General features: G+C 38.5%; 2 protein-coding genes and 1 pseudogene across 4 annotated transcripts; 1 reads left to right on the top strand and 2 right to left on the bottom strand.

Moving 5' to 3' along the window:
* The first annotated feature begins 6,049 nt into the window (after positions 1-6,049).
* Positions 6,050-8,896, top strand: LOC129719513 (uncharacterized). Its single transcript, XM_055670907.1, has 2 exons — positions 6,050-6,968; positions 7,086-8,896. Exons 1-2 carry the CDS (start codon positions 6,050-6,052, stop codon positions 8,894-8,896), a joined length of 2,730 nt encoding a protein of 909 aa, XP_055526882.1.
* Positions 8,897-11,383: 2,487 nt separating this feature from the next.
* On the bottom strand, positions 11,384-13,438 carry LOC129719512 (uncharacterized aarF domain-containing protein kinase 5-like; annotated as a pseudogene).
* Positions 13,439-23,942: 10,504 nt separating this feature from the next.
* LOC129726123 (muscle-specific protein 300 kDa) lies at positions 23,943-107,423 on the bottom strand. 3 transcript variants are annotated; one of them, XM_055682774.1, is made up of 18 exons: positions 105,968-107,419; positions 92,973-93,034; positions 92,117-92,595; positions 91,788-92,064; positions 89,158-91,728; positions 67,453-80,568; positions 67,189-67,342; positions 65,750-67,077; positions 54,390-57,383; positions 39,480-39,785; positions 39,273-39,421; positions 38,399-39,209; positions 38,175-38,333; positions 37,907-38,119; positions 37,587-37,844; positions 25,016-25,069; positions 24,794-24,955; positions 23,943-24,721 (listed from the first exon to the last, which is right to left on the bottom strand). In XM_055682774.1, exons 1-18 carry the CDS (start codon positions 106,695-106,697, stop codon positions 24,317-24,319), a joined length of 24,228 nt encoding a protein of 8,075 aa, XP_055538749.1. In that variant the 5' UTR covers positions 106,698-107,419; the 3' UTR covers positions 23,943-24,316. The 3 variants fall into 3 exon arrangements, with proteins under 3 accessions (XP_055538749.1, XP_055538748.1, XP_055538750.1); XM_055682773.1 differs by lacking the exons at positions 23,943-24,721; positions 24,794-24,955; positions 25,016-25,069 and adding an exon at positions 28,204-36,422 and having other exon boundaries at positions 105,968-107,423; XM_055682775.1 differs by lacking the exons at positions 23,943-24,721; positions 24,794-24,955; positions 25,016-25,069 and adding an exon at positions 36,435-36,684 and having other exon boundaries at positions 105,968-107,420.
* Between the last annotated feature and the right edge of the window lie 24,883 nt (positions 107,424-132,306).

Below are 132,306 nucleotides of genomic sequence, written 5' to 3'. Positions count from 1 at the left end.
TAAACTATTCATGAGAGCTCACATACAGCTAAAGCTTACACAAAGTAACGAAACTGGCATATGTTGCAGCGACAGCTCATTCTTGCGCATGTATTTTATTCGTCCAAAAATGACAGCCTAGTTTTGTTCATTCTGAGGAAGTCTTGTAGGGTTGGTTTGCGCTGTTGACAGCCTACTAATCGGCTGCGACTGTCATTGACTCACACTTTATCATTTCTCTTTTGTCTTAGGCCAGTGCCATAATGAATACGAAGAAAACCGTTTCATATATGTTTCAATCGTTGATGATATTCCCCACGTAAGAAAAAACTTACTTTCGTGAATCATAATCACCTGATATCCCGCTCGGATTCGTGCCGAAGAATGTCGGGGATTATAGACTGTCATCAGCGGCAGCTTGGAAGAACCAACAGACATAAGGAGATGAAAAATAACAGCCCGTTTGGCACTGCATGTGTGTGCTGTCCTCAGTGGATGTCGGGCCGAACCGTACGGGAGTAGGGAGAGCTGTGCAATACAATGAGAGTCGAGTTAGTTGAAAACTTGGCGTCAATGATATGCAGTCATTTTCAGTAGCCTGGGTTATAGTATAGAAGCAAAACAAAACAGTCAGAAAGCTATTGCATAGATACTATGAGCTTTTTCGTTATGACGGAATAGTTCATAGCGTACTGTTCTGTCATGACGGAATACTTTATACGATCATCTATGACATAGAAACTATTGCTAGAGCGTACTAGCGCCCGTGTAGCGGTAGTTTAATATACAGATTGTCCCCTGATTGACACAATGATTTTCTTACAATCCAGTTCAAAAATAAAGGTTCAAGATAACATAGAATATCAATTTTCGAACTCAACCAATCAGACCTCAATAACTTCTAAGCAACTCAAGGTACTCAGCTAGTGATAAATAAAATTATGCTTTTCACCGTTGACCAGTCAATTGCATAACATCATTAATTTGATTTTATATTACATGTGTTGAATTGTTTCATTCTACACCTCTTCCAGAACATTTTGGCAGCAACAATTTTTTTTTTTGGAATAGCTTAGGGATCTGCTATTATTTGCATAATACTAGAGGAAATACTAGAGATTTGCATAATATACTTTGGGCATTCATCAGAAAATTTCTGTTTAATATAAGTAGACGAGTTAGTTTGGCTGTAATGCAACACGCATGTGTAACACTAGGTGTATTGTACACTATACAGTAAATACTGTACATCATCGAAGTAACACATTACAATGTATCTCGTTCAACTTGTAACAACTCAAATTCGAACGTTAACCGTGCGCCTCCTTTCACTGTGGAATCGGCGGGAGCGCTAGGTTAACCTTCATCCTACCCTTGTGAGAAAAACCACACAAAGGGACCATTCATTAATGATGTCACGCGTTTAGGGGGGGAGGGGGGAGGGGGTTTCAATAATTGTGACATTTTGTGACATCACATTTCAACTAAAAAAAAATAAATAGAAAAGTCACATGCCTAACCACAGAAATCAACTCAAAACTATTTATGATATTTGCATAATTCATTTATAGGTTTACGATCCCTTTTTTGCTAAAGATTTGCTTTAGATAAAATGAATGACAATTTTTTTTCTCGCTAAAAGAGCATAAAGTTCGTTAATTTTTTTTTTTTTTACCGTGCATGTTCATTTATGATGGACAGCGCAATTTCATTTATCCAATCAAAACAAAATTTGTAACAAAACGTAAATAAAAATGTTTGGCTATTGTAACATGTGGCGAAGATTTGGATTGTGAATTGATTAAAGAAGAGGAACTAAATATTGATGGCCTTTCAAAAATCAGCCTTGATGCTGCAGTTAGTGTCTCGGCTTTCTATGTCGTCGATATGCGACTCCACCAGCAGCATCCTTGGACTAAGAACTAAACGCCTTTTCTAGTTATCTTCTATAATCAGTTTCAGTTTTTCTTTCAGTAAACTCGTTCTTATTGGGAAAAATGCATTTCTAACAAATTTCTCGATTTTCAATCAATTATTACCAAAGATAGGGGGATATAATAACGTGACGAAATTAAGGGGTAGGGTCAAGGAAGTTGTGACAGCTTGTGACAAGGGGGAGGGGGGAGTTAATTTTTTCCAAATTTTGCGTGACATCATTAATGGATCGTCCCTTAAATGAGTTTTGTTTTTATTTTTTTTTTTAAACATCTCGATCAATTTTGACGAAATTTCTTGACAATTCATTAACCATCAATTTAACGTAAAATAAATTTCTTCCAAGTAAAAAATATTTTTGGTTGATGAGATATTTGAAAACTTACGTTGTCTACCCTGGGGTGTGGTTTTCCACACATACAACATTTCAATTTTTTTTGGACAAGAAACAACCTAATTTTGCCCCAAAAAACATTTTTTTTCAATGAGTGCTTACTAGGGTGGGGAAAATGATCGATTTTCCAGAACCAAGTTTTTTTGGTTCCTTTTGGGGTCCCAAACAACCCCAAACTTACCTGAAGTCGATTGGTTTTGTCTCCGCTTGGCGCATTGCATTTCAAATTTGTATGAAAATTTATATGGGAAAACCTACTTTTTTGCATTTACCTTTCTAGAAAATTCAATAATGCTCTAATAATACACTACATTATGTTAAAGTATAGTATTTTAGATGCCTAACAACTTTGCAGAACATACTGTAGAGCTAGAATGTCCCTAAGAAGAGCTATAGTTGTTCAAAGTTGAGTTAAATGCAGAAAATCATGTTTTCTGCCAACATTACCAATGTACCGGCGTCAGTAGGATTCCCATCAGAAGTTACCTGTCGTAACGAGTTTATACACTCAGCTAGACCAAGCAAACAAATTTAGGTTAATATTCTAGGCGTAAATAGAATTTACAACGTGTTTCAGAGGTTACTTTTGATGGAAATCTGACTGACGCCGGTACACTGGCAGTGTTGGCAGAAAAAATGATTTGCAACATAAATTTCGACATACTCAGCTTTGAACAGCTCTAGTATTTTTTTGGCTCACCTTAGCTCTTTTGTGTCTCCGGCCAAGTTGTTAAGCATCAAAAAACCTACCATTAGAAGTCACGAAACCTTTGATTTGAGCCATTTTGAGCTCTTTAGAATGAAAAATGCGAAAAAGTTGGTTTTTCCATACAAATCTCCATATAAATTTAAAATGCAATGCGCCAAGCGGAGACAAAACCAATCGACTTACAATAAATTCAGGATTGTTTGGGGCCCCAAACAGAACAAAAAAAACTTGGTTCTGGCTTTCTGCTATCAAATTTCGTTTTTTCCATATAACGACTCCCCACCCTAGTGCTTACATACCTAAAGCTATAAATACCAAATAGTCCTGTTTTGAAAATAGAATAAAAAATGTATGTATGCAGAAGTGTATGTGGGCATATTTCTTTCTTTTCTACGACCAATATATCTCGATTTTCTCAGCATCGGCTAAACCGATTCGATTGTTCTTAGTCGCGTTTCAAAAAAAAATGGAGTCTAGTTGATGGAAAATATCGTTTTGATCCGAAGGTTCGTTCAAAAGTTACGTAACGGAATGGGATCAGTATATATGGGAACTGATAAACAAACCGACATTTTTTCAACGGTTTGACTGATTTGAGATCTTTTGGTGTTAGGTACCGCTGTGAGGATATGTAGGCCAGATTTTCATTCAAAAATACATCTAAAATTAAATGATAATTTCAAAAGTTATGTTGAAACAATAAAACATTATGTTCTCCTATGGCAACGCCTAGTATATTGCAGAATCTCGGTGTACAGAAAACCACTGGGCAGGCGCTCGTGAGAAGTGACGGTCTAGCATATATGATAAATCGTTGATGAGCTTGACGTCTATCTTCTATGTCACTTAACAAAATAAAGAGAAAGAGGAATATTTCTTTTGAGCTTAAGCAACAGTTTGCGACGAAAGTGAATTTTTGTTGAGTTGTTTGAAATAATTAAATAATTAGTTACTTTGGCGAAAAGTTATTAATCATAAGTCGAAATATACCGTTTGGGTAAATTTATAATTAAATTACTACTTAACCTAATAAAATAATATAATTCCCTTACAGTAAAATAAATATTCATAAGCTAGCCAAACCTATGTAGCACGAGGATCTAGGGAACAAAACTATCAATTGTGAGTAGATGAAACAAAAATGATGTACAAGAATTAATAGCATTAAAATGAATTACAGTTTAAGCTGCTATTGAAGCTGCTAATAAAAGGTGGTGCATTTTCCTCGAGGTAAATCCGAACAAACTTAAAAATTGATATTCATCGTATTCGGACATAACCTCAAAAACGATGGTGAAGGCTGGCAACTTTACATTGACGCCCTGCGGTGCTTGCGGCAATGCCTCGGAAACCGATGAAGGCATGGTAGGATGTGATAGTTGTGATTTGTGGTTTCATTACCGGTGGGTAAGGGTCACAGAAGAATCTTTTCAATGCCAAGATCAATGGTTTTGTCCGTCTGAGACCTGCCAAAATGCAGCTGAGGATAACCTCAAAAAGGCGGACGATGCCAGGAAAGGATTGAAAATGAATAAAACTTCGGCTGAACAATCGGATAAACCTAGTACAAAGACTGACCGCCCATCTACTTCTGTTTTGGAAAAACGTTTGAAGGCATTAGAGAAGGAGCAAAAGGCAAAAGAAAAGGAGATCGATTTGGAGCGCGTTCTGAGGGAAAAACGGATGGAAATGAACCGGATCCTGAGGGAAAAGCAGCTGCAAATGGATAAGGATCTGAGAGAGAAGGAGCTGTTGCAGGAGAGGGAATTGCTCGAAAAAGCATTGCAAGACGAGCAAGCTCACGTTGATCGCATGCAACAGATGCGGAATGTGTATCAAAATGCGATAGAAGGCGTGAAAAGCAAATCGCTTAATTCAGCAGTGTCGCGAAACATAGCTAGCTGTGATAAAGCAAATGGTAGAAGACCAAGCCACCAGCAAGATTTAGGCGCTATAGCTGGTACATCAGGCTTAGCAAATGAGACAACCAGTACACCGTTGCGCAATCCAAAAATTGCAGCACACAATATTTCGGAAAAGCAACGGTTGGAAACCGATAAACCGGAAGGTACGGAAAGTGAATGCGGGTCAGATGAAGAGAACTATGATCACCTTGATAGTGAGACGGTGAGAGATGTCTTATCGACAGCAGATGAGCTGAGCGATGAGTCGAATTATGAAGAGGAAGAACCTGAGTTTTTAGAAGAAGACACGCGACCGCGAGGGCGAAAATCAGCCAACGGGCTGGGGCGGAAGGTTTCAGGACCAACGAAAGGTCAGCTTGCTGCGCGCAACGGGATTACAAAGAGACTTCCTATTTTCACCGGAAAGCCTGAGGAGTGGCCTTTATTTATCGGCAGCTACGAAGCCTCTAATAAAGCCTGCGGTTTCAACGATGTGGAAAATTTGGTTCGCCTGCAGGAAAGCCTAAAAGGCCATGCGTTGGAAAGTGTTCGAGGGCAACTTTTATTGCCAAAATCAGTGCCAAAAGTGATCAGCAAACTCCGTCTACTTTATGGCCGACCTGAACAATTATTGCATTGTCACCTTGAAAAGGTGAAGCAATTAGACCGCCCAAAAGCAGATAAATTGGAAACATTCATTCCGTTTGAGAATGCAGTAGAACAATTATGTGACCACCTCGAAGCAGCGGGGTTGAAACAGCATATGATCAATCCCCTCTTAATTCAGGACTTGGTGGACAAACTGCCAGCCGGAGATAAAAGAGAATGGGTTCGTTTTCGAAACAAGCGAAAACAGTAACGTTAAGAACGTTTTCTAACTTTATATCGCAAATTGTTTTGGAGGCGTGCGAGGCCAACGTGACGGTTGAATACGTACCAGAATCCAAAATAAAGCAACGGGGAATCGTAAAAAGAGGAGCTCAAGAAAAGGCAGCACTTTTTAATCATAGCTCAATAGAAAATTCGAAAAACCAGACCCTCAATGCTAAACCGTGCAAAGTATGTAAAAGAACGGACCACCGTCTCCGTTTTTGCCAAGACTTCAAAGCGTTGGCCTTTGTTGACCGCATGAAGATCGTCGAAAGGAATAAGCTTTGCAAAATTTGTCTGAATGATCATGGTAACGCTTTCTGTAAATTTAAAATACGATGCAATGTTGGAGATTGTCGGGAGCGCCATCATCCGCTGTTGCATTTTTCTAGCAACCATGTAATCATCAACGCGCATATCCGTTCACCGGGATCAATTATCTTTCGACTAATCCCTGTGACCTTGCATTGTGGGCGAAAAAGTGTTAATACGCTAGCGTTTCTCGATGAAGGAGCATCAATAACTCTGGTGGAGCGCTCACTAACGAATCAACTTGGAGTCGAAGGAATTAACCAACCACTAACTATCAAATGGACAGCAAATGTAACACGAGTAGAACCAGGGTCCAGACGAATGAACCTACTGATATCGGCCTCGGGAGCAAGGGAAAAAAATCTGTTAAAATCCGCACAAACTGTTGAAAAACTGTTACTTCCAAAACAAGCACTCAACGTCCAAGAAATAGTTGATAAATATAGTCATCTCCGTGACCTGCCGATTGCGTCATATACCGATTGTCATCCAGGTTTGCTAATCGGTTTAAACAACCTACACTTAATTGCGCCGATCGAAGCCAGAATTAGGGATGCAGGTGAGCCGATAGCTGTACGATCGAAACTAGGGTGGTCCATTTATGGTCCCACGGCAAACGAGATAACTGAAACGAATGTCATCGGGCACCACAGAGAAATCAGCAACGAAGATATATACAACATGCTTAAATCTCAGTATCGGCTGGAAGAGTGTACGGCGATAGTGGTACAGGAAACGCAGGATGAGAAGAGAGCACGAGAGATTTTGCAACGTACAACTGTGCGAAAAGGGAATGGATTCGAGACCGGGTTGCTGTGGAGAACGGACAATCTTTACTTTCCAGACAGCCTTCCGATGGCCCGTCGTAGGTTGAAACAATTAGAGCAGCGATTAGGAAAGTGTCCGAAACTATATAACAAGTTTCGACAAGAAATCTAGCTGTACCAGCAAAAAGGGTACGCTCATCTGGCAACTCCGAAAGAGCTGGCCGAAACTGATCCTCGCAAGCGATGGTATCTTCCCTTGAATGTTATTCTTAAAGCGAAAAAGCCAGGCAGTATTCGTCTTGTGTGGGATGCCGCAGCTACAGTAAATGGAGTATCACTTAACAGCCAATTACTAAAGGGACCTGACATGCTGACACCTTTAACATCCGTGATCAGCCTATTTCGTGAACGTCGCGTTGCCTTTGGAGGAGACATACGTGAAATGTATCACCAAATAAAAATTCGCGAAGCCGATAAACAATCGCAGCGATTTCTACACAGGAAAAATTTGCATGACAAGGAACCCAGCGTTTACATTATGGATGTTGCTACGTTTGGGTCTACTAGTTCTCCCTGTTCGGCTCAATACGTAAAAAACCTAAATGCGTCGGAATTTTCAGCGGAGTACCCAGAAGCAGCCACAGCTATAATAAACAAACATTATGTCGACGACTATTTTGATAGTGTTGACACTATCGCAGAGGCCGTGAGGCGGGCCAAGGAAGTGCGTTTTATTCACTCGAAAGCTGGTTTCGAAATAAGGAACTGGGTCTCTAACTCTCCCGAAGTACTGCGGAGTCTGGGGGAACGAAATCAGGTTGAAGCTGTCCATTTCAACGTCGACAAAACCACAGATAATGAGCGAGTACTTGGAATAGTCTGGAATCCGACCTACGACACGTTCTCCTTTGCAACCGATCATCGGCCTCAGCTTCGACCGTATCTCGACGGAACGCAACGACCAACAAAGCGGTTGGTTTTAAGCTGCGTGATGGGATTTTTTGATCCGTTAGGACTACTGGCTCCTTTCACTGTCCATGGAAAAATGCTCGTCCAAGATCTCTGGCGCAATGGCTGTGGCTGGGATGACGAAATAGAGGACGAATCTTTGCATAAATGGAATCGTTGGACGGGTCTATTACCACAAGTGGAAGCCATCCGCATCCCTCGCTGTTACCTAGGCGATGTTTCTTCTGCCGAAATCGATTCACTTCAGCTGCACATCTTTATGGATGCAAGCGAGCAGGCGTTCGGATGCGTGGCCTATCTTAGGGTAGCAGTGCATGGAAAAGTTATGGCTCGTCTGGTGATGTCACGCTCGAAGGTAGCGCCACTAAAACGGCAGTCAGTCTCGCGACTTGAGCTAATGGCTGCAGTTTTGGGTTCACGACTGTCGTGCACGGTTAAATCACAGCATTCTCTGCCAATTAGGAAACAGTTCCTTTGGTCAGACTCCCGGACGACGCTCAGTTGGATCCGCTCCGATCAAATAAAATACAAACAATTTGTGGCGTTTCGCATAGGGGAAATTCGAGAAAACAGTAACGTCTCGGACTGGCGATGGGTGTCAACTAAGATTAATATCGCTGACGTCCTGACAAAGTGGGGACAGGGGCCACCGTTAGACTCATCCAGTCCGTGGTTTAATGGCCCAGCATTTCTTCGCGATCCAGAAAACCAGTGGCCGACAATGGAATTACCGGCTGTAGATACCAGCGAAGAGATGCGCGCTTGTCTACTGCACCATTATACGACACATTCTGAACCAATAGTCAACGTGGATTCAACTAATCGATGGATTCGTCTGTTGCGAAGTACAGCAAGCGCGATCCGTTTTATTAACAATTGTCGCAGAAAAGCTATCGGTCAACCGATAGTAGTATCGAAAGCAACACCGAAACAGGAAAAATGGATTTTATGTAAGCACAAATCAATACAGCGACCACTTCAGCAAGACGAGTTACTAGCGGCCGAAATGATCCTATGGAAGCAAGCTCAGCATGATGGTTTTTTGGATGAGGTCTGAGCGTTGGAGAAAAATTTAAACCTCAAGCCAGATAGTATTCCGGCGAAAATTGAAAAGTCCAGTTCGATCTACAAAATGTGTCCCATACTTGACACTGGAGGTGTTATGCGCGTCGGAGGTAGACTGCATCAGGCAAAATTTGCTTCATTTGACATGCAGCATCCCATTATACTCCCAAAGGGACATGCGGTGACCGATCGATTGATACTATTCTATCATGAAAAATTTGGTCATGCTAATCGTGAAACCGTATGCAACGAATTACGCCAACGATTTTATATTCCCAAACTTCGATCCGCGATAAAACTAGCGGTGACAAAGTGTATGTGGTGTCGCGTGCATCGCTGCCAACCGCAGGCTCCGATGATGGCATCTTTACCGGTACAACGGGTTACACCACAGCTTCGCCCCTTTAGCTTAACGGGTATAGACTACCTTGGTCCAGTAGAAGTGTTGGTAGGACGACGATGGGAAAAAAGATGGGTAGCCCTCTTTACCTGTCTGGCAGTGCGAGCGGTGCACTTAGAAGTTGTACATAGTTTAAATACATACAGTCATGCTTAATGGCTATTAACAGGTTCATCAACGATCGAGGTGCACCAGATGAATTTTTTTCCGACAACGGCACTAACTTCAAAGGTGCAAGTAATGAGTTAAAAACAATCAGGCAAATTAATCAACAAGCTGCAGAAAATGTAACAACTTCTGCAACCAAATGGCACTTTATTCCCCTAGCTCTCCCCATATGGGCGGCGTGTGGGAACGCATGGTGCGATCAGTGAAAGCAATGCTGTTTGCGTTAGATGATGGGCGGAAATTAACGGATGAAATACTTCCTTTAGTCTATCTGCCGCAAGACTCAGCTGAAGCCGTAGCGATTACACCTAACCATTTTCTCCGCGGAACTATGAAAGGAGCCGATTATATGGTTGATAATCCTGTGGACCTAGCAGAAGCGATACAAAATGCCTACAAGCGATCACAGTACCTGGCTGATCGGATGTGGACTCGCTGGATAAAAGAGTACCTACCGACACTAAACAAAAGATCAAAGTGGGTGGAAGACAGGAAGCAGATTGTGGTGGGAGACCTAGTCTTTATCACAGATGGAAATCATCGAAAGCAGTGGATTCGGGGTATCATCGATGAGGTGTTTGAAAGTGAGGATGGCATAATAAGGCAGGCAAATATTCGGACAGCTACAGGAGTGCTCAGGAGAGCAGTTGCGAGCTTCGCGATAATCGAAATTCCAGGTAAATCCGGCACTCCCGATGGTGGACCAGTACCGGAGTTACGGGCTGGGGTGTACAGAAAACCACTGGGCAGGCGCTCGTGAGAAGTGACGGTCTAGCATATATGATAAATCGTTGATGAGCTTGACGTCTATCTTCTATGTCACTTAACAAAATAAAGAGAAAGAGGAATATTTCTTTTGAGCTTAAGCAACAGTTTGCGACGAAAGTGAATTTTTGTTGAGTTGTTTGAAATAATTAAATAATTAGTTACTTTGGCGAAAAGTTATTAATCATAAGTCGAAATATACCGTTTGGGTAAATTTATAATTAAATTACTACTTAACCTAATAAAATAATATAATTCCCTTACAGTAAAATAAATATTCATAAGCTAGCCAAACCTATGTAGCACGAGGATCTAGGGAACAAAACTATCAATTGTGAGTAGATGAAACAAAAATGATGTACAATAATTAATAGCATTAAAATGAATTACAGTTTAAGCTGCTATTGAAGCTGCTAATAAAAGGGGGTGCATTTTCCTCGAGGTAAATCCGAACACTCGGAGATAGTTGAATTATATTGGAGGTATTTGAATGAATGCAAAATGGAACCTATTTAGTGCTAACATAGCGTGTTTGAACACTGTTCATGATTTACCCGGTTCTATACACAGTGTTGTCGTGTTGTAAAACTAGTTTACTCTGACTTTAAAGTACCTATATTGAAACGGGTTTAAAATGTATTTTAGAATATTCTTTCAAACATTCTTAGCACCAAATTGCTTTATTTGGTCAAGCCGATGTTAAGAAAATTTGTTTTGTTTAATTGTTCTCATATCGTTTACATGATACGTTTTGTTTCGTAACTTTTAAATGTGCCATCGAATGAAAGAGATGTCCGACGATGTCCCAATACTCTTCAAATATGATGAATGAAATTTAAACATATGTAATAGTGCTGATGTGTCACCGTTTGTGGCAGAACACACAAAATAAAAAATGAATAAATATTAGTAAATTATTAATCCATCGCAAAACACCTTCCCCAATAAAAAAACACATACACTTTTTTTTCCTTGTTTTAAAATACATCCATTCCTCACAATTCTCACAGTATACGTAGTTATTATATAATTTAATACGAATCATTCATTTTTAACTTAATAAACTCTAGTAAACAGAAGTTTAAATATACATTTACTCACCTTTCAATTATCATATTTCCACGCATACGGATTTACCCAGAAAGTTTACACATCAACGGGAGCATTCAGTAAGTGTGTTGTGTCTGGAGCCCGCCCCAGACTGGTTAATAGTTTCAAATAACTTGTAATGAACCAGTATTTTACAGATGATTTCCATAACTGATACTCGAAATTAATGCGTCGAAACGTCGTGTAGAAAAAGTTCCTAATGCTGCTTCTATCTGTTCGTCTCAGTGCGGCAATTGCGCAGAGGGCCATTACCTTAGGACAATCCACGAGGTCTCCGTGATCCATGGCAATCGACCGAATAGTGTTCAAATTTCTTATCACAAGAACGATATGCCTTGGCATACTCCGAAGCGTTTCCATGACTTTATCGAAGTGTTCCTCAGCCTGTTTAGTCATGTAGGCCAAATCCTCGTCTGTAAGTCCAGTGGTAAGGAGTGCTCCCTTCAGTTCTAGTGGCCTCTGCAGTAACATTTCCGCAAATGTTCGGTAATCAGTCACTGCCAAGGCCTGTGAGTATTTTTTCATGGCTTGTTGGTCCTTGAGAACAATCGCTTCCCATGAGCGACACAAATTGTGACAAATCTCACCGTTCAATCTGCCGTACAATCCGTGATCTAGGAGAACCAACTGTATCTCGCCGCTGGCTGGATGTCGGCGAACAAAGATGTTACCTGGGTGCGGATCTGCGTGGACAAATTCAGTTCGAAAAATTTGCTTTGCGAATGCCCGAAACAGCGCGACATCCAGCTTGGCGAGGTTTATTTTGAGACGGTGCAGGCTTTCCCGGTCACTTATTTTACATCCATCGATGAATTCTGTTATTGACACACGCTTATTTGTATACTCCCCCAGTACCTTCGGCACATAAATGCGGCTGTGTTTCCTCAAATCTCTGGCGCACTTTTCGGCGTTTTGTCCTGCATATACAAAATCAAGTTCTTCACGAAGGGTATTCTGGAGATCTCTAAGGATCCACCCGAAATTGTAGTTCTTGTAGACAAGCGCTACAAGATCTTGCAGGAACAGAATTGTTCTCAAATCAACGTCGAATCGTTTTTGCAAATCAGCGTATTGCACTTTGATGGCAACTGTTTTGCCCATCTTTGGTAGTACCCTCGAAAACCTGCGCCAAACTGGCCGCCGCAATTGGTTCGTACACGAAACTTTGGTACATTTCTTCTGGTGTTTTTCCAAAATCATCCAGGAACAGTGTTCGAACCTCGTCTGCCTTTCTTGTTAGGCATTTGTCCTCCAGTTTTCTTAGCGTTTGTACATACTCCTTCGGAATTATATGATTGACAGTAGCGACACTTTGACCCATTTTTATGTACAACCCACCGTTGGCGAGGCAACCTTGTAATATTTTTTCCGCCGACTTTTGGTGTACCTTGGAAATCGTTGCCCATGACCGCGCCGGTAGGGCACAAAGGGATGAAGTTAGATTTCAGCAGCCTGTATGTCGCTGGCTAGGTCTGCTTCTCCTGTGATGTCCCTATGGGTTCTAGTCGAGAGATTCCTTGCCGATTTCGTCCACTCCTTTTCTCAAGGTGTGGCCGATCCATCCCCACTTTCGTTCCCGAAGCTCTGTTGTTATCGGCCGTTGGTGACATCAACGGTGGAGTTCCGAATTGGATATCCAGTTGTGAAGCCAACGGGCACGAATAATATAAAGCAGGCAACGATTGACGGAAACCTGCAGTTTTTGCGTTACATCCGTCGAGACGCAACACAGCAGTACAGATTTCACGTTAGAGTTGAAGATACGGATTTTCGTATGCAGAGTAATCTGGTTTGAGCGCCAAATGTTGAGCAAACCTGCAAAGGCACCCAAGCCTTCCGTATGCGCACTGCAACATCTTTCTTGGTCCCGTCATCCGGCGTAGTTTGGCTACCAAGATATTGGGTGTTTTCGACCTCCTCAACCTGTTCTCCCGCTACTATGAAGTTGGGGGAAATGTTGGCGTTTATACTCATCGATTTGGTCTTGGCGACATCCACTGTAAAATCTGCTTCCTTGGAGCTATGGCTTGCTTTGCATGTCCGCACTTCGTTGCACAAGCAAGATTTTGTCGTCGGCCAGGTCGAGGTCATTTAGAACCTGGAATAAAAAAAACTGGAATATCAATCTCCAGCGGTAAAAAACCGCCACCAGATACCATTTTTAATTCCAAGATGGTGACTACCGGTATCTATAAAAACAGTCTAAAAGGCCAAATAACATCCAATTTAAATATTTTCCATTCAATTTAAGTATTTTGTTAATCAGAACGATACCCAGGCACCGGAAATCAACCTCAGATACCAATTCCAAATCCATGATAAGTTGGTTATTTATTAGATACTTCGCGCGCGCTGTTATGATTGTGCCCAGTATCACTTTGATGTTCCTCTACTAGAATAAAGTTTTGATTTACAAAAAAAAATAATGTAATATACCAGTAATTGGGTCAGAATTCGTGAAACGGATCACTAAAAATCGTGATATCTAATTTTTTCAAATAAGTATTAAAAACTTCAAGAGTTTCACTCGGGAAGTTGATTTTCCAATTTCTATTGAATTTGAATAAATTTACAAGTTGTTGTTGTCATTTGAAATTTAGGTCAAAATTGTTTTTTAAATAGACATAGCTTTAAAAATATTGCATCGAATTTGATGAAATTTTCACAGCAGATGCATCCTGAGTTGTAGTTTACGAAAATAATTTTTTTGAAGAAAAAAATATGTTTTCAATAGTAACTATTCAAACAATATGTTGAAAATTTATGTTTTGGGGCACTGAAAAATCTGAAAAAAATCACAAGTATTTTTGACGAAATTCCGAAACTGTCCTGAAAATTTCGCGGTGGTGATATTTTTTGATCAAAAGATATGGGCCTTCAAAGTTGGTGCCGCAACGCATTTTTCAAGCGAGAAATGCTCCTAAACCAAGTTTTCTTCTGTTCTCATACCAAAAAGTGCACCATAATGGCTAAAAGTAATAGCACGGGCGATCTTAACCCGCTGATGCGTTCTGTACGGTTGTCCCCTAATTAAATTTTGCATTATTTTTTTAGTAAAATGTGTAGGTAGGCTTGCGAGTTGTAAGGGGCATAAAATATACTGTCTTCATCATTAAGTTGGGTAACAGACTAAGTATATTTTGACTATTTTGCGACTTAAAATCATTCCTTTTAAACTAATTTTACAAACCTGACAGAATTTTTGCATATAACTGAAGCTGGGATTGTCAATAGTAGTACTGCTCACTCGCTTCTCGCTTGAAAAATGCGCTTGGCACCAACTTTTAAGGCCCATATCTTTTGATCAAAAAATATCACCACCGCGAAATTTTCAGGACAGTTTCGGAATTTCGTCAAAAATACTTGTGATTTTTTTCAGATTTTTCAGTGCCCCAGAACATAAATTTTCAACATATTGTTTGAATAGTTACTATTGAAAACATATATTTTTCTCCAAAAAAATTATTTTCGTAAACTACAACTTAGGATGCATCTGCTGTGAAAAATTTCATCAAATTCGATGCAATATTTTTAAAGCTATGTCTGTTCAAAAACAATTTTGACCTAAATTTCAAATGACAATAACATCTTGTAAACTTACTCAAATTCAATAAAAATTGGAAAATCAACTTCCCGAGTGAAACTCTTGAAGTTTTAAATACTTATTTGAAAAAATTAGATATCGCGATTTTTAGTGATCCGTTTCACGAATTCTGACCCAATTCTGTATCGATCTGGGCGAGGTTTTGTTGAACAAACACACTTCGAAGAATTCAGAATAAAATTTTTAATATGATTTCGGAGCATCCTTCATGGTTTGGTACACTTTACTTACTGGTGCCGGAACATTAGAAGCTATGAAAGATATAACTATTTGCAATTTCGATAAAAATTGTTGCAATCCTCAATTGCTGTGATGAATTTCAATTACTTGTGATAGCTTCAAACCACTACGCCATATCAGCCCAATTGGCCTTGGGTACAAAGACGTTCCAATTTTCGATTTTTACATTTGAACCCCCTTTTTTGTTACTGAAACATGATTCCAAAGTGTCGATGACGTTACCATTTTGTGGTTCATGTTCGTAGCGCTTTGATTGATTTAAAAAAGTTTTTAACCCGTTCATGTTTGCCATATTTTTTTCAGCATCCGGATTTTGTTTACATTTTGACTTTATTTAATTTAAATTTCAAGGTTAGTTACTCTTGTATTTTTATTTTATATTGCTATCTATGAATGCCCTTATAATTTGTTTTTTTTTAAGTTCACTCTTTTTTTTAATTGTTTTAGGTGCTTAAATGGACTTTTTTGTTTTGCACTGTTTGTCTTCATCTATAATTTATTTGACACGGCACAAATACAATTTAATGTTTAACGGTGCCAATTATATCTGGTAGCTTATTTCCTAAAGAATCTTACTAACTAAAAGCAAATTTTTTATCCTCGCTGCCGACTACGAGCTGAAAATAATTCTAACTTAAAGCTAGAATGATTTGCATTAAAAGCACTGATTTGTTGTTTGATGGTTTTCCCTCGCCATCGGTAAGCAGCATATTGAATATGTTCCGCTGCTGGGCCAAGATATTACGGACTGGCATATTGGAATGTCTCCCTCGGGACCTGAGAGTATCGTGCGGGTCTAGTTGCTGTTTCCGGATCCGGGGTCTTAACGTGTTCTTGTCGTTTGGTTGGATGTGAGCGGAAGGGAATAGGATTAAACTGGGGCGTGGATGGATTTCAGGAAAACGTATATAAGGGACATGTAGGATAGGTCACGGCTCGCCAAGACAGCACGAACAGGAACAGCCGGCTGCCTACTTTCGGCCTGCAGGAAAGCTATTAATCTAGACCTGGCGTCACGGTGTACAGGGCATGACCAAACCACATGCTCTATGTCGTGATAACCCTCACCACAGGCACAGATACCACTTTCCCCGAGCTCAACACGACGGAGATGCGCGTCAAATCTATAGTGATTGGACATAAGCCGGGACATCACGCAAATGTAATCCCGACCTACATCCAACCCCTTGAACCACGGGTTCGTCGATACTTTGGGGATTATGGAATGTAACCACCTTCCCAATTCCCCTCTGGTCCAAGCATTTTGCCAACTGATGATCGTATTCTGACGTACAAGTGCGAAAAATTCATTAAAAGCAATTGGTCTTTCATAAATTCCACCGTTTGTTGCGCCCACCTTAGCCAAAGAGTCCGCTTTCTCATTACCCGGTATCGAGCAGTGAGAAGGGACCCACGCTAAGGTAATCTGAGTAGATTTTTCGGATAAAGCACTCAGATGTTCCCGTATTTTCCCCAGGAAATACGTTTAAAGTATTTTCCCCAGGAAATACGGAGAGTGCTTAACATCTTTCATCGACCGGAGAGCCTCAATGGAACTGAGACTGTCCGTAAAGATGAAAAAATGGTCCGTGGGCATTTTTTCGATAATCCCTAGGGTGTACTTAATTGCAGCCAATTCTGCGACGTAAACAGAAGCAGGATTATCGAGCTTATGGGAGACGGTTAAATTGTTATTGAAAATACCGAAGCCAGTGGACCCATCAAGAAGTGATCCGTCAGTGTAGAACATATTGTCGCAGTTGATGTTTCGATATTTATTGGAAAAAATTTTGGGGATCTGCTGCACGCGTAAATGATCCGGGATTCCACGAGTTTCTTCTATCATGAATGTATCGAAAAACACAGTAAAGTCAGAAGTATTTGATAAGTCGACACGATTTGGAATATTCGAAGAAGGGTTAATATTTTGGGACATGTGATGGAAATACAATGTCATAAAACGGGTTTGAGAATTAAGTTCGATTAACCTTTCAAAATTTTCAATCACGGGACGGTTCAAGACCTCACATTTGATAAGAATACGAGAAGACAGGTTCCAGAAGCGGTTTTTCAATGGTAGTACTCCAGCTAAGACCTCCAAACTCATCGTATAGGTCGACTGCATGCAACCTAAGGCGATACGCAAACAACGATATTGTATTCGCTCCAGTTTGATCAGATGTGTGTTTGCTGCGGAGCGGAAGCAGAAACACCCGTATTCAATAACAGACAATATCGTTGTTTGGTAAAGCCTTATAAGGTCTCCTGGATGGGCTCCCCACCATTGTCCGGTTATCGTACGAAGAAAATTCACTCTTTGTTGACATTTTTTCATCAGATACCTCACGTGACAACCCCAGGTGCCTTTAGAGTCGAACCAGATACCAAGATATTTGTGTACCAAAACCTGAGAAATCGTTTTACCCATTAATTGTGTTTGGAGCTGAGCAGGTTCATGCTTCCTAGATAAAACTACTATCTCAGTCTTTTCCGGAGAGAATTCGATACCTAGCTGTAAAGCCCAAGCAGACAAATTGTCCAAGGTATCTTGCAATGGTCCTTGCAAATCGGCAGCTTTGGCTCCTGTAACAGAGATTACACTGTCGTCTGCAAGTTGTCTTATAGTGCATGAATTTGCCAGACATTTGTCGATGTCATTTACATAAAAGTTGTAAAGAAGGGGGCTTAAACATGAGCCCTGGGGAAGACCCATGTAGCTAATGCGAAAAGTTGCCAAATCGCCGTGCGTAAAATGCATGTGCTTTTCGGACAACAAATTGTGCAAAAAATTGTTTAAAATTGGAGAAAATCCTTGTCGGTGAAGTTTGCCCGAAAGAATGTCAATTGAAACGGAATCAAAAGCCCCCTTAATGTCCAAGAACGCAGACGCCATTTGTTCTTTGCGAGCATACGCCAGCTGAATATCTGTTGAAAGCAGCGCAAGACAATCATTCGTCCCTTTGGCACGGCGGAAGCCAAATTGAGTATCCGATAGTAGGCCATTTGATTCGACCCAATGGTCTAAACGACGGAGTATCATTTTTTCCATCAATTTCCGGATACAGAATAGCATTGCAATCGGCCTATAAGAGTTGTGATCAGAAGCTGGTTTTCCTGGTTTTTGGATGGCGATCACCTTCACTTGCCTCCAATCCTGCGGTACAATGTTTTGCTCCAGGAACTTATTGAACAAGTTCAACAAGCGCCTCTTGGCATTGCCGGGTAGATTCTTCAACAAGTTGAATTTGATTCTATCTAACCCAGGCGCGTTATTGTTACAGGACAGGAGGGCAACTGAAAATTCTGCCATCGTAAAAGGTGATCAACAGAGTCCGGACATACTTTCCTGGCAAAATCAAATATCCACCTACTTGAAGACTCCTCGCTTTCGTTGACCGTTACGCGATTCCGCATTCTTCGGGCTGTGTTCCAAAGAGTGCTCATCGATGTCTCCCTCGACGTCTCGTTTACGAACCAATATCCGCGTTTCTTTGCTTTAGCCAGGCTTTTAAGCTTGGTATCAAGTTCCGAATACCGTAAATAGTCGCCAGGTATACCTCCCTTCTGGTAGGCCAAAAACGCGTCGGATCTTTGCGTGTAGACATCGGAGCACTCTTGGTCCCACCACGGAGTGGGAGGCCGTTCTTTAATCGTTACGCCGGGATATTTCTTCGTTTGGGCTTGCAACGCGGCGTCGAGAATCAAGCCCGCGAGGAGGTTGTATTCTTCAAGTGGTGGATGATGTTGAATCGAATCGACCGCTTTTGAAATCATTTCCTCGTATAACTTCCAATCGACATTCCGTGTGAGGTCATACGGAATGTCAACTGGTCGCATGCGAGTTGACTCGTTATTAATTGAAATAAGTATAGGCAAATGGTCGCTACCGCGAGGATCGAGGATTACCTTCCATGTGCAATCCAACCGTAGCGACGTCGAACATAAGGATAGATCCAAAGCGCTTGGGCGCGCTGGAGGTTCCGGGATACGTGTCATTTTACCGTTGTTCAAAATAGTCATGTCGAAGTCATCGCAACGGTTATAGATTAAAGAGGAGCGGTTATCATTGTAAGGGGAACCCCAAGCCACACCATGAGAGTTGAAGTCTCCCAAAATCAAACGTGGCGAGGGAAGAAGTTCTATTAGATCAAAGAGCAGCCGTTGCCCTACCTGTGCTCTGGGAGGAATATATATTGAGGCAATACAAAGCTCTTTACCTTGTATTGTCATTTGACATGCGACAACTTCGATGCCTGGAATCGAGGGGAGGTTAAAACGATAGAAAGAATAGCACTTTTTAATCCCTAAAAGTTTTCCTCCATATGGGGTGTCTCGATCAAGGCGAATAATATTAAAATCATGGAAATTGATATCAATATTTGAAGTAAGCCAAGTTTCACAAAGGGAAAATGCATCGCATTTGTTTTTATTTATCAAAACCTTAAACGAATCAATTTTTGGTAAAATACTTCTACAATTCCACTGTAAGACAGAGATAGAATCCTTCATATACGCAGTTGAATTAGGCATCGAAGGATACAATCGCTGCAAGGAGGGGCCATTGGGCAGTCAACTGCTTCAAAAATGATCTAACTGTTGGGAGAAATGCTGTAAGAAAAATTTTAATTGGATCGGGTACATTGAAAGTTTCAAAAATCCAGTCCACAATGTCAGAAAATTTCACTAATCCAGAGTTTGTTTCATCAACTGGGAGTGTAAAAGAAGCAACTGGGGTTTTAGATGTTCCTGGCAGTGCTGGGAACTCCTTCTGGGACTTTAAATTTGCAAGCCCAGGAGGAGTTTGCTTCGGGTTTTCCGCAGCACTGTTTGGTTTGCTTGTAACTTTCATTTCACTTTGAGAAATCTTAGGACCTTTTCTGGGAAGTTTAGGAGAGGAAATATTTTTCCTCTTTCTAGACTCCCCAGGATTGGCGTAAGATGTTCCCGCTGGTGAATCGTCAGAATCGGTTTCATCAGAGGACAACAGATCATAAGGGTTTGATGTAATGGGAGAAGTGGAAACGGTCTTCTTCAGCATCTCAGTGTAAGAACGCTTCGAACGCTCTTTGAGAGACCGCTTGATTTTATCCCTGCGCTGCATGTACACCGCACATGTCGAGAGCTCATGCTGACTCTCCCCACAGTGAATGCATTTTTCAGCATTTTTACTGCAGGAATCATCTGCATGATTCTCCCCACACTTGCCACACCGTGCCTTATTGCAGCAGTGGGCGGCGGTGTGGCCTAACTGCTTACAATTCAGGCAGTTCATGACGCGAGGCACATATAATCGCACAGGGAGACGAACCCGGTGGATCGAGACGTGGCTTGGTAGCGCTGACCCGGCGAACGTAACTCGAAACGAGTCTGACGGGGTGTATACTGTTTTGCCACCGATGATCGATGCTGACTGCAATTGCTTGCAGTCGAGAACCTTTACATCGGGACAGGTTTTTTTTTTAAAGCACCCTTTGGCACCTTCCAGTATACACTCGAGGGACAGACTCGAATCGGTTATGACACCGTCGATCTCCACGTCTCGTGCGGGTATGTAAACGCGATACTCGCGTGTGAAGAGCTCAGAGCAAGCTATATCGTTGGCCTCGTTCAGGTTACCGACCACGACACGGAGCTTGTTAGGCCGGACCTTGGAAATTTCGGTCACGCCCTTGTACTCCCTCGTCAGGTCTTTTGAAATCTGCAAGAGGTTCAACTGTTTCGATTTCGGTCCCGCCTTTGGCCGAAAATAGACAGTATGCCCTGGGCTCCGTCTGGGTAAAGCCTGATGCGAGGGGGGACTGAAGAATGAACAGGGGAGGGGGTAACAGAAGGGTCAGGGTCAGAGGGGTTCGGGGATGGTGGCGCGGGAGGCGAGGGATCTACATTCATCCCGCTATGTCTAGCGCACTAGCGCCGACAAGAGCACGTACCTTTTTACTTCTCCCTTCCAGTTGGGAGGTTGGTTGTCCGATCGTTCGAAGTTGCAGCCGTTACAGCCAGCAGCACCAATACAGCAGCACCAAACAGCCACCAGCAGCGAGCCAGGTGTGAGATCACTCCACACAGCGATACAACTCACTGTCAACTGATGGCTTCTTCTTTTTCCTCTTTTGTGTCTCGTCCACTGCTGTAGCACAATTCAGCCAGCAGCCAAATCGGCTTACGCACCAGCTGGTAGTCACGATGCGAAACAGTTGCACAAAGGCGCGACCTTGAACCCGGATTTATTTCACTCTACCAGGCAAACAATGCCAACACTTGTTCACACGTCTTTTGTTTTATATTCTATCGGAGCGATCACCGATCACACGTCCGATACTGATGCGTGTTCGGCACAGAATGATTGCACTGTTTGCGTCCAGTTTTTTTTATTTATTTTTCATTAATCTAGTTTTTTTTTAAATTTTTATAAATTTTATAATTGTCCGTCTAACAAATTTTTAGCCTCAGTTAATGTTTTTATAAGCTTCATATTTTCTTTTTATTGTTTAAGCTATTATTTACGAAGACTATTTGATGCTTTCTCTTTATTTCAAGGTTAAAATGTTTCCATTATTTACAGTCTATGAATACTACCTTTCCTTTTTCTGTTTCAATGTGATGCATAGCTTTGAAATTCCTAGCGTCTAAACAAATTTAATTAATTTCGGACAGAATTTTTACTGTGTTAACATAGTTTTCCCTGTATTCGATGTCAAAATTTACAGAATTACCGCATTTCATGACATTGAACCCTGCAAATCCACTCCTTGCGCACACAGCAATATGGGTACAACCAGCTAATCCTTTCACGGACCGGATAAAATTAATTTTCTACCCCTTATTCATGTGCAACATCGAAGATAACGAAATCATGTCTAAGCTTCTAAGAAGGGGTTATTGAAGCCCCGTACACCAGTAAATTGCTTTATTGCAAATGGTGTCGGCGATGGTACTTACTTAATGTTGGCCACCACCAGTCTCGGAACGTTCCGTTTCGTACCGACTCGCAAGCCCATGTGTCAGCTTATAGTGGTAAGGATTATGAGCGCGATAAAAGTGAAATATAGGCGGCAAATGCAGCTGCTAGCGAGGTATAATTAAGTCTCGAGCTAGAACTTTGCGCACGGCAGACTGGCTGATGCCTGAAAGTATGCAAGAGTCGTGATAACGGAGCGACAGTTTAAATGGAGTCGCGTGGTGATTTATGTGAGCAGTTACCGGACCGGCGACGGCGTTCGAAAACGATTTTAAATAGCTCATACAAGGATAAATGAATGGGCGGTCGTTAGGTTCGGCTCCGGCAGATTGACAGCCGGACGGAACTGCCAACGTTGCCACTGATACGGGCGGTCACGAGCTGATGGATTACGGGTTGACTTGCTTGCTTTCTGCTACGGGAACCGACACCAAAACGTTTGCAGATAGTCAACAAGCACTGATTAGGTGATCAGCAAGATATACTCCAGCACATAAGTTTGAGTGGCACGCAAATTTCCACCGGTTAACAAACAACTCTTCGCTCGCGCACCGATAAGATAGCACGAAAGTCAAAGTCAATTTGTTTCAAACTTCCGTTTCGCATTGCGAAACTGCTTCTACACAGTGAACCGTAATATACCGTTCGACAGTGCATTAAGTTAAAATATTAAACCCGTCCAGTCTATCCCGACGATCCTTCCCGTATCCCGGCAATACACATAGTTTTCCGAGTCTTAACTGCAAAGCGAATTCCGATCCAGCTCATCCCATGATTCAATATTTAAGTTTAACTTCTCCAAATCCATTTCTCTCACTTAAATGGGAAAAGTTATACTGCCTTCCTGCTTCGCACTGGAGATGGCTATGTGCGAGAACGAAAATCGACCGGGAACTTACCGTTGTACATACATCTCCGGTCGAAGTTCATAGCCGGCCAGAAATGTGCTAAGAACCGGTGCGAGCCTGCTGCCCTCCCCCCGCAGATTGCTCGGGAGGCCCAGCTAATGGTTTATCTGTCTCGCATACAATCTAATTTAGTTTTCGCTATTCTTCCCCGTTCTTATCGACGCCGCCGCCGCCGCCGTGCCGGTCACCCTAGAATGCCATCTCTTCACATTTGTTTCCGGTCCTTGAAGTATGTATCAAGCTGAATCTTTCACCATCTTGTAGCCGTGAGGGCATCCATCGACATCTAGCGGCCAGAAACAGCAGCAGCAGCAGTACCAGCTTCTACGGTGGAAATATTTATAGTCCCATTCTGCTTTGTAGCTGTGCAATGAATCTTGTTAACTAGAATTATCATGCTTTATTTATGGATGTATCCAGTGCGTTTACCGTACCGGTCATCACAGGACGAATCAGAACCGAAATGGCTACCTGGGGCTATCTGTGCTGTGCTATGAACGAAAACGAGAGAGAGAAAGAGCTGTGTGTCTGACTAGTTGCTTGTCTTCAATATTGGAAAACTATTCATCACAGCCATGTTCAAATTTTGATTTAGGACATATGGAATAGTTGCCACTCACGTGCTTATAGTTAAACAGTAGAAACAGGTTAGGAAGTGAGCTTTTTTGATGCTGCATCTACAAATGAAAAAACTTGATTGCAAGTCCATTAATGCGTTATTAGCTCTACTATTTCAAAGTCAGGTGGTCAATAATTCGAAAAGTAAACTTTTTGAGCTCGAAATATGCGAATTGGCGGCGAGGTTTCGGATGAATTATTACTCGAGAAGCCTTGATTTTAAATGCTTTATATTCAACGTTACAATCTATAATGACTAATAGGTATGTGTTTCATCGGAAGATTTAATCTTGTAAAAAAATAACAAAAGCGGATATAATTTTATAGTTCAATGGATTACTTTGATCCGTAAAAATAAGCCCTAATTCAAAAATGCGTATAAAACATAGTTTCAATATATTCTAAACAGCCATATTTCACATACAATTATTTTAGTTTCATCAGTACTGTTTAATATATGGATAATTGAACATCAAAAGCAGTGTAACAGTTCATATACATGTGAATTTACTTTCACGAAAAAGTTCGTAATCGGAATGAAAATCATCAGAATCAATGAAGAACCAAATAAAATTTTCTTTTTGACATGGATTCAATGATACTCGATCGCTCTGACTATGGAAAAGTCTGTTGCTACAAATTCAGCTAGTTTGCATTCCGATATCTACTGTCCTTTCATTTTTACAAGTTAAAAGTGCTCTTACACGTTTTATATTGTTATCAATGATTAGAGCCTTCTCACGAATTGTACGTTTTATAACTGATAGGCTGCCATGTAAGGTGGCTACTTCCTTCTGTACGTCCTCATGCATCGAATATTCTTTTATTTTCGAGTACATTTCTAAAGCCTTAACCTCATGTATTTTAAGATTTTCCAATTTTGTTTCATTCTGCTCCATCACCTGTGAGAGCTCAGCAACTGATAGATGCCTATCTAGATTTTCCAGTTGTATCGCTTCAGTCGTAAGCCAATTTTCAATTTCTTCTACTAATTGAAAATAGCTTCTTACTTCCACCTTTCGCCGTTCCCGCTTCAACATTGTATACTAGAAAAAAAAAAAAACAAGAGGTTTACTAACATAATTCACGACCCATGAATAACACAATTTCATACATACCCGTATTTTTTCCAACCCTTTCTGTGCTCTTTGTTTCATGAATTCAATCCGATCGTTGAGGTTCTGAATTGATTCCTTCATTTTTTTATTGGCAGTTTGAGGGAGGGCTGTAGATATTGCATGAACTTTTTTGCTGTAAATGACTAGTTTCTCAATGAGTACCTGAAATTTAAAAAAATAGCCAGTTTATATTTGATTTTTTTTGTTACTGTCAGAACTGACCTGTAATCCTCTGCTCAATTCGTTTATGTTTTCGATTACACCTTCGGGGAGTGGCTGTATAGAAAATGTAACAAAATTAGAATACATAGTGTCCAGTACAAAAAAGCTAGTTAGCAGAAACCAAACTATGATGATATTATATTAATGATGTAGAAACAAATCTCTCAACTTATGGAGTGTTATCAACATAGCGGAGTAAAAGAAGTTTGGTCATGTTTCGTAGATGGAAATGGGAATAAAATAAAATTAGTCACTATGTAACACCAAATGTTTGTAGATTTGTTAGATCACAGGCAACACGATGTTCTTCTGAAAGCAAAAAACGACTTGCCTTGAATAACAAAATCAGTAACAAAAGCATGGACAACCAGGACTTTTAACAAAAATAAAACTCAAATTATATCTTTAAAACACAAACTAAGGCTCATCCTTTTGTGTCATGTTATATGTACAAAACAGCTCATGCAATTAGGACAAATTGCAAGAAAAAAAATTACACTAATCAAATCATAATAATAATAGCTAACATCACCTGTTTCTATTCATTGTGCTACCAGCCAGGTTATAAGGACTACCTTATTCTACGTTGGTTTCCCTAAACCTGGTAAATTATGATTTTCAGGAGTTTGGATACACAGGGAGTCGGAACTAGGATTCACAAAAATAGGATGCAGGGGGAACAATTGGTTAATATGTTAGTAGCTTGATGCCGCAGCTTGATTTCATTAGTGGATGTGATCAGGAAGTAACTTCAAGTTGTTCTGCTGTACTAAGCTCATGAAAAAGTTTTTCATCGTAATTCATAAACCGATTGTTTCAGACAGCATTTGTCGAACGATACATCAGTTTCCATTATTATTACCATCTCGGTTGACACATTCGCTACTCGGATCTGCAGCTTGTCGTGCGCTGAGCTACGAATGGTAGGTATTAACTGCTATTTTATTTTCGAACAATTCATTATCCGGAAGTACTCCCAGCAGGGATTTCTTATTCTCATGAATTTGTAAATTTGACATTGACATAATTTTATTATGTTCTATTGCCCGGAATTGCTTTTCAGCATTATTGTCAAGCGATCGTTCGTCGAAAAAAGCTTTACTTATTCGATCGTCAGTAAATATTACTGTTGTGCTGCGGAGAGTTGGAGCCAGAAAATAAACTGGGCTTAAAGGGCTCGTTGTTTTTTTTTTTTCTTGTGGATAATTGGTAGACAGGATTTTCGTTCAATTGGTTATCAATTTATTTTTCTGTTGATCCGTCATGTGCCGTGCGTCTTGTAATAAATTCCACCATATGTATTTTTTTGTTTTCGACAAATCCATCAGTGAGTTCAATGATCACGATGCTTTTTCTTATCTTGAATTACAACCGAAGTGGCTAGTGCTATTCCTTGTGTTTGATGACGACTTCGCAGTCAACTATTGATGTACAGGACAATTGCGGGGCTCTTTTATTAGTACCTACATTGTTTATGTGATCTGTCCGGACGATTCCTTTACGTTTCGCAAGCTTACAAAAAGACTCATTATGGAATAATATTTATTGATAATATTTTGCCCCATTTCACTAATCACTGTCGGAACCAAAACTCTGTGATGTAAATCATAATGCGAACACTTTTTAAATGCGTATTACTATGAAACGTTTGATAGTTGCTCTTATTTTTTTTTTTTTTTAATTAGATTTCATTATGACCGGTCGAATTTTGTGCATTATTTTTATCATGTTATCCTACTACAAATATCATTAAATACACTAGAAAAAGTTGAAAATAAATTAAATCGCGCATTCAAATTTAGTTGTAAAAAGTTATCTTCCGCGTTCTGCTATCGTCCAGCTAGCTTATATTAACATCAATTTTTAATTTTCATCGTCAATGAGAAAGAGAGAACGAATGCTCGTTCCTTTACTTGTCTACCAAATCTACTGCAAAATATGTTAATGCTCTCCAATTGGTTACTAAATTTATTGGGTTTACAAGTGTATTTTTCTCACCGGTCACGGGCGGTTTTTGCAATGAATTCTTTCCGGAGAATTGAACTTTTCAAGGCAAAGAAATTGTTCTCCAAATTAATAATCGTAATCCATCGTAAGATCCAGGAAACTGCTCCACAAAAAAAAATCCACAAAACTGTGCGCCTATCTGTACTTTTATTACTGAAAATCTCTAGTGCTAACTTCTCACCTTAAATTCAGATTAGTGATGATGAAATAGTTGGAACATGTAGAAGGCGAATGAACCAAGAATCGCATGAGCTTCTGGGCAAGGATGAAAATTATCACTCGCGCTCTTTTTTTTTCTTAAACCGATAGCTCATTTAATAAGCACAATTCTGAACAACTTTGTATGACGAACTTCAAGGCCTCAAGAAGTACTACAACATTGTCGGATAGAGCATTACTGGAACTTAAACACCGGAGCTGTGAGAGCACATTCTCGCAAATTATCGCGATAATTTACGTAAATGTACTCTCACGGCTCCGGTATTAGAGCACGAGTAATACTCTCTTCGACAAAGTTGTAGTACTATTTGGGGACTTCAAGTTTGTCATATAAAGTTGTTCTAAAATGTACACATTAAATGAGCTACCGGCTTGAGAAAAAAATGAGCGTGAGTGATAATTCACATCCTTGCTTCTGGGAAAGCCATCTTTCGTACATTCTGCTAAAATTGGTCGTTTCCAAACCCGAAACCCGAACCCGTGGGGTTTGGTACGGGTTTTGGATTGAAAATTCTTTAAAATATCGGGTACAGGTCATGTTCGAGTTTGGCGGAAAAAATATTCGGGTTCGGGTCAGGTTCAAGCTCCACCGAAGAAAACAAATTCGAATTCGGTTCGGATGCGGATTTGAAAACCTGAAATCCGACTACCTCAAATAAGCATAATAAGGGTCACAAAGTCAGACCTCCCTCTAGATAATTACGTAGCTTTATAGCAACCCATGACTACTTTTTTTGTGAATTTTATTATCAAAAACATACCTTTTATCATTAATGAACAAGAAAAGGCAAGAAAGTAATAAAAATTACCCTAAACAGATAAAACAGTGATAAAAGAGAGCAACTAGAAAAATTTTTTTCTTAGTTTCATATTTGCTGCGTAGTTTGGTTTGACCCCTCCCCCCACCTTCCTCTTCGTCAGATTTCGCCAAAGAACTGCAATCCCCACACCACCTCCCCCCTCTTCTCTCGAATGTTACGTCATTTATGCATGTTCCCTAATAAGATGATGTTGTCTTCTACCATGCAACTGTACGAATCAGTAATTTTTTAATAATTTTCGAGATTGCAAGCTTCAAGAAGCCAAATCCAAAAATAAAATTATTGGTTCAGGGCGGGTTCGAATTCCACGAATATATATTTTTTTTGAGCTATGGATCATGATATGCAACGCAGATGAACGCAACTTTGAAGTCCCAATGGAAAAACTTTTCAACCATAAAAGAAACCAAATAGTAAGGGCCTCGCATTAACCTTTTACACGAATTGACTGATTGGTAAGGTTAAAATTTACCTCACTTCAAAAGTTCCTGGATTTAACTAAACCTCTCCACTCCACTATGTAATGCAAAGCCTTGGTGCTACATTTCGATTCGGAACTTGACCTTCTCTTTACTATACACAGACTTCGCAGCCAACTGTTAAGTGTACAGGACAATTGCGGGCTAGCGCTACGATCCTACTGACACTAACAGTCAAGACTCGAACCTACGACGACTGGCTTGTTGGGCCAGCTTGAGGTGCGATGCCAGCTGAGGAGGCTGTCTAAATGATTCTTTATTTTGGTTTTTTCGAACATGACATAAGATTATTTTCCTAGAGCCTACGTGCTCAGTGTCGGCGTACGTGCCACTATCTTATATATTCTCAACGCTATTTTGATCCAATCATTAACGGAAAATTATTCCTCAAGTCAAAACAAAATTATTCATTTTCAGTGTCCCTCAAGGCTTTCTTTGAGGAATTCGTTATTTTCTATTGTATCTAATTTTCTGGAAATTGAAAGTCGTCGCTATGAATCTTTTTTTTTTCTTGGAAAATGAAATCAAGAATACATCAGTACCACAGGTTTGTGTCAACGTAAGAACCCCGATAACACTCCACAAATGCAACGCGAGACAGGACACAGTTATCATTCTCACTAAACATAAAAAGAACTTAAAACTATCGTTTTCTGGTGTTTCGGATATCGGCGAAATCGTTGCCCGAGACTGGTCGATAAAATAATTACAATGCAATTTATTGTTATAGATCGGAATGAAATCATTTTTGAATAATTAAAATAAAATTTGTTGTTTTTGACGTTTTATTGACTAACGAAGTTTGGCATAAAAAAAAGTAGGAGGGTGGTATACAAGACACGACCGCAAAGTTGGCGTAGGACTACGATAGTTTTATATTTCATTTTGAGACTACATGCTATATTTGATTAAAGCACGTTTCACTTTTGCACGGTTTGATTTTGGCGCACATGTGCCAAAAACGATTATGTTTAATCATATTTTTTAAATTATTTGTTTTTTTTTTTACCAATTTAATCCTCCTACAGAAAGGTATTTTGATTCTCAGTACTAAAAACCGTACTATGTCTCTAATCACTCGGGTGGTCAGATCAAGTATCTAGGTCGTCTTAGGCCACATGCGGACCTGTCCCCGTTGGGCTCCGGTTACTCCCAAATTATTGAGCTTAAATTCATCAAGCGAGACCTCTAACGACTAGGAACTAAAACTAGTTCAATAATGGCCAAATCTTCTGTTAAAGTCGTCATAGGACATCTTAAAAGCAAAAAAAAAAATCATGAAAAAATCTTGCTTCGACAGCGGCAATGAAGTCTTCACTTGGTTTGGCTGCACACAAATAAATATCGAGTTCTAATGTACTGATAGACGACGAGTGAAAAGCGTTCTATTCATAGGGGAAAGTAGATATAGACGGACACCCTAAGGTTTAATCTGAATAATTACTTAGGTAGTCATACAAATTGAAACTTAAGGTCATTTGTTTTCATAATCATTTTTGGTATTAGTGAACTTCCTCCAAGTTTTATGTGTTTTGGGTCTTCAAAAATAAGACTACAAATTGCTGTTTTTTGACATGGTTGGGAAAGACGGACACTTGGGGTGGGTAAGATGGACATTACGAAGGAAAAGGTGGACACTCACAAAAAAGATGTAGTACGTTTAGTATTCTTTTGATTTATTAGAGTCCATCTATACATCACGTGAACAGTTTAAGAGGATGGGTTTCGATGAAGGCGAAAGTTCTCCGCCTATATGGCTAACTGCTAAATGATTAATATCTGCTGGTTTCTATCGCGGGTGTACTTTGTGGACATCTGTATTACACAACAGATGCTACATGTGAAAATTCTTGGAAAATCCGTGTGTCCATCTTTCCCTACCTTAGTGTGTCCGTCTTGCCCGACCTGGTTGTAAATTTTTCAAACGATCGTAGCTCTTCATCGGAACATCGAAAATCTGCTGGATTTTCACTAGAACACCGAGAAAAGACTAATTAATCACTTTACTATTGTGAACAAATGAAAACACGTAAGTTTCACGAGTTTTTCACTATTTTCCGTGGAATAAAAATTTCATCAAATTGCGCGTTCACGAAAATATTCTTTGTTTTACTTACAAATTTGACAGTTTGCTTGCTGAAAACCGATAATGCAACTCAAAAGCATTAACACACTATAAAGAAGGTATTCGCATCACTCAACTATCATAATACATTCTAGTTTGTGAAATATTATAAGTGTCCATCTTACCCTCAGTGTCCGTCTTTACCTACTTTCCCCTACATGGCTCGGTGCAGTACTGTTACCTGTGCCGGCATGTTTTCCTTCAAGACATCAGTTTCAATATTATTCTAACAGCAAATCGTTAAACTGTCTGATAAAGGATACGAACTCTCAGAGAAAGCTTCACCTTCAAGACATCAAAATAGTCTAAGCTCAGGGAAGCAAACATTAGTTGACCTTTTGGGAGATTCTGTCAAATTTTTTTTGCCGCTGATATAGAAGATATCGCAGCAAGCAGTTGGTGTCTACTCATGAAGTCTGTGCTAGGTGTGCTTGCATATGACCTGTATATTATTCGTGAAAATCCGACTTTGAAACTTTTATTCAATTTTCATTGTTAAGCGATTGAGTGATAATGATAACTAAAGTATCAAAAAATGTCCATCATTTTATCAGTTCAACGACATATTGACTGTTGTGATCTATCATGTGGTTACATCAGTATTACCGTTTGAAATTTTCCATTCCGACGGTTTTAGTTTCCGCAGAATGTATCCCGATATAGTGCGGTAAGACGTAGTCCTACGTCAAAATCGATTTTTGGTAGATTCCCGATGGTAAAAAAATCACAACTTTGAGCGCTTTGAGGCACCCCAAAATCATATTCAATTGAACTGAAATTTTGCACAGGTCATTTTTTTGAGCTAATAAACAAAATGTACAAGATAGGTTTTTGAAATTTGACCCTTTTCGCGGCCACCCTACTCTACAAGCTGTGGAAAGCGTTTAAATTAGTGTGAAACCAGACCTAGCGATGACACGTGCAATATCAATTAAAAGGCATTTATATTCTATAGAGAAAAAATAGACATCATTTCTTGTCTCTAAAATATGTTCCATGTTTTCGGAAGGAATGAAAAATTTTTATGTTTCAAAATAAATTATCTCAAGGGAACATTATTAGAAAACGATTTTTTGTTATCAAACAATTGAATTTTTTGATTCTTTTCCATCTCGTCTAGAATATCTCAAAAATACGAACTCATTCGCTCAGCGGTGTGATCTGGCCTTTCCCATACGAAATATGTTAAAAAGTGCGCAACTAAGTTCTCGCTATTTGTCAATAGATGGTGCCAGCAGTCTTTTTAGGCTTATCTACACCAAGCTGAACCATATGATAAGCAAACCGCTTGGAGACGTTAGTGATTTTATTGTGCGTTATATACTTTCAGGTGTTTTGATTTTGTATCAAATAACCGTCATTTGGGGGAAGTGTTACTTTTCTCATTTCATTCCAAATAAACGGCGGCTGAAGTGCATCGAGAGTTAAAAATAGTTTTCGTGAATTGGTTTTCAATTGGTTCCGTCGCTCCATAGACGGTAATTACGATGTTGACGACCGTTGTTGTCCGTTCGAAAAAAGGTCAAACATCTTCAAAGACGCTGATTTGTAGGTATTGCTCGATGAGGATCCATGTCAAACGCAAGAACAGCTTGCTTTGGTATAAGTAATTAACCGCCAAGCCATTCTTAATTGATTGCATGCATTGGGAATGATCCAAAAACAATGAGATTGGCTTTATTACGGTTTGAAGCCAAGGGATGTGGTGCGTCATTTTTTCACATGTAAAAGAAGAGTTTTCATTATCGCGTCTAGACGGACGATATAAAATGGAATCATTACAGCAACTCAAAGAAAAGAAACGTATAGGGATTATCTTGTCACACTTCTGCGTCCCTGGACGAACACACACGATTCGCATAGATTCTCTAGGATTCCTCACGTTGGATTCGTGAGCGTCCTTGAAAAGGATTCCTGAGAAAAGAATCCTCAGGAAAGCCCTGTTTATGGCTCTAGGGTTCTTGAATAACAATCATGAGTGGGAATCCTCCGGATCGTGTTTGCGATTCCTTTCACGATGCCGTCACCGTGTTAATCGGTATCCTGGGGATTCTTACTCAAGATTCTCTGCGTCTTAGTAAGGGTCGTCGACTCGGCCGAATATATACGCTCAAAGGTTATGCTGTGTATTTGGTGGAACTAGGTCGGTATTATTTTCAACAGCTCAAATTGCACGAAACCATCACTGGGGAACGATATTGACTTGAACTGATGCGATTCAGCAGAGCACTACGCGAAAAACGACCACAATACGAGCAAAGGTACGAAAAAGTTATTTTACTGCATGACACCACACGGTCTCATACTACAAACGTCGTTAAAACTTGCATAGACACACTCAAATGGGAAATCCTACCTCACCCGCTATATTTCTCAGATATTGTGCTGTCCGAATATTACTTGTTCCGCTGTGTTGTTTCGCTCATATGAAGATATCAAAAAATAGCTTGATTCGTAACGTTATTTGAACTTTGCCAGAAAGTTGGACAAAGCTGTTGCTAGGGATAGGCAATACTTTGAATGATTTATACGTAACTTTTTCTTAAACATAAAATTGTAAACAACGAGAACTTAGTTGCACACCTAATATTTGTTAAAACGACTTCGCACATAAAGTTTTAAACAATTAAACATACACACATAAAAATATACACAATCATGCAAACATGTATTCACGCCACCAAACAAACGTACTCACGCATATGAACGCACATTCACTCATACAAATTCAGATTACCGATATATTTTTTTTTTTGTTTCTAGATGATTTACAGTTTATTTTAATATCCTTAAAAATAAATAATAAATCGTCGAAAACACAAGACTATATTAGTATTAATATTTGTTCGAATGAGTCCGCTTCGCTTTTCAATTCTGAGGAGAGTCCCTTTCCAGGAAATCTCCTTTCATAACTTTTCCCTTTTAGCTCACTTTAGTCGCTGATTGACACAACAGCAGAAGATAATATTTACACTAGAGTCTATCGTTTCTCTTACAATGATCATCGCAGCTTTGGTTATTGATATAGTCACCCATACATTGTTCGAGACCACAGGCGGTTTAGGGTAAAACTGTCGGGAAGGGCCCATTTTCCTTCAGTAGACCACTCAGGTGTAAAGCCATTCATTCCCTTGATAAAAGGTAGATTAACCTATGGGGGAACCATTTCCTATAGTGACCACTCGTCAGTTTATCACCATTTTTCTAAGCGTTAAATCGGAATTTATAGGGTAAGTTAACCTATAGTGGATCCCTACTCGCCGGATAAACTTATATATGTGAAAACTCGAGGAATTTTCAGAAAACTTCCATCGAAAACATCTTATCTAGCCAATCTGCATCAGAGTCATGAGAAACATTTATAGGGTAAATTAACCTATAGTGGACTTCTTCCCTATAGTGGACCACTCGTCAGATTAACTCGATTTATCTTACATAACATAAATCATAATTTATAAGTCAAATTAACCTACAGTGGATAATTTATCCTATGAATAATTCTCGTGGCTCTGATGGAAATTGTCTGGAAAATATGTTTCTCGATGGCAGATTTCTGAATATCCTTCGATTTTACGAATGATTAAAGTTAATCCGACAAGTAGTCCACTATTAGAAATAGGTCCACTATAGGTTAATTTACCCTAGTTAAACCTAGAGAACGTCAACCTCCTTGATCGTTGCTGTGTGATTTTCTCTGACATTTTTTCCCTAAAATGCTGTGCATATTAGTACGAATATTCTTTTCATAATGATCATCCATATTAGTAAACGATGAAATATTTAATGTACTATTTATTACAGATATAACACTTGTTGTCTTCGCTAAAACCTTGAATTATAATGGTTTTCTAATGTAATTGATGAAATAATTGTTTGAATAATGGCAACATTTTATAAAACATCTATAATTATAACTGCATTTGCTGTTACTACTTGTATAAGTCTCTGAAATCGCGTATTCTCCAGTCTTTTCCGGTAGATTATATTTTTCTCCTCTTTTTTCTTTTTGATAGATTATTGTTAACAGTGTCCTGCTGCTCGTCCAGACTTTTGGTAAAAGATTGCATCTCGATTGGTAAAAGTTCATTTCTGCGATCATGTCTTTGGAAATCAATTTTCGGAAGTTCTAATTTTATGTGAACGATTGGATTCAAAAGGTATTGTACGTGTGTGATCATAGAAATTTTCGAACAATTATTGACTACGAACGCCTTTGATTCGTTTATATCATTTGCCGTGAGATAATTTTGTTGACTAGAGCATTCCTGCCCCGAGGTAGAATAATTTTCCTCATGTTTGTCGAGCCTATCGTGAGCATCCAGTTGATCACAGCTATTATTCGAAGGAATAGTTATTAGGTCAACTTTGTCCACAGAATTTATTTCCCGCTCAGTTTTTCTGTTTTGCGATGAAGGAACAGAGTCATGATCCTCGAGTTTGAGGTTACTTTCGAATTCATAATCAGCGGAAATGTTTGCTTTTACTTGTGCATGATTCTTATCAGGCGATTTTATTTCTAATTTGGAACCACATACCGAACTTGCATTCGCTTCATTCATTACATATGTAGTAGATTCCGTAAGTTCTTCCGGGTTTGGATTTAGTTCCTTCTCGTAGTGATTCTCTCTATTTTCCAAAGAATTTAATTTTTTCATCTTTCTGAGCTGATATTTTGTTAGTTTCTTTTTTGGCTCTGAAGAAGTTTCTGCGGTATTGCAAGTCTTGTTTGAGTTCAAGTTGTAGTTTTTCTGTGACACTTTTTCATGCAACACAGACGGTGTTTCGATATCAGCACATGGTCTTGAACTTAACTTACTATCGTCCAGGGAAGCTTTCAAGTTCTTATCTTGCCTTACTTTCGCGTCAGTTTCAGTTGAACTGTGATGGGGAGGTCTGTTTGGAGCAGAAACATCATCATCAACCGCCACTAGGACGGCCATTTTATTAGTAGCTTTCTTTGATTTATTTTTTTGTTTCTTTCGTTTGCCATTGTCTGGAATACTAATCTGACTTGGGTTCACAATTTTAACGAGTTCTAAAACTGCTTCACGTTGGGTAGTTTGGTTTTTCGATTGGTCATTCATAGTATTGGATTTATTCTGATTGTTTATCGTATTTTTTTCTTTGTTTGAATTTATTGCACTCTGCGCTGATTTTGTGTCTTTATTTTTTTCGGATTTATTTTCGTTTGATTGATATAATCGCGAAGTAGAAGATTTTGATTCGCCTCGACTGTTTGCATCGTTGGTACTAGAACTTTTCAGCACTGCTGCATACGTTATAATGCAACTGTTCTTCTGTGCGTCTTCGTTGCTGCTTGGGCGAGTGATCAACAAATTTACATTACCATTTTTGTTTTCAATATTTTTAACTTTGCTTGAAATTGCATTAGAATGACGTGTTTTTGCATTGGTTTTTGCCGTATTTGCCACTTGTGGAATGTTAGTTTTATTCACAACAGCAGAACATGTTTTCTCTTTTGTCGATGCTTTGATATTTGTGTTATCAGTTTTTTTGTTTATACGCGTTTCAGTTTTTGGTTGGCGTAAACCAGTTACAACTTCTGCATAAGTTAACCCTGATGAATTCCAAACTGTAGTCGAAGTAGAATTCGAGTTTACACTTGCTTTTGCGTTTGCAGGACTATTGGCACTCGATGGTACTGTTTTGGAATTCTTACAGACTTTCTGCTCAACTTCAGGATGCCTTGTATCATTTACCGCATTCGAAATATGGTTCCGGATTAACAACGGGCCCTGATGATGGAATTCGTGCTTTATTGTTCGGAATTTTATCGATTACAATTGTGATGAAATAAAAGACATTTTTTACAATTGATTGAAAATGACTAGATGTGTATTAAGGTATAAGAAGGTTGATTGATGATTTGAGAAATTGAACACATATTGAAGACTGTAACGGTAATCATTCCGGGGCATCTCGTTGCAGCAACAGTTTAATTTTGTTATTTATTTGACTCTGTTGAGATTGCAAAGATCTGACACGGTCCCGACATTCCTACAATTTATTATTTTACCAGTCATTCCATCATTCATACATTCAGCGAAGCAAACATTTTTGTTTTAGTCATTGTGGTGTTGTTTTTCACGCACGATTAGGGGGTAAAGTGGTTAGATTGGATCCAATGTTAGTTCAAATGAAAAAGAAAGAAATAAAAGTTTACGGTTCTTTCAATCTTTTGACAAAGATAGATAATATTGTGTTCATAATATACGTATAGCTCCTATACTCCCCCTAGAGGCTTATCAGTCTCGTTCAGAAGAAGTTCTGATGTTATTCCAAATCTAATTTTGTTTGAAACTAAACTTGCACGCAAACTACCCATTGACTTGCACAAAAACTTCTCATCAACTTGCACACAAACTTCTCATTGATTTCTGGAAGCGGCAGTGTATTAGACGTAAACGAAATAAGAAGCGACTTGAAAACAAAATAACAACACATGTATAATAGTGAAAAACTATTTGATTTGTTTCATACGCAAAACTGATAAGCATTTAGGGGTAGTACAGATAACATATAATGGAGAGAGGGGATCTACTAGAGTTAGATACTTGAAACACTTCGAATTTAGCGTATTAGAAATATTCCAAAAATACTCATGGACAGTTGTTCTACATAGTTATACGAAACAAAAATATCTGTTGTAAAATGCTGTTCTATCAATTTACTTCTATTAACTTAAAACATCAGCAATCTGCGATGTTGTTTACAAACGTTGATATATCAACGTACTACCGAAAGTACATATTCGCAAGAAGTGTTTTTCATATCATATGTAATTATGAAAATACTTGGGCCTAATGATGTAAATGATTTCTATAAGGCATACGGGTACGTAGTAAGGAAATTGATGAAGAAATTGTAAATGTTCTTAGGGTAAAAAGGTATGATCTTACCTGTTCCAGTTTATCACTCTCGTCGGATTGGTGCAACGGTGACAAAATATTTCGAAGCTGCTGCTCTTCTTGTACAATACTCTGCCGTATTGATAGCAGCTCTTGCTGACAGTCTTCAATCTGGGACAGTGTGTTTTCCAGGCTCTGAGTTGTTTGATATACGGTATGATTCAATTTTTCAAGATCCCCAATTATGGACCGTCCACATTGCATTATGTTCGAGTTATCAGTGCATACGATTTCCGAATGAAAATGAACCTGTTCACAGAAAAGAATTTTTTAACAAACGCAAACTTTTGTTTAAATTAATGGTATCTTACCTGAAGTTTCTCCAGTGACATATTAACTTTAATTTTCTGAGCTGAAATATCTGCGAGCATTTGTTCGAGTATACGCATTTGGTCTCGCAACGGCTTACTTCTTAGCTCAGAGGATCCTAATAAGTCATATGATTCCTTAATCCATCCCTTTACGCTTTCAATTTTATCTACACACTGTTGCCACTCTTCTTTTGTTTCTTGCAGGAATAAGTTCTGTAAAATTAACATGTTTTTAAACTAATCCAGTAATTTTCTAGCATAATTTTACCCTTTCGAGTAATGTAGTTTCGCTATCGACTTTCACTGTTTCGGCTTCGTGCAACTTGCGTTTCAGGAAAGCCGTCGAACACACGTCGTTAATTGTATCGAATTCTCGATTCATTTCGCTTAAATGCTGTGATACATCACCTAAGGTCGAGACCGCATTCTAGAAAAATATTTGAATGAATTTTTTCAAACTAAAATGAATCATTACTTTAAGAAAAAACTAACCGAATAATACTGACAGACCGTATGAGCTTCATGAATGGAATTAAGTTGCAGTTTCCGTTCCAACAATTCACGAGTACGTGATGCCCATCCTAGTACCAATTGATACAAACGCATAAACTCAGCCCAATTTCCAAGAATATGATCAATCGTTTTATTTTTCTCTTGAATCAACAGAATTGTTTTATCAAGTTCTTGCGATATCTGATCGATATTTATCTGAACCGTGAGCTTATCATTGCTATTCGAACTGTTTTCGATTATTTCTTTGCCATTGGAAACAAGTTTATCGAACAGCAACCGAATTTCATCACAGCTGCTAGTTAAAGTCAACAATTTTGCCTTCATCTCACTGGGATCAATGTTATGATTGCTGATGGTTATTTCCGCATTCTCGATCCAAGTCTTAACTTTATCATACAGTTCGAAGTAGTCAGTGCGCACAATTTTCGCTCGCTTGAAACTACGCTCGCATTTTTCCAAATCTGAGCAAATGTTTTTCAACAAATTTTCCAATGCATTCAATTCACTGGTTAGATCTTCCGGGACAAATTGTTGAGCCGTTGAATATTTGGCGTGAATCTGTTTGTGAAGTTCTTCTTTTTTCCTCGAGAGATTTTCCGCTTTGGCTTTGATTTGCTTTAAAGTTGATTCAGTTTTGTACAGTTTTTCATCAAATGTATTTATTTTTTGGAGTTCTTCTAGTAATTGGTTGGTTGCTGTGTACAAAGTAGAGATTTGATTCGAGAAATGTTGTATTTCCTGTAATTTATTTTGCAGCAATAATCGCTTTGTACTCAAGTCATCCGTTAATCTGTAATACGGAACCAGAACAGAATCAGTTACAGCATTCAAAATTATTCTAAAATATACTTACTCAGTATCAACTTGATTCAAATGATTCAATTTTTGTTCCAATGAGTGTGGGGATAATTGCTGTTCACGTAGAGCAACTATCAACGTTTTAGCCAACGAATTCGCTTTCTTATTTAACTCTTCGAGAACAGTTTTATCTTCAAGCAGATTCTGAAAATATAAACGTGAAATGCGTACAAATGACGTTGAATTTAAAATGCCAACTTACCTCCAAAGCTTGTATTTTCGCCAACATGTCCACTTTAGACTTGACAACAACGTCCAAACCTTTGTTCTTCTCAAGCAAATAGTTCAACTTAGTTTCCAGCTCCTGTAGAATGCTCTCCAGCTGAATCCATTCGTGCTGTAATTGTACCAAATTTTCGTGATGGTTCTGAAGCTGCGTCGTGTCATCAGTCCAAACGCGATTGAGCTCGGCATTATCCTTGCGAATTTTGTTACTATCGTACTGGTTTAGCTGTGCAATTATTTTGTTCGTTATTTCATTTAGTGCGTCCAGCTGTTTTCGGTCGCCCTAGAAGATAAATTAGAATCTTATTAATTGTAATTATATATTGGTTTGAGAGAAGATGCTCTATGCTTATCAGGAAAAATTATCATTTGAGTTTAAGTAACTAAATAAAAAAGAAAATATCTAGGCCTTTCTGGAATCGACTTTATATGAAACGAAGGCTTTTTCTTTTCACGTAAATGCTTCTGTCATCCCGGGACAATGACTTTGTGCATCTTGGAGGTTTGTAAATATATTGAACAGAACTGGACCCAAGAATGAACTCTGCAGCACACCTCCTTTAACAGGAAATCTATCAGGTTTTGAATTCAGGTAGACAACTGCAAAGCTTGATCAGTTAAAATTTGAACTATTTGGATCAAAATATGGATTATAAAAATTGGAAAAGTGTAAGTCAACAATTTCGCACTAAAATCTTTATCACAAACACTGTCGCTTGCTTCTTCTATATCTAGAAAAGCAGCCTCAGATATTAAAAATTCTGCTGGATTCGTATTCAACTTTAGAACTTAGTTATTTTTACATTTTTCTACAAAACAAATTCAAACAATATAAAAATGAAGCTCTCTCTGTCTGTCTGTACCATAGAGACTCGGAAATGATTGAGCCGTTCAGCGTTTGTATGTAGGTGTTTTCAGGGCTGAAGAAGGATTTTATGATAGTTTGAGACTTCTTCCTCCTCTGTAAGGGAAGACTCTCATAAAAATGAAACACAAATTTCTACATAACTCGAGAACTAATCAATAAAATAGCAACAAATTGACGATTTTGATGTTTTAGGAAGCAAAAAATATTTCTATGATAGTTTGCCAACTTTACCTGCTCTGGGAGGAAGAGGTCCAATACAAACGAAACACAAATAGCTGTATCACTCAAGAGCTAGCCAAGTAAGTGGACCAAAATTCGGCATGTGGTGGTTCACGGGTGCCCTCTCCCTACGGTAGAAGAGAGGGTTCTCATACAAATGAAACACAAATTCCTGCACAACTCGGGATTTTGTCGAGTAAATGGATCCAAAATCAGCGGAAGAGTTTATACAAATTTCTGCATAACTGGAAAATTAATCATTCAAATGGAACCTTATTAGGCATGTGGAGGTTTTTGGGGGCAAGAAATATTTTTATGGTAGATCGACATCCTTCTATCCTCTGCAAGGGAAAGTAACCATACAAATGAAACACAAATTTCTACATAACTATTAAATTTGGAAGGTGAGAATTTCAGAGTACAAGAAACGTTTCTATGATGTTTTGATACCCCTCACGACTTAGAAGAGGGGAGGGGTATTCCCACACAAATGAAATACATATTTTAACAAATTTTTCCGGAAAACAGTTTAAAATTATCAGGATGATGCACAGAAGTCCTAAATCAACCCCGGACACCATATTAAATTCTGCAAAAACCGCCCAAAATGTGTATTTCCGGACCAGAATGATGCCTAGAGACCAGAAATTGACTAAACATGCCATTTTTAATTCTAAAGTGACGACTGCCGCTCTCTGGAAAATAACCCAAAATGACAGAATACCAACCAATATGAATATAACGTGAATAACCAATATTTGCATAATCGGGATAATTCATCATCATCTCAAAAATTAACCCATGCCATTTTTAATCTTTTCAGGGCTAGCATATTATTTTCGAAGAGTTATTTCATGAGTGTTGAATAAAAGTTATTGACATAAACATATTGCTATAAAAAAATCTACCATAATAATATGATCCATAATTATTTAAAAAATTATTTAATTATTTAAACAATTATTTAAAAAATAAGTTTGTTTCGAACTAATGATTTGAGATCACTGTCGAATACAACAATGCGTTTGATGTAGCAAACAGCTTTTTGTTGTTCAGAATGAATTAAAAGGTTTAAAATTAATTATATGAAGAAAAACGGGCGGGACGAAGTTTGCTGGGTCTAGCTGATCCACTATCAACCATCAACTCCATTGCATTATTATATTTATTATTATTATTGTTTTTATTCATTAATTAGTCTAATCAGATTTAGTCTAGTATCATTCACTTTTTGAGAGAAGTTCTGTGCACAACTCAGGATCATTTTCGCATTTTCTGGTTTCTGGGAATATGTTGCAGCGATTTTGAGCTCAATTTAAAAGTATTTTCTATTTTAGGCTTTGAGTTTAATTTGGGATCAACTAATATATTGGTCTTTTCTGATCTAGGAGTAATTTTGAACCCAATTTGAGATTATTTTCTTGTCTTTAGATTTTTGTTTTTTTTTTGTTTAGAACGTTTTTCGGTAATCCTGAGCTCAAATTGGAATCATTTCTCAAATCGACCTTATCTGGCCTTCAGAAACGTTGCTGATGATTCAAAGTTTAATTTGGGATCTTTTTTCTGGCCTTCAGAAACATTCTTTATTGATTTTTTTTTTTCAATTTGGCAATATTTTATATTCTAATTTTTTCTTCCTTTTCCAACGATTCTAGGCTTGACTTGGGATCATATTCTTAATTATCTCTTCAGATCTTCTGTAATATTTTTGACGATTTTGAGCTAAATTTAGAATCCATTTTCGCTAACCTTTGCTGCCCTTCAGAGCATTTTTCGATGATTTTGAGCTCAATTTGGGATCATTCTGTATTTTGTTCATTTTTGGTCTTGAGTAATATTTTTTCGCCGACTTTGAGCTCGATTTGAAATTAGCATTTTCTGGGAGAGATCACAGTAAGCTACGAAAGCGAACGGACGCGAAAAGTTTTCGTGTCACAATTTACAGAGTTTCGATTGTGTTTTGTGAAAAAAACAAATATTTATACAACTGGAATTACTCATACGAATACGAACTGGAGTCACGCATAGGAATTGGTTAACTGATCCCGTTGTTGCTGCCCTAGAGTCAAACAACCTGTGCTCTAGATCTATTGTTGCTGTTCATCGCTGGCAGTTGACGCATCGTTTTGATATTGGAGTGCTGTGCATTACAGAAGATCAGCTCCGGTGGATACTCGCTGCAACGAGATTAGGGAGGCCGAAAGTAAAGGAGAATCATCGGTCTGCCTCGGTGCTTGGAACAGCTAAGTTGTTTTTTTTTTTTTGTTTTTTTTTTATTCTTCTATTCTGGTGTGAGTTTTTTCTAACTTCAGTGGACAATCCACTCGATGGAGGTGGACGTAGCACAGTGTTCGGAAAGGACTGAAAGTAGGGTCAAATAAATAACTCCTTGGGGTTCCTTCCCAGATTAACGATATCTTCGCGAGTTCATCTTGAAAAGTGCAGTAATTTATTTTCGGTACCTGGGTGAGTCGTTGACGAGAGTCAGTTGTTATGATATTATGAAAAGTTCGGGCGAATTTCGTTTTATTTTTGGTCACATAGTTGCTGTTTTTTTTACTTGCTTTCTTGCATTAGAGAATGAAGAATAAACAGCTGTACATTATATTTATCGTATGAAATTGTGTGCATTCGCGTTGATGAATCTGTGTGCAATATAATGCCGAACTTGATGTTGAACTCCATACCTTTTTATGACTTTTCTAGCTTTTGAATAGTTACTCTGCTCCCAGACAGAGTTTTTGACAAATATGTTATATGTTCAAGTTCAAAAATATAAAACGAATCATGATTACTTTGGCGTTTCGAGGATAAATTAAGAATTTTATGTTGTAAATAGTGTTAATGCACTTTTGTCTAATATTTGGGCTTTGGATGCATAAATGTTACCATGTTTTTGATATTTTGTTAAAGAAACAGGAGATATAAACCGTTTCTCAGTATAAATGGAACTCAAATTTGTTTCCTAATTCATATTCCTTTCAGAGAGCGAGTAATGGCGCTATAACCATAAGCAAAAATGCTAGGACTAGAGTTAGTACTCAAGTTCCAACCGTAACAGTTGAAGCGAGTAAAGGCGCTATATCCTTGGTTTTGAAACCCGAACATAAGGAGTAAATACCTATGTTCCATCCCAGGAGAATGGTCAACAAAGGAGTGTACTTTCTTAGCTTTATCACTCCCAACGAATTAGGTATATAACTTCTTACATACGGATCGGTTGGTACGGATTGTCCCCGATCTTAGATTATATTGTATTATATTGCGCTATTGGGTTTCGCCAAATTAGTCGAAACGAAATCAAAGTGGATTTCGAGTTCTCGAGACGAAACGAAATTAGGCTCTAAATTTCGCGAAATTTCGAAAAATAAAATGAATGTTTCTGAAACATAGCATTACAATGATTTGTAACGTTGGAGCGTACGCTAACGAAGTACGAAGAGTAACGTAGGTATTCTGATATCGATAAACCGATAATGACGAGAAAATCAAAAATGTTAAAAACTAAAATCTTGATGCATTCATTTATCCAGATTATAAAGCAGGTAATAGCACCTCGATAGATACAAATGATATAAAAGTCAAACTCGAAATGTCTTTGTAAATAATAATTTAATAAACTTCTGAACTGATTCTTTTGGTTTGAATGCAACTATGTTTAAAATAGTCATCCTTCTTTCATAGCACTTTCATCATTCAAAATCCAAGTTTTGTCCTAGAGCTCGAACTGGAAAACATGAGACATGGGCCCTATGCAAACGTAAAAACGACGAATCCGATAAGCAATTCTTTGGCGGCCTTCTGATGCATTTCTGCATTCTCTAAAAGCAGCAAAATTCACAGGATTGGTTAAAAAGCTGTAATACCTTTGGAGGGCAACTTTTTTGTCGCTTTTGTCGACCAGTGTTATTGATTTTTTTTTAACACCGTTTAGTCAGACTAGACTAAGTGACATCTTTATCAATTCGAGGAAAACAAAATTAAGTTAACTATTCTGTAAACTTTGAGGTTTTCAATATTTTTGCACATTTTTTAATATAACTTAAAATTACTTTTTAACTGAGCAGTTCCACAAAAAATGTCCCAGTTTCAATATTTTTTGTCATTTTAGATTTGGCCTAAACTTTGCATAAACGTTTCTATAGGCTGAGAAGCTATTTAAAATGTTATTTTGGGAGGGTTATTGTGATTATAAATATTTTCAGAGCCAAAAGTTTTTTGATCAGTGTGACGTCTCTGGAAAAGTTTTAGATAGTAATTTTATCTTTCCGATAAAAAAATACTCAAAAAATTCATTTTTTAATGTAAAAGAAACATTAAATTAATATAAAAAAGCTAATTTTCAAAAATCTTTCTTAAATTACAACAAAATTAACGAAGCGATGAAGAAATCAAAAAAAATTAAATTTTTTTCAAAAAAAAAAATTACAACAGCTTTATTTTTATCTACAACTTTGCTAAAGGCACTATGCCAATCAAACCAACTGTTTCGATTATAAAAATATTTTAATTACCCAAAGAGTGTCCAATTGGAGATTAAAATTATTTTTCCAGCTAAATCGGTTTGTTTGACTGGCATAACTAGTGTCTCTGGTAAGGTTGTAGAAAATAATTTTGTCCTAAAAAAATATGCCCTGTGAGTTTCTGCGAGACCAAAAATAATAAAATGCATTTGGGACCATTCCTAAACTACGTGGTCATATTTTGATCCCTTTTATATCCCCCTACTCCCCCGTGGTCTTTCGTGGTCTTTTGTTTTGTGATCTTATTCTGCAAATATATGTACAATAAAGTATGAAAAATTTATAAAAAAATTAAGGTTCAAGACAACTGATTATTAGTTATTGCGCAAATTGTAAATAGACTTTTCAGTAATATCATTTTCTCACAACCAAAATAACAAATGGTTGTTTAATTTTTGATAATATTTCATTGTCTTTAACAAATATAATAATTTCCTTACCTGAAAGTAATTTAAAATATGTTTTTCTGTTGAGTATATTCAAAATGATTTTTAATTTGTTGTTGAGTATCAAAATAAATAAAATTCGTTTAAGTAGTTTGATCATCTACGATAAATTTTTCGCTTATAGTTATGGTAAATTGTATACTCATTTAGAAATCATCTAGAAAAATATTTAGTTGATATATTTAGGTTTCACTTACTTTTAGTGGTTTTCAGATATCGGATTTGTAACTTAGTTTTTTTTAATAAATTACAAAGTTTTTGAATGTCTAACAAAATATAAACATCTTTCTTTCTTCCTTCAGTTCACGAGCACCCAGGTCTTATATATTGTTTTTAAGACCAAAACGTTGATTTGTTTTACCGGTCGTTGAGTATTGAAGTATACTTCCAGGAAAAATAACATAACTCCCGACGCATTGCAAAATAGAACTATTATTCTAAAGAAGTAAATGCCATATAAGGCAAAGCCTGTTTAAAACAAAAAAAAATTTCTTCGTTCGGATAAATTTGAAATATGTTTCAAAAATTTGATTACAGTTAATTGCTGACAACTCTCAAGCTTTCCGTGACACTTATTAATTAGTCGTGTCAAATAAATTTATTAATTAAAAAATTGCGAAAGCTTCGTCTTGACTTAGTGGCAATAAAAAATTATAAGTCAGAAAAAAGACTACGTGGTCTATTCATTAACCCCCACACCCCCCACGTGATTTTTCGTGGTCCATTGATAACCCCCCCGTCTCCCTATATATGACTACGTGGTTTGGGAAAGGCCTCTTTGAAACAAACCAAAAATTATTTTTCTTTCAACCAATCAACAGTTAGAATGGAATGTTGTAATGCAACATACAAATAGTTTTCTCTTTACTCAATCAAGTTATTCGTAATCATCTTCGTTCTGTTATTTCTCGTTCTTTCTAACCTTTCTTTTCTTCTACCTTGTATATTCGTCAAGTGCAAAGTCAGACTCACTTTTATGCTATAATCTGAACTTGTTTTTGACATTGTAAAATTTTGTGTCCCCTAAAACAAGAGTAACATTTCTCAGTTATGTGTTCAACGAGAGCAACCCATGTACTTTTTATTCATTCATTGATAAAGTATACTATTTTGGTAACACGTTTAAAATATTTTTGATAAGGTACCTGGCAATTTTGAAACCTATGCTGACTTTGAAGTCAGAGTGTTTTGAAACAATACTAAAAATTCAGGCAATTACAACTTTTTCTGCTTGACACATCGATCACTAAGTCTGCACACTATAAGGCATGATATCCAGTCAGCCTAGTGATAGCAATGAACTATCTGAAAAAAAAAAACACATTTAAATACACTACGGTGTGCGAAGAGAAGTCCTCTAACACAGAGAAATCCGAGAAAAAAATGCTTGAAAATTTTTACAAGTCGAGTAGCATAGAACATTTGGCCTGTAAGATAGAGCTTCAGAGCTTTAGTTTTGACAGAAATTGCTATGCCCTCCTAAACGAAAGACTAAAAGTGACCTCTTTAACCTTGTGGGCTGCAAATATAACCACATTTTGATGTACGTAAAAGATGCGTAAAATTTATTCCTACAAACAAATTACTAGATACCTTGTAGTGCATTTGGACGGCTTTATATTCCTCGAATATGACTTCATAATGACATGAATTTTATGCTCTGCGTGAATAAAAAATACCTCCCGCATGATGTTACGGTTTTGTCTTTAAAAACAAAAATTACCGGCTGAGAGTTTATTCTTCTATAACTGACTTTGTATACCAGATATCTGTTGAGATATATTCAATTTAATTTATAGTCGCAATGAGCACAAACCAAAATAATGTAATAATGTGCATCGGAAATTTGGTCCGAAATTTCGCGAAATTTCGTAATCGTCGAAATTGGAACTTTAATTTCGCGAAATTTTAGGCGGAATTTAGCGAAATTCAACGAGATTTTTCGGCAATTTCGCGAAACCGAAATTTCGCGAAATTTCGGGAAATTTCGAGTTTTGCGAAATTATACGAAATCATTCGAAATCTCGCACAGCCTTATGCGCAACACAGTAGGCCTGGCCGTTGACAAGAAAAATGTATGGAAATCATTTTTTTAAATGATGGATATCATTTTCCAGGATCCTTTCAAGTACTGGCTGTGTTAGTGTAGACTAGACTAGACTAGACTAGATTTGAAATTAGCATTTTCTGGTATTTAAAAACGTTTCCGGTGATTTTAAGCGTTATTTGGGATCATTTTCTTTATTGGCCTCTTCTAATTTTCTGTATTCAATTTGAGATCGCTTTTTGTTCTGGCCTTTTTGGCCTTTTGAAACGATTTTCGGCGTTTCTGGACTTCGAATTAGGGATCATTTTCCTTCCTGGCCTTCAGAAACATTATTCGGCGGTTCTGAGCTTGGCTTGAGATCGCTATTGTTTGGCATTTTTGGCCTTCGGTAACGTTTTGGACTTCAGAAACGTTTTGCAGCTATTCTGAACTAAATTTAAGACAATTCTGGACTTCAGAAACGGTGTCCGGCGATCCTGAGCCCAATTTGGAATCTGTTTTTTTTTTGGCTTCAGAAACTTTCTCTGGCAACTCTAAGCTCAATCTGGGATCATTTCTGCTATAGCTTTTTCTGGCCTTTAGAAACGTTTCTCGGTGATTCTGAGTTCAATTGGGGATCATTTTCTGTTCTGGCCTTTAGAAACGTTTTTCAGCTATCCTGAGCTAAATTTAAGACCACATTCTTCTCAGGCTTTCAGAAACGTTTTCTGACGATTCTGAGCCCAATTTGGGATCATTTTCTGTTTTGGCCTTCAGAGACGTTTTACGACGACTCTGAGCTCAAATCGAGATCACTTTCTGTTTTAGCCGTTTTCTACTTTCGGAAACATTTTTTGGCTATTTTGAGCTCAATTGGGAATCTTTTTCTTTTCTTGTATCCAGAAATGTTTTTCGGCGATTCTGAGCTTGATTTGGGATGAGTTTGGCCGTCAGACACGGTTTTCGGTTTCAATTTGAGATCATTTTCTTTTTAACGCCTTCTTTGGCCTTCAGAAACGTTTTTCAGCGATTCTGAGCTCAGCCTGGAATCGTTGTCTGTATTGGTCTTCAGAAACATTTTTCAGCTATTCTGAGCTAAATTAAAGACCAAAGGCGGTTCTGAGCCCGAAATGGGATTTTTTTTTGCTTTGGCCTTAAAAATCGTTTGACGGAAGCTCTGAGGTCATTTTCTGCTGTGCCTTTTGTGGCCTTCAGAAACGTTTTTCGGCAATTCTGAGCCCAATTTGGCATCGCATTCTTCACTGGCCTTTTATGGCCTTCAGGATTGTTTTTCGGTGATTCTGAGTCGAGTTTAGCTATTTTGAGCAAAACTTAAAATCACATTCTTATCTGGCCTTCAGAAATGTTTTCCGGCGATTCTGAGCCCAATTCGAGATCATTTTGTTTTTTGGCCTTCAGAAACGTTCTACGGCGACTCTGAGCTCAATTCGAGATCACTTTCTGTTTTGGCCTCTAGGCCTTCAGAAGCGTTTTTCGACAATTCCGAACTCAATTTGGAATCATTTTCTCACCTCGCCTTCAGAATTTTCTGGACAGAATTGGGATCATATTTTTTTCTGGCTTTCCTAAACGTTATTTTTTACGTTCTGGATTAAATCATTTATTTATTTTTTTATTTTCAGAAACGTTTTTCAACTATTTCCGACCTTCAGAAATGTGTTTCGGTGCTTTTAAACTTTAATTTGATCAATTTAGAAAGGCCTTCTTTTGACTCTCAGAGCATTTTTCGGCACTTCTGAGCTCAATTTTGGTTCATCTTTTGTTTTGAGTTTAATTTGGGATCATTTTAACAAGCTTTTATAGCCTTTGGGGCATTTTTAAACAATCCTGAACTCAATTCGGAACCATCTTCTTTCCTAGCCCTTTCTAACCGTGAGAAATGTTTCTCGGTGATAATGAGCTTAATTTGGAATTATTTTCTAATATAGAGTTGTTTTGCATTTTTGAGCTAAACTTGGGATTTTTCTTATTCAAGCCTCTTCAAGCCGATCGGCGAAAAAAACAACTCTTAAACAAAATTTTGCTATTGACACTACCAATAGAATTATCTTACGATTGATGTTAATATCATAGAGTAAACAGGTTGGAGAATGGCATCGGCATCTGAGAAATTGACTGAACTTTCAATGTTTTTATATTGAAAAAAATTAGTTTGAATACCCATAATGAAAAATATTGATTTTAAAAACAAGAAGAAAAAAACGGTGAACTTTGTTTTGTTTTTTTTTTTTCAAAAAAAGTTTTAGCTGCCGAAACTCTTTTGGGCAAGGCTGTCATTCGCACACTCATTGCGCTCAGTGTGTTAATTTTACGTCAAGGCATAATGAGAATGTTACCTACACATTTTGACAACTAACAGGCACATAGAGAAAGAGCGGAAACGAAATGACTATGAAAGATATCACCAAGTGAGAAATATTTCAAGAAAGGAAGAGCGTAAACAACATTTTGTGCAGCTTTTTGTGACACATTGTGTGAGAACAAAGAGCTGCAGTTTGAGCAGTTTGCGTTGCGTTGCGGATAGAAAAAATAGCAGAGAAAAGAAACCGAGAAATTGATTTGTCGAAATTTTTGAGCCGAAAAAAATGGATTTCGGAAAATAGAAGAAGAAGTTGAAAAGGAGAGGGAAGTAGACTAATGTACAAGGGCCATATACATTTTTGAGAATTCATTTAAACATGATTCTCAATGGCGTGGACGTGTTTCTTAGGGCATATTATGCACGTCCAGACATGTTACTGTCCCGGTATTCATATACAAGCGCTACATGCATTAACTACTGATACAGTTCATTAGGGTGGTAATGACTTGTATGAAGTTCGCTCAGTCGAAAAGTAATACACTGACCGATTTAAGGCATCTCTTCTCGGTGTCCGGTTGAGCTGAAATCGAAAACATTTTTTGAGTAGACGACACTGTTGAGCTTCTTTGCTAAACGAAACTTGAAGGTCTCATTTTCCCATACGTTTCACTGGCCGCAGCTCAAGAATTTTCAATTCCAAGAAATTCGATTTTTTGAATTTTTGTTTTTGGATAACACCAGATCTCGACGTTTTATGCACTTTTTAGACATTTGGCATCAAAAATTTTTTGATATTGACATATTTATAAACTACCTGTGCATTTTTTCCTCGGTCAAAAAATAATGCTAACGTGTTCCCGAACTTTTGTTTAGCTGAAATTTAGTATGGGGACTTTTCTCGAAGACAAAACTTTTGAGCCCAACTTCTAAACGAAATTCGGAAAGTCGATTTCTATTGCCATCCTACTGTTCATGTAGGAGACATATTGCGGCTATCTCCGAGAAGAAACCATTTTTAGTTTTGAAATAAAACCCATCGAGCGGCACTAAAAATTAATTCCAAAATTATTTCAGGACTGAAATCAAATGAAGTGCCAAAACCAAAAATAAATTTAATACAATAATCGTTATACCAAAATGAACATACCGCGTAGAAAATGGAATAATTACACCGCATCAATACATCCAACATTAAGAGAGCCGAGTGAATGAATTACCAGAAAAAAACGACTTGCCTCAAGCACCAACACACAAAGAGAGGCACAATGTGTTGTGTCGCATATTTCGGCAAATGCACAAAGAGTACTCAGTCGTATTTTTTTGGTGCGAAAGAAATGCGAAAGAGCGGATGGGGAGAAGAGAACACAAAAGAAATATTGGGAGTGGCACACACGGTTTGATAGCAAATGTGTTGTGTACAAATTTGTGTGGCTCTGTCTGTACTGAGGTGAATTCCAGTCCTGCTTTTGGGCGAACCAAGGCGGACACTTTTCAAAAAAAAAACAGTATTCTGGGAGAACTGTAATGTTAAGTAAAATTTGTCAAGGGATCCCTTCCAGGAAATTGTTTGAGCTTTCATTTAATAATATTGAAAAAAAAATGAATTTGAGATTCTACATTAAAAAAAAATCATTTTAAATATAAGGTTAATTTTAAAAGAATCGGTCAACTCAGTTGTTTTTCAAATTATTTTTTTTTTTCATAGACAATTAAGTTGCCTAAAACTTTTCTGGATAAATCAACAACTCTTACAACTCTTGCAACTCTTACGGAAAAAATCACAGGAGGGTTGTGTGCTAAGCCACGACCGCGAGGTTGAAGTAGAATACTTTTACACAGCTCTACTTACGGCTGCACATTAACCTACGGCCGGGCGAAACGGTTCACGCCGCTTTTCGCGTTTAGCCTGGCAGAGGCCTAATGTGCACGGCCAACACAATAGGAAGGTGTTTTCACATTGAAAATTAGACACGGCTTTACTGGAGTAAGTGTTGGCAAATGCATCTACCGCTAATACCGCCGCTATCGTACGAAAGCGCTTCGTTTCTTGTGGGGAATAGAATCAACAATGAAAAATGACGCGCGTGTAAGCACACCCGAACTGTTTCGCCATGCCGCTTCCATTTACTTCCTTATAACATCCGCCTCATGGAAGTACCGGCTGCACCTACCGCTGAGGCTGTTACCATACTGCTACTGGTACCCTAAACTATAAACTCTTCAAATTAAGTGTTTTATTTGTCCTCAAAAGAACAATTGTTCAATTCCATATCGGATATAATGCAATCGCAGCTCTGTAATATTACCGACAGCAATATTCTTCTGAACAAAATGATCCAACTTTTCCATTAGAGGAAGTGCCGGCTGATGTACGGCAAAAATCTCGCCCGATCGCTCGCGTTGGCGTTCGTTCTCAGGCAGAGGCCTGAGACGTTGTGACCAACCACAGGGCAAGTGATTTGTTTAATTTGAAGGCAGCCACAGGCGCAACCCGCTGATATATTCTGTTACCGCTGAGTGCTGATATCTGCTGCTGCTGCTGTCAACGTTGTAGACGGTCCATCCAGCTCACCTTCCGACTAATAAATGTAGCTAGTTTTTCCAGAAACACTCTTTAATCGCCGAAGGGTGCTACGTAATAGGCCACGCCCTATCAGTTCAGTTGTTCTATTCCCTAATGTTCTTCAGACAAATTATTCCACAATTCGCATTTGATTTTTGTATCCAGCGAATAAACACCGATGGTGCTCTCACACACGCAACGGTTTTAACCCGTATCTTATTGCGGTTTGTAACATCAAGCGATTTCGTTTGCTCGCTGTTGCGTGTTGCATCATGCTGCAACTTGGCAGCTGGGAGACGACGAAATTCTGTTTATGCTGATTGATTGAATCGACTTCATATTAGCTCTGCATAGTCGAACTAACTGCTTTTGTGAATGCGTTCTAACAGGGCAGTTTATTATTCAATGTCGGTTATGCTGATCGCAGCCTTTGCGCTGCCCCTGCAGTGGGGGGTTTACTTAATAAAGTGAAAGTAAAAATTAGACAACTACAACAGAATTTGATTGCATCCCGCACAGAATGTCTGCTTGTGTTGATGCCAGAAAATTATTTACCTTCAAATATTTTTTATTTGCCTTGAAAAAAGCATTTTGCGGTACAAAATCGGTTGCTAATTACAACCTTTGAGCTGCCCTAACATTGAGGGAATTAAAATACACGGACAACATGCACTTTGGAAGCTATTTCACATTCAGTAAATTAGACGGGTGCGACAAATTTAAACTGCTAGGAGGAATGCTTGCTTGCGTTGACAAAAATTATTAACTTTCAATGACTTGTTTATTTTCCTTGAAAAAGGCATTTTGATTTCCAAAATTGGATTTCCTGATGGCAATCTTCATGCTGCCCCAACAAGGGGGGAATAATGGCTGTCTGGCAACACACGCTAACAAAAACCGCGCTGCTCCTGAGACGTGGTGACCAACCACAGGGCTAGTGCTGCTGCTAAGGAAGGACGACTGCTGTTGTCGCTGTCTAGAACTATTATGAGCGGCTCCGGCTAAAACAGTCTCTGATATAGGCCAAATAGCATGTTTTCAATTACAAGGTATATGATCCTGTCGACCGTGCTTGAGAAGCAAGCATATAACGACCAATCAGAGGTCGAATTTCTCGTTTTGACTTGGCTTGACTATTTTCAATAGTACGATTTTCATTTCACATCCCTATGTAGCCGAACTTCCTGAGAGAAGTATTCTACTTCAAAACAAACTTCAACAAAAACGCGGTTTAACGTTTTTTGCTTCTGAGACCACAACCGTTTGGTCATGACAAGAGTTAGAGGAGACTTGTCATGAAATGGGTTTCAGCAAATTGTTTAAATTATCATCAAAAAATATTGAAAAAAACCTATTGATATCCTTTGCTGATTTTTTTCATAAACAAAACACGAAAAGCTTTCGTTAGAGATACTTTTTCTTTCTTAGGACTGCCCCCTGTGCTTTGTTCAAAAGAGTTTCAAGATATAAAATTGTTTATCTAAAAAACCAATTTACGAAAAAATATTCTAGATAACCGATTTTTATTTCAAATCGCTTTTTGGTTTTAGAATGAATATTTTCCAGTGCAGGAGCACAAATTCATAGCTTTCAATATTTTTAAATGTGAGTTCAGACAAATTCTTTGAAGTTATTACTCAACAACTTTTCTCTATCTCTTACTATTAAGATATATGGATTTATAAAAATAACATCAGCTCTTTTCAAATGTTAGTTGGATGAATTATCGAAAAAAACATGCAAGGAATAGTAAGGCCTACACATCCACAAAGTTTCATTGAATTCTGAAAGGTCCAACATCTGGTCGAGTTGGCGCGAAATCCTTCAATAGTCACTACAGATCAGTACAGATCAAATTCACCTTTTCTAGTATGTATGCATAAAAAGATCATATTCTAAATATTCAAATAGATACCTACCTGTATTATTTGCAAAAGTTCACTTATGTGATCGATCCGAGCCGGAAGTGTAGGTAACGCCATCAGTGCATCATCTATTTTAATTTTGTTCAGACAATCAACAACTTTTTGATGTTGCGTTAAATACCGCTGCATGTCATCTATGTTCTTTAGTAAAGCATTTTGTTTAACCGCTCCCTGGTGGGATATTTCCGAAAGTCTAGCTTTGTGAGAATTGAGCTCCGCTAGACATCTCTCTTGATCCACCGAATCAAGTGTGTTCCAAAATTGATCGGCTTGCTCTTGAATATCGTGAAACAGTAAATTTCGCATGTCTTGCTCGGACGCTAAAAATGATTCCAAATCAGCGATACTTGAATTGATTTCATCTAATTCCGTTTTAAATGTAGTTGGCAGTGAGAGTTGTTTTTCTGCCACTTCGAACCAATCGTTCAACCTGCCTATGCTCTCAGCATAGACTTTGCGTTGTTTGTGATTTTCTTGAATATAAGAATCGCGAGCAGCTAATTCTGCTGGTAAAGTTTTCAAGAATTCCTGCGCGTGCGCAACTTTATGCTGTAGATCCGCAGGTAAATAAATTTTAGAATTAATTTTGTTGAGCAGTTCATCAGTTTGATTCAAGTTATTGCGAGCTTGGATGCCGAGTTTCTCGTTATTGGCCACATATCCGGCGGATATATTGACGTCTTCACTATACAATGGACGAGATTTTATAAGATCATTATTTTGCTGGAACCAATCAAGTAATATAGTCAACTCCTTATTAGTTGCTTGCAGGAATTGATGTTGTTTTTTGTATTTCTCTTGTGCAGCTTCAACAGTTTTGCGAATTGAATCCAACTGCTGCTGCAAAGAGTGTAACTGATCCATGATGTTCTGGCGATCAAAATCGGTTCCTTCACGTGCGATAGCGTGTCCTTTATCGGTTGCTGTTGCCAGTCGGGTTGCACAGAGATTTATCTGATGCAAAATTTCGGCATGACGGCTCAACCGTTCTTCGGTATTGTTAGAAAGAGTATCCAGTTCATTAAAATCGGTGTTTATTTTAGCTAGGGATTTAACAACCTCGTTAATTGCTCCAAGAAACTGGTCTCTCATATTCAGCATTGTTTTAAGTCGTCTCAGCTGCTCCTCTATAGTATTAATCATCTCTTCTATCTTTGTTTTATTTTCCTTCAGTTGTGGTATGTTGGCGAGTAATATTGTACTTAATTCTAGTCGTCTATCTTTCAGACTACTCAAAATTGACTCATAAGACAGCAAAATATCCTGTATGTTATCAATTTTACTCGCTATTGGTTTATTAAGATCCCGAATATTCTTCTGAACTTGGGTAAGAAATTCCGAACAACTATTTACTTTATCCAGAGCAAGTTGATACTCTTCAATGTGATCGGAAAGCTTCTTGTGTTTAATATTTAACGCATTATTTATAGCATTCCATTTCTCATTGATGATCTTCATTTGACTTTCAACGTTATTTTCATCTGTTTGAGATAATGTGGGCACTATTGAAGCTTTATATGCCTCAAGCTCTTTCAGTGACTGCTTCATAGCTGCACATTGTTCACACATATCAGCAATGACGAGCTTTTGTTCCTTAAGCACTGTTATGCCATTAGTATTGATATCTAACGAAACGATGGATTCGGCTTTACTAAGCCAATTCAGAAACTGTTCTTTTCGTTTTTCGAATTCACATCGTTTCTGAAGTTCCTGTTGCATATAAGCAATTTTACAGGCACAAGTTTCAAACAGGGTTTCCAATTTACTTTTAATCTCTTCAAGATCCCCTGACAATTTCTGACGCCCCTCATCTGTACAATCTTTCGTAATTTCCCTTGCTTGACGAAGCAAATCCTTGAATGCATTGTCTTCAAACTCTTTAATCGTATTCTCATGGCGTTGGCATAGCTTTATTTCCGACTGTACATTCGATGCTAAAAGTGGAACTCGGTCGGAGATTTTATCAATATCCTGTTGCTTAGTTCTGATCCACGTTCGAATCATTTCGAAATTATTCGCCATGTTTCTACGGCATAGCACTTCTTCAACATTTTTCTCGATTTCTTTACGGATATCAGCTAATAAGTGGTTAAACTTTTGACTCAATCCTTGCATATTCTTCTCCACCGCTAGTTTTTCCTCTGGTTCTAAATTAGCCTGCACACTCAAATATCTTTTACCAAGAACATCCAAAAGAACGTGCTTTCCCTCTGTTTCTTTCAGTAGTTTTTTTAATACTTCCTGTTGAGTTTCAGCAGATTTCACATCAGCCCCCAGTATACAAGGTGTGTTAAGAAGTTTCGATTTTTCAGTCAGCCAATTTTCAATATCCATCATATCAGAGGATATTGTAGCGTACGTTTTATTGGTAGCATTCAAGGCATCCAACTTTCGAGACAACTTCTTCCGAATTTCGTTATGTTTGCGCTCGATTATTTTAACTTGTTCAGCTATTTGTTGACCATCTAAATTGTTCACGATTTTGTTAACCTGTGAGGCCTTTTCTTTGAAAATGGCAACGTCATCAGCATCACCAGTTAGAGAGTCATTGATGTTCATTAGTTTTTCCAATTTTTGTTTGCAATTGAAACCACTACCTTTTTCTACATCATCAATTTGCTGGTTTATGGAATCAAGTCTATTTTGTATGTCACCGTGACATTTTCTGTATTTGTCAATCACGAACTGATTTGCAACTTTTTCGGCGATAGCTTGCTCTAGGTTTAGGCTTAATTGTTCGAGCTCCTCCTGTAATGGTACATCCAGGTTTTGTGTTTGTTGAATTTTGTTTGCAATATCAGCCTGCAAATTTTTCATTTGTCTCAATTCGAGTTCGGCGGCTTCTGTGCGAAGTTTGTTTGGTTTTAGGCGCCAGTCGTTGACGATAACGTTATGTTTCCTAATCCACTGTTCCAGTTCATTCTTTTCCTTCATCTGGGCTTCGAATTTGTTGATGATTGCAATTAGATCTGCTATCCAAGTTTGAACCTGTAAGAAATAAGACAATTTTATTGGCCAACTGTATTTCTTCTTATATCTTGATTCCGGAAAAAATGTAAAATTTAACGAAAAATTTGACAGATCAGGGTGATAAGAAAAAAAAAAGTTGGTGAAATGAATATGGGAGCGGTTCTCTCATTCATAAAAGGAATGGTTCCCCCATTTCTAATAAAAAATTAGAATTCTTTGGTGATTTCTCAAATAATAATATAAAAATATTTTTCTTTCTATTCGCAATAGTTGTAGGAACGTGAATTTGTTCTCGTAATTATTTGATTAGTTGTTGGGTACCCACATGAAGACACACATAGGTTTAGAACCATCCAGCATTTTCCTCAAAACTACGCGTACAAAATATTTCACGCACATTCGGATATCTATGAACAATTTCTTGCTATTACTTCCATGGCCACCGGTCATTAGCGATCCGCTGCCGCATCCAGAATACATCTCCACATCGTTTGATACTGGGCTAGTCGACTCTCATCCCGCCAATCGACCGTCTTCATCTATGTCACACATCAAATAAAAAATTCAAGATCTACTATGGAGTGTCCTGCTATTTGCAGAATATTATCCTTATTGGCCGGTTTTCCGACATCCGTGCCACGTGACCAGCCCATTGCAACCTGCTATATTTTATCACCTCATGTTCGTACTGCACGCAGTATCTTGCACTCGAAGGCTTTAAGAGCTCGTCAGTCGGTCTCCTTCATAGACCAACATTCATGGCCGGAAGCACCAGTGTGCAAATATCATGCGGAAATTCCCCGCGGCTACTACTTCTTTGCAAATCTCCTCTTCGTACTGAGCTGTAAGAGCCCGTCACCTTGTTTCAAACCATCCAACATCACGAACGATTTTTTGGTGTATGTATCCAAAAAATAAAAAAAATAAACCATCAAAGGTGACATGTACCAACTAAATAAAGTTTTTTGGAAAACCGTGTCCGAGCATAACTTGCTATAACTAGTTGCGCTTCATTGAATCGTACGCCGCTTTGAGGTCTGTAAGCAGATAATTTGCAAGTTTTTTTCTCTGAACATGACAAAAATTTTGAAGGTTCATTTGTATGGCTGAGGGTCGAATTTTCCGAATTCCGCATCGACAAACACCAACGGAATACGAAGAGGAATTTCGAACACAGAATTAACGAGTTTTATGCCACTACATTTGCTGTAATCGTAGTAAGGCTTCTTGTAGATTCAGCACGTATTTGCGGTATATTCTCTTCTCAGCCCATCTCCCAGATGGTGCTGGCCTAACAAGCCAGTCGTCGTAGGTTCGAGTCTCGACTCGGAGGAGACTGTTACTGTCAGTAGAGTCGTAGCGCTAGCGTCATGTACACTAAACAGTCGGCTGCGAAGTCTGTGTATAAATAAACAGAATGGTGCGTTACCTACGTGCGAGCGCGGACCTGGTCTTTCATCTCTGTTGCTACGTTTCTGTGGTTTTAAGCGCTGTATTTCTGAAGATGTCGTGGATGTGCCTCGTACAGGTCTCCAGCCGATTCATCAACTATTTGAGTGTATTCAGCACCAACTCCGTCAGTTGACAACCGTCTTCTGTCTGCTGACAACCGTTGGATGTCCAACGAGATGGTGATCTGAGTTGATATTTGGGCCTCAGAAGCCCATCGATAACGTTTGAGAAATGACGACCATCATTGAGTCTGCGTTACTTATTGTTACATAGAGGGGAGGGGGGTGGATAGTTGAGACAGTTACGTAACTGTGATGTTTGCTCTAAATTGAAAATTTCGGAGGGGGGTCAGGCTGTTCAGCGTTACGTAATTTTATGGGGGGAGTCACATCGAACGTTACATATCGTTACATAGGGGGGGGGGGTCTGAAATCTAGATTTTCAGCGTTACGTAATTTGTGTACGACGCCTTAGAGAGCCGTCTCGTGCCAGCTATATGCGTAAGTTACCTATACGAGAAGGTGAACCTGTCTCGCTGAAGATATATGTGCCGCAGGCCGAGATGTGCAACGAGCGAGATGGTCGACAAGTGGAAGCAACTCTTCTAAAGACACCTAAATGGTGATACAGTAAACAGAAGCGGAAAAGGAACTGACCTAAGAGCACCAGTAGTAGCCGACTGAGTATCAGCCTCCGAAATTTGTAAAGTTCGCTGTGAGATCGGGAAACTAAAGAACTTCTAAGCTATCGGCGAAGCGAGCTCATTAAGTATGGTAGAGAGGTGCTGGTTTGTGCGCTGCACGACTCATCTCCTGGATTTGAGAGGAGGGAAAGTTCCAGACGATTAGATGGAGGAAGGCGTCTACCTCATCAAAAGAAAGGACGACAATCTGGATTACCGTAACTACCGTGGCAGCTCCCTCATCAATACCGCCTACAGAATAATCTCGGAACTCCTGTTCTGCCGTCTATCACCTGTGACCAGGAGGCTCGTGGGCCAGTACCGAGTGGGTTTTGAGGGAGCCAAACCACCACGGACCAGTCCTCTTCAATCCGACAGATCTTACAAAAATATCGCGAATACAATGTGCCCACCCATCAAATCTTCAGCTGTGGCAGATCATGCACAACAATGGATTCTCGAATAAACTAACGCGATCGAGTAGGGCAACCATGGACTCCAGCAAGTGATGTGCAACCTTTGTGCTTCGGGGATAGTCTCAGGTCAATTTGAATCGCGCAGAGGGTTAAGATAAGGTGATGGACCTTGTTGTTTGCTGTTCAACAGCACTCTTGAGGGAGTGATCCAAAGGACGGGCATCGAGACGAAGGGAACGATTTTTCCAAGGTCAGCACGTAACTTTGTGACGGTGGAGGAAACCTACGCCCGTCTGAAACCCGAAGCTAGACAAATGCGGATAAAAGCGTCGAATACTAAATAAATGCGAGAGAGGCTACAAGGATAACAGCATTAGCCTCCCAACTCAAGTCTCTGCAGACGGCGATGAGCTTGAGATGGTCGACGTGTCCGTGGATCTGGGGTCACCGGTGATCGCCGACAATAACACCAGCCAAGAGATCTAGAGACGCATCCAAGCTAAAAATCACGCCTACTTTTTACTTTGGAAGACACTTCCATTGAATCGGGTGCGACAACCCACAAATTTGCCGCTGTACAAACCCTTTCATTCACAAACCTTTTTTGTTCGCGTACCTCTTGGAGATATTTTCCAAATCAATTTTGGCTACTTGGCTTGATACTTTTGGCTTGGAATGTTTTCGCAGAGATGGAGAGTGAAGTGGTTGGTCATGTCGTGGTAGTCTAGTAGAGGTTTCAAATTGAACCATGGTTTATTTAATTGCTACAGCCATATTTTAGGAGCATGTTTGAACAACAAATGAAGTATTATAAAAAAATTGTTTTGTCCGCCATTACTGATTCAGTCAGTCAGGATTTTCAGTTGAAATTGGAATCTTTGATTCACAATTTTCAACGAACGAGCTGAGAATGAAAGAGACTTTCTACTCCAATCAATTCACAGTGATTGTTGGCTAGCAGATTTTCTGTGGTTTCGCACACGCTGTGTTACTTTGGCGATGTTTATCCGGTTGAGTATGTAGATGCTTATACAGTATATCGACTTCATGCAATGAAATTGGCGCAAATCAAATAATTCATCTCTTTCAATGACCGTACTTTTATTGAAATTGACACCGGTGACACTGAAGGTCGTTTCAACCTAAGACAGTGAAAATGCTGTTTTTGTCATTTCCGTTTGCAGTGTCGAAAATTTGTGCGTACCCCAGGTTGAACACCGCTGCTTTTCGGATCGTGACAACAACCCGTTTCTCGCAGAAGACGTGAATGCCCTTGGAGTTTTCGAAAGGAAGATGCTGCGGACTATCGACGGTAGAGTACTGACGGACGATGCACGCACTGCTTAGAGAGAACAGATGGCGAAAATCAATAGGATGCGGTGGGCCGGCCACCACGCGAGAATGCCGGACAAAAAGCCGTCAAAATAACATCTTTTCAGCAAACCCCACCAGCACCACAAATATAGGTACACATCGTGCACGATGGTTCGATCAGATCGAAAGCGATTCGCGGATGATGAGACGCCTGAGAAACTGGTGAAATCCAGCCCAGAGCCGAGCAACATGGCGCCAACTTCTTGATACACGAGGTTACGAGGTTTCACTCTCGAGGCTACATAAGCGAAATGTGTCAACGCATGCATTGTCAAGTTTGTCTTGCTTCTTGAGCTTACTTGGACATTGTAGACAGTGTAGTCTGTGTAAACCTGTTAATGAACTAAGGTTTTTTATAGAGCCTAAAAAACGAGACCTTTATAGTCCTTGAACTATTTCTATTGCCATAGTCTGCTTATAACATTCCAGTTAGCTTAGAACGATGTTTTTTCCCATTCACCGAGTTCGTTTTTTTTAGCGCTTAGTGAAACTTCACTGAGGATGGCCCTTAGCTGGCTTATGAATCAGCCTTCTCATTTCGTTCGATTTGCCAGTTGTCCGAGTGATAGGATGCATGCCCAAAGGTTGAGAATCACCTTCAGACGCCGGCTAACGCCGAGAACGCACACGAAAGTATGGCAAAAGTGGAGCGAAAAGAGCGAAATAACTGGTTCACTGATCTTTTGAATCTATGCAGTCAATCCGCTCGCGAGCTGATCAGAAAATCAGTGCTTTAAAAGATCGAAATCATCTGATCGCGAGCTGAACAAAAGAGCCATCGCAAGAACCAGTTCTTCTGAAAGGAACTGAGTCATCTGATCAGCCTGTGAGCGGATTGCCAGAAGATCAGTGAATCAGTTCATTCGTTCTTTTCATTCCACATCCATTTGTGTGCCTGTGCGTACATACTCGGGGATAGTCAACCCGTCATCAGAGCGGAATCGCTCTGATCCGCTCACTATAGTGAACCATTTTTTCCACCTCTAATCACTACGCTTGATTTGAATTTGTTTGCTTCCTCACGATGAGATGGAGAACATTTATATTGTTCTGAAAGGCGTCGCTCTCGCATTGATAGATTCGCGATTTATATACTTTCATCGCGCTCATAAGATCGCATCATATTTCCTGACGAATCCTGGCCCAACGTCTCTACTAACAAAAAAAAATCTTCTTGTAATCTTTTTGTAGATGTAGGTAGTGGTTAACATGCTCTCCAGTCAACAAAGGTCACAATAAAACTCCTTCTCTCTTTCCACTTCGTTCGCTCAAAAAAAAAGTTGAAAATAGTGACTTCCGATATTTCTAAAACAGACAATAATAGACAAATACTATTTATTCCAAGCTTATTTCATCGAAATATTCATCAAGAAAACCAAAACCAACCTTGTGATAGCTATTATTCTGTAAGCTTTGCTTGAAATATAACATAAAACAATAGAAAACCCGAACTCTTATTTGAGTTATGAGTTATTTAATTGTTCCTCGTTATTTAATTGTCCTCGTATCGAATTACTTCTCAGAGTGAAGTCGCCTTTGTTAATTGTTTGTTGTCAACTGGACCGATGCAAGTTTGCGATTCGTCGAACGTAAACAATACCTATTTGGATTTTGTATTCTTACTGATACCGAGTCTTGTCATATTGTTGTGACTGATCCGGTTATAATGAACGAAATTCACCACTACGTAATACAATTGACACATTCCAGCGTAACGCGACACCATGAGGAACCGACTTTGGTGTACATTTTAGGCTGGATATTAGAAATTAGCTTAAGGTGAAACGGGATTGTGGCCTTTTCCTATACAATTTCGAGGTTAGAGCTCTTTTTACTTCTGTATTTTGATCGTAAAAAATTAGGCTTCCACTAAATAAACAGCACTCAAATTGCTACTTCAGGCATGCAACAGTTGTGAAAACAAGCAAGCAAGTTTCATGTACGCAGTCTTCATAAATCAAGAAAAAATTAGACTGCAAAATTCGAGTTGATCGCGACCACGTCCCGTTTCACCTCAAAGAGCATATGATTAAACAGGTCGTAAATAATGCCAACTAAATGTTAAGGCGATGGTGGCGTTTCAGATTTATATTATTTTACCACTAATCGTACTGAGAATGGTTTCCTTCATAAAAAAAGCTATACCTCATTCAGATTTTAGACAGTTTTCCTTGAAGTCAAGGGAAACAAGTAGTTTATGCAAAGCTATCACTCCGCACCCTCCACTTTTCGACTGGCAAACAAAAATAGCTGTGTCTTTATGAAACATTGGGCCCTTTCACTGAAGCCTCGGCGAGCAACTCGTCTCGTTCGAATTTTTCTGCTACAATATTACTCAAAATTGCACTCAAATTGCAAATTTGTTGAGGTTTCCAAGAGAAAAATATCAAAATGTACTTGAAGTAAGAAAAGATATGTGAAAAACACGAATGAATATGTTTTTTTGGGGTTTGTTAAGGCTTGTGTGTTGGAATATTAGGTATTGTCGTAACCATCAGGTATTGAGTGAGTTTGGTAGGAATATTGTTAATTTATAATGTACCTAGAGTTTCATGAGTTTGAATGAATGTTGAAAAGTTTTTTTATTGCTTTATTAAGGTGGCTGTCAGCCACAGGCTAGTTCGCCACCATGTGTTGAAAAGGTATTATTCAGCTACTCCCCAAAGAACGAAGTGAGGTGTAATTGGCCTGGTTGTTTTCGTGTTTCGGAGGTTTTAGCATTGAAGACCAACGAGTTTCCATCGTTTGATATTTAGGTATATCGTTTGAGTATAATACGTTTTCAATTTTTGACCAGAAGTAAAAACATTACCATTTAGTGTACGTGAGGTTTCTGTTTTATTTTCTGTCATGTGATTATTATTGATGTGTTTTTCGTAAATAACACAGTTGGTTAAAGCAGTATTTATGCCAAAAAGCGAAGATAAACTAGACACTAAACCTAGCAATTAAATCAATGGCTTAAGAAACAGCATAAGTCTATTTGAGATAAAAATAATCAAATACACTGTTTTACACTATCTTTGAAATTATAATATATTCGCGTTTCCATAATTTATTTTAATTTTCAAGCACAAAGATACTTTTAAAGTTTTAATGTTGTCTATAAAACATTCTAATAATTTCCCATGATCTAATGATCTAATTCCAGTGAAAAGCAAACTCCTCACTTCTAAGAGGATATCATTTGATGCAGATGACTATTATTCACCATGATTCCATGTTGTATTATCAATATACACTGACAAAAGCTCAAAAACTAGTTTTTGGTAACTTTATAAAAACACATCAAATTTTTTAAGGCGACATCATAACTTTGAACCAGCATATGCTAAGAAAGGTCTCATCGAGTACTAAGAAAATTCTGAATACAACTTTTCCACAGTTTGTAACATTTGCACAATACGAAAAAACTACTATTTTTGTAACGCGACACCATAATAAAAGACCTGTTTTTCAATGCCCTACCAATTGAATCTACAAAATAGCAGCCTCAACTCGGTTTAGGCCATGAATACGTCCATAAAAACCCTTTACTTTCTGATGTATCACATGGCCATAGCTTCAAAATAGTATCATTTAAGCATATTTTTCAAAAATAGTGTCAAAGCTATGATTTTAATAATCTTTTATGAGTCTGTTAATTCAATCGTTTAGTCAAGTTTTGAATGTAAATTCAAATGAAACAAACGTTTTCCGTGAAGTAAATTTATCCTCTTTCACATACATAACAGTTCTATGTCAACTATGCAGTTTGAAATTTTAATGTCTTGGCGTAGAATAGCTAGGAATGTGTCAAAGGTATTCAACAAAACGTCCAGCACTTTTGATGTTCAGTCAGGTAGCCACCTGGGTCCATTGTTATTTGTAATGAAATGTGTAATGAAATTGTGAATGCAATGTCAACTTTCATGAAACGAGCAATAGTTTGGTTTGGCGACCGAAGTATGGCGTACAAAAGCAACGTCTTGAATCAGTTTAGCGTAAATTCGTAAAATTCAAATGAGCAATTGTTTTTGATCAAAAATCAAAAATCAAAAATTGTCGTATAATATAAAAAAAGTTTTGCTCTGTTCAATGGATCCGTATAAGAAACGAGACGTGGATTTGATTTTAAGCAGACGACCGAATCTATCTTTTATACTGAACTGAAGATGTCTTGCATATTTGATATATTGAGTTTAGAACCAGTTATCTGCATTGAATTGCCTATATTGTCATAGTTGAATCCTAATGATCAACTTGATTTGATGAGTGTCATGGTACATTACTTTCAGCTAGGGATAAACACTGTTCAATCTTTCGAGTTTTAATCTTTCTTTGCCAACCCAACAAGTAGCGTAACGCACATATAGGAAATGTTCAACTCAACTATTGGAATTTAATAGAAATTCAAGTTTTAATATGTTTGTATAAGTGATCGAAATTTTCGGAGAACATTTACACAACTAATTATTTACCTCATCAGTTACATCCTCCAGGCGTGCCCGCACCAACAGTTCCTTTTCAGGAATGACCTGATGAGACATCTCCACTGGTGAACTTGGCCGGCTTATACTCGCGGTAGCTGCTTCACATGCTTGAATCGCGTGGAATAATCGACTCTTCTCCAGATGCAGTTTACGCTGATACTCTTGTGATTTTTCTAGCATTGCTTTTCCCGTCTTAAAGTCAGTTATTACGACTGCCTTTTCATTCTCCATTTCCGGTTCCATTTCATCCAAATTTTTAATTATGTCATCCAAAGTATCTTCGTATTCTTGGAACTTATTTAACGAATCATGCAGCCGATTTTTGATTTGCACAGATGTGTTTAACAGCGAGTTGTAGCTATCGCGAATGTTTTTCATCTGATTCTCAATTCTGACTTTAATTTCCGGTGCCGACAATACGTACCGATCAATTTGCGCTTGTCCCTTAACGTTGATGTCGTCAATGTTGGTTTGATAGCTCTGAATTTCGGCGAGGAGCTTCTCATGTTGAGTAATTTGTTCGAGAGTTTGCTCTCGGTTGTGGATGTATAAAGAGTTATGTGCCATAAGCTGGAAGGAAATTTGAAGCAACCATTTTTCGACTTCCTGCAAGCTTTGATAGTAATTCATTTGATCTTCCAACTCTGCTTGCAGAGATTTAATGAAGTAACAACACTGTTCGTTTAATTTTGCACTTCTTTGAGAAAGATTATTCACACTGTCAATTTCAATCGAGCTTCTTGTGGCATCGAAAAGATTACTTGCCTCCAAATTGATAGTATCTATATCGGCTTGTTTGAACGAAAGTTCATAGTGAATGTGCTTAATTCGTTCCAACACTGTTCTCACATCACTCATTTCCCCACGTGTTTCAGGCATTGTTTTGAAAACACCTTCGGTGACATTCAACCAATCTAAAATTCGCTTTTTGAGCTCCTCATACAGCTCCAATCGATTACATCGGACGTTTAGATCGTTAAGAGTGGTGTTAATTTTTAGAATAATCGCATCAAGTGAATCTCGTAGCTCTGTAATGTCGTGAAACATATCGGTTTGTTTCTCCTCCGAGTGTAAATACGATGATTTGGTGAACGAATCTTGTAGCATTTCGAAAAGTTTCGTTCCCTGAGGGATGGAATTGGACAGATTTTGCATGTCGGTTATTTTTCGTTTCGTGTCTCGTAAATCGTCGGACGTTTTCTCCTGCGAAGCAGTAATTGCTTGGTTTGCGTCTTCAATCCATTTCAGCAGCTCTTCTTTGTAGTATAGATATTCGGTGTGACTTGCGACGTTTTTCTCCTGCTTGGCTATGAGTCCTGTGAATGAAAGAATTCGTTTGTTCAGAAATTATCCTAAATAAAATAGTTGACAACAAATATTACTGGTAGAAAAAAAATATGATTAAAAACTAGGAAACGTGTGCTCACCTTGCAGGTTTGAGAGGAGTGACGAGTAACTTTTTTGAAGATCAACAGTTTGATCTCGTACCGTAGGACATGCACTTTTCTCCATCAACGCTTCGCAGACGTCATTTAGTTCTTCGACAGAAGATTTCTTGGTCAATATTATTTCCAAAATATACTATTGTCGATGTTGGGATGACATCACATAAAAATGGAAGGCAGGGAGAAAGGAACCATGCGGGGATTAGTTACTCGTATACGAAATGTGTTTGCTAGGAAAATATTTACCTTAAGACTTTTCATGTTATTATCCGGATCGTCCAGCGCAGCCACTTTTGCTTTATATTCCGAAATGAATAAACTTAGGCAGTTTGACTTGTCGTAGAAACTCTCCCAAGAAGCTAGCACATCATTCAAGCCTTTGCATATGGTATCGGAGAGGTTCTCTATTTCTTCCCAGTCGGAAATAGCTTGCGAAATTTCACGCTTCACAGCGTCATGTCCGTCTTGGTCAATAATCGTCAACAGATTGTTGCCAATTTCGTTGGCATTTTCTAGCAACACTTTTCCTTCCGACAGTGACATCTCAATGTTTTTAACTTTGGTCAGCTTTTCCACGATGTGGTCACGGTCGCCATGATAATCGGAGAGCTTTTCGATGTTTTGTCGGGTATGCTTCATCCAAACGTACAGTTCTTGTAGCCCCTGTCTGAATCTTTCGTAATTGTTGACTTGGTTTTCTAGACGTTTAATTTCTTCGCCTATTTTAGTTACTAATGCTTCATACTCGTTGAGAATTTTATGATTGTTTTCGTTCGCTAAAACAGGGTTCTCACTCATTTTAGTTTGGATTTTGTCCCTGATGTCATTATAGCTTGTAGTTTCACGCTGGAAGGTTCTGAATTTTTCCAGAATCACTCGTTTGTCTGAAAACTCATTCAATGCTGGTACGTCGTCTATTTTCTTGTTTACTTCTTCAACCCACTCGCTGAGAACTTTCAACAACTTAGAAACATCTTCAAGGTTTGCCAAATGAGTTAGTAATCTTTGTCTGACCTCATTCACCTCTGACATCAGGGATTCGTAGTCTACTTTCAGTCCATCAGTGTCCTCCGCTATTTTTGTGGCCCCATTCGCTTCGGTGCTTATGATGATTTTTTCCTTGAGTTCAAATAAGTATCGCAGCTTGTTTTGACCCTGTTCGAGACTTTGACGGATGCCCTTTATAATGTTCAGTTTTGACTGAGTTTCCAGTATTGTTTGCGGTGTTGCGTTACATTCATTTAACTTCTCGTGTATACGATCTAACCAATCTTGGCATTCGCCGAATAAGGTATTGTGTTGTTGATGCTCTTGGTAGTGTAATTCCAAGCGGCGCATAATTTCTTTCGCTATTGATAATAACACATTATATTTGGTGGTGAGCTGCGTTATTCCGTTGCTGACTCGAGTATCGGCGCAAATATCCAGAAGAACCTGCGCTTTGATGTTTAGGTTATCTAACTCCCGCTGCCAATCGAAAAGAGTTTGCAGCTTCTCCTGGAATTCTTCCAGAACAACTTTCTTCTGCTCTAGAGAGTTTTGCATTTTATTGTAAGCTTGAACATCCTGCTCTAGTTTATCCAACCAATTTAGAGCGGCTGTGTATTGGTTGTCGTACTCTTTCCAGCGGACAATTCCATTCTCTAAAGCAGCGCTGATTTTTCTCAGAGCTACCGAATAATTGTCGAATTCTTCCTGGAGTAAAGCCACCTCTTTTTCGATGGCTTCACATTCATCGGGATGAACGTTTCGACATGCTATGTCTGCCTGCTCCAGGGCCTTCTCGAGCTTCTTTTGACCAATATCTACATCCTTGTCGAGGATTTTCAACTGAGTCATCTTCGATACGAGGGAATCTCGGTCCCCTCTAGGATCGGAACATTTATTCAAGCTTTCCTTTGCGTGGCGAATCCAGGCGGCAAATTCGTTGCTGCTATCGATAAAGGCTTGATGCATTTCGACAGTTTCTTTCTGCTTGGCAAACAGTTCTTTGGCTTGGGTGCTGAGATTTTCGTATTTTTTCGATATCTCCGAAGCGGGGGATGTTTGATGTAAATCGGATGCTTTACTGGCCACGGAATGGATCATCGGCTCGAAGGATACAATGTCCTGAACGATGTCGTTAGCTTGGCGCAAGGTTGCTCTTCTTTCGTTCAATCCTGTACTGATACTAGTTGGAGTACCAGCCTTAAAACGAACCGTTTTGTGTTCGGAGACTCGCTGTAATTTCGACTCCCGGTCCTGTATCCATTGCTGCAAATGATTGTAGCTCGAGTTATAATCTGCCCATTGTAGCAAACTAGTCTCCAAATGAACCTTAGCGGTTGACATTTTCTTCACAATACGATCCCAACTATTTTGCACTTCTTTCATTTCGTTATTGATCACTTCCTTTCCATCCGACTTTGTCGATTTCAGAACTTTTTCTCCTAAGTTTATGGAGTTGTTTACAAGAGCCTGTCCCCGCTCGCGACTCTGCATGAGTTCGATGATTTTGACCAACCGTTTTTCGAGATTTTCTTTACTGACGTGTTCCGTATGCTCCGTACAACAGCGAACTATTTCTTTCGCATTTTCTATCCAACGATTGGCTTCCGATATGTTTTTATCATATTCCTTGTGTAGGTCATAATTTGATTCCACTTTCTTCAGTACATCTTTGGTGATGTTGACCTGCACTTGGTAGCGAGAGTTGAGATGCCTCAGCTGGTTACTGATGTAGGAGTCCAAATGGGATTGCAGAAGTGGAGCTGCAAACGAATTGAACTTTTCGAGGTCAGCACGACCAGCGTCCAATTTAGCCATTATATCTTGCATATCTTTCACTTGTTTACCTTTGTCTTGTATGTTGGAGGACATAGCTAATTTATTATTTTTTACGATAATATCAATTTGTTGAAGCCACTCGGATAGACGCTCATACTCATCCTTGTACTCACGAAGTAACGAGTTAGTTTTTTCGAAGTTCCGTTTTTGGCTTTCAATCTCCTGGAAAAGTTTTTCGAAGCTTTGCTTCAGCTCAACGATATCCGCGTTGATTAGTTCTCTGCCTGCTGGAGAAGTTGAAGCCATAACCACCTCACCGGTGTGAACCAAATGCTCCACCAACAATTCACCTTGAGCCTTTTTATTCAGGAGCGAATCAAGTGGAGCTATCGCGTTGTCAATCGTCAGCTTATCGCTTAAGGACTGTTGCTTGGCGCAGGGTATTTTTTCCCGAGCCCGGTTAACCCAACTGGAAAGATCATCGTACGCTTCCTTGTACACGCGATGATCCCGGTATTGATCCTCCCGATCGGTAAGTAATTTACTAACACGCTCGGCAATGTAATCGAATTTTCCTAGCGCCTGGTTGGCAGCGGAAGCTGCTTGAGTTTTCTGACCGGAACTCATATCCGCCGCCCTTTGACGCAGGGGCTCAATTTCGATCCGTTCAATTCGGATTTTTTCCTCCGTATCTTTAATTCTATCCAACTGAGCTCGCTTATCTGCCATGGTGCTTTCAAACACCGACAAAGCTGCGAACTCGTTTTCTAACCAGGTGATTTTCGTTTTCAGATCACTAACTTGATCCAAAAATCCTGACCACTGATTGAGAGCTTCATCCAGGAATGATTTGACGTCGATCATTCTCAGGCTAATTGTGGACCATTCATCTTGAAGGCTACATATGGCACGATTTATTTCGTCATGTCCGGTTGGTATTGTACAGGCGAGTACTTGTTGAGACAAATCAATGATCGTCTGCATTCGAGCAGTTCCCTCATCTTTATTGATTAACAAATCTTGAATAATTTTGATCTTGCTTTGCAGCTCTTTTTCGGTAGTTGCTGTAGTATCGGAGCAATAGTTTATTTTCTCTTTGATTTCATTCAGCCATTGTCTGTGGTTCTCAATCTGAGATGACAGTTCTTGATGATCGATCACATATTGTTGCCAGCGACTCGTTAGTTCCTTTACTCGACTCGATGTCTGCTGGTACTTTATGGCTAATTCCGACACCTGAGAGTTTCGGCTGGTTAAATAACCTACATAAAGTTGTTGACCTTTATCGGTGAAGGAATCAATTTCCAGTTCTTTTGCTTTCACCTCACCCTGAAGAGTTTTTAGGTAGTCTAGAGTAGCTTTCTTCTCGTCTAGCGTTGCTTTTAGATCAATCGAGTGAATGCTCGAGTCGATAGATCGCATCCATTCGATGCAATTCGTTCGCATACTTTCATACTCATTCCACTCAGCAATTTTAGACTGAATTTTTTCGATTGTCGAATCCATCGTAACTAGCAACCCTTCCCACTCTTGTTGCGAAACATCGATCTGCGATCGAATGTTCACTTGACCGTCGTCGCTTGTGTCCGGCATTGTTATGTTGCCTAAATCGCGGAGCAGTTCGATTCTGTTTGTTTCTTCTAGTATAGTCTTTTTCAAATCGATTATTCGATCTAGATTGGTAATGAGGGAAACCTGATCAAGATCCGTATCACCCCAGAGTTCGATTGTGTTGTGATTCACATCGATGAAGTCTGACGTGTCCATCACCGCCTTACAGTAGTGTCGGTGATTGCTGACTATTTTCTCGTAGGCTTCCACAAAACTTTGGCACCTTTCGACGCACTCGGTGAAGTCGGTACTAAACTGATTCAAGTTTGACACAACATCATCTGTTCCACTCTGCATGCTGTTAGCCAAATCCTTCAAACTATCAACCTCTGGTTTGTAATTTTTCAGCTCATTAGCTATGTCGATATAAGCTTGATGTTGAGCGATTTTTTCGTCCAGGGTAGGTTTCAAAATTATTTTCGGTAAGAGATTTTCCTTCAAGTTACTCAACCAGTTCTTGCTTTGTTCCAGTTTGTCGTTGAAAACGGTGAGCCGCGATAGTCGTGTTTCACACGATTTGAAGTACGTATCAATTTCATCGAAGATCCGATCGATTTTTTGTTGTAGATTTTGAATTTCCGATCTAATTTCTTGCTGACCTTCCGAAGCCGTCGTAGAATACAGCATATCTCCCATATCGGAAACCCTGCTGCATTGTACACCCATCAGATTCTGCTTCGAAATTAGCTCCCCTATCGTTACCATAACGTTTGAAATGTCCGAACAATTCATTATACTTTCATCGTAGGAATCTTTAATTTGATTGAGCGCTTGATCACATTCGTCATATTTCACCTTGAACGCTTTATGTTCCTGGTAAGCTTGATCGCACAGTTTGGCGATCTCTTTCACCGTGTTTTCCGTGGTTTGCATTTTCGTTTTCATTTGCTGCATGTTGGAGGTAATTTTCGCATCATTACTGCTGTGCAGCAGTTCTGTGGACTTATCGAGCAGGTTATCGAACAAATGATTGATTTGTTTCATTCTTCCGCACAGCTCCTGGTACAATTCGTGCTGCTGCTGTTTCTCCGGTAAACTATTTTTCAAACAATAGTTTTGCATAGATTCTTCTATCTCAACCAAAGCGTTGTTTATGTGGTCCAACTGTTGTTGATAGTTGTCCCAGAGAGTGAGTCTTTTTTCTAGCAATTTTAAGGCATCTTCAATAGACGTGTTAAATTTATCAAATTCGGTACGAATTTTCAGTAAATCTTGCTCCATATTATTAATTACTCCAGGTGAAATAAAGTCTCTATTTTCGTTGATGATTTGTTCCAAATTATCCAACTTTTCCTTCCTTTTTGGAACTAAGCTTTGAAGCTCGCGGACTCTTTGAATTTTATCTTTTATCATCTTTTTACTACCGGTAACATCCGATAGCTGTTTCAAATCTGACAGCAAAATTTCCTGCTCATCGAGATGCGCTTTGTTGAGTTCATTAAACTTAGCACAAACTGCTAACGCCCGTTCCAATCTACCAATAGTGTCCGTAGTAGATTTTTTCAACATTTCATACCGAGCATTAACGGATTGAATCTCCGCTGGGACTTCACTATTCTTATTAGCGGAAACTTGAATCGCTTTTTCGTTAAGAGAATCGATCATACGCTTTTGGCTCGTAATTTCCTGCAGCAAAGCTTTATACTTGAACAGTTTCGATCGAATTTCCTGAGTCGATGTCCAGCTTTGCGATTCGTTCGCGTCGATCTTGTTTTCAGTAGCATTCAACCAAGCCAGCAGCTGCTGGAGGATATCCTGATACGAAGACCACTGAACAGTTCTTACATCGCACTGCTTTTTCCAGTTGATGATATCCGCTAGCACGCGACTCCAGCGTTCTTTAATATTTTTAACATCCTCCCGTAGCTTCTCGCGTCCTTGAGCATTCGTCTCGGGTAAAACCTTTTCATGTATTGCTACCAGACTTACGAGGCTGTTTTCAATTCTATCCTTCTCGAAGTCGAACTTCTGCAACAAAGGACCAATTTGTGATGGTACGTTTTCTATTGAAGTCGCTTCGATCTCTGCTTTGATGGCGTCAATAGCAGTGTTGCAAGCCAACAATTTTTCCTCATAAGCAACGTGATCGGCTACAATATTTTCATTCCTCTTGGTAACTTCCTTGCTCAAAACTTGCAACAGTTGATAGCGATTGATCAGTTGATTGATATACAACTTAATTTTTTCGACTCCCGTTAGACTAAACAACGCCTGAGCACTGGTAGCGAAATCATCGATACTTTTTCGCTTTTCAACCACCAAAGCGAGATTATTTTTGTAAATCTGCAGATGATTTCGCTTCGTTTCCAACGAATCGAACAGCTGCTGCTCTCGGAAGATAGCCTCCATCGAGCGGCACCATTTTGTGAGCAGATCGAGCTCTTTGTCGAATTGCGCCCACGTTGAGAGTAAATTAGCTTGACTCTCAATTTGCGCGTCGATTTCTCTGTATAGACTGTCGAATTCATCTCGCATTTTTTTTATTTCATCTTCCAGTGCAGTGATTCCAGGTGGTGCCGTGCTTGTTTTGTTGATTTCGTGTAATTTTAAAAGCTGAGCGATCATTTCTTCTCCTCGCGGCCTTGCCGCCTTCAAGCCTTTGAGGGTTTCTATGCGTTTGGAGATTTCGCTCTTTTCACCGCCGCCATCTTCACAAAGCAAAGCTTTGGCGTGTTCTTCGGTGATCCATTTCTTTAGTTTTAAGCTCAAAACTTCAAAGTTTGTGTGTGTGTTAACACTGTTATCTAAGTGATTTAAGAGTTCATTTGATTTCTGAACGATGTTTTTGAACGTATCTTTTATTGACACTAAATATGTTTGCAAGTGTTGGTCTTGAATTAGAACCAACAACTGCTGGGCTTTGCTACAAACCGACTCTAACAAACCGGTTTGAGAGAGGACTTCCTGGTGGATCAATTTATGATTCTGGTATTGGGTGCGTTTCTCCTGAACGTTCGATTTTAACTCTGCATTAACTTTCATCGAATGTTCAATATCTTTCAACCACTTGGAAAGCTGCTCTTGTTGGGCACTGAATTCTCCGAACTGAAGTATACAGAGGTCAACCTGTTGGGTTACCATCTCCAACTCATCTGTGAAACGGTCCCACAGTTTTCGAAGTTCCGCTTGCTTGTTCCGTATAGCTTCCCGTCCGTCGGAGGAAATTTGAGTGCACAATTTTTCGCCCTTAATAATGACATTCTCTACCACGTTACTGTAATCTAACCTTTTGTAGGCTATTTCTTTCAACTGCAGCTGACGATTTTGTAGTACACTCAAATCACCCACCAGCTGCTTGTGTTCCTGCAGTGACGCTATGTTTTTGTTTAGAGTGTTGATAATTTCATCGTAGCTTAGATTGAAATCAGAGTGTTCGTTGACAGCCGCCTTCGCTCTTTCTAGCGATTCCGAGCAGAAGCTCGCGAGAGAATTGTATTCATTCTGAACTTGCGTGATTTTATTCGCGATCTCATTGTTCGACTTAATAGGTTGACATTCTTCAATCAGATTACGAATATCCGCTCCATAGTTAACAATTTCATTGTTAACCTTGACTAATTCATTAGTGCAGTCCTGGTTGGCAGATGAAGGAACTTTTGACGATTGTTCTTTGATTTTCTCTCTAATCGCAGCCATTTTAGCTAGACTTCTGTCCAACTTTTCGGCTGCGTTCGCCAACAAACCAAGCGTCGCTTTTTGTTTCTGCTGACTTATTTTGCATGTTTCGAAGAACTGCTTCCAATCTTGTTTGTTACTTTCGAATGCCTTCAAAAGTACCGAATGTCCATTTTCGTGCGTTTGACCCATAACCAAAGTGAATTGGTTGAAGCATTCGTTTAAATTGTCAAACACAGGTGCCTCTTCGGAAATTATACTTTCGAGGACCATTAAATTTTCCTCCATTTTAACTTTATTTGGTTCGTGATCGCTGAGTAATTCATTGTATTGAGACTGTAGCCTAAACAACCAGTTCCTGGATTTCACCAGTAAATTATCGAAGTTCGTATGTTGATTCACGTAATCTTCCAACAAAGTTATAGTGCTTGATAAGTCTTTGTAGATTAGTGCAAATTTCTCTCGAGCTTCGGCTATTTTGGCAGTGAAATCTACGCTTGCCAGTGATGCCAGCTTATGCTGCAACTGGTCGAAACTAGTTTCGTGACATTTGGCATCCTTCAGCATAGTATTATAATTTGAAAGCGCAGCCTTTTTGTCTTGTAAAGTTGTATAAAGGGCTGGTCGTTTTGACAGCTTATTCTGTAGATCCGCGAGCCATTTGAAAATTTGAATGAAACTTTCATCGATGGACTTTTTGTTCATAATATCATTTTCCCGACACTTGATTGCAACGTTGCACTCATCAACCAGCGAGTTGAAGGCATTTCTCAACGATAGTATATCTTCACGAATTTCGTCACGACTTTCGGGGCTTATCTCCGCGTACAAGCTTTCGCCTATGGCGCAAGTTTCGTTAATCGAAGATTCCTGGCCCATAATATTCGCACGTCGTGCAGTTAATTCGTCGTACGTTTTTTCCGGTGAAGTTTTTTGCTGCTCCATAGATTTAATCCAATCACGAGCTTTATCAAGTTCCTGATGAAATTTATTATTTTTAGATTGAATGTCATGAAGCCGATCCAACATATTGGAGAAATATTTTTCGAACGTGTTAAATCTTGCCAGCAAATGTTGCACCAACATTAGGACCCTTGAGTCTGGATTCAATTGGTTTATCGAATTGGCAATATTCTGTAACAATTTCAACTTAGGTTCGTATTCCTTCAAACTATCGTAGGAGCTGTCAATTTCTTTAATTTTATCGTTTAAACTATTCAAATCAATCAGCAGTATTGTCTCCAATTTATGCTTCTGTTCCAAATTTTTGAGACATTGTATGATTTCCCCGGATGTCTCTTCATACTGTTGCCATAGATTGATATTTTCATCTAAGTCCTTTTCTATTTCACTACAGGAAACTTTAAGCTGCTCGAATTCATGTTCGGTTTCACATTTCAACTCATTTAAAGCTGTGACTTTAGCAGGATTAAACAAAGCAGCAATCGATTGAAGTACGTTAGAAATTCCATCAATCGCCCCTTCATTAGCAGCAATAAACTCCTTAACATCCTTCAAGGTAGCTTTTTTACTCTCCAAATTGTGCCTGTCACTACCGGACTCCGGATGGCACCATTTAATCTTTTCCGTGTGAGAAGCTACAATCCTACCGAACGATGTCAGTTTATCTTTGAACGAATGTTCAACAAGTTTACTGAGCTTGTTCTCCACTTCATTCAAACTATTCATCGTACAGCCAAACCGTTGCTCCAAGTTTTTGATTTCCTTACCGATGGTGTTCTCTTTAATCGTGTTGAATTTCGTTTCAATACCGACGAAATCATTTTTAAGCTCCGTTAGTTGCACCCCCAGCAGATTAAGTTTCTGCCTAATCTTCTTCAAATTATCCAGAGCCTGCAGCTGTTTAACACTATCCAAACTGCTGTCGTCATTTTTGATTATTTCTTCCCGAATACTGTAAAGATTATCTATGATAATTCGTATCTGATCCTTCACACTTCGTTCTTGTGTCGAATATTCTGACACTTTATCGGAAAGTTCACGCACGTCATGGTTCACTTGAGCAAACAAAGCATTCATTTTTTCCTCCATTTCGGCGATGTCTTTCGGTAGCACATTGTTATTCGACTGTTCGAAGTTGGTTACAAGACTATCAAAGTTCTGCTTCAATGCAAGATAGTTTGGCAATTCCAGCTTAACAGTCGATATTCTGTGTTCCATTTCGGTAGGATTTTCCGGGAATCGACTCAACTGAGTTTGGATCTTATCCAATCCGGTTATAATATTATGAAAAAGGTTTTCGATTTCGGTGTAAAGTGACAACCGTTGATCCAATAAGTTGCTGCCATCGATTAGTGTTTGCAGATTGACTTTTAGATCCTCATTGTTTTGTGCGATGATTTTTTGAATCGTTTCGCAGTCCTCGGTGTTGTAATTTTGGAACTTTTTAACGATTTCGTTTCCTGTGTTTGCTATCAAATCACCCTTTTTCTTAAGATTTTTCATTATAACTGATGAATTTTTAAGCTTTTCCAAGCTTTCAACCAACGTTGGTTTGTCGTTGAACGTCAGAGCGGTTGAAGCATTAATTTTGATTATATTTTTAAGCTCATTTTTAAATCCTGAATTACAGCGATTAAAATCGTTATACAGCTCTAGGATACTTGTTAAATCATAGAACATTTCATCCACTTTATTTCGAACTTTGGTGATATTCTTTTCTAGCGTTGGGAAACACTCTTGGATATTTTTCGCAGGACCAACATTCTGCTTTAACAACAGGTCAGCTTCATTTTGCATCTTCGCTTTAACTGAGCAGACTTGATCAAGTTGTTTCCTAATTTCATCCAACTCTTTTAAACATTCTTCGAGGTTACCTAATCGAGCTTTTTTGGGAACATTTTGCAAAGAGTTAGAGGTTATGTTCAAATCATCAATCATGTCTTGATACAAGTCTTTAAATCTTTCAGCCCTAATGTTTGCATCCTGTACCTCTTTCTCCTTGGCATCAATGTGAGATTGGATGCTGGATAATTTATTTTCCAAGTCAACGATGACAGCAACGGCGTTGACAGGTCTATTCAATTGGTCACACACTTTAATACACGGTTGATGCTCCAAACCAATAATATCCTTCCTCCATTTTGCGATACCCAATTTAATATTGGCCAACTTTTCTCCAACCTTGCCCAAATCCTGCTCCCTTGGTTGAATATCCGAAGTAACACTTTCTTCCAAATCATGCAGTTCATCTTTGGTATTTTTAGCCCAGTGTGAAAATTCAGACCACCCCCGTAAAACATTTTTCAACTTTTCCAAGCTCGCCTCCAGATTTTGATAATTACTCGCCAACGACGAGTATGTTTCATTCAACACCGAATTATCCTTTCCTGGCTCTGACAGACTATGCTGCTTCACATGTGTGTAAATTTGATCAAAAACATCCTGTTTGTTTGCATGTTGTTGCTGTAAATACTGCACATTTTGAAGAGCTAAATCTATTTCATCAATAACCGTTTCTTCCAACTCTGCCAAACCAACTCGCATCTGATCCATCCAATCGCTGAAATCATTCATTAAGGCATTGAAATTTTGCTGCACAACAATTTTCTCATAGCAATTGTTGATCAAATCACGCAAACCTTCATTTATTTTCGCCAAATCCTCTTTCGGTTTATTCAATCTATCTCTAAGAGCAACAATACTTTCATTCGCCAAATTACAACTCAACTGATCAAAAAGATGCACAAGCGTTATAAGCTTAGCTTGCTGTTCTGAAACCTCATTATTATGCAACTTCAACATTTTAATCTTCTCCTCCAGTTTATCGATTGGTAATTCACTCAGTGACTCACTCAAGCTAGCTTGAAGTTTCTCCTGCGACGCAATTACGTACGCTTCTTGTTTTTTCAATTCGTCATTAAGAACGGACCAATTCGCTACCAATTTATCCAATTTACCACTCATATGTTGCGAGTTCTCATTCAAATCGGTGAGCCTTACAAAACATCCATCAATCTCCTCGGTTGGTCTATTTCCATACCGAATATCATTACATTTACTGGCTATATTTTTCAGTTCGCCTATTTTAGATTTACATTGCTCATTAAGCGAGTCCAGATTTGCTTTCAATTGTTTCGCCTCAGGTAAAGATCCTATTTTACTATGCTCCAAATCGGGCGTCTTTTCCGCCTGTTCCGTCCACATTTTAATGCTTTCGAAAGCTTGACCAATATCTTTCCAGTTCGCCAAATCCTTATGAACCTGAGCCTTTTCAGTGATGACAACATGATTCAAATTACTAAAAGTTCCACACAGTTGAACAACTTCACTTTTCAGCCGCTTCATCTCGTCAAGGTTACCCTCCTTCGAAGCCAGATCCGAAGTACTAGCATTCAATATATCCAGTATCTTCATTTTCTCCGCCATCACATTCTCCAGCTGCATTGTTTTAACAACGCGATCCTCCGGGGAAATGTGAGGCTGCTTGATCGCCGCCACCATTTTCGGGTACACATAATTGGCCCAACTCTTCAGACTATCCAAGCGCGTTTTATACTCATTCCACTTATTATTATAGTCTTCTAAATATTCTATTCTCCTCTCAACCTGATTTGCCGCACTGGCGACTCGTTTCTCCAGATCACTCGTTTCTTTTTCGATAATCGGTTTAGAACTAACCGAAATGTGTTGCCCTAACTCACGACACAAATCGTTCAATGCCAAGCATGATTTCTCCAAAGCCTGTCGAAGATTCGCTACCAGATGCTTTTTCGTATCCAAATCTTCCGTCACATTTCTAGGATTCGTTTGCAGCGGTGTAATTGAGCGCAGCTCAATTTCTGCACTCTTCAACAAATCAACAATTTGCCCTCTCTGTTCGTTATAAGTATTCCACACTTTTTTAACCTCCATCAACGATTTGATCTTGTTAGCTGTTTCACTGTACGTTTCGTTCCAGCAACGTTCCAAATTTTCCACTTCTTGAGCGATAAAATTGGGCGAATTCACATTCTTCCCCAAATCTCTCCCGCGTTGTATGATGTTCATTATATGCGCTCTCTGATTATCCAATTCTTTGATGGAAAAGTTTTGCTCTTCAATCATGTCATTAACTTTGCGGAAATTGTCCGGACAGGGTAGGTTTTGATTCTGCGTCCTGATTTTGTTCAGCAGGTCGCACACTTCCCGTGTTTCGCTGCGATAGGTGTAGCACTTGGCGAACGTTTCCACGTTGATCATGGTTGATTCTATGCACGGGATGAGAGTTTTATAGCGTGCTATCAACTTTTCGATTTTCTCCTGTTCCACGCCAACTTGCTCCTCATTTGTGTGGTTCAGTAAATAGTCCAAGGTTTTTACTAGCCATTTCATGTCTTCTTTTCTGGATTCAGCTTCGAAGCAGATTCGCTGGAAAAAATAAAAATTGTCATAATATATCGGACATTATTGCATATTATCTAAGATAATAAGGTGGTATCCAAGAAACGACCTAATGACGAAGGACTACAGTTTCACTATCAGCGGCATTTGGACGAGAGGTAGAAAAAATCCCAGTTTCATTTCCCATTTTACAGAATGCATCTCAAAATAGAAAACAAAGAAGTAGTGTCAGGTCAAAATCTCACCTTCTTTAGTTATATAATTTGGGGCCGTTAAAAAGCGCCATTGGTGTTCCACAGTAATTCCACATTCTTAACCGTTATGTACTCAGCAATTTCAACGCCCGTAAGTGCTCGGCAGGATACCCGGGTACCCACCAAAATAAAATGCTTATAATTTTTTCAGTTCTTGACCAATTGTGGATCTTGACCCGCAAAAGATTGGCAAATTTGTCTTATTTTAGCAGACGAGATTCAAAGAGTCATAGGTCCCTAAATGGACCCCATGAATGCGAATCTCCGAGACCATGTCTAAGTTTGAGAATCTGCTCCGGAGTCCGGAATAACAATTTCTGAGACAACTCATCAGATGGACTCAAAATGAATAAAAATCAACTCGTGGAGTGATTTCATGAATTTTGATACCAATTAAATACCAAAAAAATTCAGAGCCCCTTCCTTCGACCACCCCCCCCCCCCTTTTGCTCTGATAATGTCTGGGGAATCTGATAATGTCTGGGAAATTCCAGACTAGTTTTTGGGGGCCTCAAACCAAGGTGGAATTTTCGAGGAGTGGCCTCACGATAGCAGAATACAATGCCTTCAAGCAATGGGGATACATGAAGTCGCGAGCAATATTCGATACGAAACCAAGTCATCTTGTCGCTCTAGCGATTATGTTGGTACGATGTAGATTGAATGTAAGTTTGGTATCCAATAAAACTCCGAGGTCACTAACGCGGTCAACTCTTGTTAGGTTTTGATTATCGATTTGATAGTTGAATACAATAGGCTTCATTTTACGGTGAAAAGTCATCACTTGATACTTATTAATGCTAATCGTCAACCGGTTTTTGCGACACCAGTAAACAAACTTATCCAAAAGTCCCTGAAGCCGCCGACAATCGTCGATAGAACGTATAATCAGATACAGCTTAAGATCGTCTGCATGTACTAGTTTGAGTCAACATCCAGCAGTAAGGGAACGTCATTGAAAACCAGCGTAAACAGCAATGGTTCTAGGTTGCTACCTTGTGGAACGCCGGAGGTGTTTGAAAACTGAGACGAACAGCAGGAATTAATGTATACTCGTAGAACTCTATCGCATAAGTATGAGCTAAATCAACCGACAAACCTCTGCGATGCACCAAGCCGTACACGCAAAAGTTGGAGTGCGCGTAACCAGATCATTTATGAGCGAAATTAGCGCATTTACTGATTAAAATTGGAACCAGTACAACGCATGTGCGTTGGGCATAACGCATTTGATGCTCTAGCGTATTTTGAATGTATTGCGCAGCTCCAAACCACTACACTTATAAACCATCAGACGATGTTCAGAAGGTTGGCATCGTTAAAACAGTGCAACCAGCAATCAATACTGATATGTTGGGTACTGACTCCATTGAATTATTGTCTGATCGATTCACTTTCATGAATCAGGTCATTTGAAAACATCATTCAATCATTAACAATAAACAAAAACATGAGATTAGTCCAAAACATGTTGCATTTAATCATGACTCTGGTTCATTCACATGCATTCGGTTCTGCGTTACTGGCACCAGCGTCAATAACTTCCGCGGCAACCAGGCTCGCTATTGGCTGTTTCGGTTGCTGACGATTTTTAGAGATGCACGAGCCGTTGATACGCACCGGCTCGCGAAAGTAAAGAACGGTTTTTTGAGCGCCCCGAAACTGATCGTTCACCCGAAGCCGAAGTTTACCGAGACATTACGATTTTTGTGTATATGATACATATTCTGATTTTGATCTCTGTCGATGTATTCCTTGTATATACAACTTTTGCGTTATGCGTATCACGCATTGGTTGTGCGAAGTCAGAGCAAATTCTGTGCGAATTGAAAGGACACATTGGATGATTAAAGCTTGAACTTTTGCGTGTAGGATTTTTTTTAGTAAAATTTTGTGGTCAATCCGATCGAACGCTGCTTGTAAATCTGTGTAGATTACGTCGATTTGAGCTTTTTGTTCGATGTGCGACATGCAAGTCGACATGAAGTCAAACAAGTTTGTACTTACTGAGCGACCAGGCATGAAACCGTGTTGGTCACTAGAAATATAACTCTAATATATAAGTGCGTATAAATATAAGTGCGTAAGTGCATAAACGTACTCACAATTATTTTGAATAATTTAGATGCAGCAGAAAGACTAGTGATGCCATGGTAGTTCCTAACGTTTCGACGGTCAGCGTTTGTAATATCGGGAACATGTGGGAAACTTGCCTTGCTCGAAAGATTTGTTATAAATATGGCAAAGGGGTTCGGCTAAAGCGTGTACACAACGACTTAATATAACTTTGGGATTCCGTCGGGTCCTGCAGAGTACGAGTGTTTTAATTTTTTTTGCTGCAGCTTTTATCATGTCAGAAGAGATGTGAAATAAATCCAGGTCTACCAAATCGACAGGAACAGACTCAGCAGCAGCCTCAGCACCGAGATCAGATGCGGTCTTATCAGCGAACACAGAAGCAAAAAATTGTGCAAACATTCCACACTTGTCAGAATCGGATTTAGGTTCCAAATCATCGAGGCATACATTTGTGGGGATTGATCTTACGGAGTTTCCAGTTTATAATAAGAATAATTTGATTTTAAAATTTTCTCATCTTATCATCAATTTTCGTTGAATATTCTGCCGTCTGTTCAACCGAATATTCAACAGAACATGGTGATCGAAAAATCGAAAACCAGATTACAGTGTCGATGTTTCATTTCTGTAAAGGGCCACCAGCGTCCTATACAACGCTAGTTTTGTGCGAGTTTGCAATCTACGGGACCTTAGCTGGTTACGAAGTCCGTAGAAGGCCCGGTTCGCAGCTGGAACTCGTCGTTTCACTTCGCGGCTCATATCGTTGTCACTATTCACAAGCGTACCAAGACAAATGAATTCATCACTTCGAATCGTTCCCCATCAATCTCCACTTCAGCACCAACACCACGGGAACTCCCACGCTTCCTACTAGCTACCATGTACTTTGTTTTGGAAGAGTTAATGAGAAGTCCCAATCTGGTTACTTCCATCTTAAAAGGCACGGCCCTACGGTCGATACCGATAACATCAATGTCGTCCACAAAACCAAGAAGCATGTGAGATTTCGTGATGATCGTACCGTTTCTTTGCCAGTTTGCTCTTCGTACTGCACCTTCGAGGGCGATGTTGCTATCCACACGCATGCTCTCGATCCCTCCAGCGTCATATGACTCAGCTTAATTAGTTTCGTCGGGAAACCGTGTTCCAGCATGATCTGCCGCAGGTCGTTTCTTTTCACTGAGTCGTATGCCACATTGAAATCCACAAACAGATGATGCGTCTGTATAACCTACAGACCTCCCGGAATTCATCGATGATCTGTCGTAGGGTAAAGATTTGATCCGTCGTGGAACGCCTCTGTCAAAAATCAGCCAGGTATTCGCCAAAAAAGGATTCTGTTAACGGGTCAATATGAAGAACAGGGTACGGAAGAGCATGCAGGGTTGAGCAATGTAATGCCTCGATAGTTGCAACAATCCAATCGATGACCCTTCTTAAAGATAAGGCATATGAGGCCTTCCAACCAGTCGTTTGGCATTTGTTCATCCGCCCAGATCCTTAGTATTATCTGGTGGATCGCATAGTACAGCCGCTCGCTTCCCGCTTTTAGAAGTTCGGCCGGGATACCGTCCTTCCTAGCGGCCCTGCCGTTTTTCAGCTCACTAATCGCCTTTTTCACCTCCTCCTGTGTTGGTGGCTCCTCAGCTTGTTCGTCACTCAAAATTGTCATCCTGTTCCTGCTCTGCTCATCCGGCTCCTCACCATTCAATAGCACCTGAAAATGCTCCTTCCACCTGGCTGCAACCGTTTATCAGTAAGCAGGTTGCCGTCCTTGTCATTACACATGCCCGGCACAGGAAATTTCCTGCTTCTGACTCTGTTGACTGTTCTATAGAAGCTCCGCACGTCGTTTCTAGCATAACTGTTCTCTGCGCTGACGAGCACCTGCTCCTCGTACTCGTGCTTCTTTCGACGGTGGACTTTCATTTCGGCTGCTCTTGCCTCCCTGTAAGTTTTCCCATCTGGTCTCGAGGTACGACAAGGCCCGTCTTGACTCGGGAGAGACTGTTAGTGTCAGTAGGATCGTAGCGCTAGCCCCGCAATTGTCCTGTACACTTAACGGTTGGCTGTGAAGTTTTTGTATTGTAAACAGAAGGTCAAATTCCGAATCGGAATGTAGCACCAAGGCTTTGCTTTTTTTGCCTCCCTGTATCTCTCACTACTCTGATGCGTAGCCGCAGTGAACATGCGACTCCTGGCACGGAAAAGTTGTCGCCCTCTGGCACTCGGCATCAAACCAGCCGTTACGATGTCTTCCACGCGTCGTACCTACCACCTCTCTTGCAATCGTTTCGATGGTACCGTGGATACTGTTTCACAGCCCATTTATGTCTTCCACTCGTTCCTCCTGCTGTTCTGCGATCCGTTGATCCAGCTCTCTGGCGTATTCTGCAGCCACGCCATCAGCTTTCAACCGCTGGATGATGAAACGCGTTGTCCTCTCTGTGAGAGATTTCAACACGTTCGACAACCATGCACTGATCTTACAAACGACGAGATAAATATCAGAGTCAATGTTCGGTCCCCGAAAAGACCTAACATCAGTAACATCCGAAAATCAGTACGTGATCGATCTGGAAGCTGGCTTCACCATTTGGATGCCTCCAGGTGTGTTTCCGAATATTTTAACATGGAAAAGAGGAGCTGAATAAGGCCATCCCTCTGGCCGCTGCAAAGTTTATCAACATCAGGCCGTTTCTATTGGTTGACGAGTGGAGGCTATACCTTCCAATGACCGGACGAAAGAATTTCCCCTCTCCCAACCTCTGCTATTCGTAGCCTAGGTCTTTGCCGATTGATCCGTTTCGTATTTCTAATTTCGTTGATCGGAAAGGTCTCTGTATGCTACCCTACCAGGGTCGCGATATCTGCCTCCTGCTGATGGGGCTGCCATCTTAGGTGAAGCTGGCGGGATACAGTATTTCATACTCAGCCGCTTGCTTCGAAACATACGCTGTTTGGGCCGCTCCTCCTGAAGATCAGACGCACCGGGTTTTTTGAGCTGAGACGCTTATAGCGGCATCGACTGGCCTTTCAGTAGTCATGAGGGAAGATAATGCAAACTACCTATGCCTCGAAGTTCCTTACCAAAGCACCTCCTATTCCAAGTATGAAAAGGAAGCTGCAGTAATCCGGTATACATGCACCAAATTCTGCAATCTTCTGGAATCGACTATAAGCTTCTCCACATTTAAATAAATCAACCTTGGTGTGTGCAGTCCCGTGACAAAGTTCATAAAAGGGGCTGACATACACCAGCCTGACAATCTCAGCGAAGATTTGGAAAATGTTGTTACTGACGAGAAATCGGACATGGTGGAAGTTTACATTGGTCTTCATATGACAAAATCAGCTAAGAAAGAGTTGGTCGGGATGAGTGATATGGATCGAGAACCGGTTTTTCTTTATGAGAGTGATAATGGAAGGATAGCCAAACAGTAAGATGAAATAAAATCGACGTTAAATCGGTACTCCATTTCTCCATAAATAACCCGAGAGATGCAGAGCTACAATCCTTAAAAAAAGTGATTATCAAGTTTCCAAGTTTTGCGATCTATTTTCGGTTTGAATCGGTTAAAATTACATTAGAACTTTACATTGTCAATAACGTTACAGGATCCATGAAGCAGAAAAGATGGGAGTTGGCCGAACTAAATTACCACCAGTAGCTGTACGTCATTGATCGGAAGAACGATGTCAAAAGTTTGGCTGTCCCGGATTTGCAATTCCAGGTACGTTTTCACGACTTTGGATGTTCATTTGTTTGTTTGTTTATTTGTTTATAGCATCATCTGACAGTTGTCTTAATGAGACGATAGTTAAAAGGAGCTTAGCCTAAATAATTTTCGGTTTAAAAATATGTGTGGATTCACCAAAGTTAAATAGTTGTTCAACATTTGAGAAAATTCTGCGGGCTCGTAGTAACCGTAGTTCGTGCGGTGGAATGTATTTAGTAGCATGGATGAAGATCTCAGCAGGCGTTGTGCTGCGTGAAAATTTATCGTGGATAGCAATTTCGGTGAGTCTATTTCGCCATTGAAAATCTTAGCAACGAATAATGCCTGCTGTGTCTTCCGGCGACGTTCAAGCGTTTCAAGTCCTAACAAACGACAGCGATCCGTATACGGTGAAAGAATAACTGAATTACGCCAGGAGAAGTCTCTCAAAACCAAACGGATAAACCTTCTTTGCACACGTTCTAATCTAAAATTCCAAGACAGTTGATGCGGGGTCCAAACCACGCTTGTATTTCCCAGTATGGGACGCACCAAAGAGCAATACAACGCTTTAAAGCAATGGGGACCCGATCAGAAGAGCATAACTAAAAAATGACAAAATTCTATCAACGCGAGATACAAATAACATGTTTTGATACAATTTTGTATTTTCCATATGATTTTGACAAAAAAATTGAATCTGAATGAGTTATTATAACAAAACCTGAAATGAAGTAGTTCTTAAACAAGTCTAACAAATTTTTCGTTTTTATCAAAACCTGTTGATTCTAACAATGTTTGTTATTATATTGTTCTATATACTATCATATTTTGTTAGAAAGCTGATACATTAGTAACAAATTTTGATATGTGTTTGATACTAGTAGAACCATTTCGGTTATAATTTCTGTTATTTTAACACCTAACGGGATCAAATTGAAAACACAGCCTGTAAGGTTTTTCCCGTAACAAACTAATAGCTTCTGTTACATTTTTGTTTTTTCTTTCTGATCGGGGATCCTTGGAATCACGTCCAAATTTTGAGATGAAACCAAGTTATCTGGTGGCTTTAGAAACGATCGTTGTGCGGTGTCTTTCAAAAGTCAATCTTTGGTTCATGATTACGCCAAGATCGTTTACGAGATTGACTTTGTTCAACACCATTCCATCAATTGCGTACATAATAATTGTTGGTGATTGAATCCGGTAAAATGTAATCGCTTAACATTCTGCCGTGCTCAGTGTCAAGGCATTTAGTTCACACCACGTCACGAAGCAGTCCAGCAGGGACTGTAAACGGTAACAATCTTTGATATTACGAATCGTCAAAAAAAAATTAAAATCATCGGCATAAACAAGTCTGCAACCAATTCCTAGCGCGCTAGCCGCATCGTTGAAAAAGATGATGGAAAGTAGTGGCCCAAGATTACTGCCTTGCGGTACACCAGATTTATTCGTGAAGAATGTAGAGACAGTAGCGTCGAGCTCAACCTGCACCGTCCATCACACAGGAATGATTTCAACCACGTAACGAAACGTGACGAAGCTCCCAATGACGATATTTTCTTCAGCCGTCGTGCATCAGAATTACTTCGTCTTTACTTGTACTGTGGTCGTTTTTCATTTGATGCTTGGCGCAAACGTATTGTTTGTCGTCAGTAGATAGCTCATGTGATGGTTTTACTTCCAATTCTGCATTAACGAATTTTTTCATAGCTCCAGAACGCTCAAAGCCTTCCACGTCGAAACCGCCATTTTCTCTCATTTATGCAGTCTTCACTGTAAGTTTTAACAATCATTCGACATGACTCGGCTGCAGTATTTCAACACTAGGCTAGAACTACAACCTTCCTTTTTCGAATAAAAAATGAAAGTCAAAATTTCCCACAAATAACACTCAAACCAAATAGTTTGAATACCAACATTTTTACATACAAAGAAACAAAACAGGTTTATCGAAACTTGGCAAGTGTGAACTCATAAACTGACACAAACTAGAGCGGACGGAATCGAGCTGGCAAACGGGATCATTGGAAGAAATGTTCCAGAAATCAGACGCAGTGTACAAGGAAGTTTGAAATATTTTCCGAAGTGAGTAAGAAACTAATTTGGTTTGGAACAAGGTGGAGACACAGACCTTGTTCCAAATTATAACCCACAGTTCAGTTCAGATGCTATAAAGTCAAGGACACTGTTACTTAAGCACTTTTAATACTTCGTAAAATTCCACAAAAAGTGTTCTTCCAAACCTCCTTCTGATCCATCATTATAAAACTATTTTTCTCTAACACCGAAATTACACAAACGGTGTGAGAAATGAAACTTTCGTACGCCTAACAGAATATAATAATTGAAACCGGCAGAAAAATTCTACCAACAATAAAATCAATTGGTTCCTCTAAATGTGGAGAAAACCAAAAATATTTAGAGTTACCTTTTGAATTCCCCAGTTCGCTAGAACCTGTAAACCTTCGTCAATCCTGTCGTCGTGTCTCAGATACAACTACTCCAATGTTTTTTCAATCACTGGAATGTCAATAAACACAGTAAACCCAAATTATTACCTGGAATTCCGCTTTTTCAGCTTCGAACTGCTGCGTGGAATCTTTCTCGACGATGATTTTTTTCAATGCTTTATCTACCGAATCCATCCAGTTGGTCATTTGGATGAACTTATCCCGATAGGCTTCCCATTGGGCGGGAATTTTGTACAGAATACTTTTTACATTTTCAACCCGTTTGCATACCGCAATCCATTTATCGTTGGCTCTTTGATACGGATGGAACAGAACCATATCGTTGGGGAATTGTTCCCCGTACACACAATTCGTTCGCTCTAGAGTAGCCAGCAATTTCTCCACTTTTTGTAAATCATTTGCTTGGAAAAAGTTTGCATTGCGTTGTAGAATGGTTTCATAATTTGCGTTGTGATTGAAAGCTTGTTCCTCAGCATTTAGCTCTTTTTCAATTTCATGAATACAATTATTGAATGTGATCTCATTTGTTTTGAATTCCAGCTTCAGTATATGGCAAGGTATCTTGGATATAATATCACTCCATTGCTTTTGAATTGTTTCCACTTTTGTAATTACCGCTATCTGCTCTTGAGGTGGTAGAAACTTGAGAAGTTCTTCGGTGTGCGTTTCAAGTTTAGCAATCATAGATTGATCTACATTCCGGAAGAAATCCAGCTGATTCTCTATCTCACTTTTTTTCTCTATTGCAATAGAAGCATTTTGCCAAAGATCTGCTTGCCTTATGAAACTTTCTACCTTGCCTAATGAAGCGTTGAAGTTTTCCCATATTTTTTTGTTTTCCTGTAGTTTGTACTCCCAATCATTCGCGTTGTTTATTACGTAGCTAAAGCGTTCATTCAGCTGCTTCATTATAGCAGATGTATCACTGAAATCAACACTCTTATCTGTGTTGGATAGCTTGAAAAGGTTTTGGTAAACGTTATTTTTACTTTCCAGCATTGATTTGTAATACAGAGTACGACTAAAGAAGGATTTGTGCTTCATAATATTATTATTCGTTTGCTCGGGGTCGTTAGTGAATGCATACGATATAAGGAGGCTCTCCGCCTCATCTAACCAGCTGGAAATTTCCTTCTGACCGGATTCTAGTGCTTCTTGTTGTGTCAAAATTTGATGAAATAGATGTAATTTGATTGGAATTTGTGCCCTAATGCATACGAGAGCTTCTTTCTCTTTTTTCATCAGGTGCATCATCTTGTCAACTTCATCTCTCGAGTATTCTTTTATCAGCGCCTGAAAACTTCTACTGATCGATTTAAAAAGTTCTTCCATGGACTCAATTTCACATGCAATTTGTTTAATATCGTGTTCACACTTAATAATTTCTTTTGAGTTTTTCATGTTAGTTCTCGATAGGGTTTCGTTTGCCTTCGCAATCCAATCACTTAATCGAGCAGCGTCGGTTTTAAATTTCTGTCTGTGTTGAAGTATATCACCAACATGCATGTACTGCTTAGATTTTTTGAAAACTTGCTCCCACTGGATCATGATTTGGCGGTATCGATGTTCAATTACGATTGCAGTGTCATAATCACATGTTGACTTCAAAACATTGTACGTATCTGTTAATAAATCTTGTTTCGCTTTGAATTTGCTCAAGTTTTGGAAGAAATATATCTGCTCATCTTCCGTCATCTGCAATGCATTCTGTGCTTCTTTGATCCAGTTTTCTAATTCATTGGTCAAAACACGCCATTTTTGCCAATGTACGAGCACATCTTCCAGCATGGTTTCTGTGCAGATTAACCGAGACGACACGTTTTTCCACCGACCCTCAATGTCTGCCAGGAAAGTATCGATGTGATACCCTTCCTTTTTCGATATGTTTCCATCTATTTTATATTCTTCTATCACTTGCCGCATATCGTCAAGAGCCTTTTCAAATTCTTGCAAAATTTGATTCTTAGTTACAAAGTTTTTCAGCTGATCCAAAGACTGCTTGACAACCTCCTCATTGTCGTATTTCACTCCGTTTATCTTTGTCTCCAATAAGTTTAGGAAAGCTATCAGGCAACATTTATGTTCCAGGAACTTTAATCGTATCCTTCTATGTTTCGCTCTTGGCTCAATTTCCAACAACCTTTTTTCGAGGAATTTTATTTGATTGATTGGGACTGCCTTGGCTTCGTTCCGTTGCTTTAAATCATTGAATGTTTCCAGTACTTCAGGATACGATACGAAAAATTGTTTATGTGCCTCAAGTTTTTTGCTTATTAGAGAGGCAGTTTCTTCATTCATACAGCTTGGAATATCATCGTCGTTCAGAAGTTTTTCTCCATTGCTTAACCACAATCCTATGACACCAATTTGTCCTGGAATATGGCAGTCCAAATACCACAGCCAAAGTTGCATATGATTTTCCAACTGTGCCCACAAGTTGCTTAACTCCTGAATTTCGAACACACTTTTGGAGGCATAAATGTTTTTGAATTTCTTATATGTATTCCATTTTTCTGTTTTCTCCAGGAGAGAACTCTCGTATTTGTCATATGAAAGTGGGTAGTTTCCATTAAGGGTGTCATAGTATCGTACTTTATCTCTCAGCCAGTCGAGTAAGTACAATAACTCTTGTTCGCTATCGCTTTTGGAATTGATATTCTATAATTAAAAGTTTCGAATAAAACTCAATTAATTCAAGGTTGATTAATACTACATACCTTAACATCAGGATATTTATGCAAAAACTGTGCAACGTAAGTCATGATACATTTTTCGTCGGGACAAGTCACATCCACATCTTCAGCATCCAATAATCTTGCAATGCCCAATTCTGATTCCGCAACATTGAAAGCAGTATCCAAACGATGGCGGTTATTGAATTTTTTCATTTCTGCAATGTTTATCAAATTTGTTTTAATTGCATCGATTAAAGACAGGAATGCGAATCCATCACGCCAGCTGGCACCAAAATCACGAACTTCCAATCCCGATTGTCTGCAAAAAATTTTGTTAATTGTTTTTATAAATGTAGTAACATGCATCATACTTTGGCAAAGCGTTGTTCACCCAGCTGAGCAAAGTTTTCTTAGGCCCTTGCTTCATCACATCCTGCTGTGGAATAGTTGAAGGCACCGCGTGGATAAACGGTTTACTAGGGCTTGGAATATGCGATACCGAACCGCTATCCAGACTGCTTACCGATCCGCTAAGATTCTCATTCAGATAGTGTAAAATTCGACTATTTTCCTCTATTTGGAAGTACAGAATTATTGTCCAAATTAAGCCTAATACCACAGCTGGCCGTCCGTCGACGATGTCGGATGGATTGATGTTAACAAGCTTAATTCTTTTATTGGTTAAGAATTGCAAAGCTGTATTTATGTTACTCAGATAGTGTGGTCTTCGCAGTACTTTTCCCTTTTCCGTGGGCAAGCGTTCTCCGGAAAGTACTTCCAGTAAGGCCAATAGTTTTGTTCCATCTTTTAAATCCTGTATTATATCGTTGATACTTAATGGTGGATTGCGCTAAAATATAACAGAAGAGAAACATTATAATATCAAGCGAAAAAAATCCATGCCTTAACCCCAACTTCAGTTTAAAATTCTACTTTGTTTCCGGTTTACAATTTTAGCTTGAAATATTTATTTATGGATATCGATTTCACATGCAGGCGCACTTATTTATACAAACATGTTGGTATATGTAGGTTAGAGCAACATGACAGCGAGGTAACCAAGAGACTGTTGTTTGAGGAACATGTTTATTGATTTTGGCACGTTCTACTTTGTCATATTGATAAATATTATTTATAAACATTTCAAAAGAACCATGTGTACCATATGTGGAACTCTAGCACTATTATTGGCGTTAATATTTTAAGAAGAGACGTTCGAAAACTTACCTTACACAGAAAGGAATTGATCCAGTTTACGAATGTTTTCTTCTGTACCCGTTCTTGTTCATCTACAAAATACAAACGAAAACAGTTAAGTAATTAGTTTACATCTATTCCACACAATGTGATTTACTCAAATAGATTAAAAAAATCCTTGCAAGAATACCGTCTAACAACATAAAAAGTTACTGTTCACAGAAGCTCAACCTTTACATAAACACCTAGAAGCTAGATCAATGGAATCGCTGTGGTAACTGGAAAAAAAACACCGGTATACTGCTGGAACTGCGTACTACAACTTTCCTGAACACAATTACCAAATACAGGGTGCTCCACATCAAATAGTATCACGGGGGAAACGCTATGTAAAATTACCCATTGGGTATTTTGTGTTAATAATTTGTGTAAAAGTAGCTTGGAGTGTATTGTTTACACTGTATTTTTATCGCTTTCAGTTTTTTCAAAAATTGGGAAAAACAAATGTCGCGAATTCATTTTGTGCAAGCACCTGGAAAATCGTCAACGCTCTCATCGGGACATCGGAACACAGCCTGGAATCGTGCAGTCAACGGTTAGTGGCGTGATTAAACGTCACTACGATAGTCTGAGCACCAAACGAAAGGGAGAAATGCGGTCGGAATGGATGTTCTAATGATCAAGATTAAAAGCGTGTTGTGAAGGTGTTTACGCGGAATCCCAATGTTTCGGTCAGGGATGTGACCTCAAAGTTGAATCCAAGTCGTTCAGAAAGCCAAGGACTGGGAGGGACTGCATACGTACAAGGCTCCAAATCATGACAAACGGCAAAATACGATGGGAAAGTCACGGACCCGGAAACTCTATACCCAGATGCTGACGAAGCACAAGTTTGATGTTCGGGAGGAAGTAAGGAAGGAAAAACTTTCAAAATTTTCCAAAAAATACCTGATTTGGCCAGCAATCTGCTCCTGTGACAAAAGGAGTGCCCGTCCGAGGCTACCGGGACTGCGAGATCTACTTCAAGCAGTGTCTACAGAATCTACGATATTCCCTCCGAATCTAGTGCCACTATTCCAATTGTGTCCTGGTACGAAGCCAACGCACAGGCAAAAATAAGACAAAAAGTGGAACTTAATTCCATAGTGCTTTCACCTTCATCCAAGCTAAATAGTGTCTTCAGATTAGTTGTTTATATAAATTACCCAAAAAATCGCAAATTGTTAAAAATTGTGAAAAGTTTACTATACTAAAAATAAAAAAAAAACTAACAAAACGTCCACACACAACGTGCGTTATTTTCATTTCTAGAAAAAATGTCAAATTCGTTTCAGGGAAAAAACGTCGTGGTGGCGAGTTCTCGTTTGACATGTTTGTTCAAGAATGTATTAAGACAGCGAGCCTTATCACCGTAGAAAAAAAGAAGACGATTATCGCAGTGAAAAGTGGTTCTACCGTGACCATTCCGAAGCCTGTATAGAACTTACCTAAAATTTAGTTTTTCGTACTTAATTTATTTTAGTTGCATTTTTTACGAAAGTACTGTTCGGAGGAATTGTTAGGGCATACAAAACACATATTTTTGCCGCAGACCATAAATTTCTAGAACTTTTCCTTACAAAGTTATATCATATTTAAGTCTATTTTTTCGATAACTTCAAAAACGTATAAGTTTAAAAGGGTCAAGTGGAATCATGATGTCAATACTTTTCCTTGAAGTTAAGCTCAAGTACTTTAAATTCTTGTAAGTTCCATTAGTCCCAATATACTTTTTAACTTTGTACCTAAAGAAGATAAGATTTTCATTTGTTCAACAATGTTTCATATTTCTGAATCTTCTATAACCTTTTTGAATAAACCGTTCCTCTATCTCTTAACACAAAAAAGTTAGTTTATTTTATAATAAATTTTTCATAATTTTTGACAATCGCAAGATCATGCGGGTCATTCACGCAAACAATTCTTCCGAAAACACTATTAAGCTGGAATAAAGGTGAAAGGCGCTATGGAAATAAGTTCCACTTTTTGCCCTATTGGACCACTGTGCAACGGGATGACCTTCGTACCCAAGAACATAATCCCCCCTCCCCCAACGCACCGGAACTAAGGCCTAACGAGAAATACTGAGCCATTATGCTGCAGGCACTATGAAAATATCCCAAAGAGGTCGAACCGGAGGAAGAGATGAAAAAAGAAAAAGATTTCAAAAGCTAATAGAATTTATAGAACTGAACAGTCTGTATCAATCCCGATAAATAGTTAAAATATACAAGAATTTCATAATACTATAGTTATCAACATACTCCTATTACGTTATTAATGTTTAAAAAGTTTCAGGGCCAAGTATCCCATGATTTGCTCAACCATAATGATTCCAAGCGTAGGCACCACTATCGACCAAAATTTTTCTGAGAAATAGCAAAAAAACTAATAAACCGTTTTATTTGGCATTAGATTCACATGCAGCAACCTATCAGTGAAAATAATACGAAAGAATTTCACAGTGGAAATATTTTCATTTCATGCTGACGCGTACGGTTGAGTGCGGCCTACATAGTAAATAAGTTCTGCTTTTCCTAGTACTGAAGAGTTTATTGGAAACGCTCTAATGGTAGAAAAGCGCATTTCGCATTGGTTCTTGTCATATGACGCTTCCGTCTTCTGCGGATTTTGACTCACATCGGTACTAATACAGAAAAAGTTGAAATTATGAACTCCACATGATTCATAGCCAAACCTATTTTTAATACCATCCGTAATCCCATATCGATCCTGCGTTTGTGGACTTAGACACAGATCCTTCTACTTTTTGCTGTTACTAAAAATATTTAACTTCAGAACAAAACATTAGAATTTGCTGCGGGTTGTCTAGGAATGCAACGGTAGGACTATTTATTATTTTTTTCAATCCATAACAATATTTAATAGTACACAGAAACCAAATATGTAACTTTCAAATTTCCTAGTGTCGCATGAAATCATAAACAAATTACGTTCAACGAAACAATCAATTTCTCTAGCCTACTCGGTGTGAATTTATTCAAATATAGCGTGTTTTTTTATCATAGAGTTTGTATCATAATATCAGGCTGAATCATGATTTGACCAAACAATGTATCATAATCAGACCAGGTAGGGTAACCGCTCCTATATTCATCTCAGTACCTATATTCATCTCATCACGCTTTGTTGATCAATTTCTCGTCAAATTTTACCATATTTTCAACGTAAAATTTTCAGCCACTTGAGGAAACCGAGAAGCAAATAGATTTACTTTCAAAAATTTGTAGAAATTTGACGGTAAATTGGACAAATGAGAGAAATAAGATGAATATAGGTGCACCAAGCTGTTGAGATGAATAATGGAGCGTTTATCCTATTTTGTTTCAGATCGTCTCAAATTCAAGTAGGTAACTGTATATTATACACAGACTTCGCAGCCATCTATTCAATGTAGGTACAGGACAATCGCGGGGCTAGCGCTTCGATCCTACTGATAACAGTTTCAAACATACAACAGATTCAAACATACAACGACTAGTACCGTACCTCGAGACCATCTGCGAGAGCAATTAAGTTGTCTAAAACTCTTCTGGACATTTCAAAATTGGCAAAATTGATTCGTACGTGTGGTCCAAGGGCAGCCATAACCTTAATAGTCAAAGCGAACCAACCAAACAAATTATATTTTTCTTGGCTTGCTTAAGGATTCGGGACATAGATCCTAAATTTGAGTATAATCTGTTGAGTTTTGATTTTTTTTACAGCATTTGGAATGGACAAACATCGTGCTTTTCGGGGATAATTACTGTATGCATTACATAACTTGAGACCATCCTGTAGCTTCACAGGATGCATGTAGGTACATGAGAGATACTGTTCACATATGTCCAAGATATATTTCTATTGATTTCAAAAACTTCCAAACATCTTGGGGTTTGTGTATTGTATAAAGTTTTTGTCTTCCAAACATATTTCGGATTAATTATGCCTTGGAATTATAATTGCCCATGAAAGCCCGCTATCCAACATGAATAATTTAAAAGGTTAATTCATAAGCTTGAAAATGAATTGAATGAAAATTGAATTTAAAAGAACTTCTTTTTTGATTGCGTATCAGGTTCATACGCTTAACTCAATTGTAGTAGCCATGGAACACGGTTGTTTCTAATATAAACAACAAGGAAAACACGATGTAACCGCTGATTCTTTTTCCTTGTGCACACAACCAAGAATCTCAAATGGATAATGGTGATCTTTTGAATAACTATAAAAAGTACCAACGTATGACGCTAATCTTATATTATTCAAATAGAAATACACATTAAAGATGAGTACTCTTTGAAGAGATGAGAGCACGTGTTTTATTTTTTTTTAACCCGGAACACGACGCAGCTGAAATTCTTCCACCAAGAAGTTTAACCAGGTTTCGAAAAAGGCGGAATACTTCAAGGTAACGTTTCAACCATGGCTGGACGAAAAGGTTCTCATTCTTTAAGTAATGACCAACACAAAATATTTTTAATATTGAAAACTTCATTCGCTGTAAAGGAATATTTTTTCTTTGTACAATATTTAATTATTTTATTTGGCCTAATTGTAATTTTAAAAATTTTCGACATCATGTCTTTATTGTATGTCGATCGATTTTTGACGAAGATGGAAGAGAGAAGGAGGAAGTGGTAGAGACAACCAGAGTCCTGTAAACTTGTGAATAATTTTTCAACAGCTTTAATGAGAGCTCTGAGAGTCTTTGGCTACATCTTCGATTTTTCATCTGTACCAAACTGCTGATTTTGATGTCATCCAAGTTTAAAGTTGCGGATCGTACTGGAACTACTAACAAGATGTTGTTTAAACTGACGACTTTGAGGAAAACATGCTGGTCCAGCTAACAGTATCGCTATAAGCTTTGTGGAGCAGAGCACTGGTCATTCGTATTTTGTCAGCTCAGCGAAACATGATTTCTGTTGGTGTGCAACTAAAGAAAAACTGCAATACTGTCGCTGACGGACATTAACAGTTTATCCCAAAAAGAAAGCAGATTCTCTTCTCACTAAGCAACAAGAATTAGGTAGAAATTTTCTCAGTGATTCAAAATTTTATTTCATTATTTTTAAGGCCCTTTTTTAAATAATCGTGATCGTTACAACATAAATGTAAATTTATTTTCCATATAATAAAAATAAATAGAAGATTTATTAAAGGCGGGGAATTCGTGTACCTGTTTTTGCATTCAGAAAGTATATTTAAAGATTATTATTGTGTGGTCTGCCTACAAAGCAAGCTAATTTTTATAATTGAGAACTGCAACGATTTTGTTTCTAAATTTGTTGATAAATTTGTTTGATATATTTTCTTGCGTTTCTACATTAGTGAACCTGGCACCACAATAATTTTTAGAAGTATATTATGAATTTATTAAAGTATTTTCTTTCTGTACATTTTTAACGAAAAGTATAATTTTAAAACAAGTACTGGTATGTACTCCAGTAAACCTTTCTATCGTCTACTTCATGAAATAAATTCGATAATTCTATAAGGTACTATGAGGTAAATTGGGGTGAAATTGATCACCATTGAAATCTATACATGCTTTTGAAAATGTGCTTATTTTCGATATGCTAAAGTTAAATGATGATTTCTGTACTGAAAATATCATTTATAGCTAGTTTGGAAACGAAAATGACGATATTTCAGGTTAAAATTTGTTTCGGTTGATTTTGATTGAGTTTTGACTGAGTTAGAAATTTTTTTCGAAAATATGAAAAATTGCACCGGGCATGCAAGGGTTAACTTTGACAGGTATGTGAATCATGCAAAAGTTGCGTTTAAGAACACGTTAACATTGCCTAGTGTTGTGAGAGCAATATCTTTTGATCAGTATTTTCTATCACGAACTTTCAGGTGATCAATTTCACCCCACTGATCAATTGCACCCCATTCCACGGTACCTAGGTATCCGCTGTGGTTGTTGAGGTATAAAATTGGTAACCTAGGCAACCACTGCAGTGCTGTCGAGTTTATCAATTATATCAGAATAATTCAACATTTTCCGTATGTTTTTTTCGTATTAACAGAAAATGATTTGACAACTTTTGATTATCTTCAACTTCCACTGCGTTCCACAGATGAAAATACATAGGGGCATAGGGGCATAATGAGCACCCTAACTTGGTTGCTGATTTAAGCATGGAAAACGACAAAAATATTAAGCTGTCTTCAGTGCAAAACTTGAATTAACTATCTATAACTAAAGGTACACTATTCACAAATTGAAAAGTTTATCGTATCATGGTGAAAAACACAAATTGAATTCATGAATCAAAAACTAGCAATTAGTCGATGTGTGGGGCACAATGAGCACCCCACTGGGGCATAATGAGCACCCACGGGGTATAATGAGCACCCTCATAGAACATATCTTGAAACTGTGTAGAAGTACAACTAATGGGCCAACGTTTGTCGCGGGATGCCGTGATACTTGGCGGCTTGTTTCGTGAATGTCCCGTCGCGCCTCTTGGTGGCCAATTCTGCCTGCAGTACCCTTTCTGACCGATTCGGTCTCAAAGATTTTCTAATATATGTTCGCACCAGCACTGTAAACAAATACTGACTATGGAAACAGACAAACTCACAAGTCTACTGAGATGAATTTCAGGTCAGTTTATATGAAAAGGTGTGCTCATTTCACCCCACCTAAAGGTGACAATTTCGCCCCTATCGAATTAGTTAAAGTTAATAACAGATTTTGATACTAATTAAAACTAAAAATCAAAACTTCAATGATGGTGAAACTTTGGGAACGACCCATACGTCATATTGATGTGTTTACATACTTGATTGAGCCATTTAAACGACCGTAGAAGCTCATTTTGTAGTGCGCAATAATAATAATTTTTCCAACACCTGGGAACCAAGATGATTTTTTCAATATATTTCCCTATTTTAAACTGACAAACCACATTCGTTCTTCATAAAGAGATACTGTAGTAACTACGGAAGAGTTCCACATACCATATTGTATTAAAAAACGCGTAGTTTCGCATAAAAAACGGGTGCCCATTTCGCCCCGTGTGCACATTATGCCCCTATTCCCCCTACAGTTGAAATTTAGGATTTGTAAAAATTCATCTCACATATTTCTGCTAATTCAAGCTTGTTTTTGGAAATTCGAGGTGAACATTTTAATGATTAAAGTATTCTTAGTGTAGTGAGTGATTTTGTTTAGTGATTAAAATAAAAAGTGGTTCACTATTGATGGAAAAAGCTCTGGTTGGCTGCTGAATGAGTTCCGTTGTAGCCGTATAGAGCAATGCGCAAATTTTGTTTTCTGAGGTAGTTGATTATGAAAAATGAGTTTTCGAGTGCAGATACCCGACTATAATATCAAATTTACAGCTTTTAAGTGAGTTTTTGAGGATTCAACTTTATGAGAAATCTAAAGTGCACTAAGAAGATTCCAACCTTTGACTAGAAAATATGTTTTTTTCCTGTTTTCAATTGTGTTTTCATGTTGTATAAGATGAATATATGGGCTGAGATGAATAATGGAACAGTTCCCCTATTAAGATTAATCCTTAAGGTGTCCGTCTTTACCTGCTTTCCCCTTATTTGTTTTTATAACTCCGCGGATTAACATCGACGCATAATCAAATCGCAGACCAAATTAGTTTACATTCACGTGCTTCAATCCCAGAAAATGTAGCAAGAATTTATTTTATTTTCAAGTAAGATTTTCTTCAGTTATACTGGAATAACAAATAAAAACCACCAGTATGAACAAACATTTAATAAAAAATGGAAATGTAGCTTCTGGTTTTCGAGTGTAACAAAAAGATTTTCTTTCCAAAACTAGAAAAAAATTTGATAATCGGCACTCATTTCTTATCCGATGTAAAGCAAATCATGAAAATGATTCTCTTCTAGGTACTTGCTCTCGTACGAACATTTAACATGAACAGTCCACTGAAAACAAACAGCGCTACACTATTGAAAAATTGATTGCTATATTTATTTGATTTATAACGTGATTATTTTGTGTAGGAACTTGAAAATAGAAATATTTGTTTTGCCATAAATTCGAACAAAAGGAGGTTAACGCGCGTTTTCTGCAATTAAATATAGTTCACTTTCGAACAGAATTGCTAAACTGAAGCAAACCTAACCTTCGTTTGGAGCTAAATTTAAATCTAGATAGAGTTAGAGGTGAACCAACCAAAAGCCAAAAGCCTCTCTAGTAAAGAAAAAAATCTAGATTTTATCCCTCAGCTCTTATTAATCGTGTACATTAAAAGTGTCTAGAGCAAAATCATTTCAAATCGCCTGGAAATACGCGAAAATTTAATCGACCATTTTTGATTTGAATGAAACTTTGCACACGTATTTGGCTTAGCAAACTTAGCATTTTTCACAGGTGGAGAGTTTTTTTACACCCATGAGTTACATTCTAAAAGGGCGTATGCCTTTTGGCATAGGTTTTATTCGAAGCATTGTTGCCCAGAAACCGTTGGTTGTATAGAAAAACTGTCTGAGAATGAGTTGCAGGGAATTAAAAATGCATCATGAAAAAACTATACACTGTACAAAAAAAAATTTTTTGACCAAAAAAAATTAAAAATAAACATTAAATTTCGATTTATAAATAAAAGTTAAATTTTTTTTACTTTATTTTTAAAGAAACTTGACGTTAATACACAATTTTCAAAAAAAAGTCCAGGATGGAGGAATGAAAAATATTTTTTTTATGGTAGATTAATTTTTTTATGAAAATTCTAATTCAAACATTTTTCAAAATATTTGTATTCTGATGATTTTAAAAGATGCAGAGTGTCATTTCAAATCAAAAAGCTCTTGGTGGTTAACATTCTAAAGGCATTGGTTTTCGAGTTATTTCTAATTTAAGCTCGAACAATTATTGAAATTTAGGAAAATACACGTTTTTCTTAATTTGTCCATGGTTCTCCAGCAAAAACCATACATTCATTGGAATGCTTGATCAAAAATATACAATTCATTCTTTGACAACAAAACGATTGGGCGAACGGTTCTCAAGAAAAGAGTTGAATGTTCTAAGTGATATAAATATATATCAGAATCAAATACTTATTTTCGAGTTTCATTATCTTAGGAACATATTTTTTTATGACATAGATACTTTACAGAACTAGTTTCACCTTATATTTTATATACATCATAAGTAAATGATTCGTCATCTTTTGAAAACAGCTTCGTTTGTATCTTATTTTCTGAAATCGGAACAAAGGAGTAATACTTTTGTGTGGCAGCTATTATTATAGATTTTTTTTAAATATTGCTCCATTCTGTTACTCCTTGTTCATATTCTTCATATGATACCCAACTAAATGACATTTTTGATGAATTTGTATTACTTTTCTGACTAGCCCAATCATACAATTCTTTTGCGCTTGTAATGGGATGTTCATGTTCTTTAGCTAAACTTGCATTTCTTGCCATTCGTTTTAATGTGCCACCAATTGCATCGCATGGGCCACAAATTGATAAAACCGTTGTAAAATGAGCTTGACCGTTCAATATTTTTAATTTTGCAATAACGTTTTCGTTTAATTTGCGTAAGCTTGATGAGCATCGATGATCAGGAAAGGGTTTACAGCACTTGGGCTTGGTGTATTCCATTTTCACTTTATTCATCTTCACAAAATGCAAACTGTTACTAACACTTCTGGAGAAGTGCAATGGTATTTATATACGGAAACAGATATTATGGGTTACCCATGAGGTAGGCAGCGTTGCTAAACGAGCGAGAAGCAAAACATATCCACTCCTTTCTGCTCGAGACTGAGATGTGTGCTACGCTTCTCCAGTCGTTCGCACACACACTTTCGAGAAACTCTTTATTATCCATGCATTTGCCAGAGCAGCAGCCAGCATACAGCCGCTCGCGAATTCTCTTTTGCTTTTTTACTCACGCCAAATACGCGAGTACTCGAATAAGAGTACTTGACTAGGAGTGCTTGAAAAAATGTGCCCGAAAACGAAAATGCTTCGTTCACCGACTCACGCATGCGGCTTGTCCATCGCTAAACTGATGCCAAGTAGTTTTGCATCGTGCACCGACGAGCGAAAGTGGGGTGATAAATCTATATAGAATCGCATGCTTGAACGTGTATGATATTCGACCACCTACTCGCAGTGATGCCACAATTTCAACTGTATTTCGAATCTCAGAAAATCACCTTGGTGGTATTTCAATCTGTATAAATATCTGCATATATACTGGACATATCCCTTAAAATAAAAAACACAATTATGCACACGTTTATGCGTAACATATAAATATAATGCAACCTCCAATACGCTCAATAGCATTTGAGTTCTTTTTCGATTTTCAACTATATCGAAAAGTTTGTTTCGCGATCCACGAAAATCAAAAAAAAAAATCTGTATAGTTCTGTACTATTTCCAGAAAATCTGTAATCTGTATATACAGATATCTGTATAAAAAATACGCAAAAATCTGTATAAGTACTGAAAAATCTGTATATGTGGCATCCCTGCCTACCCATCGAAATATTTTTTTCGCCACTCCGCTTTGTCGTACCTTGTCACTCCGTATCGTCATAATGCGTCTTGACGGTTGTGCTCGCGAGAAAGGGAGGTACACGCGAGTGGGAAAGTACGCGAGCGAGAGTGCGTGTCGGCCTATGAGAAAACTCGCAAGCATCAACGCTCGGTAGTGTGAAATGAAAAAAGGAAAAGAGAATGAGAAACAGTACGACAGGAGTATCTCTAGTGTGAGATTTCGGTAGCGGCGAGAACGCCACTTGGAGTATCGCATGCTTTTTGCGAGCGAGTTTAACAACGCTGGAGGTAGGTAGCTTACTTTACAAACAGTTGTTATAAGTAAACAAGTAGGTAGTGTTGCACGACAAACATACGTGTAGGTAAGCTAAGGTACAGCGCCTGAGTTATTTATCCAATCGTTTTGTTGTCAAAGAATGAACTGTATACTTTTGATCAAGCTTTCCAATGAACGTATAGTTTTTGCTGGAGAACCACGGACAAATTAAGAAAAACGTGTATTTTCATATATATTAATAATTTTTCGAACTCTAATTTAAAATAACTTGAAAACCGATGCCTTTAGAATGTTAACTACCAAGAGCTTTTTGATTCAAAACAACTTTCTGCATCTTTCAAAATCATTAGAATACAAATATTCTGAAAAATGTTTGAATTAGAATTTTTATAAAAAAATAATCTACCATACAAAAAATATTTTTCATTTCTCCATCCTGGACTTATTTTAAAAGTTGCGTATTAATGTCAAGTTTAAAAAAAAAAAAATAAAAAAAAAATTAACTCGTTTTTTTCTTAAATTTATTAATATTTATTTTTAATTTTTTTTTTTGTCAAAAAAATTATTTTGTACAGTGAATATTTTTTTATGATGCATTTTTAATTCCCTGCAACTCATTCTCAGACAGTTTTTCTATACATCCAACGGTTTCTGGGCTACAATGCTTCGAATGAAACCTATGCCAAAAGGCATACGCCCTTTTAGAATGAAACTCATGGGTGTAAAAAATCGCTCCATCTGTGGAAAATGCTCAGTTTGCTGAGCAAAATACGTGTGCAAAGTTTCATTCAAATAAAAAATGGTCGATATTCGACCATCGGTGATTGGGCGCGATCTTGCTCTCTACGTTATTTACTACCTCTAATGCATTCAATTAAACTTAAACTCAATTAAACTCAATTAAACTCCGAAGGAAAACAATTGTATATTTTTAGACAAAATGGCAATCGTAAATTTGTTTCGTGATAGTATGGAAGATTGGTGCTATATTCATTAAACAATTAGTAATCGCGAATTCAGAGTATATAATAATTTTCTCTGTTCGTATTGATTTTTCCGCTTGAGATACGGTACGATCATGCAATATTTGAAAATGGAGATTTCGATCTCTGACAATTTAATCATTGTACAACTGATGCGTTATGCGTTTCACACATTTTTTGTGCGATGTCAGAGCAATCATTGTGCGTTTTGATAGGACACAGAAAAAAAAACACTTTTATTTAATAATGACTTCAACTGCATAATGAAAAAAGAAATAAAATGCAACTTTATTTTCAAAGAAGAATGGTAAAATAATCAAAAAAAATATCAATTTAAAGCAGAATTTGAAAGAAACAAACTCAAATTGTCTCTGATTTCCTTGCAAATTTTATTTCAATTGGTTTTCTCGTCAATGAGAAAAAAGAAAAAGCGCACAACGTTATTCAAAGCATGGGTTCTGCATTCTTCACAGTAAATTAGCGGTACTAATGATGTAATTTTTACAGATATGTAAGATGCGCCCTAGCGTTCACGAGACACAAGTTTGATCTTGTTATGGGTGTTACATGTGGTCGCAACCTTCTGGTTTGCTTCGTGGAAGCGAAAATAAGAGAAATACTTTCACACGGACATGATTTTCAGCGCATCACATGTTTCGAGCGCCCAAATTAATTACTTTATTTATTTGATTTATTGCACAGTCTTTCTGCGTGGGAATATATAAATAGAAATAAGAGTTTGCGCTGAGTCAAAGAAAACTTTAAACGGTTTTTGAAGCTAAATTTTACTCTAGTAATTATCTCGCAGCTGTTGATTATCGTTAATGCTCAAAATACCTGCATTATTTGCTACCTGTAGTGCTAGTGCTTTCCGAAGGTAAACAATTGTATATTTTTAGAAAAAATGCTTACGGAATATTTTAAATGTCAAGAATATCACACACACTTGACACTTTGTTATATAAGCGTTGACGAGAAAATCAAGCGAGTTGGTCGGTCTCTGATTAATAAATGTGTTTAAATTGGCAATGCTTTTGCCGAGAAATTCGAGCTGGTTGATTAGTATAACATAACACATAGTTCCATGCATAATTAATTGAATATATTTAATTAACTAATAATTATTTATGAACTTGAAAATTGTTCTTATCTAGTGGAAAGATAAATTGCAAACACTGTAATAAAAGACACAAATTACTAACCTTGCAGCAGGAAAATCGTCGCTTGATATTCGGCCAATTTCTCATCGATGTAATCTTGCGATTGCTTGGCAATGATGTCAGCAGTTGACGGACCATCATCACTGGTATCGTATATGACGTATTGAGACGGCTTACTGAATTCGTTCAAATTTGCAGATGCTGATGCTGCACCGTGTGAACCGCTGCTCGTTGCAAACGCAATTGGCTGGATTAGCTCACCGGCTTGCGGTATCGTTGTTTCTCGTGCTGGCTGGTAGGAATAATCCGGAATTTGCATCATATGTATTCGTTCAACCTGAGGTACCGTATTGTAGACGGCCGGTGACATTGATCTTTGATATGCGTGGCCGTATTGAAAGTTTGCCAAGTGCGGTTGAGGTGTACTTGAAACCGGTCTATTATACGGATTCTCGAATGCATAAACTTTATGTTCTAGTTCGGATCGGTCTGCAGGGATATTACTCGTTTTTTGGTGTCGCATTTCGTAGGATATTGCGGTTTCATTTCGAGAAATTTGTGACGCCATTGTAGGCATAGGCTGCTGACTGAAATGCGCAGCCATTTGTCTATCGTTAGCGGATGATACAGTTGATATTTGTTGCACGACATGAGGAGTCCCCGGCGGCACCCAAGGAGATGGTGAACGAAAATAGGTAGGAGGAGGTGTGCGAAACCAACCGCGTCCACTGCCGGCCGGCATGTTATTATTGACGTTCGGTGGATCGGACATTGCTGATGCTGCTGCTGCTGTGTGGGAGATCACTTTGTTTATTCGATTTTAATTTCTTCGGTTGCAGTCGATTACGTCCTTGCTATAACGTAAAAGTGGAACATTTTTTTCAAAAAATAGACGTGAGTAATTTTCGCGTTAAATATAGACATCGTAGCGCCGTTCGTTACGTTGTGCACCCGTATTCTGGAAGCCACTGACACACATAATTCTCGAAAGTGTTACATATGCAGATTGTTTAAAAATAGAACAGTTGCTGAGTTGAAAATTTATTAACTTTGAATCACTTTCTTCGTTATTCACTTTTTAACTTATAAGAATCTTCATCGTTAGTAATAGACAGTGACTAATACAGTTTAACATAATCTAACACCAAAAAAATAATAAAATATATACATGTTTGCATAAAAAAACACACGCACGACTTCCCCCAAAAATAGAAATGAACTGGTCCAAAAGGAGATTTGACTTAAAGTATCTTCTCGCTTTTCATCTATTTTTAATCTTCAAAAAAGAAACGTCCATATATTTTCAAGCTAGAATATCCACCAGTGATACTGAATCATGGTTTTCAAATAGTTACGATAAATGAGCATTCACTAGAATATCATCTAAATCTGCCACATTTGATTTCGTATGACATTGCTTCTTTCCTTCACATCACAATCACGAATGAATAACGTCTTCATTGTTAACGACGGCACATTACGAATTAGCACATTAACGTATGGATACCACATGATAAAATCAAGTAACTACTACTTGAAACACTTGTTTTGAACTATCAAAATTGTATAATAAATCGCATTACGTAACTTTGAACAGAATTGAAACAAAAACAACAACGATACAGGTGTATCCCATTTGAACAACATAAGCGATTAAGCAAATTTTCAAGTTCGACTAGCACTTACTCGAACAGCATCGTTTATAATTAACTTCCCGATAGGTTAAATCTATCTTCACTACCAATTTTCAACACATTATTTTCTATATATGGAGTAGCAGATTTATTTTTAGACTGCGGCACATTACTTACTTACTGCCTTTCGAGTTTTATCTTCTCCCGACGATACCGTAAAGTTAACTGAACTGGCATGCCAGCGTTTGAACGGTATTTTATGTAAAGAACTGTCTTGCGCGCGCAGGTTATTTAGTTGCATCTCAAATCACCTGTCACTTGTTATTGTATGCAGTGCGTGGTCGATCATTGGAAATTGGCATGATAGTGATATAGATGATTGATGGTAGATTTTCCTGATCATAAGTATAACATATTACAGTCTTTACCAAAACTATAATAGGAGTAAAATCTTATTATTTGATGATATCGTTTAATTAACAGAACTGCATGTCGGTGTTCAAATGTTATTTGACGTAAACGACGTAAAGCGCTGTCTTGCGCGCGCAGGTTATTAGAGTGTTTCCAGACAAAATGACTAGAAATTACGCAAAATATTGTTAGACCCGTTGTTTGATTTTTGACTTATTCAGTTTAGCAAACTGAGTATTTTGGGTATTTTGGGTATATAACTGAGTATATTATTATTACGGGTGGGGAAATGTTTAGACTCAAGAATATTTTTATTAAAAGGTTGTATGTATCTTAGAATACACTTCATTTAAAGCATCGTAGCTCAGGATCTTTTATCCATAGCAATTCTCTACACTTGCGAAGTTATAAAAACTCTATAACCGGTCAATAATCTAGTTTGCTCTGATAGCTTCAGTTCTCTTGAAGCCTTGAGAGTGAAAAGATTAGCAAATCCTCTGATTCAGTCGTTAGGATTCGGAAAATCGTATACGACTTAGTACAGCGAAACTTTAATATAACGTTTCTTTGGATTCCTGCTGATTCCGATATCAATGAGAATGAGTTAGCGAAACGTGGAGCATTAGAGGGGTGAAGTGTTATCCAATCATGGTAACAAACATAGAATCCCATGAGTGAAATTATCATAGTATTATTCCCAGTGTAAAACTTAAGCCTTGGTCCAAAGGTTCTGACGTTACTTAAATGTTCATTAGAAACTTTTCGAAACTGATTTTTAATTATTATACTCAGCCAGCACATTTTTAAGAATAAACTTGACCGAATCTAACCTTCGCTAATGCCTATCGGATTATGGCGATATCAATCATGTAATCTGGTACTGTGGACAATTCTCGAGAGCCCGAAATGACATGGTACAAAAGCTGGAACTATTCGGCCGAAAACCATATCCTCAATCAGAGACGTTCTCGGAAATATGGATATGTCCTTTCTAAAGCTTATCAACGAGCTTATCAAAAATAAAACTGAGAGTAAGCTTGGAATAAACCCCGATCAAACCGCCTTAGTATTAAGTTACACGCAAAATTTTTCCTTATTACCGTAAAACAGGGTAACATAGATAATTTTTTCCACTTTTTCGTAAGTATTCATATATTTCACAACTGAAATTACTGGTTTCATATTTTTAGAACCAGTACTGGCATCCTTAGAACTTGAGAAGTTAGTTTTTAAAGCCCTTCGAAAATCTTGAACATTTAAAACCTTTTTTTTTTCTCCTTGTTTCAATTTCCCTTATTTGTGGTAACTCTGATCAGTTTCGATTCCGAATAGTTTTGAAACCTTTTGAACTAAAAATGTTAGATAATGCTTTGATAACATGTTTGGAGACGCTTCCCGGATTGACATCACGTTCTCCTTGACTGCTCTTACTGCGGAGGATAGTCCTGTCCAGTATTATGAAAATGACTGCAAGACAATGACAGCAAATTTTCAACTAATCAGGCTCTCATTGTATTGCACAGCTTTCTCTGCTCCCCACACGTTCGGTAAACAGTCCGACAGCAACTGACGACAGCACACATGCAACTCCAAACGAGCTGTTATTTTTCATCCCCTTATGAATGTTAGTTCTCCAAGCTGTTGCAAATGACAGCCTATAATCTTCCGACATCCTTCAGCACGAATCCGAGATTGATGTCAGGTGATTATGATTCACGACAGTAAGGCCGATGAAAGAGTGAAAGTGAGATGGTACAAAGCACGATTTCTCTTACTTGGGCAATAATATCAACAATGGAAACGGTTTGCTCTGTATTCAATAAGCCACCGGCCTGTGAGAAAGGAGAAACGAAAAAATGCGAGTCGATGACAGCCGCAGCCGATCAGCATTTGTATGAGATTTAATTTTGTATGAGATTTAAAATGATTATGCATTTTAAATATGCCGGGTTTTAGGTAAAATATGCTGTTTTTCATCATTTTGCCGGTAACCTTTTTGTACTTTTCGTTTTTTTTTTCTTGTACTCTAATAGCGTTTCTAAATAGAGTCGCTTGTGAGCAAAATCATTTCAAATCGCCTGGAAATACGCGAAAATTTAATCGACCATTTTTGATTTGAATGAAACTTTGCACACATATTTGGCTTAGCAAACTGAGCATTTTTCACAGGTGGAGAGATTTTTTACACCCATGAGTTACATTCTAAAAGGCCGTATGCCTTTTGGCATAGGTTTTATTCGAAGCATTGTATCCCAGAAACCGTTGGTTGTATAGAAAAACTGTCTGAGAATGAGTTGTAGCGAATTAAAAATGCACCATAAAAAAAATATACACTGTACAAAAAAAAATTTTTTGGACCAAAAAAAAAAGTTAAAAATAAACATTCAATTTCGATTTAAAAGAAAAAGAGTTGAATTTTTTTTTTATTTTTTTTCTAAAGAAACTTGACGTTAATACGCAACTTTTAAAAAAAAGTCCAGGATGGAGAAATGAAAAATAATTTTTTGTGGTAGATTAATTTTTTTATGAAAATTCTAATTCAATATATTTGTATTCTGATGATTTTAAAAGATGCAGAGAGTCATTTTGAATCAAAAAGCTCTTGACAGTAAACATTCTAAAGGCATTGGTTTTCGAGTTATTTTTAATTTATGCTCGAAAAATTATAATTATTTAGAAAAATACACGTTTTTCTTAATTTGTCCATGGTTCTCCAGCAAAAACCATACGTTCATTGAAATGCTTGATCAAAAATATACAATTAATTCTTTGACAACAAAACGATTGGGCGAACGGTTCTCAAGAGAAGAGTTTATTGTTCTAAGTGATATAAATATATATCAGAATCAAATATTTATTTTCGAGTTTTATTATCCTAGGAACATATTTTTTTATGACATAGATACTTTACAGAACTAGTTTCACCTTATATTTTATATACATCATAAGTAAATGATTCGTCATCTTTTGAAAACAGCTTCGTTTGTATCTTATTTTCTGAAATCGGAACAAAAGAGTAATACTTTTGTGTGGCAGCTATTATTATAGATTTTTTGAAAATATTGCTCCATCCTGTTACTCCTTGTTCATATTCTTCATATGATACCCAACTAAATGACATTTTTGATGAATTTTTATTGTAATCATACAATTCTTTTGCGCTTGTAATGGGATGTTCATGTTCTTTAGCTAAACTTGCATTTCCTGCCATTCGTTTTAATATGCCACCAATTGCATCGCATGGGCCTTTACCATGAGAAGTCGCAAAAAAATGCCACTCTGCATCGACGTTCTGTTTTGTTTCGAACTTGCAAAGACTTGCAAAATTTTTTCTACTTTTATATTGTGAGGCAGCTTCATCAGACATTAATATCGCTTTTTGCAACTCTATTGTTGTTTTCAAAAAACTTATTAATTTGGCAATGAACACCTGAACCGCAACAGTATCATGATGGAGTACTTCCGATATTATGATGAAGCTGATATTCTTAAGTATTCCAGATTCTGAATAGTAAACAACTAAGGGATGAATGGTGGCTTGACTATCATTCCAATAACTACACGAATCACAAATTGATAAAGACGTATTAAAATGAGCTTGACTGTTCAATATTTTTAATTTTGCAATAACGTTTTCGTTTAATTTGCGTAAGCTTGATGAGCACCGATGATCAGGAAAGGGTTTACAGCATTTGGGCTTGGTGTATTGCCATATTCACTTTATTCAGCTTCACAAAATGCAAACTGTTACTAACACATCTGGAGTAGTGCAATCGTATTTATATACGAAAACTGATATTATAGGTAACCCAGTAGTTATTGGTTGCGTACTTTACAAACAGTTATTATTAGTAAACAAGTAGGTAGTGTTGCACGACAAACAAATTTTTTTATAAAACATTCGGCAAGGGGGAACGTGTAGGTAGGCTAAGGTTTAGCGCTTGAGTTATTTATCCAATCGTTTTGTTGTCAAAGAATGAATTGTATATTTTTGATCAAGCAATCCAATGAACGTATGGGTTTTGCTGGAGAACCATGGACAAATTAAAAAAACGTGTATTTTCCGAAATATTATTAATTTATTGAGCTTAAATTTAAAATAATTCGAAAACCAATGCCTTCAGAATATTTACTACCAAGAGTTTTTTGATTCAAAATGACTCTCTGCATCTTTTAAAATCATCAGAATACAAATATTTTGAAAAATGTTTAAAGTAGAATTTTTATAAAAAAATTAATCTATCATAAAAAATTATTTTTCATTTCTCCATCCTGGACTTTTTTTTAAAAGTTGCGTATTAACGTCAAGTTTCTTTAGAAAAAAAATTTAAAAAAAATTCAACTCTTTTTTTTTAAATTGAAATTTAATGTTTATTTTTAATTTTTTTTGGTAAAAAAAAATTTTTTTTGTACAGTGTATATTTTTTTTATGATGCATTTTTAATTCCCTACAACTCATTCTCAGACAGTTTTTCTATACAACCAACGGTTTCTGGGCTACAACGCTTCGAATAAAACCTATGCTAAAAGGCATACGCCCTTTTAGAATGTAACTCATGGGTGTAAAAAATCTCTTCATCTGTGAAAAATGCTCAGTTTGCTAAGCCAAATACGTGTGCAAAGTTTCATTCGAATAAAAAATGGTCGATATTCGACCATAGGTCATTTCGCGCGATCTTGCTCTTGTGTTTCATACAGTAACAAAAGTCATGAGCTATGACAATGACTAAGATTATGCTCCAACTATTAGAAATATAGCATTGTTATATATTTTATTTCGACATATTGTCGCAATTTTTCACACTAAATCCTATATTATCAATTTCTAGTGTGTTTCAAGTGGAGATTCACTCTCCAACCACAAAAATCAAATATAAAACAATATAAAACGAAATAGCTCTATTTCCATCTCCAGTCAAGAAACAACACATACTGTTGCATATGTTGCACATGTTTGTTATTAGTTTCTTCTATCTCCAATTCATCCGGTGTGCGTGTATTAGTTTTTTCGTTGAACGCATATGGGATAGTTAAAAAAAAAAAAGGAGGTTGTACCCAAGACACGACCGCATAACTGACGTAGAACTACGCACACTTTCAACAAATGCATTATTGTAAGTGTTTCATTAATGAGTCATAAAGTTTCCAGACGCTTGCTTTGTGCTGCCTCAACAACGGGGGAATAAAGACACTGAAAACACGAGCTGTAAAAGCTGTTTCACATTCAGTAAATTGCTAGTAGCCAGCACAGATTGCTCGCTTGAGTTGTCAAAAAATGATTAACCTTCAAAAACTTGTTTATTTGCCTCAAGCTGCCTTAGTAGTGGGGCAATAACGGCAGTCTGAAGACACACACTGATAAGTGAGAAGAACCGCTCTGCTCCTGAGACATGGTGACCAAACTCAGGGCAAGTGATTTGTTTGATTTAAAGGCAGCCACAGGTGCAATCCGCTGTTACTGCTGAGTGCTAATATCTGCTGCTACTGCTGTCAACGTTGTGGACGGTCCAGCCAGCTTACCTTCCGACTAATGAATGTAGCTGATTTTACCAAAAACACTCTTTTATAACCGAAGGTTGCTACGAAATAGGCCACGCCTTTCTGTTCAGTTTTACCATTCTCAAACGTTCTTTAGACGAATTATTCCACAATTCGCATTTGATTTTTGTATACAGCGAATAAACACCGATGGGGCAACAAATGGTGAGTTGACAACCTGGAAGGAGCGTCAAACATAGCTTCGGCCCTCACAAGTTCCTATCTCACACCCCCGCGAGTCATATGATTACACTAGACTGCCGGTTGGAACATGGATACAACTGGTTGGTGTTGCCTGGGCAATGTTGTCATCCGACAATAGCTAAGTGAGAAGGTGCGACGCGATCATTGGCGCGTAAACCATATTCCGGCGGTAGAGGGAATGCTTCGCCAACCTGAGCGTCTGTTCACCAAGATGGTGCGGCTCAAAACAGCGTCTGATCTCCATGTTAGGAGCGGCTGATCAACGTCCTGGTGGCAGCGTGGGACTCTAAACAGAGCTGACACGATGGTCCCCCGGCGAGACAGGGGGTTGGGGAAGCCCAACAAGCCGCCCCGGAAAACAACATGTTACAAACAACGTAAGAGATAATACGGATCGGAACAATCGGCATAGACCTAGGCAACGAAATAAGGACTGAGATTGGAAACTTGGGACATGGAACTGCAAATCTCTCTGCTTTCCAGGATGCGACAGGATAATCTATGACGAGCTACATCCACGCAACTTCGAAGTCGTAACGCTGCAGGAACTTTGTTGGACAGGACAGAAGGTATGGAGAAGCGAGCACCGGGCGGCTACTTTCTACCAGAGCTGTGGCATAACCAGCGAGCTGGGAACTGGCTTCATAGTACTGGGTAAGATGCGCCAACGCGTGATGGGGTGGCAGCCGATCAACGCAAGGATGTGCAAGTTGAGGATAAAGGGCCGGTTCTTCAACTACAGCATCATCAACGTGCACTGCCCACATGAAGGAAGACCCGACGACGAGAAGGAAGCGTTCTACGCGCAGCTGGAGCAGGTCTACAATAGCTGCCCGCGACGGGACGTGAAAATCGTTATTGGGGACATGAATGCTAAGGTAGGCCGGGAGGCAATGTACAGACCGGTAATCGGACCAGATAGCCTGCATGCCGTGTCTAATGATAACGGCCATCGGTGCGTAAACTTTGCGGCCTCCCGTGGTATGGTAGTCCGAAGTACCTTCTTCCCCCGCAAAGATATCCACAAATCCACCTGGAGATCACCCGACCAACAGACAGAGAACCAAATCGAACACGTTCTAATCGACGGCAGGTTCTTCTCCGACATCATCAACGTTCGCACCTACCGCAGTGCGAATATAGATTCGGACCACTACCTAGTAGCTGTGTGCATGCGCTCAAAACTATCGACGGTGTATAACACCCGCCGAAGTCGAACGCCGCGACCAAATATTGAGCAACTGCGGGACGCCGAGGCTGCACAGGAATACGCGCAGCAGCTGGAGGCAGTGCTACCCACGGAAGAGCAGCTTGGCGCAGCTACCCTTGAAGATGGCTGGAGGAGCATCCGATCCGCCATAGGTAGCACTGCTGTAGCGCTACTAGGTACAAGGGCCCCGAATCATAGAAATGACTGGTTTGACGGCGAATGCAAACGGTTAGTCGAGAAGAAGAATGCAGCACGGGCGAGAATGCTGCAACACCGCACGAGAGCGAACGTGGAACGATACCGACAGGCACGGAACAGCCAAAACTCAGTCCTCCGAAGGAAGAAGCGCCAGCAAGAGGACCGAGATCGCGTAGCGATGGAAGAGCTGTACCAAGCTAAAGACACTCGGAAGTTCTACGAGAAGCTGAACAGCTCCCGTAAAGGCTTCGTGCCGCAAGCCGATATGTGCAGGAGCTTGGACGGCAACCTCCTTACTGACGAGTGTGAGGTGATCGGAAGGTGGGGGCAGCACTTCGACGAGCATCTAAACGGCGATGCAGTAGAGCGCGAGGACGGTATGGCAACTGATCTTGGTGCACGAGCAGAAGACATCAGAATTCCAGCCCCCGATCTTCTGGAGGTGGAGGAGGAGATTGGTCGGCTGAAAAACAACAAAGCTGCTGGAGTGGACCAACTTCCCAGCGAGCTATTGAAATACGGTGGGAAACACTGGCTAGAGCCGTGCACTGGGTCATTGTCAAGGTTTGGGAGGAAGAACGAGTACCGGAGGAGTGGATGGAGAGTATTGTGTGTCCTATCTACAAAAAGGGCGACAAACTGGAGTGCTGCAATTATCGGGCAATCACTCTGTTGAACGCCGCCTACAAGGTACTCTCCCAAATACGTTGCCGTCGACTATCGCCATTTGCGAAGCAGTTCGTGGGGCATTACCAGGCGGGATTTATGGGTGCCCGCGCCACCACGGATCAGATATTCGCGGTTCGGCAGGTTATGCAGAAATGCCGCGAATATAACGCGCCCACACATCATTTGTTTATCGATTTCAAATCGGCGTACGACACAATCGATCGGGATAAGCTATGGCAAATTATGCACGACTACGGTTTTCCGGACAAACTGACGCGGTTGGTCAAAGCGACGATGGATCGAGTGATGTGTGTAGTTCGTGTTTCGGGGGCACTCTCGAGCCTCTTCGAAACCCGAAGAAGGCTGAGGCAAGGTGATGGTCTCTCGTGCCTACTGTTCAACATTCCCCTTGAAGGTGTCATTAGAAGAGCGGGGATTAACACGAGTGGCACGATTTTTCAAAAGTCGGTTCAACTGTTTGGTTTCGCCGACGATATCGACATTGTGGCTCGGACCTTTGTGAAGATGGCGGATACGTACATCGGATTAAAGGCTGAAGCCAAAAAGATTGGACTGGTCATCAATGCATCGAAGACGAAGTACATGAAAGGAAGGGGTTCACGTGAAGACAGTAACAGTATCAGTAACCACCCTCCTCGAGTTCAAATCGGTGGTGATGAAATCGAGGTGGTCGATGAGTTCGTGTACCTGGGCTCACTGGTAACTGCCGACAACGATACAAGCAGAGAAATTCAACGGCGCATTATGGCAGGAAATCGTGCATACTTTGGTCTCCGGAGGACGCTTCGATCGAGTAGAATTCGCCGCCGCACCAAGTTAACCATCTACAAGACGCTGATCAGACCGGTAGTCCCCTACGGGCATGAGACATGGACTATGCTTGTGGAGGACCAACGCGCCCTTGCGGTGTTCGAGCTGCGTACCATTTTCGGTGGACTGCAGATGGAAAACGGACTGTGGAGAAGGCGAATGAACCACGAACTGCAGGAGCTGCTTGAGGAGCCATCTATCGTCCACACCGCTAAGATAGGCAGGCTGTGGTGGGCTGGGCATGTTGTAAGGATGCCAGACGGCAGCCCGGTAAAGATGGTTCTTGACACCAATCCGTCAGAGACGAGACGGAGAGGTGCACAGCGGGCAAGGTGGATCGATCAGGTGGAAGACGACCTGCGGACCCTACGCAGACTGCAGAGCTGGCGAACTGCAGCCATGGTCCGAGTGGAATGGAGACGACTCTTACGTACAGCAAAAGCCACACCACGGCTTGGGACTGTTTGGTAAGGTAAGGTAAGGTAAGGTGCTCTCACACACACAACGATTTTAACCCGTATCGTGTTGCGGTTTGTAACATCAAGCGATTTCGTTTGCTCGCTGTTGCGTGTTGCATCATGTTGCAACTAAGCAGCTGGGAGACGAAAAATTCTGTTCATGTTGGTTGATTGAATCGACTTCAATTTATTTCTGTAAAGTCGAATTAATCACCTTTGTTAAGGCGTTCTTAAGGCGATAAGGTAAATAAATAAAGTAAATTTTTCGATCGCGACAGAATTAGATTGCTAGAACCCTACACAGAATGCTTGTGTTATTGCCGAAAAATTATTAACCTTCAATTACTTGTTTATTTGCTTTGAGAAAGACATTTTACTGTTCAAAATCTGTAAAAGCTGTTTTCGCATTCAGTAAATAAGATGGCCGCGACAGATTGTGTTTTCTTGGATTCGGCACAGAATGTGTTGTTGCCAAGATAAAGCAAAACTTTATCGCGGGAAAAATACCGAAGCCCTTAAGTGGCATATCGAGACGTTTGGTGCTACCTGCTACTGAGCAGCAACGAGCTCAGATACGTAATGTGATTTCCCGAAAAAAAAATTACGATGTATTTTGCGGTGAGAACAGTTAACGGACAATGTTTTTTACTGTAACCGTAAAAAACACGGTTTTTACTGTAAGCTTGCAGATTGTTGTCATTACCATGTTTTAACAACGTTTTTTGTTGTTAAATCTACCACCGACAATAATTTTACCATGAAAAACATTGTCAATGACTGCTAAATGTATGGGAAAAATGCCTGAAAAAATGCTGTTAACATGCATAACGACCCCCCTTTTTCATGATAAAATGGCAAAAACGATGTTTTTTATTGTTCTGAACAATGATATTTAATGTAAAATTGAAGTATTTACAATGAAAAACATAGTTAAATTATGGTATAGCTATGTACAATTACAGCAACTTTTAAGGTTTTTTCAATGTTATTTTTTTCGGGTTGTTTACTCGCGTATCCCGCTGCTGCTACTACCGCAATTCGCGGCTAACTAGTTATACTATTCTGTTGACCTTTTTAGGGAAAGGCAGCAAGCGACCAATCAGAGGATGTTATTCTCGTTTCAACAAGGCTTGACAATTTTCAATAGTACAATAGTTCGCATAATCAATCATCACTTTTCTACATTTGGGTGGATGCGTGTACAATTTTCAAATCAATTGCTGCAAGTATCAAGGAAATCGGTTGAAAACAAACCGATTTATAAGCATTAAAAAAGGGACATTTTTCGTCCCTTTTTCGTTAATAGTTTTCCTATTCACATCCCTATGTGGTAGGCTAAAGAAAAACGTAGCTCTACGTCAATATGACAAGAGCTGCCAAGCATCTTTTATCCCGTCGTACAGTATGCAAACGTTCATGAAATCAAAGAATTAATATGCGTCTTGGAATCATATCACGATCTGTGAACCTGCATTAGAGAAAAACACAGACATTTTCTTTTTTCCGGATGCAACAATGTTGAAATAAAAACACTCACTCATCGCTTCTCGAAACTCATTTGGCACTGTTTGAAGATACAAAACTCGTGCCCATCTAGAACAACATTCGTAACTCCGGCAAGTCTGGTCATACGGTACATATTATATACACTGAAGTCGCTTTTTACGCGGGGGATACGTGCCGCGTAAAAAAAAACCGCGTAAAATAACTGCGTGAATTCTGAAATCCGCGTAAAAAACCGCGTAAATTCCGGAATCCGCCTTAAAAAAACCAGCGTTAATTCTGCATTCCGAGTGAAGGGAAACCGAAATCCGAGCAAAAAAAACCGCGTAAATTCCGAAATCCGCGTAAAAAAACCGCATAAAAAACGCGTAAAAAGCGACCTTAGTGTGTTTCCATTTCACATATTTCCATTTCAAGTAAATCCTGGGGAACGAAACAGTGGTGTTACTAAATAGACATTTAAGGCTGATCGGTGAGATTCTGCTCATGTGTGAAGTGGACAGAAATGACCCTGATCGCTGCATCAATACGAGTGAAGTCTCGATAACACATGCATTGCGGTTCTTGGTTGTATGTTATCCTGCAGAAACACATACACACAAGCGTGTAGCCGTCATGTATTCAGTTACTTTTTGGTTGTTACTTTTTGTGTCTAATGCGGGGTCTTAAGACACAAAAAGTAATACAATGTTGCTCAAAAGTAACACAAACTGGAAGAGAGCTTCGTAGCCGCAAGCTTACAGCTTTGATAAGCGAGTGGTCGTGGGTTCGAATCTTAGTAGAATCAGGCCATTTGGTTGTCAAAGGACTTTAACATGGGTTCATTCTCAGGCTCTCCACTACATACCCTTCCTGCAAGCTGAATTCTATAGTACCCTTGCTGATTTTCATCCTAACGAAAAAGCCCCTCCTATAATAAAACTGTTCTGAGTAACGTATAATAGTTCTCTTCAGGGAATTGTAATTATGACGCAGTCTTGGTTGGCTGAACGAGGTTTCGATAAGACTCCTTCCTCTTGACAAAAATATAAGTTCTTCTTGTAATAAACCTGACCAGAGGTGAAGCATTGAGCGCCTCTTCAGGGAATTGTGATTGAGACGCGGTGTTTGGTAGGAGGAACGAGGTTCGATAAGAATCCTTCCTCTTGACAAAATAAGTCCTTTTTATAATAAAACTGATCTCAGAAATATTTACCCACTACAGGGAAGTGTAATTGGCGATATTGGCACGGGGAACGAGGTTTCGATAAGACTCCTTCCTCTTGACATAATAAGTCTCTCTTAGAATTACCCTGGCCAGAGAGGAACGTTAGGTGTAGCCTCAGATCAGGGAATTGTAATTTGGCGATATTGGTAGGATAGAAAAGAGGCTCGGTATAGTAGAGCAGTAAGCTTGAACTGAAAGGGTAAACTCTCACACACAAGCACGGATATAAATGAAAAAGCGTATCATTCACTTCAATAGTGATACTGCCAATAACATGAAGTGCGGAGTACAGGAAACACCTGGGCAATATCACAAAAGATCAAAATGTCTCTGGTCGCATTGATGAGTCCACACAGAGGAAAAAAACACAAACGGGGAAGAGTTTCTGTTGGGTGTGAGGAACTCAAAACTTGCGTATTTTGTTAACAAATGGAGTCGAGAAGTTGGAACATTTGTGTTAACTGGCGTAATGTGCTAATGCTTGATCTAGTCAAAAACCTAAATTAATCCACCTAGCGGTCAGACCCAGCCTTTCTCATTCAAACTTATTATTTGTAAAAATAGATTTACATGAACGCTCCAATCTAATAAAAGTATATTCACTCTTTGGGTTCTAAAATATTGATGTTGTAATTGATGTATAAAATATGAAATTTGACGTGATGTTAGTGCTTGAAAAATAGCGAAATAAAAGAAATGACTTTAAATTTCGAACAATTTCATGACGAGCGATACTGGGAACGTTCAAATAGTACGAAACCACATTTAAATTATGTTGAGGCCACGTATATTGATCAAATCAGGTATAGTTTTAAATAGTCTTTGAATTTCTTTACGAATTCCGTTTTATAACTTTTGAACCACATATCAAGTTGTTACGAAGTTAGTTATTTGTAAGTTTAAGAGATAACTCGTTCGTATGACGCTAGTTATGTTGAATAAGTCGTGTAATCTTTGAGATAATAGACTTTCGTTGTTTTAACAATTTAATACATAACGGTTGCTTAAGTTCGATTATAATCGAATGAAATGGGAACGTATAGAGCAGCCGAATTATGAAACCACTTGTTTAAACATAATTCAACAATTAACCCTTAACTAGCCCGTTCATCTAATATCAATGTTGTTCAAATCGGTTGTGTAGTTTCTGAGATAATGAAGTTTCGTGATTTTCACACTTCGATACATTACAGACGAAGTTATAGTCCGAATACAGTTAAGTTCAATAGGGTGTTATGAGGCAGCTGGACCTCTCATTTGACACTAATTTAGTAAAAATCGGTCCAGCCATCTCTGAGAAACATGAGTGAGATTAAATAGTCTCGAGAACACGTTTCTTTCCATAACTTTTGAACCACATGTCCAATTTCAATGAAATTCAAAAGTTAAGGGTTTTTTAGATAGCCCGTTTTTTTGAAATTAGTTTTGTTCAAATCGGTTGCGTAGTTTCTGAGATATTGATGTTTCGTGATTTTTACATTTTGATACATAACCTCTAAACTAGAAATCCGATAACAATAAAATTCAATTGGCTCTTATGAGGCAAATACACCTTTCATTTGCAATTAATTTCATTGAAATCGGTTCAGCCATCTCTGAGAAAATCGAGTGAGATTGGGAGAGCATTACACACACACATACAGAAAATGCTCAGCTCGTCGAACTGTGTCGAGTGATATAGGACATTCGGCTCTTTGGAGCAATTTTATACCTTTAGTTTTTTCAGTGATTGCTATACCTTTCTAGGAGAAAGGCAAAACATACCTACCATCAGCATGGTGTTTTCTGAAGAAATGGAATCAAAGTGTTCTTTAAACATTCGTATCTTGTATCCTGATTGAAAGCCAAACCACTGGGCTTAAACTTTGGTTTGAACAACAAGAATGACGTCATTTCCCGTTCGTTGGCTTTGGCCTGTCTTCCATTACTTTCTTATTGTTTAGGCTTGCAGGATATTAAACACAGTTGAAACCGGGTGACCTTCGCTTATAAAATAGCTAACCATTAACTTTTTGGCAAGATTTTTGGGCAGTTCAGTTAGAATTGCACGATGCGCTTGCGCAAACGTTCTTGTTTCGACGCCATTTAAACAAAACTGAGCATGCACAATCAAACCAAAAGATACCGAGCCATACAACTGTGTGAGTGAGCGCAAGATAAACTGAAAAACAAAAGAGAAGCGTGAAGCCAGAAAAATTGTTGCTCACCAGAGATGCCAAAACTATTTTGTGTAAATTTGTAGATTCTACGGATTTTTACATTTTTTTTTCATCTCGATAAAATTTCGAATATACACTGAATTCTTTCTTTACGCGATTTATTTTTACGTTATTTTATTTTACACTATTTTTTTCTACACGTCTTTTTTCACACAATTTGTTCAAAATAACGCGATTTCTTTAATGCGATTCTTTTTTGCGCGGACGCATCAATCGCGTAAAAAAGAATCCAGTGTAAAGTAGAAAAAAGAAGTATATAGTTTTAGTGTCACTAACGACCATGTTTTTTAAATGGGATCGAATCGTGGGAGATTTTTTTTAAATTCATTAAGCACAATATTCCTGGGATAGCAAACTGAAAAAAGCCGTAGATTTTCGTAGATATTAAATATCCGTAGATGTTGTCTACGAATCCATGTATCCGAAGGAGTGAAACAAATCTGTAGATCTATCGAGAAATCCGTAAATCTGGCCAGCCTGTTGCTCACCCGTGCGACGCTTGTCCAATAACACCATGGTTCTTTGAAGAGACGGGAATCAGAAGATAAGTATTAGTGTTGGTGACATATTCAGAGTAATAACCTATACACTGGATTCTCTTTTTTCGCGATTGATGCATGCGCGCAAAAAAAGAATCGCGTAAAAAAATCGTGTAAAATAAAATCACGTAAAAAAAAGTCGCGTAAAACAGAATTCAGTGCATATAAAATCTGTAGATTTCGTTTGAACTCGTGGGAATCTGTATGTTTTTGCAAGAACCTGTAATCTGTATGTACAGGCATAATGTATAAAAATTTCGATCAAAAATCTATATTTTACAGATAAATCTCTCCTCCAACCGCTTACAGTGCGTGCTGGAGCTTGAAGGGCACAGACTGTAGGATTATTAGCAGTGTTGCTAAGAGAGTGGAAAGTAGCTGTGCCCTATTCATTTCCATGTGAGGAGTATGCTAAGCATGTTAGTAAGTAAATTTAAATATTCATAGTATTTCGAATTCGAAAAGTATGAAAGTTAGAGGAACCACAGGTTTTTTTTATTTGCAAGTCAGTCAATCAGAAAAGCTTATATAAAATTCATGAATTATTTCATGTTGGACAGAGCCACAGCCAATTAAACAGTTTTTTAAGTATTTTAGTCATTATGGCACATTTCTTCACATGAAATTTGTAAGAAAGCTGGATTTATATGAGAAAAACAAAGAGATTCGTCCTTAAAAGCCACGTGTGTTAGTATTTTCGAGAGTCAATAGCACGGGCCATCTAACCCAACTGACGCGTTTTGTACGGTTCTCCATTACTGTCCCCGACGCCGTGAGTGATTCAAGAAGCCAAGTGGTATCTAAATTATATTTTCGGTTATCTGCGAAGGTTAAATCGAAAAAGTTGAAGATGTTGTGTATGAGATACGCCCAAAAGGTTGACGTAGAATTACGACGGCGTGTCTTATACCAATATATCTTTAGCATTTGGTTAGGGAATACACTCGATTGGGATAGCACAGGTTGATTGTTCTCTTTCAACTATCCTTAACCCGATAGACTATCATATATCAATATGTTCATTTTAGTAACTTTTATCCAACACTAATAAAATACCTCTCTGAGAATACTGTGGCGGCTCTCAAGAGATTCAAAATGGTAAATATTGATTCAAGGTGGTATTCGGCCATTTTAGGCTATTTTTTTGGATTTCGCTCATCCCTGCCTCTGTGTATCATCTCGCTTACAAAAATACGTTGTCAATGTCCAGTTGATCCCATAAGAAATAGTGGTATTGTTTTATTAATTGTTTTGTCATGGCAGTCGGGTAATATTATGCCTTGCTAATCCCAGAAAATACTGGCAACACCGTACGATAATTGCATTTTTGGGCGCTTAAACTCTTACCATTGGAAAATCCGACAGCTTATACCAGGGAAAAGCCACTATGCAAAGTGCCAATTGAACTCACGAGTCTAGTGGTGGATCCATGTTTCATCCATTGTCACGAATCACCGCGAAAATTCCCCTTTCTATTGCGCACAATCAATGCCAGACTCGTCGTCGGAAGTCTGACACGTTGATCTTTTCGAACAAATGTTAAGAAACGCGGCACCGCGGGGTTGATACAATCGGGCAGCCCCGAAGATTTTTACCTTGCAACGCCATCTCTGTATCAGATCAATGGCTTTTTAGCCCATATAATAATGCATATTTTTTACAAATCGAACAATAATCCGGCTGATACCGAGATCTGCAGTCGTCCTTTAAGATAATAGTTGATTGCAAAGTCGTTATCCAATAAAAAAAGGTAAAGTTCCGACAGCGTACCGTAGAAGCGGCTAACATTGATAGCTTTCTCTGGGTTTCAAATTTTTAAAATAGGTACTGGATGTACTAGAATGCACGTAGAGCAACAAAACCATCAGTATTGTTTCAACTATACTATTGAAGGCCCTTTCCTCGAAAACTCTAGCCTTTTTAGCCCCCCTTTTTTCCAAATAGCTTACGTTTTTCGTCAGTGATTCCAAAGGAGGCTACCCACGTGCTTCGTTGATGTAGGTTTTGATGATTTTGATAATTTTATTTGATTGTCTGTAAGTTACCTTTTTTACCTGCCTAAAATAAAATTTTGGATATTACATAGAAAAGTGCTAATTTATGGCACATATTCGCATTTTCATAATTCAAAATTGAAAATTTTATACCAATATGTCAGTGTTTAAGAAACTATATTGTGTTATTGCCCTTTGGGTTAGTTATACAGTCAGGTTTTCTACGCGGGTTGCCTTCCTCAATAACTCAAAAACGGTGCAAGATATCGACTTCATTCCAATCACGTTTTCCATTTTAGGACAAAAGTAATCATACATCAGTTTTCAAATAAAATCACAATTGTTGGTGTAAGTACTGAAAATTTAGACTGACAACAGTCTAAATTTTCAGTACTTACACCAACAATTGTTTTGGTTTTGACGCTAAAAGCACAAAACCAAAACTGAATACAAACAATAATACCTCAACAACGAGACAAATTTATCGGGTTGTTATGTGCAATCAATGCGCTAGAAATGTTATTCGCATTATTAAAGCTCGCCGCGTTTACGATACCCAAGATTTGCTTTGCTTATGTCAATTGAAAACAAACTTTTGAACCAAAATATTGTTTACCAGTGTGCAACATCATGCAATAACATATTCTAGAAGTCGTAAAAAGAATATACTTGAGAAAATAATCAAAATTTTTGAAGAATAATATATCTGCCAGGAGGTTTAGATATTTTTTTTCGGCTCGAGTATTAACCAACTCGAGCCGAAAAAAAATATCTGTTGAGGAAATCAGCCCAAAACTGCTATACGCTGTGTTGATTTTTGTTATAAGATTAAAGAACACAAAAAAAGCTAAACAGTGCAAAGACCGCTTTGAATATTTCAGGGCATCATGCATGTCCTAAACTTCCCCACGAATGTCAAACTAGAAAGCCATTGAAGTTCGAAAACGAAAAGCACTTGAGCGGGAAAGGTGTCGGCTTGAGTGTTTTCATCTTTCGAGCATTTTCGGATATAAGGAGAACCCTTATTGAATATTTGAACCGTGAAAACCGAGAATCAACAGACGGGTGAAACATTCACAACATAGTGATTTTCTTTTCAAAAACAAAAATTCTACTCTAAATTGCATAATTACATTCGGAACATTTATCGATACTTGCACTTGGCCAGGAAACTCGTATCGACCAGATTCATTACCCTTCACTATTGCAATAAATAAAGCCTCCGGTTCTGTACGTCTCTGTACGTTCCGGAATCGAAGATTGCTAAATAAGCACACCAGGCAAAGGTCTTTCGGAACGTCTTCGACGCCAGAACTCATTTGCTGCTGCTGGAGATGCTTAAGGGTAATTGAGCATTATATGGCTGCTAGAATATTTATGATTACCGATGTTGACACATTTATTTTACTCGGCGGTGAAATTACCGGGAATTTATGTCTCCTCCAGTAGTGCGGGCGAATGTGTGCTGAATCTATATGCAACGGCTATAATTCCTCACAGCGCACTAGAGCGGAAGCGGAAATAGCATCCTCTATTCAGCCTCACAACGCATGGTTGGATAAAATTTACAGTAGCTGTTGCTTTAAATTTACTCGAAGCGGGATAAATTAGCCCCTTTCCTCAGGTTCTGCAGAACCGAACTGCCCGAACTAAGCACGTATAGAACAGAAAATAAATGTAGATTACTGGTCGTATAAATTCCACTCATAATCTAGCAGCAAATCTGAGATCTGACATCTTGCTTTACACTCTGCTGTAGCGCAGATCTACGATTTGCCTCTTGAAAGGAAAATCTACGACAGTGGCATTCTCTTATCACAGGATCTTGGGGTTTTAGTTTGCCACCGGAATGCGTGTTACGGGAGTTGCTCTCCCAAGATGTACTTATCTTAAAATTCCGTTCGGCTGCGACAACATGGTTGAAGCTAGATGATGTTACAAAATAAATATACTGGATGTTTACTGAAGTCTTCAATGTACATAATTCTCTTTTCATGCAACTCCATCCCTGAACGTTAAGACACCTTTTATATACACACTTGGCTGAGAGTCTTTCAATCCCATCCCACCCGAGATCGGATTATGCTCCACTTAATTTATACAGATAGTGTGCCGCTCTTGCGGCTGCTGCTGCTATCGTTCAAGTCGCGGCAGAAACGAAGGATTTGGTGCTAGACGAGCGTTTTCATGGCATCCAATCGGCCATTGTAGGGACCATAAAAAAGCCAAGAGCACTGTCCATTATTGAAACGCGTTATGAAAAGTAACTCAAATTTATACGGACGATGTGATCCCACTGAAAGGATCATACACTGTGTGCCACATGCAAATGTCGACGGGGGAGTGTCATCTTTGCGAGCGCGCAAAAAAACAGAAGCTTTCCCATTGGAGTGCAGCACGGTGACAGCTTCATATGCAGAGAGCAATATTGCATACCAAAGACGACACTTTTGAGCTATTCCAGCTGGATGCTGGCTGTGGAGGGAAGGACTTTTCCTGTTTTTTTTTCCTGGACTTTCACAATCGACTGCATATATACTGGACGAGTTTTGCTGAGATAATCAAAACACACACACGTTTACATCGTTGCACATTAATTCCAATGGCATCGCTAGGATGTTGATGGCCCGTGCAGATGTTGCTCATGTAAGTACAAAAAATAAGAATATTTTCATACGGGAAGATGATAAACTGTCGATGTGAGAGAAGATAGCTTTTAACAACCTTATTCGTGGTTTAATAAGCATGAAGTTGAAATGCTCAAAATATTTAAGTGAATTTATTTACCTTTTTCCAGTCAAACCTGAGAACGATTACACTCTGTGAGAGTCTGGTATTATTACCTGGAATGATAAAGTATTGAAAAACAATATTCGAATGAGGCTTGAAATGGATTAGCAGATGAAACGATCTCAAAGTGGTATTCCTATTCTTTGTTGAAAAATTTATGATTTTTTATTTTTTGCCTTTAGAGTCACATTTTCTGAAAATTGAGTGACCCAAAAAACTGTGCCGTTTAATAAAACCACCATGCGTCTCCATTTAACAGTAACTGCAATGCTTGATGGAGACGCATCCAACAGTTTAGTGACATTAAAATTAAAAAATTCTATCTTCAAAATACTAATGTACAGTTTAGTATTTTTACTTAAAAGATCTTATGATTGAAAATTTACTTCACCTCAAAGATCTTAGAATTAAAAATTAGAAAATTCGTTTATGTCGAGCTCAGAATCTCTAGACAAGGCGCACTGGAAGAAATAACAATGACAAATATAGTGTTTTGGCTTTTTGAGTGTTGGCAGGACGTTTTACCTGAAATAATTACAAAGTCTTGGAAGCAAATGGGTGTGATTCAGAACAGCCATCTTATCAATGTAGATGAAATTCCTCTTGCTACACTGTTTCGTGCTACGGAAACCGAATTATTAACAACTAGAACAACTGGAAGAAAAACTTGCCACACACAACTTTCGTATGTCGTACGTCATATTTCAGAATTGTACTTGTTAAGCGAATCATCGGCACGTGATCAATTGAATGGAATTAACACCCCAAAATTGAATATGCAACCATGTATATAGTATATAGTAATGAAAATTATTAACTTTCGAATGGTTGAAACTCAGAACGCATTTTTCGACCAGTCACAGCTGAAACAAGGCCTTCTCCCCCAGTACAGCCGATGCTAAAGTATACAAAAGATTAAACTTCATAACCGATTTTTTGTTGCAGTTATTCACACCTCAGATTACAATGAAACTCCAATCGAAAGTGTAAGACTCAGTAGTCACGTATAATATCTAACATGCAGAAACTTAGTCTCCATTGTATAACCGATTACTGCAATCAGAAAACTCTTACTGTTAACTGGCTTGACCCGTAGCCGGCAGAGCAGCAGCTGATTTTAGCGCAGCAAGGCTGAACAGACGACTCATTCGACTGCAGCGTTCCACAGATGACGGACGAACTGGCGAACCGCAGCAGTGTTGAACAAGTGCGAACATGTTAGTAATTTAGTCGGGTTTACTTCAGCTATTTGGCAACTGCTAACAGCTATGAGTGTGCCGATAGCGTGTGTTATTTTCTTTATGTATTGTTTGCTTACTTACAGTGTGTGCGGAACGAAGAATAACAAGAGAACTAGAATCATCCCGTGTCATCCCGTGAATCCAAAATATAAAATCAACGCTTGTTTTCAAGGTCACCAAAACAGACTCACCTCTTTAACTATTCCTTTTGTTAATTTTTTTTATTTAACTAACGTAATTTTTTTTATTGGTTTCCTTAAATCTTATTATTTTTACTGTTACTTTTTCTGTATACTCTACTTAAAATATAACAATAATATAAATTCTGATTTTTGTTTTTGAAATCAAACTCTCCTAATCTTGATTCCTCCGTTTTGTTTTTTTTTTTTTAAGTAATATTCGATAATTTTCCGAACGTTTTGACGCTGGCGTTTTATGCTAAACTGGAAAAAGAAAAAGATATTACATTTTTGCATACACTAAGTGGCTCCATAGGGCCCATTGGATGATCTCGCTCATTTGGTTACTTCAAAATCCTTCTTCCTGGCTCCGGTCTCCGGTCTTGATTACTCAAATCCTAAAATTTTTGACATTTCCTGGAATCATATCTTGAATTTAAAAATTGTATAACTGTTTCTCTGTTCTCCTTATCGTTTTGTAGGTTTCGAATACCTTAGCTCGTGCTCTTTCATGTTATCCATTCCTTTGCATGATTGTTGTGAATATTTTTAGAGAATCCTTTATTGCACAAAATTTGGCATTTCTAGGTAGAATCGACAAAAGGCAAACCTCACATAAGTAAATAAAAGTAAAAAAAATCAACGAGAAAGGATGCCTCTGGATAATCGAACCATTTTCTCAGTATAATCGAACCTCCGAATAATCATGCTCCCGGATAATCGAGGCCGACCTGTATAGCGAAAATAAAAAAAATATACTTCTGCCAAAATTTTATATTGCATGAAAAATTTCCTAAGAAATTCAGAACAAGTATGAAATTTTTGGAATAGGACTTTTTTACATGGAGTTGCTGAGTAATCCTCTGGTCAATTTAATAATGAGAAAAACTTATTTTGCCAAGAGAAAGGAGTTTGTTTATGTACAAAAATAGAAGAGGAAGGAGTTATATCTTTTTATATCTGTCTCCAGTTAACATCGCGCTACAATTACAATTCTCTGAAGAGAACTATTACTCGTTTCTCTAGCCAGTTTTACCTTTGTTATACTAAAAAACCTAAATTAATCCACCTAGCGGTCAGACTCAGCCTTTCTCATTCAAACTTATTATTTGTAAAAATAGATTTACATGAATGCTTAAAGAAACTGAAAAACATGAGTGAGATTAAATAGTCTCTAGAACACGTTTCTTTCCATAACTTCTGAACCACATGTTCAATCTTCAAAAAAATCGAAAGTTAAGGGTTTTTAAGGTAGCCCGTTCATTTGAAACTAATTTTAATCAAATCAGATGTGTGGTTTCTGAGATGTTGATGTTTCGTGATTTTTACACTTTGATACATAACCTCTAAACTAGAAATCAGATTACAATAAAATTCAATAGGGTCTTATAGGGCAGCTAGACCTTTCATTTGCAACTAATTTCATTGAAATCTGTTCGGTCAGACCATCTCTTAGAATAGTGAGTGCGAAAAAAGGTGCACATACACACGTACACACCCACACACAAACATATACACCAATACATGCTTATATGCAGAAAATGCTCGATTCGTCTAACTGAGTCGAGTAGTATATGACATTCGGCCATTTGGATCACTTTTCTACCTTTTAATTAGCCAGTGATCGTTAGGAGGAAGTCAATATGTTTACTTTCATTATGTGATTTCACATTTTCATGAACAACGGACAAAGTTACAATCCGATTGCAATGAAATTCAATAGCAACCTATGGGGCAGCTAGACCTTTCATTTGACACTAATTTTGTGAAAATCGGTTCAGCCATCTCTGAGAAAAATGAGTGAGTTTAAACAACCTCAGGATAACTTTTCTTTACATAACTTTTGAACCATATGTTCAATCATTACGAAATTCAAAAGTTAAGGGTTCTGGAGACAGCCCTTTTTGAAACCCATTTGAAACCAATTTTATTAAAATCGGTTGTGTGGTTTCTGAGATATTGATGTTTCGTGATTTTTACATTTTGATACATAACCTCTAAACTAAAAAACTGATTACAATGAAATTCAATAGCAACCTATGGCGCAACTAGACCTTTCATTTACAATTAATTTTATGAAAGTCGGTCCAGCCATCTCTGAGAAAAGTGAGTGAGAAAAAAAAGTTGCACATACATACACACACACACACACATACACACATACATACATACATACAGAAAATGCTCAGTTCGTCGAAAGAGGGCCGAGTGGTATATGACATTCGGCCATTGGGACCACTTTTATACTTTTGGTTTTTCCAGTGATTGCTATACCTTTCTAGGAGAAAGGCAAAAAGGTTATTATTATAAGAAGGACTTATTTCGTCAAGAGGAGCCTGAGTACAAACTTATTCAAAAGTCCTTTGACAACCAAACAGCCTGATTCTATTGTGATTTGAACCGCTTATCGAAGAGGACTTTGAAACCTAGCGGTTACGAAGCCCCCAACTACGATACCCTCCCTTCATTTCAGTGAAAAAATTTAAACTTTCATTTAAAGCTGAGAATCGAAACATCCTTACTATTACTTCGCCTCGACAGTTCAGAAATTTTGGATGAATAATATTATATTTTCATAACGGTCAAGTGAATTTTCAAAACTCGAAATCGCAGAAGATAATACACCCAAATTAGTGAAATTATTCAGAAAAATGAAGCTGAAAAATTTACCGAAAAGTTTAATTGTAACTAAATTATTGAAGGTTAAACAGCTTTTAGACCAGAGAGATACGGCTGGAAGTTATTTAATTCACTGTAAAAAATCCAGGTTGTGGAGTCAATTGGAATACTCCGCGCTCTGTATCGCATTCCTTTGGTTCCCACCCTTTCTTTCCTTTTGACGTTTGTTTTCTATACTGGAATGCATTCTGTAAAAAGGAAATTGAACTGGCAAATGTTGCGTCAGATTTCAAACGATTATAACAGCATAACCACATGATGGATAACAATAACCAATATGTTATTGGATAGATAAAATGTAGAACAATTTTGTAATACGCAAGTTATCATTATTTTTTTATTGAAAAGCGGTAAAAATCGATAAAAAAGTCAAGGACAAATTTACGCGTACAATGAACCAATCACATGCGAGCATTCCTAGCACAGACGACATGAACAGACACCAACCATTCCCTGTGATATTCTCTGTAACAACAACAAAATTGACAGAGTATCCCCGTCCCAATAGGTCAATTTATGTTTGCTTCCATGAACCTAGACTAATTTGATGTCTTGAAGGTGAAGGTTTTTTGAAAAGTTTGAAACAGCCCCTTTTCTTGAACCATTTCTAAACCTGCTGTTAGAACGTAATAGAAACTGATGCCTTGAAAGAAAACATGCTGGTATGAGCAACAGTACCGTAGAGTATATGGTGGGGAGAGCGCCGCTAGTTTCTCGTCGCCCATCATTACAGCGGGCACGACTTCTATTCGCGTGCCATCAAAACTGCAATGTTGCTGCTGATGGCGATTGAAAATTTATCTTATGAATATGATTATTATAATAACCATAAATTACTCAACAAGAATTGAACAATTTTGCAAAGGCTAAGGGGTTA

Source organism: Wyeomyia smithii, chromosome 2 (assembly GCF_029784165.1).
Source record: "Wyeomyia smithii strain HCP4-BCI-WySm-NY-G18 chromosome 2, ASM2978416v1, whole genome shotgun sequence".
NCBI lineage: Eukaryota > Metazoa > Arthropoda > Insecta > Diptera > Culicidae > Wyeomyia > Wyeomyia smithii.
Note: the sequence above shows the minus strand (reverse complement) of the source record. Positions and strands in the feature narration are given on the sequence as shown.

Coding starts and splice junctions, on each gene's coding strand:
- LOC129719513 (XM_055670907.1), top strand. CDS start 6,050: ATGAAGATCGTCGAAAGGAATAAGCTTTGCAAAATTTGTCTGAATGAT. Junction 6,969..7,085: donor CAGCCTTCCGATGGCCCGTC/GTAGGTTGAAAC, acceptor CAACTCCGAAAG/AGCTGGCCGAAACTGATCCT.
- LOC129726123 (XM_055682773.1), bottom strand. CDS start 106,697: ATGTCCGATCCACCGAACGTCAATAATAACATGCCGGCCGGCAGTGGA. Junction 39,422..39,479: donor CGAAAATACAAGCTTTGGAG/GTAAGTTGGCAT, acceptor TTATATTTTCAG/AATCTGCTTGAAGATAAAAC. Junction 38,120..38,174: donor AAACTACATTACTCGAAAGG/GTAAAATTATGC, acceptor TTAATTTTACAG/AACTTATTCCTGCAAGAAAC.